Genomic DNA, 107,216 nt, shown 5'->3' with positions numbered 1-107,216 from the left:
AATACTTGCTTTAATACATGCTTTAATTACCCCATAGTTTTTTGTTCTGTACTATCACTTAAGATTCCCTGCCAACTTCAGGCTGACTGCTCTGTAACTATTAGTTAATCGCTTTTTCAAACAGGTGGAACATTTGCAATCCTCAAATCCAATCCTCAGTTCTGAGAATGCCATTTCAGACTATTCAGTGCTATCAGAGGGGTAAGGCTGAGAATTTTAAAATCAAAACAATGCCAGCCCAGAAGCCAATGTTATGAGGACAGGGATAATGGCTCAATGGGAGCATCCCAATTAGGAGCTGAAGTTTGAACAGTGCAAGTTTGGAGGCCAACCAATCAGCAGCACATTGCAATAACAATCAATAGTTCAGACGCCTGGTTGAGGATTTGAGCTGAGGCAGTGATAGAAGTGGTTATCAGCAGCATACAGTTCATTGATTATTGATATTTCAAGCTGATGGTATGGATGGAAGGAACATTTACATTAAAATTAAAAATGCTCAGGCCATGAGAAGAGTCAGCAATCTTCATTAGTGCCAATTTTTTGATCTGTTAAAGCATTTCCCCCATCAAATCCAGTCCTACCCAAAGCAAAAAGATGACAAACACAAGATCATGGGCAACAGATCTTTATTTTATTTTTTGCATAAATGCTTTATGTGGCTGGAGCAACAGCTGACTGGGATCTTTGAACAGACACGCGGGTGTGGGTCTTGGCCAGATGATCAGTGAATTCCTAAAAGGGAAAAGAGATAACGTTAGAGCATGCTTTGCACATTATAAAATACTGCAACAAAAAACTGGTTAGCCTTATGAAAAAGAAAGAAAACAAAGAGGATGTGAATGTTTGCTACAGAATGTTTGCTCCAGATGTGTAGGTTAGGTGGATTGGCCATGCTAAATTTGTCCCTTAGTGTCAGAGGGATTAGCAGGGTAAATTCACTGAGTTTCGATACATTGTCATCGGTGCAGGCACAATGGGCCAATGGCCGCCTCCAGCGCTGTAGGAATTCTATGTATATATAGAAATGATATAGGTCAGGGATTCTCAACCTGGGCTCTGTAACTCTTTACAGGTCTTCCAAAATATACCGTCAGAAGGACAAAGATTAGTGACATCTGGAGAAATGTATTTAAACTGATTGAACAAGCTCTAGGCACACGCCTCTCAGTTCAAATAACCCCACTTTCCAGCAGGGTTGAGTGGCCAGTTTGTAGCCCATTGAGGAGCTTCTGAGGAAATCAATTGGGCTGTCAGTGGAGACAAGTTTCCATTGAGAAGCTGCTGGGTAAATCAACGGTGCGAGAGCTGTGGCCACCCTTACTGCAAAATAAAGTGTTTAATCAGATCTCGGAGGAAAGAGGGAATTTTCAAAACAGTGAAAGATCACATGAATGCCCCACAGCACCAACAACTTCATTCTTATAGAACAAAGAACAAAACAGCACAGGAACAGGCCCTTCAGCCCTCCAAGCCCACGCCGCTCCCTGGTCCAAACTAGACCATTCTTTTGTATCCCTGCATTCCCACTCCGTTCATGTGGCTATCTAGATAAGTCTTAAACGTTCCCAGTGTGTCCGCCTCCACCACCTTGCCCGGCAGCGCATTCCAGGCCCCCACCACCCTCTGCGTAAAATATGTCCTTCTGATATCCGTGTTAAACCTCCCCCCCCTCACCTTGAACCTATGACCCCTCATGAACGTCACCACCGACCTGGGAAAAAGCTTCCCAGCGTTCACCCTATCTATGCCTTTCATAATTTTATACACCTCTATTAGGTCACCCCTCATCCTCCGTCTTTCCAGTGAGAACAACCCCAGTTTACCCAATCTCTCCTCATAACTAAGCCCTTTCAAGTATAGCACTTTCAACAGTTAAACATCCTAAACCGCTCCACACAAGCATTATCAAAAATAATCACACTGAACCAGAAGGAAATAATAGCAGAATTGGGTTTTCAGGAGCTGTTCAAAGGAGAAAATGGTACAAGACATGGAGGATTGCAGAGAATTCCAGAACGGAGGGCTAGGAAGCTGAAGGCACGGCTGTCATAGAATCCCGACAGTGCAGGAGACTATTCGGCCCATCGAGTCTGCACTGACCACAATCCCACCCAAACCCTATCTCCGTAACCCTATGTATTTACCCTCCCAAGTCCCCTGACACTAGGGTTAATTTAGCATGGCCAATCAACCTAACCCGCACATCTTTGGACTGTGGGAGGAAACTGGAGCACCCGGAGGAAACCCACACAGACACAGGGGGAATGTGCAGACTCCGCTCAAACAGTGATTCGAGGCCGGAATTGAACCTGGGTCCCTGGCGCTGTGAGGCAGCAGTGCTAACCACTGTGCCATCAATGGTGGACCAATTAAAATCTAGGATGTGCAAAGGGACCAGGATTTGAGGAATGCATATATCATGGCTTGTTGTTAAGGGGATGGGCTAGACAATGAAGCAAATTGAAAAGCAGGTTATGTTGATTTCACAACGAATTTTCATACAAAAAAACCATGTTGCTGGGGGATTGATGAGATTTTTGTAACAAGGGGACAAGACCTCAGAAGCAAGAAGAGGTTGATGATATGTTACAATACAGATTAGCAGCTGTGGTACAGTGAAAGCAAAGGATCACTTCAAACTAAATGAAAATAATTTTCAAATTTCTTCACACTTTGAAAGAAATCATGTTCCTGAAAGAAAAGTAAGTTTTCAGCGTGGTACCTGGTATGGGGCCTTGGTAAACACGGTCTCTTTCCACAGATCTGGGGTCAGATAACTGTAGGTCTTAGAGATGGCATCAAAAGTAGCTTTAGCTGTAGAAAAGCAGATACAGCAAGTTATAGGATTAGATCAGTATGATATCAAAATGGAGCTTCAAGGTCTATCACAGTAACTTCATTAGTGTTAATGCTTGTGATACAAATCAATAAACTTAAATAAGTTTTATGTTGGATTTCAAATGGAACAGGTAAACCACACAAAAGGCTTAGCTGCCGTGCATACTCCATTAATTTCCCTCTCATAATATGCCAATTATACCACCAGCAGGTTAAACTGTGCAGAGCTGAGAGGCATTCAGTCATATAAGGGGAGTCAGATGCAATCAGAATGGCCTTATACATAGTCATGATGTGGAGATGCCGGTAGCCAGCCACCTTTTCTGACAATTTTAGACTTGTCTGTAAGTCTAATCTCTTTTTGTTCTACCTTCAAACAGAAGGTAGAACAAAATTACAGAAGACAAATAGAACTGGCCTGATCTTCACAATTCCCTCACCACTTCCACTCCAAAAGGGTGAAATACAAACATCACTGCAACACAGCACAAGTCTTTTTCCTGACACTGTAGTTACACTTACCAAAGTTGCCCAGTGTGGCTGTGCAACCTCGGGCCGAGGTGTAGCAATCATCGATACCAGCCATCTGAAGCAGTTTCTTGGGTACAGGAGCTGAGACAATACCAGTACCACGGGGTGCAGGGATTAGACGCACCAAGACTGAACCGCAACGGCCAGTCACCTGGAAAAGTTAAGAAATTGTTACAGCATTGAGACATGTCAAAAAACAGAATCCCCAGAAATAAATGCAATTCAAACATTTTCTCCAAGTAGACACCCGGTTACTGGGCAGTTCAAATTCCAAGCAATTCTCATCAACGAAGAACCAACCAATACACATACAAACAGAACAGATTTTGCTAAGTTTTCCCATGATCGGCTACCCTGTAACACTGATTTACTCCTTCACTGAATGCAGCTAAAGCACAAAATGAAGAAGCATGGCAGCTGTTTATTTGTGCGATACCAGGTATTCTCTATACTCTTTCTACAGGGTCAATACTGAAACCCCGTTAAATGAAAGTATTTATTTTGCTTCACATGCACTGCTGACCACTGCACACAGTAGACATCAACCATATTCGTACTTGCCTTGCATGGTACGGTGTGAGGCTTTCCGATTTTGTTACCCCAATAGCCTCTCCTTACAGGGATGATCGACAGCTTTGCCAGAATGATGGCTCCGCGAATGGCGGTGGCCACTTCCTTGGAACATTTGACACCCAATCCAACATGTCCATTATAGTCACCAATAGCAACAAAAGCCTGAAAAGATGTTAAAAAGAGGGTCATTAAAATGCCGTTCCAAACCTCTTTCCTGCAGGATAAAGGTTTGTCATTAAAATGCCGTTCCAAACTTCTTTCCTGCGGAAGAAAGGTTGAGGAATTAAAAGAATTGCCAACAGGCAGGCATAAACATACCTTGAATCTTGTACGTTGACCGGCACGAGTTTGCTTCTGTACAGGCATGATCTTCAGAACCTCGTCCTTCAATGCTGATCCCAGGAAGAAGTCAATGATTTCAGACTCCTAGACGGAAAGGGGAATTATATAAGAGTAATGCCCACTGCAAAAGGTAGATTTACTAAAGCTGGCAGGCATTTACAAGGTGGAAAATATCTCAAATATTACCTTGATAGGGAGGGAGAAGAGGTAAATTTCCTCCAGAGTTTTGATCTTCATGTCCTTCACCAAACGCCCAAGCTTAGTTACTGGCACCCACTGTGAAGGGAGAATGAAAGGGAAGACGTTTCAGGGGCTCATGCCAAAACAATGAATTTTAAGTACATTAATTGCCAAACTCATTGCACAAATTTACGCTGACGTCGTATCTTACCTCCTTATCTTCAGCCTTTCCACCACGGGCACCACGGCCTCTGCCCCGGCCCCTACCGCGGCCTCGGCCCCGCCCACGACCACCAGAGCCAAAGCCACCGCGGAAACCTCCTCTACCACCGGCGTCGTCCGCCATTTGCTGCAACACAAAGGTGAAGTTTATTAAGCGATCAAAAGCTCCCGTCGCAGCACATTCATCATTTTGGAAGCATTTCGAGTGGCACTAATTTTTGACATGGTTGCTGTTCAAATCACATTCTATACCAGGGGCTGTTTCCACAACAACTAATGCAGTACTTGCACGAAAACACAAATCATTTTCGTATCAGCACTTTCAACTTTATCTGTGTCGATCACAATCTGAATCATTACTTATGTACAGTGATCGTACTGTCAGTGCGAATGACCCTGAGTTTGAAACACTTCAATTTTGAAGACTTTCAAAAGGTCACCACCTCAAACTGCTGCACCACCTGAAAGGTTGATGGAAGCAGATTCAAAACTAACTTTCTGTGAGGAATTGGATACTTTAAAAGGAAAAGCTTAGAGGCTGAATCTGGATAGCTGCGTGACAGAGCCAAAGGTACTGATCTTTGCCCCCATCATCCTACTCTGCTTAATTTATATAGTCCCTTTCATAGCCTCACGGCATGGCAGTCAACATGCAATATGGTAATGAGATAATGATGATAGCTCAGGTGTACGGATGCTGGTTCAGAGAAAAATATCAGGCAGGACACCACCCCTGTACTTGAGGTAGAGCAATGAAATCTGACACCCACCTACAGAGACAGATAAGGTCTCAGTTCAACATCTCATCTGAAAGCTATCACCATACTTGGCGTACAGGGTGTATTGCACGAAGGCTGGCAGTCCAACAAAGGGTGATAATTTAGCACACAAACCTCTGAATTCTTGGGGCGAGACCATTAACACTTGGCTCCAAAACTACTGTCCTGTCATAACCGTAGCCTCCATTTAGATGGCTATAGCTTTACACATTTTATTTGTCCTCTACATTTTGAAAGCACAACCACTCCTGCAGATATCATTGAATCCCTACATGTATAAACCCATCAAGCCTGCACCGACAACAATTCCACCCAGGCCCTATCCCCATAATTTACCCTACTGACCCTAAGGGGCAATTTAGCATGGCCAATCCACTTAACCCCCACATCTTTGGACTGTGGGAGGAAACCGGAGCACCCGGAGGAAACCCACGCAGACACGGGGAAAAATGTACAAACTCCACACAGTGACCGAGGCCGGAATTGAACTCAGGTCCCTGGCGCTATGAGGCAGCAGTGCTAGCCATTGTATTACCCATAACCGTAGCCTCATTCTGATGGCTATAGTGTTATACATTTCATTTATGTCCTCTACATACTGAAAGCAGAACCACTCCTGCACAGATATGAAAGCAGTTCAGGATAAAGACAACAATTCAGGTCAACCAGAGCCTCAAAATATCATTTCACAATGGCAGGGTGAGATTATTCCTCCACTGGCTTTCTGTAATACAGGATTGGAAGATCCTGGGTTTATCCTGGTTGAATTATTCCCTTTTTGTTTTACACACACAGTGAGAGGCAGGATTGAGAAGTGCTTATCCTTCAGGCTGCAGCAATCTGAGGGCCCAACTCCATGTGGGTGAGCGGCCAACATCCACACCTCCTCTCACTCCCATCAGCTTCGGTTCAAGGTGAATTTTAATCCGGAAAATTCACTGCAGAGTAAAGAGAGGGGGTCTATCCAAGTAAATGTGGGCATGCCGCCAGTCCCAGGCAAACATGGAGCCAGCTCCCCACCAAACTCCCTCATCATCCATTCCCTTTCACGTTAAAAACACTAAATAATCACACGAGACGCTTTATTAAGACCGGCCGGGTATTTTGCAGCCTTTATCTGAGCCGCTGGCAGGCGGATGGCTCTGATTTTACACCGATTGCCGCCGCTCCCAACTGCCGCCACTTACGTGATAATTTTCAGTCAGAGGCCGGAGGTCGGCCCGCGCGGCCTACTTAAAGCCTCCGGAATCTCGCGAGACCTCACACCAGCTCTCGCCGGGGACTCCGGACCGAGTATATATCATTTCCCCTTACTGTCTGCATTATCATTGTTATCTGTATTATTCAGATTCTGGGGTTTCCAAAGAGCGAGTGCAGACCCCAGATCGTGCATAGATCATTAGAGACGTATTCAAGAAGCGCCTTTGTTTTCTGTGTTATTCAGATTTAGGGTGAGCATTTCACCGCCCTATAAATAGTATTTGCTGCTGTTTAAGAGGCAGTGAAGACGGTGCGCTGGGGTAAGTGTTGTAGTTACTGTAGCTGATTACAGCCTTTTAAAATTTTACAAATAAAGTATATTTTTAACAACAAAAAACATTGTTAAACATCTTTTTTGTTCATTTCAAGCTAAGGTGTTTTGTAATTCCAAAATAAACTCCCCATCACTTTAATATGAAATGTTTTGTGAAATTAAGAAAATAATTTTCACATTTATTAAAAAGCGATGGTGTTAATTATACCCTGGTTAAAGTCTTCTAAATGTTAACTTTAAATGTATTGGGGTGGAAATACAACCTGCAAATGGTGAAACCTGTCTTCATGGCCCCAAAGTGAGTTCATTTTCTTTGCTGACCATGGGTATATCTGCCATGTCTAAAATGAGTGCCACTCCTGTCAAATAACTATCTGGAGCCTGGCATTAATCTATATTTTATAGAAATTGTCACTATTACCAATGACCTAGTTCAGAACCTGGCGCCATGTGCTCTGTGAACTGGGTAGTGTGACCCATGATGTGGAGATGCCGGTGTTGGACAGTAACCCGGTGTTGAGACTTGTTACTAGTGTGACCCATGGCACCCTCTGAAAGTTACCAACAGCATTATTAGTTACTGTGGGTAAGATAAGAGTGCCTACATTAAAAGGCACACTAAAGCTTATTGCCCACTTCTGTGTTGCTTGTGGTCAATAAAACCCGTGTGCCAATAAATAACTTTTGTTACAACTCCTTTTTTGAGAGCATTTTTTACTTGCAGTTGTGCGTTTTAATTTGTGATTTAATTTTTGTTGTCGGTTACAGGTATGGTCTTTAGAATCAGAAGTCTGGCATCAAATAAGGAAATGAACTTTCAGCCAAACCGAAGCTAGGCTCCGAAGACTAGAATGATTTTTTTTTCTTAGTGGAAATTCATTGTAGGTACAACAGATTATGTGCAATGAGAGAAAACAAAACTACATTGCTAAGTGTACATCACAACCAAAAATAAATAAAATGTCTTGGGTCTTCATGCCCCCTGCCCAGCATATCCTATGGGCATTATAAGAACTGGCAATATGGCTGTCTTCCTCAGCTACTTGGTCACAGGTCCACCACTGACCAAAGAGCTGATGTGGTTTTGGGGGGTGGGTGGCAGAGAGGAGAGATAACCAGCACACTTTGCACTGAGCCCCTCTGAATGTGGTTGGCAGCTGAGCTGCACCACACTTTAAGCTTCATGCACTGCCTTTATTTCTAGAATGTCTTTGTTCAGGTTTTGTGAAGATATGTTTAAAAATCAAAATACTGTGGCTGCTGAAAATCTGAAATAAAAGTTAGGCATATAGGACTCAAAACACTAACTCTCTCCACGGATACAGAGATATGTAGTTTTTACTAAAATAAAGGCTGTAAATAAGTGATGTAACTATTTAACTCTTCTCTGCCCCTGACAAGTGCTGCTAACCAGATTTCCAACCCTTTTAATTATCTGAAGTTTACTTTATGGCTGTTAAGTTTTCATATGTACTATTTTAAACTATGTATTTCTATAATGCTGTTAATGTAAAATAAAGCAATCAAGGCAAGTTTGACTAAATTCCTTACATGGTTCCAGTTCTCAATGTTATTTTAAGTGCTTTACATATATCAGTTCCAATAATGTATGAATGCTGCACAATTTGTAAACTTAATTCACTTTTTTTTAAAAAAACCACTCACTGTTCAAGCATTTATGTTTAATAAGCAAATGATACTTGACTTCAAAGTTAGAAATCTTATTGGAGTGAATCATAAATGAGTACAGCACTACTCAAGCATAATACTGCAATATTTCTGCACTCGGTAGGAAGTGTGTTAAGTATTGCTTGCATGAATGCAGTCTTTCAAATTGAGAACCCTAAGATGAGTGATTGCCTTTGGCATCAAGGGGTCCCAGCAAAATTGAAGTTGGTGCCACTTGAAGTTGTACTTCGCACAAAAGTAAGTTAGATGTGATTGTTGGAGGCCAATCATTCCACGAGGTTCCTTCAGTGACCTTGTCAGAAGAGGAAAGTGTTCAGTAACACAAGGTGAGTCAATGTAACAGTTAACCTAGACAACATTCACATTTGAGCTGACAAGTGACATAGTATTCTCCCTGTCAATGGCACTGCCATTATTAAATTCCCCCATCACCATCCTGGGGATTGCCATTCACCAGATACTTACGAAACAGCCATATAAATACTGTGGCTACAAGAGCAAATCAGAGTTCCAGAGTGCGTGACTACATCCTGACTCCCCAGAGTCTGTCCACCACCATCCAAAACACATCTTAGGAGTGTTAGAATACTCCACACATGAGTGCAGCTCCAACAGCACAAGGATCTTGACACCATCAAGGTCAAGCTTGATCAGTGCCCCATCCACTACATTCACTCCCTTCAACAATGACTGCAGCAACTCATCAAGCCGTCAAAAGGCACCTTCCCAAACTTATGACCTTTGCCACCTACAAAGTCAAGGTCAGCAGACACAAGTTCCCAAATAATCTCTTCAGTTGTTTTGAGTGAAAATTCTGGCACTCCCTTTCGAACAGCTTTGTGGGTGTACCTGCATCTGCAGTGGCTCACCAACACCTTAGTGGGCAAATATGAATTTGTCTTGCCAGTGACATGCATGTGAAAAATAACTCACTGGTAATTAGAAGTTGAAATACCTTAGGCAGTAGCTACACATTGAGAATTGATACCAGCTTAGTGTAGGGATGTGCATATAAAGTCAGTCAATGCTCATTTTTCTTCACAAAGAGTGATGGAAGCATGTTTTAAGAATACTTAGCTGAGTTTATGAAAAAAGCACTTCAATGCCAACACTTTTTATTTTGAAAAAATTTCAACTTACAAGATAGAAAAGTCAAATACAACTAGATGCTGCAAATTAAAAAGCAAAAGTTCAAACAAACACTAACAGCACAGCCAGGCAGATAACACAAGATTCAATAACTAATCAAAAGAACATCTTCATTAGCATTATGTAGCCACAATTGCCCTTTTCAAATTTTAACTGGAGTTATACAGAATAGAAAATATTGCAATGCAAGTTCTTAGGCAAAAAATTGACACAGGAAAGATTAATTTCCCACTCTTTCCAGTGTGCTTTTACCATCCAGGGTTTAATTTCTCCTCGATTGCCTCCTATTTTTTTTTAAGTATTTGGTCCCATACTTAAATTAGAGATCGATAGAGTGGAATTGGAGTAGAATTCTCATACACTAAACCACTTGTGGCGAAGTTAATTTTGTGCTCCTAATACACTTCATAAAAAAAAGAGCAAAAGCATAACCTTTGTACATAAAATTACAAATAATTAGCATTGTCTACTGCTGTATAAAACTGCTGCAAAGTTTGAATTCACTGGTCAACACTGACCGAGAGTGGAAAATGTTCTGTTCGTCTCAACCTCCATAAATCTGATTTTCACAAAAAGAAATGCATTGAAAATTGGTCATGATTAGTCAAACATTTGTAATGGAAATAAATGCTGGAAGTTCTGCACTGTGTTTATAATATTTAGCATGTTAACTGAAGAGCTCAAAACAATACTTGGGGGTGCGATAGAACACCATTGCTTAAGCCTGTAGTCTAAACGTACAACTGAAGTCACCTTTATTGACCAGTTTAATTTTGATAAATATCTCAAGGCAAGATTGGTACCGACATACTTACTTGGTAGTGGTGAAGGAAAGAAATCAAGGATTTGGGGGAAATACAGCATGTCCATTTGGGGCACTGGTTGTTCAGATGTCTATGCTTCAAGGTGGTCTGTAAGTACTTGCTCGTTCCATTCTGAAGACCGAGGTTAGTGGCCTTTCAGCAACATTGACAAGTGGGCAATTCTGCAGTGGAGTTGCGCTGACAACTGGATGGATCATCCACACCTCATCTTGCAGCCAACTGTGTGAACCAGTCTCAATCCAGTTCCCATGAGCACAGACATGGAAAAAAAATTGCTCATGATTGTCAGCCTTAAGAACATGCCATACTGAGCTGGTACAACAAACGGTGCAGTAGAGGTGCATTAATGCAGGAGCGGCTTTACATCTGGCTGGCACTATACTTAAAAGTGTTACCTAATCCTTCACTGGAGAATTACCATACTTAGGGCAGTTCTAGATGCGACCACCAACTTTCAAAAACTCAACAAGAATAAAGAACAAATTTACAACCATTCACACTATTGGCAATTATTGAAAAGCTTCTCAAAGGCAACAGCACAAATTATGGAAATAAGCAAAAATGAACTCAGTTGAAGCAATTAACAAGTGCAAGCTTTTCGTCTTTGATCAACTGACAAAAGGGAACACAATATTACTAACGTGGCTGGGTATGTCTCCAGGAAAGAAACCTTAAGCCGAGGCCGCTGCGCTTCCAAATGGACTTCCGGCGCCTAAAGTGGGGAAGAAAGAGGAATGGAGTTCTCTTGTAGCTGGAGTTGCTGCTTTCAGACAAAAGGAAATCAGATCTTGATGAGATCTCTACATGTAATTAATAAAAGGAATACTGTGCATTTAAAAGTGATCTAAATGCAAATTTACTCGTTAGTTTAAAATATGGGGAAGTCAGTAGAATACCTGATTCCTTAAACAGATTGTTCAGTTGGAAACATCCATATTTGCTTGATGGAATGCTACAAACATCCTCCACATCGTCCCCCCCATTATACATACTCCATTCTCACAATCTGATAAGGTAGGGACAACCTCCTTCTGTTTCCCCTCTAATTTACAATGCTGAGTATATAAGAATGAAATAGATGGCTCATGTTAGCCCAATACTTTCTACAAACACTGAACACAATCCTATCCAAACTCCTACAGAGGCAAAACGTTCATAGTTTCACTGATGGGTTAGTTAGGGATCAGCAAGGATGACAGAAATACTCCAGGTTAGCCATTCTGCAGAGATTTTAGGGACTAGTAGGTTAATTCTTTCAATACGGTGCTTATTAACAAGTAGCAACATATCCCATAGTGCTGTACACATTTTAAATATAATTAAAGCTATTATACACCAGTTGGCAGGTCTGTTAAGCTAACATGGAGACATTTGTGCAACATTAAGCTTTTAATCCAAATTGTGATTCTAGAGCACCAAGCAGACATTTTAGTGACCAGCTCATTTCTTATTCGGAGTCTCAACTGCCCTTGCAAAGTTGAAGTAAATGGAAATCAGGGGGAAAGCCCTCCACTTGGAGTTATATCTAGCACAAAAGATGATGGGTGGCGTTGTTGGAGGCCATACTTCGCCACCCCAGGACATCATTGTAGGAGTTCAGCAGTCACGCCCATCTTCAATGACCTTCCATCATACGGTCAGAAGTGATGGCTGCACTATGTTCAGCACCATTCGCTGATAATGAAGCAGTTTGTGTCCAACATTCAGACCTGGGATAAGTGGCAACGGACATTTGCATCATACAAGTGCCAGGCAATGACCATCTCCAACAAGAGAGAATCTAACCATCTCCCCTTGACATTCAATGCCTTTATCAGCAATGGATTCCCCCATTATTAATATATTGGATGTTACCATTGACCAGCAACGGAATTGGAATAGCCATACAAATACCGTGACCAGAAGAATAGGTCAGAGGCTGGGAATTCTGTTGCGATTAATTCACCACCCGTCTCTCCAAAGCCTGTCCACCATCTACAAGGCACAAGTCAGGGGTGGGATGGAATGAGTGCAACTCCAACACCACTCAAGCAGCTCAAGATCACTCAGGATAAAGCAGCCTGCTCAATCAACACTCCACCCACCAACCTAAATATTCACACTCTCCACCACCGACACACACGAGGTGCACTGCAACTTACCAAGGCTCCTTTAACAGCGAACTCCCATGAGAGAATTTTTTAAAATGTCTTTGGAATCTGTTGAAAGAAAAGTAAATTACCTGAAGGAACACTGCAGCAGACAAGGCTGGAGCCTTTTTCTGTTGGAAGCATCTTGAGCAGACAAGGAAGTGGCATTCTCTGAGGCAATGCTACCTTCAGCACCATCTTCGGTTTCAAAATATAAATGGGTCGGGGAAGCAGTGAGACTGGCTTCTTGTTCCGTGCTGGATCTGGAACTGACCGAAAGGGTGTCCTCAGTTGTCTGCTCAGGCACTATTTCATCTACCAGCTCTTCCTCCTCAATATCTTCAGAGTCACCTGGTCAAAGCATACATTTAATAGGTTGAAATTCTACATCAGAAGATTCATCTGACCACTTTCATTGGGCGGCACATTGGTTAGCACTGCTGCCTCAGTGCCAGGGTCCCAGATTCAATTCCTGGCTTGGGTCACTGTCTGCGCATTCTCCCCGTGTCTATGTGGGTTTCCTCCGGGTGCTCCGGTTTCGTCCCACAGTCCAAAAGACATGATTAGGTGCATTAACCATGCTAAATTCCCCCTCAGTGTACCCGAACAGGCGCCAGAGTGTGGTGACATGGGGATTTTCACAGTAACTTCATTGCAACGTTAATGTAAGCCTACTTGTGACAATAATAAATAAACCTAAATAATGTGTGCCTAAGGTGCTGGCCTCCTCACTAGTGTGAGTATGGTAACCTTTGGAGGTTTGAGGACATGGTTAGGCAGCAGTACAAAAGGTCCTTGCTATGGAGGAAAAGCAAAAAAGAAACAAAATGTAGGGCAGCATCTGGAGAAATGAAATAAATGGTCAGGAAAACTGCATTGTACCGTGCTCAAGTTTTGACCGTGTGCATTTCAACTGCTCCTTTAACATTTTTTTTTTTAATGCTTTGGTTTGTTCTTTCTTCAATTAGACTATCTGCTGGCAGAGTCAATCCAAACCAAAAATATACAAAGAACAGACTGGATTAATAACAATATAGCAAAGATTTACACACATCTGTCTAGTCAGAAATGATGTCCAATTCCGTGTCAATTCCTTCCCCATTAGGGAGAGAAAAACCACCTTCAACAAAGGTTCCCCAAGAGCTAGTGTATCACGCGAAAGTCAGCCCCCGATTACCCTTCACCCCCTTGTTAAGCAAGAATCTAACTCTGCCTTAAAAATATTCAAAGACTTGCTTCCACTGCCTTTTGAGGAAGTGTTCGAGACCTACGACCCTCAGAGAAAATTCTCCTCATCTTCGTCTACCCTGACAATACCCCTCAGGATCTTACAGGTTTCGATCTGGTCACCTCTTACCTGAAGCACTTACACAGCAATAACCTGTTCCATTTGGTTTCTGCCAGAGTAACTCAGCACCACACCTCATTACAGCCTTAGCCCAAGCACTAATTAAAGAGCTGAATTCCAGAGCTGAGAATCATTGCCCTCGACGCCAAGGCACTTGACAGTGACATCAAGACAGCGTGAGCAAAATAAATGGCAAGTAATATTTATACCACACATCATTGCCAGACAGACAATCTCCAACAAGAGAGAATCTAACTGGCTCCCTTTGACATCCATTGCTGAATCCCCCACTGTCAACATATTGCGGATTGTCATTGAATAGACACTGAACTAGACTGGGTGCATACATACTGTTAACAACGAGAACAGGTGGTGGTCTTGTGGTGCAATCTACCTCGGAGACAGAAGCTCCAGGTTTAAGTGCCAGTCTTGGACCAGATAGGCAAGGAACATATGTTCATAATGCAACCAAACAGATTAAATAAGAACCTGTTAGAGACCTTGTGGCATAGAGGTAGTATCCCTAACACTGGAAGAAGCTCCAGGTTAGAGTCCAACATGAGGACTTTCTGGTCTAGAAGCAGCCTTCAGTGTGGTTCAATGGGCTGATCATCAGCTTGGGAACCCTTGCACCACTTCCCCCACTATTCCCCAAGGGTAAAGTGGTGTGTGTGAGAAGTTGCGTTTGGGAAAGTAAAAACCTGTAAATCCTTCCAACACATGCTTTCAAGCAGAGACAAGAACAGATCAGATCAGAGATGAGGAACTCATAACGAGTAACAACTCCCCAAAGCCTGTCCACCATCTCCACGAGCGTGGATGAGTGCAGCTCAAAAAAAACTCAAGAAGCTCAACACCATCAAGGACAAAGAAGCCTGCTTGATTGGCAGCCCATTTACCACCTTAACCATTGGCTCCCTCCACCACCAAAATACCCTGAGAAACTTGCCCAGAATCTCTTGACAGGACCTTCAAACCCTGTGGCTTCCACCATCTAGAAGGACAAGGGCAGCAGACGCATGGGAATACCACCTGAAAGTTCTCCTCCAAACACCATCCTGACTCGGAACTATGGCTAGAATTCTCCGATGTTGGATGCCCTGCCACTGCTGCCAGCGAGAATGGAGAATTTGGCACTCAGCCAAGTCTCCATTCACTGCAGCAGGACCGGAAAATCCCAGCTGCGGACAGGGTCGGAGATTTCCAGATTATTGTTGTTCCTTCACTATCACTGGGTCAAAATCCTGGAACTCCCTCACTAAATAGCGCTGTGGATGTACCTCCTGGGGCAGCACGATGGCACAGTGGTCATCACTGCTGCCTCAGTGCCAGGGACTTGGGTTAGATTCCCGGCTTGGGTCACTGTTGGTGTGGAGTTTGCATGTTCTCCCTGTGAATGTACAAGTTTCCTCCGTGTGCTCCTGCTTTCTCCCACAGTCCAGAGATGTGCAGGTTAGGTAGATTGGCTATGCTAAATTGCCCCTTAGTGTCAGGGGGGGGACTAGCTAGGATAAATGTATAGGGCCTGGGTGGGATTGTGGTCAGTGCACACTCGATGGGCCAGATGGCCTTCTTCTGCACTGTAGGATTCTATGATTCTATTCTATAAACAGGTTTCTCATTCCACCTTAGAGGGTAATTAGGGATGGACAATAAATGCTCGCCTTGCCAGCCAGCGATGCTCACATTTGAAGGACTAATGCATAAAATTTTATTCAGAACTTGATGAGACCACACCCGGAGCCCTGTGCAGAGTTCTGGTCTCCTTATGGAAGGAAGGATATACTTTGCCTTGGAGACAGTACTGCAAAGGGGAAGGAGCTGTTTTATGAAATATTCTCTGGAGAAGGAAGTGTGATATGAAATGAAAGATTCTGAGGGTAAACAAAGAGGTTGCGTCCCCTTGCTGGGGAATTTAGAAATGAGGTTACAGTCTCAGGACAATGGCTGACCATTTAGGACTGACACAAGGTGATGCATGACTAGAACAATAAAGATATGTTAATATTGTATAGTAAGAAGTCTCACAACTCCAGGTTAAAGTCCAACAGGTTTATTTGGTAGCACAAGCCACGAGCTTTCGGAGTGCTTGCTGCCCCTTCGTCAGGTGAGTGGGAGTTCTGTTCACAAACAGGGCATCTAAAGACACAAACTCAATTTACAAAATAATGGTTGGAATGCGGGTCTTTACAGGTACAGACAAATGTGAGTGGCGAGAGGATTAAGCACAGGTTAAAAGAGGTGTGAATTGTCTCCAGCCAGGACAGTTAGTGAGATTTTGCAAACCCAGGCAAGTTGTGGGGGTTACAGATAGTGTGACATGAACCCAAGATCTCGGTTGAGGCCGTCCTCATGTGTGCGGAACTTGGCTATCAGTCTCTGCTCAGCAACTCTGCGCTGTCATGCGTTGTGAAGGCTGCCTTGGAGAACGCTTACCCAAAGTTCAGAGGCCGAATGCCTGTGACCGCTGAAGTGTTCCCCACCAGGAAGAGAACACTCTTGCCTGGTGATTGTTGAGTTGGCCGAGTTGCAGGAGTATGTACTGTGTACCTGGTGGATGATGTTCTCACGTGAGATGATGGCATCCGTGTCGATGATCCGGCACGTCTTGCAGAGGTTGCTGTGGCAGGCTTGTGGCACAGCAAAAAAACCGCACCGACCTCCTCAGAAGACAAACATGGGACACAGCAGATAGAGTACCCGTCATCCAGTAGTTCCCCGGAGCGGAGAAGCTATGACATCTTCTCCAGAGCCTTCAACATGTCATTGATGAAGACGAACATCTCGCCAAGTTCATCTCCACACCCCCACTTCTTGCCTTCAAACAACCGCACAACCTCAAACAGACCATGGTCCGCAGCAAACTACCCAGCCTTCAGGAGAACAGTGACCACGACATCACACAACCCTGCCACAGCAACCTCTGCAAGACGTGCCGGATCATCAACACGGATGCCATCGTCTCACGTGAGAACACCATCCACCAAGTACACAGTACATACACTTGCAACTCGGCCAACGTTGTCTACCTGATACGCTGCAGGAAAGGATGTCCCGAGGCATGGTGCATTGTGGAGACAATGCAGACGCTACGACAACAGATGAATGAACACCGCTCGACAATCACTAGGAAAGCATGTTCTCTTCCTGTTGGGGAACACTTCAGCGGTCACAGGCATTTGGCCTCTGATCTTCGGGTAAGCGTTCTCCAAGGCGGCCTTCACGACACACAACAGCGCAGAGTCGCTGAGCAGAGACTGATAGCGAAGTTCCACACACGCGAGGATGGCCTCAACCGGGATCTTGGGTTCACGTCACACTATCTGTAACCCCCATGACTTGCAACATTTCTAACTGTCCTGGCTGGAGACAATGCACATCTCTTTAACGTGTGCTTAACTCTCTGTCCACTCACATTGTCTGTACCTTTAAGACATGATTACTTGTAAAGACTCACATTCCAACCATTATTTTGTAAATTGAGTTTGTGTCTTTATATGCCCTGTTTGTGAACAGAACTCCCATTTACCTGATGAAGGGGCAGTGCTCAGAAAGCTAGTGGCTTGTGCTACCAAATAAACCTGTTGGACTTTAACCTGGTGTTGTGAGACTTCTTACTGTATTTACCCCAGTCCAACGCCGACATCCCCACATCAATATTGTATAGAACACTGGTTTAGCTGCAACTAGAGTATTACAATCAATTCTAGCCCTCATACTTCAGGAGAGATGGGGGGGGGGGGGGGGTTAGAAAGAGTGTATAGAAAAGATTCACAAGAATGATTCCAGGGATGAGTTAAGTAGATAGATTGAAGAAGTTACAACTTGTTTTCTTTGGGGAAGGGAACGTTTGGAAGAGGCTGTGAAAATCACGATGATTCTAGACAGAGGGAAATGGTGCCAAATAAAGATTGAGAACCAGAGGGAACAAGTTTAAGGGAATCGGTAAAAGTAGCAATAGAGAAAGGAGAAAAAAAAACTTTCACACAGCAGGCGATTGGGATCTGCACTGCCAGAGAGTAGGGTGGAGGCAGGTTCAATTGAGGCATTCACCAGGTAATTGAATTATCTGAAAAGGAACAATTGCAGGGAAGAGGCAGGGGAATAGCACAAAGCAAACTGCTCTTTTCGGAGGGCTGGCACAGACACAATGGGCCAAAAGGCCTCGTGCTGTAATCATTCTGCATTTCTGTGAAATTTACTCACTCAGGGTTGTGAACCTTTATCTACCAGAGGACCATGGATACTCAATTGAAAATGTTCATATTGTCCCGGAGATGGAGAATTTTTTAAGCTCTCAGGGGTATGGAGATAGAGCAGGAAAGTGGAATGAGGAGACAGAAGATCAGATGAATGACAGGGCAGGCCGGAGGGGTCATATGGCCTACTCCTAGTTTTCAACGTTCTCAGGTTAGTCTTCTGAATCCCATGTTATGCCACTTTGCACAAACCTGGTTTCCCAGTTATCAGGACCCTTTAAATTAGCAGGGACACAGGGGGCAGAGATCACATGGCTCCTGCCACGTATTTTAAAAGTAAAAGTGGATCAGTGGCAATCACCGGGATCTCAGTGCTATACCCTCGCTGCTAGCTTAGCTCACAAATGGCAAGATGCAGCCAAATCTGCACATTGCATTGGAATTTGATAGAAACTAGAAAACCTCCCGGAACTCAGAACAGCTCAGGGGCAGAAAGCAAAGAGTAGCTCATGGGGCTAACTTTACAAAGCTGGCAGCAAAGAGAAAGGAGGTAACTAATGAAACTTAGACATCATGCGCTTTGAAACAACTTTATTTTACCTGACCTGAATTGGCATTTGATTGTACTACTGCTTTTTTCAGGCTTAAAGGACTATAATGGCACCTGAAACATATTTGGAAAACCACCCAATTCATTCAGAATCACTATTTGGTGTCCACTTGAACTGGACGATAAGTGCTCGCAATGAAACATGTTGAGCAACTAGAAACATAAGATTAGTGGGCCTTTGTCACATCTAACATACACAGTAGCAGATCCAGCCAAGAGAGGAACCTTGGTCCATCAGCCCCACCCAAATCAGAACATGCCTTAGTGCATTTCTAATAACCCCAAAACCCATGTGTTGACTAGAACCTTTCTGGCTCTCACAACTGTTCACTGTAATGCATGCAATATAAAGGTAACCTTAACCGGACTTCAACCATACTGATTAACCATGCCATAAATAACGTTATTAGTTTCATGACTAAATGATCTACGACATCAATAATGTTTTCTCTGCACGCACCTCTCCCTACACCCCCACCCACCATTCCTGACTTGCCTTCCTCTGCTGACTGCCCATCTCCATTTCCTATGTTACTCCAGCTCCAGGAATACGGGCTTTCATTTTCATCGAACTCTGCATCCATAATGTTGTCATCGTCACCTTCTTGGGCTTCAGCAGCCAAGTCTGCATTTCCTGAGACACAGAAATACATTAGTTGTATTTTTCTATTGTACCATCATTTGAAAAGCTACAGCCTGTATCGGCTGTTGAGAGCATTGAATAGGACTGTACAAAGGTCAGTCAGTTCAGAACAAACGAGAGCACTCTCACACAGTTTGGGTCACCAAAAGCTGACAGAGAAAGTTTATCTCCACTCCGCTTCACAGCACCAGGGGCCTGGGTTCGATTCCCAGCTTGAGGCACTGTCTGTGTGGAGTTTGCATGTTCTCCCCGTGTCTACGTGGGTTTCCTCCGGATGCTCCGGTTTCCTCCCACAGTCTGAAAGACTCCCCTCATGTCGCTATCTACCATCCAAAATGTTTTTCCATAAAATCGATAGACATTTGTTTTCAGGGTGCGAGGCACGTCGACTTGTCGGTACTTCCTTTCCCAAGTGACTGTCGCACAGCCTTCGTATACAAACTCAGGGGCATTAAAAAATAAATGGTTATAAAGTTTATTTATTAGTGTCACAAGTAGACTTACATTAACACTGCAAATGAAGTTATTGTGAGAATCCCCTAGTTGCCACACCCCGCCGCCTGTTTGGGTACACTGAGGGAGAATTTAGCACGGCCAACGTACCTAACCCACGTCTTTCAGACTGAGGGAGGAAACCGGAGCATCCGGAGGAAACTCACGCAGACACGGGGAGAACGCGCAAACTCCACACAGACAGTGACTCAAGCTGGGAATCGAACCCAGGCTCCTGGTGCTGTGAAGTAGCAGTGCTAACCACTGTGCTACCGTGCTGTATAGTGGTCACGTTCAGCCGGACTGAGCAAGGGTGGCAGGTTCACTTCACTGAAGGACATTAGCAGGCTTTTAGGAAAAGGCAAAAGAGTCCACGGCCTCGGCCCATAGGTTACCAGGTTTATTTAATTCAATTTCAACGAGTCAGCATGCTAGCATTTACTGTACCCCTGGGCAGCATAGAAAAGGATTTCCACAATTAATCACTTGCTTTTCATGAGTTCACATAGCGTCTTTGTTACAACTCCAGCATTCAACTCCTTTGTGTCGTTATGCATGGGAAGACCATTCTAACTTGGCAACTCTGCAGTGGCTTTGTGATTTTAGATGGGTGGCGAATGGGTCAAATCACAAAGCAAAATGGCAGTTTTCAGTCTAATTTCTTCTCGTTAACCTGCGGCGAACAGCTGTAGCTAAGATTAACAAGATCTGTTTTCTGTAATGGTGTTTGGTCAATGACAGGTTGGCTCTTTATTGAGGAATGATTCAACCTATCCTGCCTGCTTTTACATTCCCTTTTCATGCGGTTATTAGTATTCCTCTTGGGCTGAGAGTTAAATTTTCCATCCTAGGTATTGAAACCTAAATGGAAATATGTTGCCACCTGTTCCCTTTATAGAGTATTAACAACTGGACTGTTCCTTCGAGACCAATGCTGGAATCTCACCTTTCTACAAGATTCTGGGACAAATCACTCCACCGTTAGTCAGAGTGCTGCTCTTCTTAAGTTTCAAGTTTATTTGTTCATTAGTGTCACAAGTAGGCTTACATTAACACTGCAAAGAAGTTACTCCCCCTATAAAATTCCCTAGTCGCCACACTCTGGCGCTTGTTTGGGTACACAGAGGGAAAATTTTAGTGTGGTCAATGCACCTAACCAGCACGTCTTTTGGACCGTGGCGGGGAAACCGGAGGAAACCCACGCAGACACGGGGAGAACGTGCAGACCCCGCACAAGCAGCGACCCAAGCCGGGAACCGAACCTGGGTCCGCGGCGCTGTGAGGCAGCAGTGCTAACCACTGTGCCACCATGCTGCCCCAAAAAGAACGAGAGAATTTAAACATTATTCATTCATGGAATGTGGGCATCACTGGCTGTGCCACCCTCCTGCAACTTTACCCACAAGTAACTAATTAATTGTGTGTTGAGCCATATAGTTACTCACCATCATCTTCATAGGCAGTAGGATCGGTAAACTGCAAGTGATCATCCGAGACCCAATCCTGAATGATCCCTTCAAATAGCTTCAGGCGATGGTGCATCCTGCACAACCGACTTCTGAGAAGAGCTATCTTTTCCTTGTACTTTTTCTTTGCGTCCCGGTAGCAGTTGTGTTCCTCCAGCTGGATCTGGGTAAGCTGGGCTCCACATCCCATTCTGCAAGACTGGCTCCAATGTTCACAAACTTGTTCATGAGCAGCAAGGTTCTTCTGAAAGACTTCGGTGGTACAGGCTTCATGCTTGCATCTGACCATCCTAAATTCGCAAGCAGCTTTATGCCTCGTGTACTGTTCAAGGGGAAACGTCTCCCGGCAACCATAGACAAGGTTTTCACACTGCATTACAGAAGCGGAGAGCCAAGAGCCATTATCATAGAATCCCTACAGAGTAGGAGGCCATTCAGCCCATCGAGTCTGCACCAACAACAATCCCACCCAGGCCCCATCCCCATTTACCCCAATGCATTTGCCCTAAGCTAATCCCCCTAGCACTAAGGGGCAATTTAACATGGCCAATCCACCTAACCTGCACACCTTTGGACTGTGGGAGGAAACCCACACAGACACGGGGGAAACGTGCAAACTCCACACAGACAGTGACCCAAGCCGGGAATCGAACCTGGGTCCCTGGCGGTGAGACAGCAGTGCTAACCACCATGCTGCCCCCAAAAAATAAAACAGGAGAATTGTTAAAAATTAGTCATTCATGGGATGTGGGCATCGCTGGCTGGGCCAGCATTTGTTGCCCATTCCTAATTGCCCTTGAACGAATGGCTCACTAGGCCTTTTCAGAGGGCAGTTAAGAGTCAATCACATTGCTGTGGGTCTGGGGACACATGTAGGCCAGACCAAGTAAGGACAACAGATTTCCTTCCCTAAAGATCATTTGTGAACCAGATAGGTTTTCCTTTTTGAAAAGGTCATTCCTACTAAGATGAGCTTTCAATTCCAGATTTGAGAAGAAAACGTATTAACTGAATTTCAAATTCCACCAGCCGTCGCGGTGGGATTTGAACCCACGTTCATAGAACATCAGCCTGGACCTCTGGGTTACTAATCCAGTGGCATTACCACTGCACCACCATCTCTCCCCTCAAGGAAAATGGTGTAGAGTGGTTAGGCAAAGAGCAAGTAGAGGGGACAGATTGGATCACATTTTCAAAGAGCTGGTACAGGGAACGATGGACCAAATGGCAGAATTTTGTACTGCAAAATTCGACGATCTAGTTTTGAGAGCACTGATCGCAATCCAAAAAAAAGAGTTAGGACTTCTTTCCAAATGAAAAAAGACAGACTGAAGACCTGCCCTTCAACCCTTAAAATGTACAAACAAAATTGACGCAGGAAAGCCAGTTATCCAGGCAAGTTTCTTACTTGCTCCTTCCCCACCGGGCAAATTTCCTCAGCATTTTTCCACCTTCACTCACGGATGTGAGAAACAAGACCGGGGGAAATCACAGGACGGAAACCAATGACAGTGATGTGCACTGGCTTCTTTAAAGCAGGTCCCATTGTAGCCGATATCAATTAGCTTCACACAACTTCAACTCTCAGCTTACCTTCATGATCAATCGACCAATCAGGTTGTGGATCATGGGTATCACGGATCGAGCCACACTCCGCACCTTCTTCCTGCAGTAAGGACACTCCTTCTTCCTGAAGGGAATTATATTATGTTAGGCAAATGCAAACCCACATTGTGATTGTAACAATGTATTCAGGAACAATGTGAATCATAGACTCCTACAGTGCAGAAGGGGGCCATTTGGCCCATCGAGTCTACAGCGACCACAATCCCACCCAGGCCCTATCCCCATAACCCCACGCATTTACCCTAGCTAGCCCCCCTGACGCTAAAGGACAATTCAGCATGGCCAATCCACCTAACCCGCACATCTTTGAATTGTGGGAGGAAATCGGAGCACCCAAAAGAAACAGACATGGGGAGAATATGCAAACTCCGCACAGACAGTGACCCAAGCCAGGAATTGAACCCGGGTCCCTGGCGCTGTGAGGCAGCAGTGCCAACCACTGCCACCATGCCGAAAACATCTTCACCAATTGACGTGTTAATTCATTATTCCATAGGACACCTGGAACTATTAATATACTTTGCAAACAATTTTTTTTTGACTACCATTTTATATACGAGCCACAAGTTAAAGATTTAGATCACATCAGTCTCCTAAAGTACATTCAAATGTATCCCTCAAAACATACTTTCAGATAGGCTGGGACTTTTTTTCCCCTGGAGCGTAGGAGGATGAGGGGTAACCTTATAGAGGTTTATAAGAGGCATAGTCTTTTCCCCAGGGAAGTCCAAAACTAGAGGGCATAGGGTTAAGGTGAGAGCAGGAAGGTTTAAAAAGGAACCCGAGGGGTAATTTTTTCAGAAGGGTGGTGTGTATATGGAACAAGCTTCCAGGAGGTGGTAGAGTCGGGCACAATTACAACATTTAAAATACATTTGGACAGGTACATGGGTGGGAAAGGCTTAGTGCGATTATGGGCCAAACGGGACTAGATCAATTTAGGAAGCCTGGTCAGCATGGACGAGTTGGGCCGAAGGGCCCATTTCTGTGCTGTACATCTCTATGACTCATCCAATCTTAGGGCAAAAACATCCTGCTTCCTCCACCCATTGTCCTCCCCATTCTCTCTCCTTAGACAGATGGGAGAAGCAACCCTCAACCGTCTCAGCCAACTTGACATTGTTAATAATTGAATAAGCTGTGTTTTTATTTGAACCTTACTACTCTATTTGATTAGTGATAAGTGAACTGTACCCAGTTGTGTCTAACGATATATTGTGGAGCAGTGTTACTGCACAGCAATACGCCGGAGATAACTTATTTCTCTGACAAAGAGTCATACAGACTCAAAACATTAGCTCGGTTTCTCTCTCCGCAGACACTGTCAGACCTGCTGAGATTTTCCAGCATTTTCTGATTTTGTTTCAGATTCCGCCATCCGCAGTAATTTGCTTTTATACAACTCATTTCTCTGTCTCCAGCATCCTGGAAGCAAAAGTTAATAAGTACACCTATCGAAACCCTAGTTTTGGGGGGTTGGGGGAGAGAGAGAGAGAAGAGAAGGGGAGGCAATATGCAAATTTAGGGTCATATGAACTATAAATAAGAGCTTTCACCATAAGCATGTGTGAAGCCATAGCAGGGAAAGATGTTATGGAATTGGAGATAAACTTAATATTTAAATCTCTACTTCAAAAAAAAATGCTCAAGGATGGATATGCATCTACTGGAAAGACATAAATTCCTAAATAAAGTGCATTTACTGTTAAACGTTTATGAGGGGAGTGCAGCCAAGTCAGTAGTGTTCTTTGACCTTGTGATCTAAATTCAAATCCAATCAGATAGAATCATAGAATCCCTACAGTGCAGAAGGAGGCCATTCAGCCCCATCAAGCCTGCATTGACAATAATCCTACCCAAGCCCTATCCCCATAACCCCATGTATTTACCCTAGCTAGTCTCCCTTACACTAAGGGTTAATTTAGCATGGCCAATCAACCTAACCCGCACATCTTTGGACTGTGGGAGGGAACTGGAGCATCTGGAGGAAACCCACCCAGACACTGGGAGAACATGCAAATTCCACACAGTGTGGAGACCGGAATTGAACACTTGCGCTGTGAGGCAGCAGTGCTAATCAGGTGGGGTCGAGGCAGGAAAGGGGGAGAAAAATATTTTTCAATAGGAAATGGCCCCAGGAGTTTGCTATTTGACTGTGAGCTAACAGCATGCATGACACATCAAGTGTCAGCAGGTCTGACAGCATCTGTGGGGAGAGAATAGAGCCAATGTTTCGAGTTTAGATGACCTTTCATCACCCAAAGGGTCATCTAGACTCGAAACATTGGCTCTATCCTCTCCCCACAGATGCTGTCAGACCTGCTGAGATTTTCCAGCATTTTCTGTTTCAGATTCCAGCATCCGCAGTAATTTGCTTTTACATCTCAAGTGTACTCTTAAAGAGCAACAGCTGAAAATCTTCCCACATATTTCAATATAGATGCAAGATGTGTCAAAATTCACTCAACAATAGAAACTTTAGCAAAAGCAATATTTCATCATTTTTAACCATAGTTTAAACACAGACCCTCACTTTCAAACATAGCATTTCATACAGAAGTCTCCAGGTACAGGCATACACACACACTGAAATACCCCAGGAACTCTTAAAAATGAGCAAGAAGTCTTTACTCTGTAAGCCACTTTGCAATGCAGCTTTTGCAGAAGACATGCTGGCAGCCAAGTTCCACCGGGTTTTTGAGCACACCGTGACAGATGGTACAGATGAACTCAGGGTCAGGGGCATTCTCAAACAGCTCAACATCGTATCCAGAATCCTGAATCAAAAAGAATACACAGAATTAAAATTGGCATTTTATCCCAACTTGTAGTTTAAAGAGGGAGGCAAGGAACAGAAAATATCTTTGTCTTTCTCTGTTCAATGAGGCTCTGTGAGACATGCTTAAATAAGAAAGAAAATGTGGAAATTGCCAACTTGCATAAATGGCAGGGAATTTGACGCTTCTGACTGTTCACCTCCAATAACACTAAATAAAGATTCCTCATTGCAGATTAATTGTTTTCTTTCCCAATACCCTTTCCTCCGGTATGCAATTTTTAAAAATTCAATCATGGGATATGGGCTGTCCAGCATTTATTGCCCATTCCTAGTTGCCCTCGAGGGGTAGTTGATAGTCAACCACATTGCTGTGGCTCTGGAGTTACATGTAGGCCAGACCAGGAAAGGAACAGCAGATTTCCTTCCCTAAAGGAAATTAGTGTACCAGATGAGTTTTTCCGACAATGGTTTCACGGTCATCAGTAGATTCTTAATTCCAGATTCTTTTAAAAAATCAAATTCAAATTCCACCATCTGCCATGGCGGGATTCGAACCCAGGTGCCAAGAACATTTGTTGAGTTTCTGGATTAATAGTCTAGCGATAATATCACGAGGCCATCATCTCCCCAGTGGACACAGAACGGAATTTTTACAAACGGGATTGGGGCCATCTTGAAGATCTCCACCCCACCACCCAGCCCCCCCCGATTGTACAGGGGAAGCAGTGGTATTGTCACTGGGCTAGTAATCCAGAGATCCAGGACATCTCTGGGAACCCTATTACGAATCCCACCACAGCAGATGGCGAAATTTGAATTCAATACAAATCTGGAATTAAAAGTTTAATAGAAACATAGAAAAACTACAGCACAAAACAGGTCCTTCGGCCCCACAAGTTGTGCCGAACATATCCCTACCTTTTAGGCCTACCTATAACCCTCCATCCTATTAAGTCCCATGTACTCATCCAGGAGTCTCTTAAAAGAGACTATTGAGTTTGCCTCCACCACCACTGACGGCAGCCAATTCCACTCGCCCACCACCCTCTGTGTGAAAAACTTCCCCCTAACGTTTCCCCTGTACCTACCCCCCCAGCACCTTAAACCTGTGTCCTCTCGTAGCAGCCATTTCCACCCTGGGAAAAAGCCTCAGAGTCCACCCGATCTATGCCTCTCAACATCTTATATACCTCTATTAGGTCTCCTCTCATTTCTCCAAGGAGAAAAGACCGAACTCCCTCAGCCTATCCTCATAAGACATGCCACTCAATCCAGGCAACATCCTTGTAAATCTCCTCTGCACCCTTTCAATCTTTTCCACTTAAAAGTTTAATGATGAAACCATTGTCATTTGTTGTAAAAAAAAACATCTGGTTCACTAATGTCCTTTACAGATGGTAATCTGCCATCCTTACCTGGTCTGGCCTACATGTGACTCGAGATCCTGGCAAACCAGTCAGTTCAAGGGCTATCAGGGATGGACAATAAATGCTGGCACAGACAGCGATGCCCACATTCCATGACTGAATAGAGACTCCATTAAAATTATATTTGTTGCAGTTGGGGTCAGAAGTGAAGTTGTGAAGAGTTTCCCCAGCTCATCTAGCATACAATGATATATACGTCAGGAGTTCAGTAACCATCTTAATGTGCTACTGTGTTCCATTTTAGCCCCCATCAGAACTACTTCAAAGATGATCCTGAGGGGACTTGGCAGGGTGGATGTTGAAACAATATTTTCCCTTGTGGGAGACATTAGAACAAGGGGACACGTCAAAAATAAGGGGTTCCCCATTTAAGATGGGAGAGGAGAATAACTTTTTTCTCCCCAGAGTATTGAGTCTTTGACTTTCTCCCCCAGGCACTGGTGGAGACAAGTTAATTGAATATTTTTAAGGCTGAGGTAAGATGCCATTCTGGACTATCAAGAGTGTCACCGGGGTAGGCAGAATGTGCGGTTGAGGCCACGATCATTTTAAAGTTTATTTAGTGTCACAGGAAGGCTTACATTAATACTGCAAAGTTACTGTGAAAATCCCCTAGTCGCCACACTCTGGCGCCTGTTCGGGCACATTGGAGGGAGAATTTAGCATGGCCAATGCACCCTAACCAGCACATCTTTCAGACTGTGGGAGAAAACTGGAGCACCTGGAGGAAACCCATGCAGACGAGGCAAACATGCAAACTCCGCACAGACAGTGACCCAAGCCAGGAATCGAACCCGAGTCCCTAGTGCTGTGAGGCAGCAATGCCAGCATGCTGCCACCAAATCTGGCAGCAGTGGGATTTGAACCCACACCTGTGTTGAGATTGGAGCCGAAATCCAGCACCTTAAACCGTTCAGCTACAATCAGCATGATCTTACCAAATGGTGGAGCAGGCACGAAGGGTTAAATGGTCTACTCCCTGCTCCTAGTTCATATGTACAAAAAGCTACAGCAACATCGAAAGTCACCGCAATAACCTGTCAACACTGACACAACCCAACCTATTGCTTTAGTTCTCCGTGAGTAACTGAACCTAGCCCAAAATCCAAATACTTAGCTCAAAAGAAAATGTAGATCTAATCCATTTCTCCTTCAGTGAAAAGAATATTAAAATCTAGCCAGATTGTTACTTAACCAACTCTTTACTTAACATAGACTCATAGTCATAGAGTCATAGAGGTTTGCAGCATGGAAACAGGCCCTTCGGCCCAACTTGTCCATGCCACCCGATTTATTTTTTTTTAAACCCCTAAGCTAATCCCAATTGCCTGCATTTGGCCCATATCCCTCTATATCCATTGTACCCATGTAACTAACTAAATGCTTTTTAAAATACAAAACTGTACCCGCTTCTACTACCACCTCTGGCAGCTTGTTCCAGACACTCACCACCCTCTGAAAAAATTGCCCCTCTGGACACTTTTGTATCTCTGCCCTCTCACCTTAAACCTATGCTCTCTAGTTTTAGACTCCCCTACTTTTGGGAAAAGATATTGACTATCTAGCTGATCTGTGCCCCTCATTATTTTATAGACCTCTATAAGATCACTCTAAGCCTCTTACACTCCAGAGAAAAAAGTCCCAGTCTATCCAGCCTCTCCTTATAACTCAATCCATCAAGTCCCCGTAGCATCCTAATAATTTTTTTCTGCACTCTAATTTAATAATATCCTTTCTATAATAGGGTGACCAGAATTGCACACAGTATTCCAAGTGTGGCCTTACCAATGTCTTGTACAACTTCAACAAGACGTCCCAACTCCTGTATTCAATGCTCTGACCAAGCATGCCGAATGCCTTCTTCACCACTCTGTCCACCTGTGACTCCACTTTCAAGGAGCTATGAACATGTACCCCTAGATCTCTTTGTTCTGTAACTCTCCCCAATGCCCTACCATTAACTGAGTAAGTCCTGCCCTGGTTCAATCTACCAAAATCCATCACCTCGCATTTGTCTAAATTAAACTCCATCTGCCATTCGTACACATCGTAAAATCTTTCCAAACTTGGTCATGGCTTATAATATGGATCTAATGGTTCATTCGAATCTCCAAAGCACCTATATTTGTGGCTCAGAAATGTCACAGAACACAGGAGGCAATACAAAATAAAGGGTACAACTCAAAGTGTGTATACAAGCAGTATTCATTGAAGGTGCCAGGACAGGCCGAGATAGTGCTTAATAAAGCAGACAGTACCCTGGGCCTTATTAATAGGGGCACAGAGTGCAAGAGCAAGGAAGTTATGTTCATAGAAATCATAGAAACCCTACAGTACAGAAAGAGGCCATTCGGCCCATCAAATCTGCACCAACCACAATCCCACCCAGGCCCTACCCCCATATCCCTACATATTTTACCCACTAATCCCTCTAACCTACGCATCTCAGGACACTAAGGGGCAATTTTAGCATGGCCAATCAACCTAACCCGCACATCTTTGGACTGTGGGAGGAAACTGGAGCATCCGGGAGGAAACCCATGCAGACACGAGGAGAATGTGCAAACTCCACACAGACAGTGACCCAAGCCAGGAATCGAACCCAGGTCCCTGGAGCTGTGAAGCAGCAGTGCTAACCACTGTGCTACTGTGCCGCATAAGGCATTAGTTTGGCCTCAGGTGAAGTACTGAGTCCAGTTGTGCGTGCCACACTTTAGAAAAGATGTGAAGGTGTTACAGAGTGCAGAAAAGATTCACGGGAATGAATTTTCCTTGGAATAAGGAAGGCTGAGAGGGGCCAGGACAAGAATATAAAAGGGAAAAACTGTTCCCACTTGTGAAAAGATCGAGAACAAGAGGACACACTTAAAATAATTGGCAAAGAAAAACATTCACACCGTGAATTGTCAAGGACTGAAATACATTGCCCGACAGCATGGCGGAGGGAGGTTCAATTGAGGCACTCCAAAGGGAATCAGACTTATGTGAAAAGGAAGTAGTGCAGGTTACAGGGAGGAGGAGGGAGAATGACACCATGTGAATTGCTCAGAGAGCTGGTGCAGATACATTGGGCTGAATGGCCTCCTTCTGCACTGTAACCATTCTGTGAATTCTGTTTTTTTGATGGTCCAGCTGGAATTTGGGACTCACCCTTGGTTTCCTGTCTCACATTATGCCTATCTGGTGTTGATGAATAGGCTTACACTAGGTATCTCTGGTGAGAATAGAAAAACAATTCAGTATGGCCAATACACCTAACCAGATCATCTTTCGGACTGTGGGAGGAAACCGGAGCACCCGGAGGAAACCCACGCAGACACGGGGAGAAGGTGCAGACTCCACACAGTCAGTGATCCAAGATGGGAATCGAACCCGAGTTCCTGGCGCTGAGAGGCTGCAGTGCTAACCACTGTGCCACAACGAGGGAATGTAAAACATTAAACATGCAAGGAATATCAAATATCAGCATTTTCTTTTTTACAATTACATTAGGAAAGAGGGAGTGAATAGGAGCAACATCGTTAAACTGGTAAGTGACATTGCAAGTGAAAATAAGGACATGTTGGATAATTATTGTGTTTGTATTTATAGTTTTTTTAAAAAATTCGTTCATGGGATGTGGGCATCACTGGCTGACCAGCAGTTATTACCCATCCCCGAGGAGCAGTTGCTGGGGATCTGGAGTTACATGTAGGCCAGACCAGATAAGGACAGCAGATTTCCTTCCCTAAAAGGACATTAGTGAACCAGATGGGTTTTTATGACAATTGATAATGGTTTCATGGTCATCATTGGACTTTTTAAATTCCAGATTATTGAATTCAAATTTCACCATCTGCCATGGTGGGATTCGAACCCAGGTCCCCAGAGCATTACCCTGGTCTCTGGATTACTAGTCCAATGACAATACCACTACACCAGCACCTCCTCATAGTGGAGGAAGAGGTCGAGACACCAGACATCCCAAGGACACAAATATTGATTCGGGGACTTACAAAAATTAACATGGCAAAAGATCAGTTAGGATATGGCACAGTGGCTAGCACTGCTGCCTCAGTTCCAGGAACCTGGGTTTGATTCCTGGCCTCGGGTCACTGTGTAGGGTTTGCATGTTCTCCCCGTCTCTGCGCGAGTTTCCTCCGGGTGCTCCAGTTTCCTCCCACAGTCCAAAGATGTGCAGGTTGGGTGCATTGGCTATGCTAAAGTTCCCCTTAGTGTCCCGGGATGCGTAGGTTAGAGGGATTAGCAAAGTAAATATATGGCGTTCCGGGGATAGGGCCTGGGTGGGATTATTGTCACTGCAGACTCGTTAGGACAAATGGTCTCCTTCTGCGCTGTAGAAATTCTATGAAAAAAAATGCACTAAAGAGCGACAAGTCCCTAGGACCAGATGGTTTCCACCTCAGGATTTTAAAAGGAAGTGGGTGAGAAGATTGCAAATCACAGAATTCTTAGTTCAGGAGGAAGCCATTCAGCCCATCTAGTCTGCATCGACTGACAGTATCTTACCCAGGCCCACCACACCACTCTATCCCTTGGCTAATCTATCTAACCTACACACATCTTGGGAAATTAAGAGGCAATTTGCTATAGCCAATCGACCTAATCTTTAGGGTATGGGAGGAAACCGGAGCACCCAGAGGGAGAACGTGCAAATTTCACACAGGCAGTCACCCAAGGCCGGAATTGAACCCGGGTCCCTGGTGTTGTGAAGCTGTGCTAATCATTGTGTAACCCCTAAATAATGCCTCAACTATAATATTCCAAAATTCTTTCAATTTTAGGAACTTCTCCTTTAGATTTACTATTTGAAGGCAAGCATGCAGCTGCAGCAGGCGGTAAAGGCAGCAAATGATATGTTGGCCTTCATTACGTGAGGTTGAGTACAGGAGCAGGTAAGTGTTGTTGCAATTATACAGGGCCTTGGTGAGGCCACACCTAGAATATTGCGTGCAGCTTTGGTCTCCTTTTCTGGAGGAAGGATGTTCTTGCTCTTGAGGGAGTGTGGCGAAGATTTACCAGGCTGATTCCAGGGATGGTGGGACTGATGTATGAGGAGAGATTGACGAGGTTAGGATTGTTTTCGCTGGAGTTCAGACAAATGAGGGAGGAATCTCAGGGACTTAAATTCTAACAGGACTAGACAGAGTAGATGCAGGGAGGATGTTCCCGATGGTGGGGGAGTCCAGAACCAGGGGTCACCAGTCTGAGGATTCAGGGTAGACCATTTAGGAAGGAGATATTTCTTCACCCAAAGAGTGGTGAGCCTCTGGAATTCATTACCACAGGGAATAGTTGATGCCAAAACATTGAATGTATTCAAGGGGTGGCTAGATATAGCACTTGGGGCGAATGGGATCAAAGGTTATGGGAAGAAAGCAGGATTAGGCTATTGAGTTGGACGATCAGCCATGATCGTGATGAATGGTGGAGCAGGTTCGAAGGGCCAAATGGCCTCCTCCTTTCTATGTTTCGCTGTTTACAAAAAAGGAGAGAGAGAAGAAAAAATCAGGTCGCCTGTCATCAGAAAATGATTAGTGTATAATTAAATTTTCAGCTGATTAGAGCACCAGCATGGATTTATAATAGACAGCTCATGCCTGATGAATCTTATTGAATTTCTGAAGAGCGAACAATATCCCTCATTCAGCGCTCCGAGTGTTCCTAAATAATGGCATGCTGAAGAAAAATCATTTCCCACAAAAAAACCATTTATGGGCCACATTCCTGATCTGTCATTTCTATACCCAAAAACCTATTGGTTGCCTTGAAGCTAAATAGCCCAAAAATCCTCGACTTAACTACTCTTACGAACTTTAAAACCATTTACTTACTAATTATTTCGACTTATCCTCACTGTGGGAAATGGTGAGTGGGAGGGTTGTAAGCAAGACCTGGCCTGAAGCACCTAGAGATCAAACTGACTGGCCGCAAAATGGAGTAAGAAGCCTCACAACACCAGGTTAAAGTCCAACAGGTTTATTTGGTGGCACAAGCCACAAGCTTTCAGAGTGGGAGTTCAGTTCACAAACAGGACATATATAGACACATACTCAATTTACAAAATAATGGTTGGAATGTGAGTCTTTACAGGTAATCAAGTCTTAAAGGTACAGACATTGAGAGTGGAGAGAGTTAAGCACAGGTTAAAGAGGTGTGTATTGTCTCCAGCCTGGACAGTTAGTGAGATTCAGCCTCTGATCTTCGGGTAAGCCTCTGATCTTCGGGTAAGCGTTCTCCAAGGCAGCCTTCACGACACATGACAACACAGAGTCGCTGAGCAGAAACTGATAGCCAAGTTCCACACACATGAGGACAGCCTCAACCAGGATCTTGGGTTCATGTCACACTATCTGTAACCCCCACGACTTGCCTGGGCTTGCAAAATCTCACTAACTGTCCTGGCTGGAGACAATACACGTCTCTTTAACCTGTGCTTAACCCTCTCTCCACTCACATTGTCTGTACCTTTAAGACTTGATTACCTGTAAAGACTCGCATTCCAACCATTATCTTGTAAATTGAGTTTGTGACTATATATGCTCTGTTTGTGAACAGAACTCCCACTCACCTGATGAAGGGGCAGCGCTCAGAAAGCTTGTGGCTTGTGCTACCAAATAAGCCTGTTGGACTTTAACCTGGTGTTGAGACTTCTTACTGTGCTTGCCCCAGTCCAACACCTGCATCTCCACATCATAGCAAAATGAAGGCCGTCTTTCAACAACCAGCCCTCAAAGGACAAAGCTAATTTAGATAGTCATAGAGTCACAGAGGTTTACAGCATGGAAACAGGCCCTTCGGCCCAACTTGTCCATGCCACCCCATTTTTTTTCTAAACCCCTAAGCTAGCCCCAATTGCCCATGTTTGGCCCATATCCCTCTATAGCCATCTACCCATGTAACTGTCTAAATGCTTTTTAAAAGGCAGAATTGTACCTATATGTAGCAGACTTATTCTCCAAACAATGCAATAACTTCAGTCTTATAATCAGCACAAGGAAACAGAAGGCAACGGCCCAGTAATATTATCGCTAGACTATTAATCCAGAAGCTCAGCTCACATTCTGGGGACCTGGGTTCGAATCCCACCATTGAAGACGGTGGAATTTGAATTCAATATTTTAAAAATCTGGAATTAAGAATCTACTGATGGCCATGAAACCATTGTCGGAAAAAGCCATCTGGTTCACTAATGTCCTTTAGGGAAGGAAATCTGCCATTCTTACCTGGTCTGGCCTACATGTGCCTCCAGAGCCATAGCAATGTGGTTGACTCAACTGCCCTTGGGCAACTAAGGATGGGTAATAAATGCTGGCCAGCCAGCGATGCCGATTCAATGCCACCAATGAATTTTTTTTTAAAAGTCTGTAGCAGCCGGCTCCAGGAAAGCCCTGTTTCCAGCCCATAGTTTCAGTTCCTGAACAGAACCTGTCAGGAGTGGATAAGTTCATTCGTACACTCCCTCAGGCTGTCTATATTGATGATGAGACACTTGCAAAGCAAGTGTAGCCTTTGGCAGACTGTGAGCATCAGTCTGGGAATGAGCAAGAGTAAGTCTGCCTACCAAACTGAAAGTCTATAGAGCAACAGTCCTGTCCATTTAGTTCTACACACAAGATTTGAAACAAACATCAGCGTCACGGCAAGAAGCTCAACCACTTTCACTTGAGCTACCTTCAAAAGCTTCTAAAGATCAAATAATCATAGAATCCCTCCAGTGCCAAAGGAGGCCATTCAGCCCATCGAGCTTGCACCGACAACAATCCCACCCAGGCCCTATCCCCACGTATTTATCCTGCTAATCCCCCTGACACTATCATGGCCAATCGATCTTTGGAGTGTGGGAGGAAACCGGAGCATCCCAAGGAAACCCATGCAGACACGGAGAACATGCAAACTCCACACCGACAGACAGGGAATTGAACCCGGGTCCCTAGTGCTTGTGAGGCATCAGTGCTAACCACTGTTCTGCAGAGCCAGTGCCCACCTGAGTTGGCATTGCCAAGAATCCACAAGGTATTAAGACAGTCACAACTGGGCTGGGCATGTCGCGAGAATGTTGGACACTTGATTACCAAAGCAAATCCTCTATGGAGAGCTGGGCTCTGAAATGGTCAAAAGGAAACACTACAAAGACAGTTAAAGGGTTCACTTCCAAACGTAGATCAACCTTAACAGTCACCTGCCTACTGGAACCTACCAAATAGCTTGGGTGAAGAACATGGTCATCTTCACCTTGAAGGCGAAGAACAAAATAAAAAGATGATGGGACTAAAAAGCCACACATGCAAATTTGCCAATTACTCAATGATAGTTGGCATAATAAGTAGTGAAAATTGAAGCATAACATTACAAAGTTATTCAGCAGATTAAGTGAATGGGAAATCCACGATTTCCATGTCAGTACACGTGGACAATCCACTTTGGACCTAAAAATTGGAGAAAAGTAAACAATGGAGGCCCAAAGAGACTAGTTAGAAAGTTTAAAATGTTACAAGCAGTTACAGGAATTAATCAAAAAGGCTAGTGAATGCTAGTCTTAATATCTAGAACATTAGAATACAAAGGGATTTAAATGGTGTTACAGCTATAAAAAGCTCTAGTTAGGAGTGCTACGTTCAGTGATGGGTGCCACACCTTAGGTAGGATATACTGGCATTGGAGGGAATACAATATAGATTTATCAGAATGATATCTGGACTCACAAATGTTAAATTACACAAGCAATCATATTCCCTGGGATTTAGAAGATTAAGGGTTTATCTGATCAAAGTTTAAGATATCAAAGGGGAACCGGCAGTCTTTAAATGTTTTTGAAAGTTTATTTAGTGTCACAAGTAGGCTTACATTAAAACTGCAATGAAGTTACTGTGAAAATCCCCTAGTCACCTGTTCGGATACACCGAGGGAGAATTTTAGCATGGCCAACGCATCTAACCAGCATATCTTTCGGAATGTAGGAGGAAACCGGAGCACCTGGAGGAAACCCACACAGACAAGGGGAAAACGTGCAAACTCCATTCAGACAGTGACCCAAGCCAGGAATCAAACCTAGGTCCCTGGCACTGAGGCAGCAGTGCTAACCACTGTGCTGCCCCATTTAAACTAGTTGGGGAGTTTAGGCTTAGGGGACATGGTCTAAAAATTAGAGCCAGCCCTTTCAGGAGAGAGTGAAATTAATATAGTATTACATAAAGTGTGTTAAAGTTTGAAACACTCCACAAATGGCAATTAATGCTTGATCATTGTTAATTTTAAGTGACTGGTTACAGGGATTGGGGGAGGGGGATGGTTTGAAGTAGGAACATTTAGCTGTTTATCTGGTCACTCCAGTAAAAGGCACCTCATAAGTTAAAATAGGTAAACCTAAATCATTGGAGCTCCTTATTATCCCTGGGGACACATTTGCATTTAAAACAAATATAATGGGGGGCGGGATCAGAGGGCATTAAAGTCTGTCATTTTCTAGCTCTCCAAGTTAGCAAAGTTCAAACCTACCCAACTAGTTCCCCTCAATAACTGCCTTTTAAAAATCGGTCTACATTTGTTAGAAATTAAAGCTTCTTCAAATGAAAGTAGCTTCCATGTCTCCAACCAGTCCTCACGGTAAAAAAAATGCACCTATTTCACTCCCTTTAGCTCCCTAAAAGGTGATGGGGGGGGGGGGGGGGGGAACAGAGCAACCTCGAGAGGAACAGAATGTTACTCAGCTCCAAGCAAAAAGGGACAGGGAAACAGGCTAGACACACCAATGCAGCTTGTTACTGTCCCAATTCAAACAGCCCTTGTACCTGTGACTCTTCCTCCCTCCACTCCATGCTGTTCCACTGTGTATCAATCAGCACGTAGGAATGTATCCTTTTCTTCCCCCACTGTGTCCAATCAGATAGCCACGCCCCACTCAGCTCTCCCACTGTCTGCCGGGTTTCCAGCAAGGTGTGGTCCTGACAATCCCACTGGCCTCTGGGGACACTTAACCGCAATCAGTTGTGATGCTGCTGACCCTGAGGGTGTGTTTTGTCCTCTGCGTGAAAAGTAAACACAATACAGAAAGGCGTGGAGCGCACTGAAATGACCACGAATGAATGAATGGGAATTGAGCTGAGTTGAATAGGCGGGCAGTGAATGCTCTGTACTGTGGTGGATTGCACTGGAAACATGGTGCAGTGAAAGGCACTTTTAAAAAAAATAAGCACGCCTTATTTAACATAAGTCCTTGGAACATGGTGACAGGAGACCATTCAGCCCATCCAGCTTGTTCTGCCATTCAGTTAGATCTTGGCATTTCTGTATCTTAACTCTATTTACCTGCCTTGGTTCCTTCATAACCTTGCAGGATAAAATATCCACTAATCTCAGTTTTTAAAAAAATTTTCAATTGACCCAGCAGCTTCAATAGCTCTCAGGGAGAGAGAATCATAGAAAACTTTTAAAGTGCATTTTGCTTGTATCCACATTTTTAAAATCTGTTTTAGGACTGAAATGTATCATCATAGAAATCATAGAAACCCTACAGTACAGAAAGAGGCCATTCGGCCCATCGAGTCTGCACCGACCACAATCCCACCCAGGCCCTACCCCCATAACTCTACATATTTTACCCACTAATCCCTCTAATCTACGCATCCCAGGAGACTAAGGGGCAATTTTAGCATGGCCAATCAACCTAACCCGCACATCTTTGGACTGTGGGAGGAAACCGGAGCACCCGGAGGAAACCCACACAGACACGAGGAGAATGTGCAAACTCCACACAGACAGTGACCCAAGCCGGGAATTGAACCCAGGTCCCTGGAGCTGTGAAGCAGCAGTGCTAACCACTGTGCTACCGTGCCGCCCTTTAATCTTCTTTAATAACTACTCGGACAGAAGATTAAATGTTTTATTTTTAACGTAGAAACATCTAATAATTGTTTTTCTGATTAAAAACCTTCACAATTAAAGTTTTAAAGTTTGTTTATTGGTGTCATAAGTAGGCTTACATTAACAGTTACTGTGAAAATCCCCTAGTTGCCACACTCCGGTGCCTGTTCGGGTACACTGAGGGAGAATTTAGCATGGCCAATGCACCTAACCAGCACGTCAATTCGAGAAACCATTATTACACAGGTATCATTGTTAAAAGAATTTCAATCCAATAAACTCCCAGAATAACAAAATCCATTAACAAAGCCATCACCATGTATTGGAGCTCATATATATTCTTGACAAAAATTCTTTATCATATGGTAATAGAAAAAATGCATTCAAAATTTCTTCTACTATCATGGTGTATCTCTCATGGAAAGCCTTTAATACAGCATTCAGACTCTATCACTTTGTCATAGTGCCACACAAAATTACTAATGACAATAAAAATAATTGTTTCAAAGATGTGTTAGAAATTGCCTGAGTCCTATATCACATCTCGAGGGGATCATCACAATTTCAATATGTGCCACCATCATTTATTGGCCAGTACAATGGGTACAGAGACTATGTAAGAGTTTTAACAACACCAGGTTAAAGTCCAACAGGTTTATTTGGTAGCAAATGGCATTTAACCTGGTGTTGTTAAAACTCTTACTGTGTTTACCCCAGTCCAACGCCGGCATCTTCACATCATGACTACAGAGACTATAGCAGACATTTTGGCTACATCCCATGTCAGGTGTGAGTGTTGAATATTGGCCAAAACCAAGAAGTATCACTGAACAGTTTGAGATTGTCTAGACCTCCCTTTTGTAAAAGGCTGCCTTTACTTGTGTCACAAGGGGGAGCACTCTTTGCATATACACAGAGGCAGCATCAGACTTTGAGAAGCATCAAAATCTATGGGCATCATTTATTAACATTTACTATTTTCCACAAATCAATATATTCTTCAGTAGTTGAACTCTCCCAAGAAGCATGGTGGCACAGTGGTTAGCGCTGCTGCCTCACAGCGCCAGGGACCCCGGGTTCAATTCTGGCTTAGGTCACTGTCTGTGAGGGGTTTGCATGTTCTCCCCGTGTCTGCATGGGTTTCCTCTGGGTGCCCCGGTTTCCTCCCACAGTCCGAAAGACGTGCTGGTTAGGTGCTAAATTCTCCCTCAGTGTACCCAAACAGATGCCGCAGTGTGGCGACTAGGGGATTTTCACAGTAACCTCATTGTCGTGTTAATATAAGCCTACTTGTGACACTACTAAATAAATTTAAACTGTTGACTCTATATAATTATGTACCTGTGACAAGGGCCTTTTGTTCACCACAATTGTCCAGTGTTCTGAATCAACTGAAAATAAATAAAAGTGAAAAATAATAGATAAAGCTTACTTCCCAATAAGGGGTTTGAGGGATTTTTATCGGTACACCCGTCCTGGCTCGCAGAATGGCATTCTTCGTTGGCCTCGACGGGATCCTACGAACCTAGGGCGAACAAGGCGGTAAAATTCCAACAAACGTCTCTGGGATTAAGAGCTCTATTAACTACTGAATGAGCTGGCCGGGATGTGCAGGAATTGAGATTGGCTGCAACACTGATGCTTCTGTTGCAGTTCTGCGTGTACCAGCAGCTGCAGTGTGGGCCGAGTGGACGTTGTAACCATTGCTGACACCTTTCAAGACAATGGCAGGAGTTGCAGTGTTTGGAATATTAACTGCTTAATAGTTGAACCATTAAGGCGGCCACTATGTCAAGTCAGGCAGTTTGGTGAAAAGGAACTTCTTCAATATACATTCTGGGTATCATGTGATTGAACTCACAAAGAAAGGGTACATGAAATATCAGGGGGCAGACTCTCTTATATCAAAACTCACAGGATGGCTGGAAGGACAATATCTACAGGGGCCATGTATATGTCTAAGAAACCAGGTTATATGAATTAATTGTGGAAACCCTAATAGTTATTACACTATTGGTGTCTGAGTAGTAAACTGCATTAGGGCAATACACTCGAGCCTGAACCACGGGGAATTATTTAACTGTTTTCAAAAGATTTCCGAACAATGAGACAATACAATGACAAAGCTGTGTCACAAAACAAGTCAAACACACTTTCTGCAAAACTGCCATTAATTCTTTAACCCTGTGTTTAACAGGGCTAACCACTGTGCCACTGAGGGCTAATTCAGAAGGAACAAGTCCTGCTTGAATCAGAATACTCTCAAATGGCTATTTTAAAAATAAATTAAGGAAAATCCACACAAATAAACTTTACAGAAACTTAAAATCAGAAATGCTGGTTACAAATGTAATATGCTTTTGCTATTCCAAATACTTACATCTGTATTCCTATATTATAGTTAAACTTGTTCGATTAATTTTGTTTCGAGAAAAGCTTCCAGTGTATCAATAGAATCACACCTGGAGTGAAAGACCATGGGGGTGATTCCCCCAAAAGAATTCTAAATGTTGTATTCGCGTAAAAACTGCAGTTGTTTTTCAGTGGGATTTTCAAAATGAATCTCCCACACTCTGTGCACTGCAGAGTGCCTCAGTGTGAATCACGCTGTAAATCAGTAGGCGGGTCCAATTCCCGCTGAAGAAGCCAGCAGCATAGCGCTGAGCGGGCCACTGCACATTGCTCCGGTCTGTCAGCGCTGAGATCGGCGCATACGCAGTAGCCCCGCACTGCCGGCCTCCTGATCGCTGGCCAGCTCGATTGCTGGCCAGCCCTGTGACCCTGCATCGCTGGCTGTGTGACACCCCCCCACCCAGATGGCCAGCCCCTATCGTTGGCCTCTCTCTCTCTGTCACCCAACCAGACTGAAAAGTGACAGCAGCACCTGTCCATCCCCATCAAATGCCCCCTCCCCCCACAACAGCCTGAGGACCTGCCCAATTAAATGCCCCCCCTATGGCTCCGCCCTGGGCTCGATGCCTGATGGGCATTGCCACTTTGTCCCTTGGGCAGTGCCAGGAGGCCAGGCTGGCACTGCCAAGCTGGTAATGCCCAAGGGTACTCCCCCTTACCTCCGACTTCCTGGGTGGACCTCAATGGCCCCCCCCCCCTTCACTCCACCAGCTCCCCGCTAGTGGGGAGCTATTGTAAACCCTGCTGGAGTGAAACACTCCTGGGGCGGGGAGGCAAGCGGGCCCGCTAATTATATGTAAAATATATTAAAATGAAGATTTAAATAATTTATGCAGTTCCGCTCCGACTTCTGGCGCAGAGCTGACAGCGCCGGAAATCCGGCTGCCTGAGACTCGCAGAGGCCATGGCGCCCAGCGGGGAGCCCACTGAACGGCCTCTGAGTCTTCCGGCCTGCTGTGCTGCTAAAGTAGGGCTGCGAGAATCTCCCCCTCCCCCATTATCCTCACGCTATTGCCACAATAGAAAACTGTTGGGGTCTAGTCAGGCTTCTGATACCTTGGGGTTTCTGATCGGTACTTTAACAGGAAAGTCTGGTTGTGTTACACAAATAGTTATCCAGAAAAAGTTAGAAGAACTACAACCTCTTCTAACTTCTGGGTAAGTATTGCAAAGACCCAGACTGACTCCCCACACCATGGAACTTCCCCTGCATCCCCAACCCACCATGGGTCTCTCCCCATTCTCTCACTACCCCCTGGATCTGGGTGTCCTTATACTTCAGGATGAAGATGGTAGTGTAATTGTAATGTTACTAAACTAGCAATCCAAAGGGCCGGGCTAATGCTTTCCAGACGTCTGTTCAAACCCCCCCAGGGCAGCTGGTGGAATTTAAATTCAATAAATCTGGAATTTAAAACATCAGTCTCAGTCATAGCGACTTTGAAACTATTGCCGTAAAAACTCATCTGGTTCACTAATATCCTGAGGGGAAGGAAATCTGCCTGACTCACCTTGATATGAAACCCAAACTTACCTTGTTGAGCTTGAAGCAACAGGAACTGCAACTTCTGATGGACCTCAGGCTTTCTGCACATGCAGAGGGCAGGGGGAGTCTGCACATGCACAGTTCTGCATCTTTACATTCCTCAGGTGCAGGACCAGTCCCGCATGTCTGCGCATAAAGAGAAGGATGCGAAGAACCCATGTCAGGTGACCAGGAGCAGAGCGCAATGGAAGGGCAGTTTCCCAGATAGGGACAGGCAGAAGTTTCAAAAGGAATACGGATGGTTAAGTTTTGTTAAAAGAGAGGACTTATAAGTCCTCTACTGCCCCATCAAGCCCGGGGATTAATGGTTCAGCGAAGATTGCCGGAAGGCATGCCAGGAGCAGCACCAGGCATACCTAAAAATGAGGTGTCAACCTGCTGAAACTACAACACAGGAATACTTGCATGTCAAACGGCAGAAGCAGAATGCAATAGACAGGCCCCATAGTCAACAGATCGGATCTAAGCTCTGCAGTCCTGCCGCATCCAGTTGTGAATGGTGGTGGACAATTAAACAACTCACTGGGGGAGGAGGTTCTACAAATATCCCCATCCTCAGTGATGGTGGAGTCCAGCACCTTAGTGCAAAAGACAAGGCTGAAACATCAGCAATCGTTTTCCAGTCTTTGCACTGGATATTATAAAGGCTATGGGCCCTGACAACATTCTGGCTATAGTAGTCAAAGCTTGTGCTTCAGAACTAGGAGCACCTCTAGCCAAGCTCTTCCAGTACTCAGATTCTGACCCTATTACACCCTTAGTCCAAACATGGACAAAATTTGATTTGATTTATTATTGTCACATGTATTAGTATACAGTGAAAAGTATTTTTTCTTGCACAGTATACAGACAAAGCACACCGTTCATAGAGAAGGAAAGGAGAAAGTGCAGAATGTAGTGTTACAGTCAAAGGTAGGGTGTAGAGAAAGATCAACTTAATACGAGGTAGGTTCATTCGAAAGTCTGATGACAACAGAGAAGAAGTTGTTCTTGAATCTGTTGGTACGTGACCTCAGACTTTTGTATCTTTTAGTAGGAAGAAATATGTCTAGGTTACGTGGGGTCCTTGATTATGCTGGCTGCTTTTCTGAGGCAGGGGGAAGTGTAGGCAGTGTCAATGGGTGGGAAGCTGGTTTGAGTGATGGACTGGACTTCGTTCACGACTCTTTGTAGTTTCTTGCGGTCTTGGATAGAGCAGGAGCCATACCAAGCTGTGATATAACCAGAAAGGATCCTGAAGTTCAGAGGTGAGGTGAGAGTGACTGCCCTTGACATCAAGACAGCATTTGACATCAAGGAGCCCGAGCAAACTGGAGTCAATGGGAATCAGGGAAAAAACCCTCCGCTGATTGGAGTCATACCTGGCACAAAGGAAGATAGTTGTGGTTATTGGAGGTCTCAGTCTCAGGACGTCACTGCTGGCGTTCCTCAGGGTGCTGTCCTCAGCCCAGCCATCTACAGCTGCTTCATCAATGGCCTTCCTTCCATTGTAAGATCAGAAGTGGGGATGTTCGCTGAGGACTGCATAAAGTTCAGCACCATTTGTGACTCAGATAATGAAGCTGACCATTTCCATATACAGCAGGATTGGACAATATTCAGACTGGAGCTGAAAAGTTCAAGTAACCATCATGTGCCATAGGGGTGCCATTCAATAACTGTCTCCCACAAGAGAGGAGAATGGAATATAAAAGTGGCAAAGTTTTATTGTATCTATACAGGACATTAATGAGACAGCACCTGGAGTACTGTTTTGGTCTCCTCATTTGGTAAAAAATATGATTGCATTAGAAGCAGTTCAGCGAAGGTTCACTTGACTCATTCCTGGAATGAAAGGGCTGTCTTAAGAGGAAAGGTTCAGTTTTTTGATCCCATACTCATTGGAGTTTGCAAGAATGAGAGGTGATCTGAAGAAACATATAAGATTCTGAGGATGCTTGACAGGCTGGATGATGAGAGAATCTTTCCCCTTGTGGGGAAATCTAAAATTAAGGGGCATAGTTTAAAAACAAGAGCTCTACCATTTATTACAATGAAGAGGAAGAATTCTTCTCTCCGAGGATTAATAGTCTTTGAAATTCATAGCAGTGAAAGCTAGGTCATTGAATATATCCAATGCTGAACTGGACAGATTTTTTTCATCTACAAGATGTACAGGAGCTGGGATGTCTAGATGCAATTACACAGCTCCTTGGTAAGGCCACACCTGGAATACTGTGTGCAGTTTTGTTCACCTTATCTGAGGAAGGATGTTCCTGCTATAAAGGGAGTGCAGAAAATGTCTATCAGACCAATTCCTGGGATGGTAGGTCTGATGTATGAGGGGAGATTGAGTCAGTTATGAGGAGAAATTGAGTCAGTCATGATTATATTCACTGGAGTTGAGAAGAATGAGGGGGGATCTCATAGAAACCTATAAAATTCTAACAGGACTATACAGGGTAGATGCAGGGAGCCTGTTCCCGAGGGTGGGGTAGTCCAGAAGCAGAAGTCATCGTCTAAGGACACGAGGTAAACCTTTTAGGACTGAGATGAGGAGAAATTTCTTCACCCAGAGTGTGGTGACCCTGTGGAATTTACTACCACAGAAAGCAGTTGAGGCCAAAACATTGCATGTTTTCAAGAAGGAGTTAGATATAGCTCTTGGGGTGAATGGGATCAAAGGATATGGGAGAAGGTGGGATCAGGCGATTGAGTTGGACGGTCAGCCATGATCATAATGAATGGTGAAGCAGGCTTAAAGGGCTGGATGGCCTACTCCTGCTCCTATTTTCTATGTTTCTATGTTTGAGACTCAAGGGTTCTGGGGGACAGGCAGGAAAGTGGAGTCAACACGATAATCATATCTTATTGAGTGACAAAGCAGTCTTGATGGGCCAAATAGCCAATTCCTGCTCCTATTTCTTATGACTTTGGGTTTGAGATTACTAAGGTTGAGGAAGTTTAATCCTGTTGTGGTTAACCCCCATGAGATCTAAGGGGAATCACTGATTGATCTTACCTGCCTCATTGAGTATGAGTTCCCCTGGTAACAGGCAATGGCCTGCCCAGCTAGAAATCATTTCCTGAGCCTTTTATAAGACAGGCCCAGGACTGGGCCTGCTTAACTGCAATCCCTTGCAGGGATTAGTGTGTGTGTACATGGTGGTAGTGGTTTTACTTTGTATTCTGTAATAAACTATATTCCTTTCCAGTCGGACCTCCTGAGTCATTGCACTTGTTAATTTTAAAAAATACACACATATCTGGTATAGTGGTAGGGGAAGGAAGGAGGGGAGTGGGTACCAAATAGACTGCTCTTTCCAAAGGCCAATATAGATCTGATGGATTGAATGGCTTCTTCTATGCTGTCAGATGCTATGATTTAGAACACTGTGAGCAACAGAGTCGAAAGACAAAAGATTAACATGAGTGAGAAAGGAGTAGATGGTAATGTGGACAAGGTTCAATAAAGAGCATGGGAGAGTGCATGGATATGGGCCTTAAACACTAAAATAGACTTGCCAAATGGCCAGCATTTGTGCTGTACACTATACTGTAATTCTTATCTAAGTGCAATAGGTCCCTAGGCCCTAAGGGAAAGCAGTATGCATTCCGAGTCACCCCGCCTTGAATGTATTTCAATTTAGCTTGGCTTGGAAACTCTGAAGGATGATGATGGTTTTTTTGCATGTAGCTTCCTGATCAAACATTAAAAAAAACAGAAATGTATTTTATGGTGAAGTGAACCACATTTCAACACCCTGCTTTTCATAATTTCCTGACATTAAAAAACACATCCACACACACGCTAATTTTCATAATTCCACGCTGATAGTTCGTGTTTCTAGACTTATGTCTGTTTGTGAATGTTTACTGACAAAACAAATTAAACTTTTCGCACTGTCTGATGGCTCCTGAGATGAAGAATGCTGATGAGATCTTTATACACGGGTAGCGCTTACTGCGCATGCAACTTTACAATTCTGTTGCTCCCACACTAACTTGATTTGATTTATTATTGTCACATGTATTGGGATACAGTGAAAAGGATTGTTTCTTCTGTGCTACACAGACAAAACATACCATTCATAGAGTACATAAGAGAGAAGGAAAGGAGAGGGTGCAGAATATAGCTAGGGTGTAGAGAAAGATCAACTTAATAAGGTAGGTCCATTCAAAATCTGATGGGAAGAAGCTGTTCTTGGATCAGTCGGTACGTGACCTCAGTCTTTTGTATCCTTTTCCCAACGGAAGCAGGTGGAAGAGAGTATGTCTGGGGCGCATGGGGTCCTTGGTGATGCTGGCTGCTTTTCCGAGGCAGCAGCAAGTGTAGATGGAGTCAATGGATGGGAGGCTGGTTTGTGTGATGGACCCTTTGTGATTTCTTGCGTTCTAAAGAGAAGGTAAGTTAAAGTTACTGTGCTGTCTTTGCGTTGTTGAGATCAACAGAATGCAAAAATGCCTTTTAAGAAGTCACTACTTTCCATCAACATGCATCTGATGTACTCATATACATGAAGCAAAACTGTTAAACGTGGCAAAGAACAGCTGAAGGGAGATGGGAGTCTGCACAATCAACTGTCTGCATTTTGTGAGATCATATTCAGATTGCCCATAATCTAACTGCATGGTGGAACAGGCTTGAAGAGTTGCATGGCTAAAGTTTGAGATTTGTTTCATTAGAATGTTTAAGATCGTTTAATGTTGGGCATGTTTAGACGCAACACAAAATGCTGAGTCCATTTACTATGACGTTTTAAGATGAAAGTGCTGTTGTTTAAAGGGATGGTTTGCACTTATAACACTCCTTTCCCCGTCAATTTACCATTTTTCTCTCCCACAGCTCAAAATATGTTGCTGTCAGGGGAGTGATTGAAGCCTGTTCTTGTGCTGGTCTCCATAGGCTGAGAGGGGTTTGTGGACAATCGAGACAAACCCAGAGTTCTGTATCTGGAGTGATTTCTCATGGTATGGCATGTATGATAGAGTAAATAAGGAAAAAACATTTCCAGTACGTGGCAGGATACCGCTTAAACACAACATAATTGACAAGAGGACCGGGGGAAATGAGGATGATCGTTTTATACAACAAGGAGTTATGATTTAGAATGAGCCACTGACTGAAAGTGAAACAGGTTCAACTCAGTAATGTTGAGAAGGGAATTGAATATATATTTAGAAACATAGAATGATACTGCAAATAGAGGCAATTCAGCCCATTGTGCAAAAACTATTCAATTAATTCTGCTCTACACTTTCCCCTTAGCCATAGAAATGCATTCCCTTCAAATATACATCCAGATACAAAGGTCTGAGTAGACATACCAACCGACTCAAGAACAGCTTCTTCCCTGCTGCCATCAGACTTTTGAATGGACCTAACATCTTAAGCTGATCTTTTTCCACACCCTATCTGTAACTGCAACACTATATTCTGCACCCTCTCCTTTCCTTCTCCCCTATATACTCAATCAGCGGTAAGTTTTGTCTGTACAGTGCGTAAGAAACAATACTTTTCACTGTATGCCATTACCTGTGACAATAATAAATCAAACCAATGCAATTCAAGGTCCCTTTTGAAAAGGACACGTTGCTGAGCGATTGGGGAAAGAGTAGGAGAGTGGGACTAAGGGAGGGGAACCTCTGTCAAAGGGCTGGCACAGACTGGTTGGGCTCAATGGCCTCCTGTGCAGTAAGAAGTCTCACAACGCCAGGTTAAAATCCAACAGGTTTATTTGGTAGCAAAAGCCACTAGCTTTCGGAGCACTGCCCCTTCGTCAGGTGAGTGGGAGTTCTGTTCACAAACAGGGCATATAAAGACACAAACTCAATTTACAAAATAATGGTTGGAATGCGAGTCTTTACAGGTAATCAAGTCTCAAAGGTACAGACAATGTGAGTGGAGAGAGCGGTAAGCACAGGTTAAAGAGATGTGTATTGTCTCCAGACAGGACAGGACAGTTAGTGGGATTTTGCAACTCCAGGCAAGTCGTGGGGGTTACAGATAGTGTGACATGAACCCAAAATCCCAGTTGAGGCCGTCCTCATGTGTGCGGAACTTGGCTATCAGTCTCTGCTCAGCGACTCTGCGCTGTCGTGTGTCGTGAAGGCTGCCTTGGAGAACGCTTACCCGAAGATCAGAGGCCGAATGCCCATGACCGCTGAAGTGTTCCCCAACAGGAAGAGAACACTCTTGCCTGGTGATTGTCGAGTGGTGTTCATCCGTTGTCGTAGCATCTGCATGGTCTCCCCAATGTACCATGCCTCGGGACATCCTTTCCTGCAGCGTAACAGGTAGACAACGCTGGCCACGTTGCAAGAGTATGTACCATGTACCTGGTAGATGGTGTTCCCACGTGAGATGATGGCATCCGTGTCGATGATCCAGCACGTCTTGCAGTGGTTGCTGTGGTAGGGTTGTGTGGTGTCGTGGTCACTGTTCTCCTGAAGGCTGGGTAGTTTGCTGCAGACAATGGTCTGTTTGAGGTTGTGCGGTTGTTTGAAGACAGGAAGTGGGGGTGTGGGAATGGCCTTGGCGAGAGGTTCGTCTTCATCAATGACATGTTGAAGGCTCCGGGGAAGATGTCGTAGCTTCTCTGCTCCGGGGAAGTACTGGACGACAAGGGTACTCTGTCGGCCGTGTCCCGTGTTTGTCTTCTGAGGAGGTCGGTGCGGTTTTTCGCTGTGGCGCGTCGGATGTGTGTGCTTAACGCTCTCTCCACTCACATTGTCTGTACCTTTAAGACTTGATTACCTGTAAAGACTCGCATTCCAACCATTATTGTGTCTTTATATGCCCTATTTGTGAACAGAACTCCCACTCACCTGACGAAGGAGCAGCGCTCCGAAAGCTAGTGGCTTTTGCTACCAAATAAACCTGTTGGACTTTAACCTGGTGTTGTGAGACTTCATACTGTGTTTACCCCAGTCCAACGCCGGCATCTCCACATCATGACTCCTGTGCAGTAACAGAGACCTGGAAAACAGGAGTAGCTGTGGGGGAGGGTTCACCCGGAGGGGGCGGGGCCAGCCGGAGGGGGCGGGACCAGCCGGAGAGGCGGGACCAGCCGGAGGGGGCGGGACCAGCCGGAGGGGGCGGTCTCTCTGATCTCTCATAGAGGTGGAGTTGTTACTGACTCTGTGCAGCTGTTGCTATGGAGACGGGTCTGCGTCATTCTTAGCGCGCCGCTTGTGAGGTCAGTTCAGCGCCGGAAGTGTGGGGCCGGTGTTGGGAACGTGCTGTTGCTGGGAGATGGCGGCCTGAGGCAGAGGGAGAGGGAGAGCAGCCGCCTGAGCCCGGAGCATGGCTGCCACCGCCATCAAGTTGAAGACAAAGTGAGTGTCCCCACATCCCCTTCCCCATGGGATACAGCTGAGTGCCACTCTCTGCGCTGGCATCCAGATCAGCCAGGCATGGCCCCTCTTCACACACTCCCCATGTTGATCACTGTGCTGTGGCACTGTGATTGATTTAAACTGTGGCCCTGTGATTTTTTTTAAAGTTTATTTATTGTTGTCACAAGTAGGCTTACATTAACACTGCAATGAAGTTACTGTGAAAATCCCCTAGCCGCCACACTCCGGCACCTGTTCGGGTACACTGAGGGAGAATTTAGCATGTCCAATCCACCTAACCAACATGTCTTTCAAACTGTGGGAGGAAACCGGAGCACCCAGTGGAAACCAACGCAGACACAGGGAGAACGTGCAGACTCTGCACAGACAATGACCCAAGCCGGGAATCGAACCCGGGTCCCTGGTGCTGTGGTGTAAACTGTGGGACTGTGATTGATGAACTCTGGTTAGCGCTGCGACCTCACAGCGCCAGGGATCCGGGTTTGATTCTGTCCTTGGGTCACTGTCTGTGCGGAGTCTACACATTATCCCCGTGTCTGCGTCAGTTTCCTCCGGTTGCTCTGGTTTCCTCCCACAGTCCAAAGATGTACAGGTTGGGTACGTTGGCCATGCTAAATTCTCCTTTAGTGTCTAAAAATGTGTAAATTAGTTGGATCAGTGGAGTAAATGTGTGGGGCTATGGGGAAGGAAGGGGTGGCACTGGGTGTGATGCTCTTTTGGAATGTCAGTTGTAGCTGAAGTGTGTCGACAAACATTTTAGAGGAAGGTTGGGAACTAAACTACTATTTGAGGTAAAGAAATACTAATTGTGAGTCAGGGAAGAGAAATGTCTGGATTGTGTGATGGGGATAAGCTACTGATGTCTGCACTTAGTTACAAGGTTTGGATGCATTTGCTTGACAACTGTAGTGTTGGTGTGAAAATGATTTGCCTTTCAGCATTGCAGCAGTTATAGTCTTAATGCAGCCTAACTGGTCACTGGATTAGCTGACTAGGGTGAAGCAGAGAGAGATTCTCTAGGGGACCAAATCTCCCTCTACTTCCAAGTCAGGATGGATCCATGACTCTGATATGCATCTGTTCGGCACCTATGCAATGCACAAACAGTTGCACCAATATTAAACTTGTTGTATAATATGGAAACTAGAAGCCTGGAGTAAGCTATTCGGCCCTTCGAGCCTGCTCCACCATTCATTATGATCATGGCTGATCATCAAATTCAGTATCCTGATCCTGCATCCCCAACCCCATATACATTGATCCCTTTAGCCCCAAGAGCTATGTTAAGACAGGTGTGTGTGTCTGTGTGTGTGTGTGTGTGAGAGACCCATCTGTACCATGGGGATTTCACAGTAAGCCGAACAATATATTCAAGCGGAAAGCAGCAGGTTTCTGCATTCTCTTCATATGCCAACAGTTTCTGGTGTTTTAACGTGCCAGCTACATGAAAGCCCACCCACCCTAGTAGGTTAAAATTCCCCTGCAAAACGACTGGTTTTTTTTTTGCAACTTGCTTCTATGAGGCCATGTCAGTGGCACTGAGCCATGGTGTCTGGTCTGTTTTACATTGTGGATTAGCAGAGTATGTGTGACTGTTAATTTTCTTGTTTTCAAGATATGACATTTAAGTCTGTGAATACTGCAACGTGCTCTTGCTTCCTCTTCACCTCCATTTAAGAAATCTGTTAAGATAGTTTGTAACCTAAATTAGCATCAAGATTCAGTGTCTATTCTCCTGATATCTGAAGTTGAGGAAGATCAGGTGAGAATACACATGATATAATCAGTCATTAAAATACAGTAATACTTCAGTTTGATCCTTAGATTCTATCCCAGTGGGGCAGGCGAAGGCAGTTTATAGAGAATAAGTGCTCATCGACAGAACTATCTGAAGTTGAAAACCTGAAAATGTAATGCTCACGAACTGAGATCCTGGTGGTAACATTGTACAGAACTGAAGAAATAATTTAAATATATAAAGAGAGACTGTTTTTATATATCTGCAGACATTCTTGCGCTTTCGGAACAGTGAGCCTGTAAAATCCAAGGTATTTGGAATTCTGTCTAGCAAAACGAGCATAAAGGATTTTTGGCAGGCAATAGATCTGAACCTTGTGTTAAGAGGACATGGACTCACAGCTTGAAATCCCTGAAAGTGCACCTTCTGAAGGCAAAAAGATGTTTGCTTTGCTTCAGTCAAATGTGAAATTTCAATAACTGACTGTTTTTCTCAATCAGTGTTTCACTCAATGTTTACATCTCTTCCAGCTATGCTGTTTCCAGCAAAATTGAACCATTCTACAAAGGTGGAAAAGTGCAGGTACCTTTTAATCAGTTGCAAATTTAACATTTTTTCAGTAATGTTCAAACTTTTGAGAAAGATTACTAGAAATGCTACAGGACATTGAAATACTAAGGATACAATTTTGATATTGCAATTTCTTAAATGTGACATAATTGTCAAATCAGTAATTTGACAGTGGCACAGTGGTTAGCACTGCTGCCTCACAGCGCCAGGGACCCAGGTTCAATTCCAGCCTTGGGTGACTGTCTGCATGAAGTTTGCATGTTCTCCTTGTGTCTGCATGGGTTTCCTCCGGGTGCTCCGGTTTCCTCCCACATTCCAAAGATGTGCGGGTTAGGTGGATTGGCCATGCTAAAATTGCCCCTTAGTGTCCAAAGATGTGTAGATTAGATGGATGAGCAATTGGAGATATGTGGGGTTACAGGGATAGGATGGGGGATCGGGCCTGGGTAAGATACTCTGTCAGAGAGTCGGTGCAGACACGATGGGCTGAATGGCCTCTTCTGCACTGTTGGGATTCTATGAATATGATGCAACAAAGCAAAATTGGCTCATTTTAAGATCTGAGTCTATTTAATTTCTTGGCTTGTTTGTACAATGTGATTAACTGTATCGAGGAGCACTTGTTCATCATGGTTATGTAGCCCAACATCAACATTTTTATACTAAAAAGTAGATCTAGGAGTCACTGAAGGAAGAAGAAGTTGAAAGACAAGCAAGTGCTGATTCTAACAGAGATCCATTCCTGTGTTATGATGCTGAAACATCATTGTGGGAGATGGTGGCGTAGTGATGGTAATCCACAGGCCCAGGCTAATACTCTGGGGACATGGGTTTAAATCCCACCATGGCAGCTGGTAGAATTTAAATTCAATTAATAAATCTTGAATTTGTCGCTAGTTTCAGCAATGGTGGCTACGAAACTAAATTCCATTTGGTCCACTAAGGTCCTATAGGGAAGGAAATCTGCCATCCTTACCTGGTCTGGCCTACACGTGACTCCAGATCCACAACAACGTGGCTGACTCTTAACTGCCCTCTGAAATGATCTAGCAAGCCTTTCAGCTCAAGGGAAATAAAGAATGGGCAACAAATACTCGCCTTGCTGTGACACCAATATCCTGTGAAGAATAAAACGATGGCACGGTGGTTAGCACTGCTGCCTCATAGCGCCGGGGACCCAGGTCTGATTCCAGCCTGGGGTGACTATGCGGAGTTTGCACGTTCTCCCCTTGTCTGCGTGGGTTTCCTCCGGGTGCTCCAGTTTCCTCCCACAGTCCAAAGATGTGCAGGTTAAGTGGATTGGCCATGCTAAATTGCACCTTAGTGTCCCAAGATGCATGGATTAGAGAATTAGCGAGGTAGATGTGTGGGGTTGCGGCGATGGGGCCAGTTTGTGATGCTCTGTCGGAGGGTCGTGTGGATTCGATGGGCTGAAAGGCCTCCTGTACAGCAGGGATCCTAAATTATCCTAAGAAAGTTACTGAAATATAGCTTGAGTGTAACATTCGTCTTTTCTTCATTCCAACTTTCTCCATCATTTCCTCTGTCCTAATTTGTTTTCACGTTTGTTTTTGGTTTGATTAATTTGATTTATCTTTGATATCTTATATTCTAAAGAAGAGGGAAAAACTCTCTCTGCCCATTTTGAGGTAGAAAAAGTCTCCCCTTGTTTTGAAATATATTCTACTTTTTCCATCCAGATCAATAATGATGGAATGTACATGTTCTGTACTTGTGGAACAAAGGTCAATATCATCGATATTGGAACAGGAAAGGTCACAAAGAGCATTGAACAGGTGTGAAATTTACTTTGGTACAAATGCCTTTCTGTTCCTCACCCTTGGCGCTGCTGGTGAGCTCTTGGTATACAGTATATTATGCAAACCAATATCTTCAACTTCTGTACCAATAGAAACTTTCCATACTCACTTTTTAATTGCATTTTGTTAATTTTGTGTTTAATGTGGAATGTGTTAGGGCTGCACAATGGCGTTTTCATTTACAACTTTATAATTATTACACACTCCTGGTTCACTATAATATTAAATGCCAAACCCACAGCTCCCACGACAACAATCTAACTCAGCACAGACATTCAAAGCCTTCCCTTCAGTGGATCTGTGTGATTTATTTCCATTGCCTCCAAAAGTCATTTTGCATACATTGGAAATACAGCACAGAAAGAGGCCATTCTGTCCAACCAGTTCCTGCTCCATTCCTGTCATTTCTCATCTAAATCCTATCATCGTAACCCTCTATTCCCTTCTCCCTCATATGCTTGTCGAATCTCCTTAATTGCATCTAAACTATTCGCTTCTGCACTCGCTAAGGTAGCAAGTTCCACATTCTCACCACTCTTTGGATAAAAGAGTTTCTTTTGAGTTGTAGCTATCTCACATTGGTGATCTCTCTCTATCCGTTCTGTCAAAATCTTCCAGAATTTGGAAGACCAAGATTCGGTCACCCCGCAGCACTTTTTCCCCAGGTAAAAGAGACCCAGCCTGTCCATCCTTTTCTGATATGCATACCTAAATATTTCTGCTATCATCCCTGACTACAGCCTCTCCAGTGCCTCTGTATCCTTTTTATAACCAGAACTGCGACCAATACTCTTTAGTGTAGCTTAACCCAAGGTTTGATGCTAATTTAGCCTAACTTTCCTTCTGTTGAATTATGTCCCTTTAGAAATAAAGCCTAGTGCTTGGTTTGCTTTTCTTGATAACCTTGTTGACGTGTGGCGGAACTGGTAATGATTGGAATTTTTCTGTTCTGAAACACTTTTGTTCCTCTACCTGACCTGAACTCAGATCTTACAAGTAATAAGTGACCTCCCTATTCTCCAACTCATTTATCTGTCTGAACATAATTTGTGTCATTGTGTTTGTGTTGATTACCATCTTCCTCTTCTGCCTTGCAGGAGGATCAAGAAGATATTACCTGCTTCAGTGTCAGCCCTGATGATGAGGTACTTATTGGAAAGGAAGTGTTTTTGCTGTTTTTAACTTTAATTTAGTAAAAGATATGTGATTAGTAGCACAGTATGACATTAAACCTGATTAGTGCATCGATTAGTGCCTCACAGCGCCAGGGACCCAGGTTCAATTCCGGCCTCGGGTCACTGTCTCTGGAGTGTGCACATTCTCCCCGTGTCTGCGTGGGTTTCCTCCGGGTGCTCCGGTTTCCTCCCACACTCCAAAAATGTGCGGGTTAGGTTGATTGGCCATGCTAAATTGACCCAGTGTCAGGGGGTTAGCAGGATAAATATGAGGGGTTATGGGAATAGGGCCTGGATGGAATTGTGGTCAGTGCAGACTCGATGGGCCGAATGGCCTCCTTCTGCACTGTAGGGATTCTAAATATGCTACATTAGCGTAGGTACATATATCCAGTGCCTCCAAGAGAGGCTGACAAAAGCTTTCCTGCAAAAATGAAAAATTGATAATTAATTGTGTCTTATTCTATTGGGTGGTTGCACAGCAGACTTATCTGAAGGGCCACCTGATAGGGATAATAAAGGGCTCTTAAACAAGAGGGAATGAAGTGCTTGGAACTGTACCTAAGTAATTTTCCTTCAGTGGGCACTGTAATTCGCTGAGATGAGAGCTAAGAGAGACTCAGTACCTTCGTCAGCCGGTGAGTTTATTGTGCATTTTTGAATGCACACAGTTGCCAGTTGGACTTGCTCTGTTCAGTTGGATGTGATCCATTTGGCATCAGCAGGAGGTCAAAAATAGAAGGCAGCAGATTGGGAAAAGGCAAAAATAATTGCATTGCTGTCTCACCCTGTACGCATTGCTTCCATTGACTAATTGTGGAGCATCTATTTTGGACTTTATAGCATATTCCACCATCTTGTAAAGATGTTCTGTTGGTTCTCGGAATGATTTACTCTATTTTTGGATTGTCTGCATTTGGATACCATTCATGTACTCTAGTGTTTCCCACCGTGAGCCCATTTGAACACGTGAAAGTCGGCCTGACCCCAGAATAAGAGTTCATGCTCTTTTCACCAGCCATTGTGCAGACTCTGATGGAGACAGCAATCCGACTTTGGGAGTTTTGTTTCTTTAGAACACGTCTTCTGAACCGTGGCAGCAGAAAATAATCTCGTGCTCATTTGTCATGACATGGAGCTGATCCTGGGACTGTCCTAGCAGAGTCACTGCTCCACAGTCACCATTGCTGCCGCCGAGGCAGGGGAGCATACGACCCAAATTGCTTGATCCGTGACCCCGCTGAGGATTACATCCCATTGTTTGGGAATCCCTGCTCTAGTCCTAGGTACAAATCAGTGTTGTGTGTAGAAAGCAGAAGTGATCCCAGAACAGAGGTCAGGGCGGCACAGTGGTTAGCACAGCTGCCTCTCAACACCAGGGACCCGGGTTCGATTCCCGGCTTGGGTCACTGCCTGGGTGGAGTTTGCACATTCTTCCTGTGTCTGCGTGGGTTTCCTCCGGGTGCTCCGGTTTCTTCCCACAATCCAAAGATGTGCAGGTTAGGTGGATTGGCCATGCTAAATTGCCCCTTAGTGTCAAGGGGACTAGCTAGGGTAAATGCATGAGGTTATTAGGATGGGGCCTGGGCAGGACTGTGGTCAGTACAGACTCGATGGGCCGAATGGCCTTCTTCTGCACTGTAGGATTCTATGATTCTAGGAAGTGCTACCCAGTTCCAATTACTGCGATGTTGCCTTTAACTCCTATCCCCTGTGTTCTCCTTCCAATTAATTTTTTACTCCCAAGTTCTATTTTATCCCCTCATTCTATATCGCTAAATCTTCCCCAACAGCCTCCTGCATGCTACCTTGTCAAAGATTTTCTGGAAGACCTTGAACCCCAGTCTCTTGCATTGCCCCCACTTAACCATACCTGTCACCTCCTGAAATAATCTATCCCACTTGTGACACATGATGCTTAATATTACATGGACTTATCTTGCTTGGCAGATACTGGTGACGAGTAGTCGTGCCTTACTCCTGAAACAGTGGGACTGGAAGGAGAACGTGTGCACTCGTACGTGGAAAGCTATTCACACCAGTCCTGTGGCCAGCATGGCTTTTGACTCTACCTCAACTTTATTGGCTACAGGTACAAGTCTTCCCTCGATGGGACTATCCCCAGATCCTTTCATTGTTGCGACGTGCAAAAGCGACCCTGTAGATCACATGGCAGATCAACCCGGTACATTTGACTGGAAATGCGACCCAGATGAAAGGCAATGGAACTATCATGGCTTGTTTGTCCACTTTTTCAGGAGGATGTGATAGTACAATCAAGATTTGGGACGTTATCAAGCAGTACTGTACACACAATCTAAAGGGTTCCTCTGGAGTTGTTCAGTAAGGAAAATTAACTATGTGGCTTAATATTAGAACTGTTGTAAGTTTGGTGCGTAGGTAGTCTTGTGGCGCAGCGGATAGTGTCCCTGCCTCTGAGCCAGACGCTCTGGCTTCGAGTCCGGGTCCGGGTCCCACCCCAGGACTTGATGATCATGGAAGGTGCGTTCATAACGCAGCCAAACAGGTTGAGTGTCAACCTGCAAATGACCTACAAACATGCCAATGGCTGGCAGTAAGAGTGAGAGAGCCTCCTGATCACCCACACTCGATGTTGAGCGCCCCCCCCTGGCGACAGACTAGCGACCTGTTCCAGGGAAAAATAGCTATGGAAACAGCAAGCCTTGCACACCTCTCAACAAAGTTTTGTAATGGATGAAGAACAGATTTTTAAAAATATAAAACTCTGGCATTTTATGTAAGTTTCAAAAGGCAAGGATGTACTTGCTCCAATCTTTGCCTGATGAGATGGTCCATTTGCTGTAAACCTAAATAGAATCTAGAAGCAGGAGTAGGCCATTCGGCCCTTTGAGCCTGCTCCGCCATTCATCTTGAACATGGCTGATCATCGAATTTGATATCCTGATCCCCCTCCCCCCACCCCATATCCCTTGATCCCTTTAGCCCCAAGAGCAATATCGAATTTCTTTTTGAAATAAGACAACGTTTTGGCCTCAACTACATTCTGATTACCCTGGTGCTACTTTCCTTCACTTCTGGCACTTCCTCACTTTCTCCTTGCAGCCTGGTTGAATTTCACCCCGACATATCCCGGCTTCAGCTATTCTCCTCTTCGATGGACTATAAAATCCGGCTTTGGAACCTGAACACCAGCAAATGTGTGATGGTGCTGGACGCTCACTACAGTGCTGTGACTTCACTGGCATTCACTTCAGATGGAAATACACTTGTCAGGTACTGTGAAAGTTAGAGGCAGGTTTGTTGTAATATAGAGTCTGGTGTGAGTTAACCTGTGTTTTAGCTGAAAAATATAGGCAAAGATAGTGGCTAATCCAGAAAGGAGAAACAGGGACCAATCACAACCATCAGCTTTGTGAGCATTTCTAAGTTGGGGCTTATTTTGCCAAATAAATTTACTCACTTTTCTTGCTTGTATAAATATGAGTCTTCAGTTTAAAAGTTGTACATTCATTTCAAAGCCTCTTTTGATTTGATTTATTATTGTCACATGTATTAGTATACATTGAAAAGTATTGTTTCTTGCGCGCTATACAGAGAAAGCATACCGTTCATAGAGAAGGAAAGGAGAGTGTGCAGAATGTAGTGTTACACTCATAGTGAAGGTGTAGAGAAAGGTCCATTCAAAAGTCTGATGGCAGCAGGGAAGAAGCTGTTCTTGAGTCGGTTGATACGTGACCTCAGACTTTTGAATCTTTTTCCCGACAGAAGAAGATGAGAGTATGCATGGGGTTCTTGATTATGCTGGCTGCTTTTCTGAGGCACCAGGAAGTGTAGACAGAGTCAATGGATGGGAGGCTGGTTTGCGTGATGGACTGGGCTATGTTCATGACCCTTTTGTAGTTTCTTGCAGTCTTGGGCAGAGCGGGAGCTATACCAAGCTGTGATACAACCAGAAAGGATGCTTTCTATGCTGCATCTAAAAATTGGTGAGAGTCGTAGCGAACGTGCCAAATTTCCTTAGCCCTCCTGAGAAAATAGAGGCGTTGATGGACTTTCTTAACTATAGCGTCAGCATGGAGGGACCAGGACAGGTTGTTGGCGATCTGAACACCTAGAAACTTGAATCTCTCAGTCATTTCCACTTCATCTCTGTTGATGTAGAGAGGGGCGGAAAGGGAAGCCGGCGCAGTTTTTAATGTGAATTTGAAGGTGAAAAGATCTTTTCAAAGATATCCTGTGAAATGTGTAAGATTTGACTTGTTGTTTCTGGCATAATGTAACGATTCATTTTATGCAGCTCTGGACGTGACAAAATATGTACTGTGTGGGACTTAAAAACCTACGAGTCACAGAGAACTGTTCCAGTGTATGAGGTGAGTTGATATTTCTAATAATTAAACTAGTTTCAATGTTGGAAATATTTTAAAATGGAATTCCTTCCCTTTATGAGTCATATACTCATAGCTGGGTGTATTTTTCTCCCATATGCCCTTGGGTGATGATATGACCTTAGGGTGGTAACAAAAACCAAGAGAGTGGTGTTAATGTCTGCTTACAAGTCTGTATTTAGTGCATGATTTTAGTCCTAATTGTTGATTACCCGAATGTGAGCTTGCACGAAGGTGTTAAGTCACAGACCTGCAGATTTGGCACTCAAGTACTTGATGTAGAGCAGTGTTCAAGGACTTCTACTGAAGGTGTGGAGAGCTCTGACACACGGCGACCCGTTACAGGATGGTTCAGGGACAGAGAGAGAGGATGCCCAGGTTCTCAGACATAGCATAGGTCTTCTGGAGGAGGTCCGGAGGAGAAGAGATGTCCCGAACCCATAGCGAGGAGGATCATTGCCTCACACTCCTGGCCCTCTGTCCTGCAGCAGCTGCTCCTGTTCCGTTTGGCCTTGTGTCCTCCTCCCATTCCTCATTCAGATCTGAGGAAGAGTCCCATGACCAAGCACTTTCTTTCTCTCGGTGACTCCTATAAAATGGAATGGAGTTGCACAATACTTTTATAAGTGAAGCCCTCTGATTTCCATTGGTGGAACCTGGAGAAAGTGTTCCAAAGGTATCCCAATGTGTTTCAGAGGTTCTCTTTAGAACTCCAGTAGCTAGGGGTGGCACAGTGGTTAGAACTGCTGCCTCACAGCACAGGGGACCCGAATTCAATTCCTGGCTTCGGGTGACAGTCAGTGTGGAGTTTGCACATTCTCCCAGTGTCAGCGCGGATTTCCTCCGGGTGCTCTGGTTTCCTCCCACAGTCCGAAAGATGTGCTGGTTAGGTGCATTAGCCATGCTAAATTCTCCCTCAGTGTACCCGGACAGGCGCCGGAGTGTGGCGACTAGGGGATTTTCACAGTAACTTAATTGCAGTGTTAATGTAAGACTACTTGAGACACTAATAAATAAACATGAAATGGTGACCATCCCTTTAAATAGCATTTGAAATCTACATTACACCCTGTTTACACTCAAACAGCTCGTCACTGTTCAGTGCTAAGGACAAAGCTGGCCAGCAAAATATCCTGCAGCCTCTTCAATGAGTGTGGCCCTGTATTTCAGGACATTTCAATACTTCAGTGAGTCTCTGGGCAGTTGTTCCTAGAGTGGGCTTCAACCCCTTTCTTAAGCTGATATCATGAGCTGAACACTGGCTAAATTGATCTTTCAGCTCAAGACCCTGTCTTGCTCATCTCGGAACTTCTCTAGCGCCTGAATGTGCTGTCAAAGATCACCCCTAACCCTCCAATTAGAGAGATGGGTGCACTACAGTTGTTCTTTGGCTACACCCATTGCTGTTGCTTGATGCATCCACTGGGTGACTTCCTCGTGTAGTTTGTAAACCTGTTTTGCCTCACTCTCCTTTTATTTAAATGAAGTGTAATTGATCTTAATATCCTGTGGGACAAATATGTAATCCACCCCTGACTGTTAGAAAACCCTTTCTGCACAGCATTTCCTTAGACAGAAATCGTTCTGCAAGACCTCTTCCTCAGAAACTTCTGATCTTCAACAAAAGGACAGGTTGGATAGGGAGCAGCTGTTCCCCTTAGTTGAAGGGTCAGTTATGAGGGGGCACAAGTTAAAAGTGAAGGGTGGAAGGTTTGAGGGGATTTGAGGAAAAACGTTTTTACCCAGAGGGTGGTGACAGAGTGGAATGCGCTGCCTATGGAGGTGGGATGCCTCACATCCTTTAAAAACTACCTGGATGAGTACTTGTGGCACATCATAACATTCAAGGCCAAGTGTTGGCAAGTGGGATTAGATGGGCAGGTCAGGACCTTTCATGCGTCACTGCAGACCACATGGGCTGAAGGACCTTTTCTGCACTGTAGTATTCTGTGATTCTGAAAAGAAAGAATTTCTAAACTGCTCTGTAACAACTTTAACAGTGGTTATTAATCCCTCGCCGATCTTCTAATCTTTCTTGCAAATCTTCTCTTGATTCACGATAGACTGTGGAAGCAGTGATGTTACTGCCAGAGGACGAGGATTTCACTGCCTTGGGGGTGACCAGCAAAGAGCCTCACTTTATCACGGCAGGCAGTAAGGGTAGGTGACCTGTGTCTTCTTGGGTGGCGATCAAACCAGTCAGTGCTTTGTGGTAGCTATCCTGTGATGAACAGGAAAGGTGAGAGCTGACTGCAATTTACTCAGCACCCCTGCCCCACTTAAACTGTAATGACACAACTGAATGAATCGAAAAGTCTGCTATTCTCTAAAACTTTTCCCTGGAGCGTAGGAGACTTAGGGGTGATCTTATAGAGTCTATAAAATAATGAGGGGCATAGATCGGTTAGGTAGCCAGCATCTTTTCCCAAAGGAAGGGGAGTCTAAAACTAGAGGGCATGGGTTTAAGGTGAGAGAGGAGAGAAATAAAAGGGTCCACAGGGGCAATTTTTTCACACACAGGGTGGTGAGTGTCTGGAACGAGCTGCCAGAGGTAGTAGTAGAGGCAGGTACAATTTTGTCTTTTAAAAAGCGTTTAGACAGTTACATGGGTAATTTGGGTATAGAGGGATATGGGCCAAATGCGGGCAATTGGGACTAGCTTAGTGGTTTAAAAAAAAAAGCGGCATGGACAAGTTGGGCCAAAGGGCCTGTTTCCATGCTGTAAACCTCTATGACTCTATGCCTCTATGTTACTAATACATCATGGTCTAGATCACTCTTTACCATAGCTATTCTATGAAGCCATTACACTATATTATTGACAGTATGATATGCACTTGAACTGCTAATACATCTGGAGCCTTATTTTGTAAATATTTTTGCATCTAAAAAATTGCCACGGTGTCCAGAAGTTTTAGAATTTTCCATTTGTGACAACCAAATCAAATGGTACCAGATTAAGTGACTAAAAATTCAAGGTAATTTAATTCTCGAAATTGTCTACTTATTGTATTTGTTGCAGCTAATATTTGATGTTTGCGAGATACCCTGGAGCAGATTGGCAGCCTTTCAAGAAGTAACATGCTAAGTCTGCTTTGTGCGCCGACAATAGAGTTTAACCTTTATAAGATCTCTATATAATTACATTATTGTTGCATGTAAAGTAAACAAGATCAATAAAATGTTTTAAAGACTTCATTTAAAATTATATTTAAAGTGCAGATCCTGCCACCTTCGCAACAGAAAGCACAGACTGGGTGGTTCTTTTGAATAAATCCAAATTAATAGGTCGGAGGAGACGGAAATGGACTGATGTATAACTTCTTAGGAGCTGATGTTTTCTCAAATGTGCCCCTCCTCAGTTTATAGTGAAAGAAATTTGCTACATCAAACACAGTTCTACAATGGCACAGTGGTTAGCACTGCTGCCTCACAGTGCCAGGGAGCCAGGTTCGATTCCTGGCCTTGGGTCACTGTCTGTGCGGAGTTTGCACGTTCTCCCCGTGTCTGCGTGGGTTTCCTCCGGATGCTCCGGTTTCCTCCCACAGTCCAAAGATGTGCAGGTTAGGCAGATTGGCCATGCTAAATTGCCCCGTTAGTGTTCCAAGATATGCAAGCTTGGGGATTAACGGGGTAAGTACATGGGGTTATGGGGATAGGGCCTGGGTAAGATGCTCTTTCGGAGAGTCAGTGCAGACTCGATGGGCCAAATGGTCTCCTGCTCTGTAAGGATTCTATGATTCCGCATTGTGTGATACTGAAGTAAGCAGCAATTTGGGACTTAAAACACAAACATTTACTATTCACATTCTGTACATCTTTTATCAACATAACATGGTGGCACGGTGGCACAGTGGTTAGCACTGCTGCCTCGCAGATACCCGGGTTCAGTTCTGGCCTCGGGTCACTGCCTGTGTGGAGTTCTCCCCATGTCTGCGTGGGTTTTCTCCGGGTTCTCCAGTTTCCTCACACAGTCTGAAAGATGTGCGGGTTAGGTTGATTGGCCGTGCTGAATTGCCCCTGAATGTCAGGAGGAATTAACAGTGTAAATACGTGTGGGGATAGGGCCTGCGTGGGATTGTTGTTGGTGCAGGCTCGATGAGCCAAATGGCCTCATTCTGCACTGTAGGGATTCTATGATTCTCTGCCTTCCCCTGATAAGTAAATGATGAAATATTTTTCTCTTTTGAACTTTTTGTGCCATTAATTGGACCAACGATATGAGTTCCACTCAAAATCATCTCGGCATGCTGCCGTAGGTTGCCGATCACTGCTCTGGTGTACACTACAAACCATTTGTTATAACGTGAACGACAACAGTTTAGTGCAAAATAATGTTGAGTTGATCACAGATTGCAGTTTCAACCTTTCAGCATTTGTATTTTTCTCTGAAATCTATCTATAATATATTTAAATTTGGCCTGTACTTCTTACATCAGAAACTTGCACTTTTCATTATCTCTCTTTGGTCTCGCCTTTGTTGTCAATGCCTGTGTACAAATTGATGATTGAAACTACCTCTGTGAACTTGTCAACCCTGTATTCACCTAGCGGTGGAGCTGTGGAGCTTCAGCTTTGCTTCTTCCCATTTCCTCTGGTTGTACGATGAAGAAATTCCTTTGTCCTGAGCAGCTTTATTTCCCTGCTCCCCAAACTTGCATACAAGGGTGGGATGTATGTCTTACGAATAGGAACTGAATTAGCTGTGTGTGACCTGGTCCAATTATTCCATCCCCACTCACCCCATTTCCCCTGAAAATGGTATTTGGTCAGCCCTCCATGTGTGCAGCATTACAAGCGACCATGTTGCCCAAGCAGTGGAAGTGCCATCGTCACTGTCAGGCAGGAAGCGGGACTTACCCACGATGCCAGGTAATCAAGAGCCAACAGGTGGGAAGCTGGCCAATCAGGTGGGACTTGCACACAGCTTGTCCAATCAGCTCTGGAATCTCGGCAGCGCCACTGAGCGGTGGCCGTGACTGAGGCAGCAGCAAGAACACGGGGGAACCTCCATTTTGGACAACCCTAGAAGAGGAGACATTAAGTACATTTCTACGTGGGCCAAGCAGGCAGATGCGGAAACCCCTCCTGCCACAGTGATGGGGATGCGAACAGCGTCCTTTTGAGCCTGTGGTCCTGTCCTAGGAGCCTCTGGCTCCAACGGCACATTGTGGCTCCTGGAGACGCTGCCTCTATGTAGCTACAATGCTGTGGAAAGGGCTATTCACCACTGGCAATGCCTGCAGCCAGCAAAATCACTCATAATTGGTTCACTAATCATTTAAACTGGCTGTCAAACTGAGATAGGCTACCAACATGTGACCATTCCAACTGCTAGATCACTTACTCCATAGTGTGATTGTATCAGCGAGACATCAGAGCGGCATGGTGGCACAGTGGTTCGCACTGCTGCCTCTCAGTGCCAGGGTCCCAGGTTCAATTCCGGCCTGGGGTCACTGTCTGTGTGGATTTTCCACTTTCTCCCGGGTCTGTGTGGGTTTCCTCCGGGTGCTCCGGTTTCCTCCCACACTCCAAAGATGAGCAAATTAGGTAGATTGGCCATGCTGAATTGCCCCTTAGTGTCAGGAGGATTAGCAGGGTAAATACATGGGATTACGGGAATAGGACCTGGATGGGATTGTTGTTGGTTCAGGCTTGATGGGTCAAATGGCCTCCTTCTGCACTGTAGGGATTCTATGGATCTTAGCTCCCTGGTACATACCAGTTCCACCTCTTGGAGGGCCGAAGGGCCTGTTTCCTGTGCTGTACTGTTCTCTCTCTTCCATCTCATGTGTCTACTCACATGCATTTTGGCTGTTATGCTGAACCTGAGCTCATTACCACTGCGTGGTTTAGGGTCTCATCACCCTCCCCATTCTAAATCTCTCCATTTCCTCTGTGTTGTTTGAATGCTGATCCAACATCTAAAACTTGGATGAGTTGCAATTTCAACCAGTTGAAGATTGGGAAGACCAAATACATTGTCTCCTGTGTGATCACAAACTCTGTCTCCTCACCGGTGATTCCATCTGTCCCCCTGGTCACTCAGTCAGGTGGAATCAGACCTTTTGAGACCTCCGCATCTTTGATTCAATCTTGTGTTGCTCACTTACCACTTTAATAACATGGCCCTTCTACTTCCTTAATCTGGCTCCTGTGCTTCTGAAACTCATCAACGCCTTTGTGGCTTCCAATTATTTTGCCTGGACAGCCTCCCAGCCATGAACCTACATTAATCTGAAACTCTGTTACTCAGTCTGTTCACACCACGCTCTGCTCGTTCGTCACTCAGATCCTGTTGACCGACAGAGACAAAGGAAGAGTAGACTCGGCCATGAGCCTGTCCCAGCATTCATTGTGATCCAGGATGATCTGCTACCTAACTCCATGTTCCTGCCTTTGCCCTGTACCCCTCAATACCTTTGGCTAACTAAATTCCATTGATTGCAATGGATGGGATTTTTCTCCCTCTCCCTGGTGTGTTACGCGGCAGTGGGAGACAGCATGTTGTTCGCTAGCGATGGGATCTTATGGCCCCACCATTATCGATAGGGATTCCCATTGAATGCACCCTTCGCCACTGAGAAACCCGTGGCGGGGGTGCATCGTATAATCCTGCTGGCGTGAATGGCAGCAAGATTTCGGTGATAGTTTTTAAACTAGCAATCGGAGCATCAGCTAACAACAGAGCAGCATTGATCCCCATTGATTTGAATTTACAATTCTCGTCCTCGACTTTAAACCATTCCGCAGCCTTCCCTGTCTCCATCTTCACAAACTCCTCCAGCCCTACAACCCCATCTGCAGTCACTATTGTCCTGTCATCGGCTTGCTTCTCCCCACATGCTGTCTTTGGACACCGTGTTTAAAATCATTTGGGCTTCGCTTAGGAGTAACGGCCTGGAATCCACACACCGTCTTCTGGATATCCCCCCAACCAGACACATCAGGCAGGATTTTACAACCTCGCTCGGGCAAGATCATAAAATCCTGCCCAAGGCCAACGGAGAATTCCATTCCATGGAGCGGTAAAATTCCAGCCATCACCTCTTCCCTTCTCCCCTTTTGCTCTGCAGATGCCAATCCTCCCCCAAATGAGCCTCTTTGCCCAAGGTTCTGTTTGCTGTTTTGAATATCTGCTTCTTTGCCTACAGTTTTAATCCCACCTCTGAAGTATTTTCTAAATTTAAACGTGTTCCGTAAGAGTTTTTGAAAATGATTGGTGCTGACAGATTGTGCTGGTGTTTTTTTTAAAAGTTAGTTGTATTGTGCCCCTCTCTCGCTTGCTAATGACTGTCGCCGGCCTGAATGATTTTTCGCCTATTTGGATTCTTGCATTTTAATTTGGTAAATTCTGTTTTTTTTCCTCTGTTAAATACAACTGAAGGGATTCTTCGAATTTGGGAAGCTTATTCTGGAAGGTGCATTTACTCCCAGTGCGTGCCCGGGAGACCCAAGAACGAAACTGAAGATGACCCGGATGAGCAGTCGCTGACCCATTGCATGCTGGTCCCGGCGACACGGAAGCTAACCACTGTAACCGCTGAACATAACATTCTGACCTATGACCTATGCACTCTAAAACTAGAACATCAGGTAAGTAGAACGTTTAAAAAAAACATGTCCTTCACCCCAAACCCTACTATTCACATCCCCTTTATAAAATTACACTGATTAATGTATGTTGCACCTGAAATATTGATATCATTAATGGGAATACATTTCAGTGCCATTCAACAACAGCAATAGTGGAATTGGTGTCACTGAGTATCAGTAAACGTCTGTGCTCACAGATCATTATTATCATTTCAATGTTCTCTGAAAACACACACAAAATCTCCATGTAGGCTTTGCAAATCAGACCCTTTAAATTGCCACATAACAATTTAAAGTGACCACGCACTGCTGTGGGCTCCCAAAAACACACTAGAGTGAACATTGCTTTCACCCTGCAGTTGTCCCCTCGTGTACAGTAATTTCTCAGAAGGACATTGACAGCAGGTTTACCAGCACACTATATTTAAAGGCCTGACTGCTAGGGTGGGAACTTCCCACATACTGGCTAACTACTCAAACTTAACCTTCTTCACGGATGATAACCCGGTCAGCATTGTGTAGATAGTGTGTAAATACCGCAGTGTGGGTGTTATAGAGCCACATACCTGCAGCGGCTCAAGAAGATAGCTCATCGCCACCTCCTCACAGGTAATGAGGAATGGGTGATAAATGCTGGCCTAGCCAGCTACGTGCGCACCCTGGGAACGACACGGGAGAAAAAAACCCTTCTCAATAGGCAACACAGTGGATGCGCATCCTCTAAACTGGGCAGCTGCATCATTACACCTCCCTCGCATGATAGTTACACCATGTGAAGTCGGCAACACCATCTGTAGATCCAGTTTGTTCAACCATGCTATCTAATATTCTGAGCATTCCATACACTTAACTAGATACGGTCTTGTGGTTGACATTCAGTTCCCAATGTGATTTAGAGAATAATCATTCTTTGCATCGCATTGAGAGCACTCTCATCAGCTATCAGTGAATGAACTTGGGGATTGTGTATAATGACCATGACCTCATTATGGATTACAGCATTAATACATTCTGCAGGCTACCCACAGCTGGAAGGAAGATTGACATGTTTTGCTATGTAGGTGTTAATTTTCTGTACAAACAACATAGATTCATTCATTTTTATACAAGGAGTATGTTGTCACTCAGCATTTATATAAAGCCTGGGCCTGCTCACTGACATTTCCCCGTTTCATTGTCCTTCGGGCAGTTTTTAGCAGTTGCTGCAGATAAGAATAAACACTGAATTCCAACAACATGTTTCCGTTTGAATCATTCCTTCAATGTGCGCCTTTTGAACGAAGCAGGGTTTCAGATAGCTTCCATACGGCCCTTTTTAAAAAAAATTACTTCTAATTCTCCCATTAACTTCACAACATAATCTACGCACAACCCTGACACTCACCGAGTACAGAAAAATACCTCCCAGTTTCAGAAGATTCTACCAGAGGCTTTGGTTGTTACAGTTTTCCCCAGGTTACAGAAAGCCAGTCCTCTTTAAATGTAGGATAGCACTTTTTCTGAGATGTTGCTGGTGCCTGGGCTTCATTTCTTAGACATGGTGTAAGGCAAAGCCCCTAACAACTAACAACTGACAAACTAGTGAGCAGCCTGTTTATTACAATGCGCAGAACATTCCTAATGACTGCGCATGAAGGATTGGTTGAGAGATCGGAGGGACTTTGGAGACTGGGGGGAGCCAGAGATTGGAGTTGGTAATCGCAGCTTCGGGGGTGGGGGTGGGGGGTGGTTTGACACTCAAGGTTGGAGGAGGTTGCCCTGGTGGGATGACATGGTCCCAGCTTTGTGTTTTGGGTCCGGAGGGAACACGGTGCTGGTGGGCCAGGGGGAAGCAAAGTGCTATCAAAGCGCTTTTTAAAATGTTAGAAAAAATTTTCATTTATTCGTTGGATGTCAGCATCACTGACAAATCTGTATGTATGGATCCAGCCCTTCCATGGCTGGGGAAACCTGTGGTTAAAAATAGAAACACTGTTTGGAGGCATACAGCCCCCTTAAAAGTTGCAATGACCAAAGTAGCTCCTGAGAATGGATGGTCCCCCCCCACCGCCGGATGTTGCTCAGTATAAACCGATATTCTCATCTTATAAAACTGCTCTTTGTTGCAAAGAAGGTGTGGGTGGAAGAATTAATTCACACACAGTCTTGCAGGGAGCATGGGAGGTTTCACTTGCTTGTGCTCAATACCATTGCAAACTCGGAGTAGTTGGGAAGCAGGGGAAACAGAGGAGAGCGGGACACTGGCATTAGTTCTGAATTAATACAACACAGGAAAGAAAGGCCAAAATACATCCCTGCTGCTTGTGGAACTCCTTTGGCAAGAATTTGTTGCGTTCAGAACAAGCATGGCAGTGGGACAGATTGTACAGGACACACAACACCAATATTTAAGAACATGTTTTATATTGGTTTAGGTTTTAGAACACCACATGAATTTGTGCTTCAGGGAGTTAAGATTATTGCATTCTAATGTCTTCTCCTTAGTTTGTAGGTTACAACGATGAGGTGCTGGACGTGAAGTTTCTGGGTCCATCTGACACGCACATTGTGGTGGCCACCAACAGCCCACAACTGAAGGTGTTTGAGCTTGCAACATTGAACTGTCAAATCCTATATGGACACACAGGTGAGTGGAGAATGCGGAGAGCTTATTCTTGTGTTGGCTGGTCATTTTAGAGATCCCCAGTGGAAGTCTCCAGTCTGGTAATTGTAAGAGGTAGCGGTTATGGGACCAATGTTTGGGGAGTACAGGTGCCTGGTAACTATTCCATTGCAGGGATGTACATGGCACACAACAATACAGTGCCTCCTGTGTGATTTGAATTTAGTCTCTGCTAACTGTTTACTTGTTATGAAGCAATAGAATAGAAATATTCCTGATAGTGCAGAAATTGATTTAGGGAAAGGATTTTGCAGACATCCAAGTAATTGCAGTGCCAATCTACTCTCCTGATCTCCAGATGCATTGATACGTTTCTCTCCAAACTGCACTTGTACCACTCAGCAATGGGAAAATAAAAACTGTAGTACTGATTAAAAATGAAATGTTTCTCCAGGGGAAAACTTACAACTTTCTCAGATGTCAGCTCTGTCTTAGTCAGCACTGCTTTCAGCCCTGAGTAGGACGATTGTAGGTGTAACTCCTATTTCAGGGACTCGACTTTGAGTTAGGAGGACAAACTACAGAAGCTGGGATTGTTCGCCTTTGGATGTAGAAGGTTCAAGTGAAAGTTAGTAGGCATTTAAAATTATGATGGGTGTTGACAGTGGGGACAGTTTGAACCTATTTCCACTGGTAGAGTTTAAAGTTTTTTTCAATTAGTGTCACAAGTATGCTTACATCAACACTGCAATGAAGTTACAATGATAATCCCCTAGTTGCCACATTCCGGCGCCTGTTCGGGTACACTGAAGAAGAATTTAGCATGGCCAATGCACCTAACCAGCACCTCTTTCGGACTGTGGGAAAAAATCGGAGGAAACCCACGCAGACACGGGGAGAACGCGCAGACTCCACGCAGGCAGGACACAAGCCGCAAATAAAACACGGGTCCCTGGCGCTGTGAGGCAGCAGTGCTAACCACTGCGCCATCATGCATGTTAATAACCAGAAGATACAGATTTAAGATAATTGGCAAAAGAATAGGAAGTGGGGTGGCCTGGGATGGGTGGGTGGGGGAAATGAGCTTTTTTTAATGCGAGCAGTTATCTGGAAAGCATCGCCTGAAAAGTTGGTGGAAGTACAGATTCAATGTTAACGTTCAAAAGGGAATTGGATATATACTTGAAAGGGAGCAATTTGCAGAGAAACGGCAGGATTGTGGGACTAATTGTATAGCTCTCAGGAGTCAGCAAGACATAGAACATTACAGCGCAGTACAGGCCCTTCGGCCCTCGATGTTGCGCCGACCAGTGAAACCAATCTAAAGCCCATCGAACCTACACTATTCCAATATCATCCATATGCTTATCCAATGACCATTTAAATGCCCTTAATGTTGGCGAGTCCACTACTGCTGCAGGCAGGGCATTCCACGCCCTTACTACTCTCTGAGTGAAGAACCTACCTCTGACATCTGTCCTATATCTATCACCCCTCAATTTAAAGCTATGTCCCCTCGTGCTAGCTATCACCATCTGAGGAAAAAGACTCTCACTATCCACCCTATCTAATCCTCTGATCATAGAAATCATAGAAATCATAGAAACCCTACAGTACAGAAAGAGGCCATTCGGCCCATCGAGTCTGCACCGACCACAATCCCACCCAGACCCTACTCCCAAATCCCTACATATTTACCCACTAATCCCTCTAACCTATGCATCTCAGGACACTAAGGGCAATTTTTTAGTATGGCCAATCAACCTAACCCGCACATCTTTGGACTGTGGGAGGAAACCGGAGCACCCGGAGGAAACCCACGCAGACACGAGGAGAATGTGCAAACTCCACACAGACAGTGACCCAAGCTGGGAATCGAACCCAGGCCCCTGGAGCTGTGAAGCAGCAGTGCTAACCACTGTGCTACCGTGCCGCCCAATCTTGTATGCCTCTATTAAGTCACCTATTAAGTCACCTCTTAACCTTCTTCTCTCTAACGAAAACAACCTCAAGTCCCTCAGCCTTTCCTCATAAGACCTTCCCACCATACCAGGCAACATCCTGGTAAATCTCCTCTGCACCCTTTCCAATGCTTCCACATCCTTCCTATAATGCGGCGACCAGAACTGTACGCAATACTCCAAGTGCGGCCGCACCAGAGTTTTGTACAGCTGCAACATGACCTCCTGGCTCCGAAACTCAATCCCTCTACCAATAAAAGCTAACGCTCCGTACGCCTTCTTAACAACTCTATCAACCTGGGTGCCAACTTTCAGGGATCTATGCACATGGACACCGAGATCTCTCTGTTCATTCACACTACCAAGTATCTTACCATTAGCCCAGTACTCTGTATTCCTGTTACTCCTTCCAAAGTGAATCACCTCACACTTTTCCGCTTTGAACTCCATTTGCCACCTCTCAGCCCAGCACTGCAGCTTATCTATGTCCCTCTGTAACCTGCAACAACCTTCCGCACTGTCCACAACTCCACCGACTTTAGTGTCATCCGCAAATTTACTAACCCATCCTTCTACGCCCTCACCCAGGTCATTTATAGTGGGATGGAAGGCCTCCTTCTGTGCTGTAAGATTTTAAGTTGGCAAAACTTATCTGATCACTTCAGCTAATTTCGATTCATGGTCCAACAATATTCTGGGGGTTACTGGGTTTTACAACTACTAAGATAGGATTGCCATTATAGAGGTTTACAGCATGGAAACAGGCCTTTCGGCCCAACTTGTCTATGTCGCCCTTTTTTTTTTAAAACCACTAAGCTAGAACCAATTGCCTGCGTTTATAGAGTCATAGAGGTTTACAACATGGAAACAGGCCTTTCATCTTGAATAACCAAGTTATATAAAATCTACCATGATGGCAGGGCGTGATTAGTATTTTAGTGTAAAAAATCATTTTAAATCAACTTCTTTTCCCTTCATTTCTGGCCTTTGCTATTGCTGTTCACTGGTTTTTGCACGTTTTTCCAATCATCAGGCTAATATTGCTGATATTAGTAAAAAGATGGGCAGGTTAGGATGAATTGGCCGTGCTAAATTGTCCCTTTGTGTCCCAAAATGTGTAGGTTAGGGGATTACCGGGTAAATATGTGGTGTTACAGGGATAGGGCCTGGGTAAGCTACTCTGTCAGAGAGTTGGTCAGACCCTGATGGGCCGAATGGCCTCCTTCTGCACTGTGGGATCCTATGAATCGAGTGTTAAAGCCCTGAAATAGAAACAAATATTCACCTACATGAAAGTTATGACCTAAAGTGAAGAATTTGTTTCCTGCTAAGTACTAAATTTATACCCTGAATTAGAAAATGTCTTTTTTTATTTTAGATACGGTATTAGCCCTGGATGTGTTTAAGAAAGGCACCAAATTTGCCAGTTGTTCTAAGGTATGTTTTATTTTCAAGCAAATTGATCTAATTTTGGAGACTTAGCTGGGCATTAATCCGTTACGTAAGCAAACTCCAATGAGTTTTTATATTTTTAATCATTTTCCTTCCATGCTTCAGGACAAAAGCATTCGAATCTGGAAAATGAACAAAGAGACTGGGGAAGTGAATTGTGTGGCGCAAGGTCTCGGGCACGCCCACGGCGTTGGTATTATAGCCTGCTCACGGTATGAGTGCTTTTGAAAGTGTTTGTGTTTTTTTTCCAACGAAAGCCTCACAAATCCTCTTGCAATTCTGTCTGCAGTTAAAGTGATGGAAACACTGCTCATTTGGCTTGATTTTAAAACTCTCATCCTTGTGTCCAGATAGAATAGAATCACAGAATCCCTACAGTACAGAAGGAGGCCATTCGGCCCATCGAGCCTGCACCGACAACAATCCCACCCAAACCCTATCCCCGCAACCCCACATATTTACACTCCTCATCCCCCTGACACTAAGGCCAATCACCCTAACCTGCACATCTTTCAGACTGTGGGAGGGAACCAGAGCACCCGGAGGAAATCCACACAGACACAGGGAGAATGTGCAGACTCCACACAGTCACTTGAGGCCGGGATTGAACCCGGGTCCCTGGCGCTGTGGGGCAGCAATGCTAACCACTGTGCCACCGTGCTCTTATCTCTGCAACCTCTCCCTGTTTCTCGCATTCTGCCCCCTTGCGCATTTCCGATTTTTAATTGCTTCTCATCTGACTGCGTGCCCTCAGCTGCCAGGCCCTGAGCTCTGAAATGCCCTGCTTAAATCTTGCCGCCTCTCTGAACCCTGTTAGATGCTCTTTAAAACCAAGCCTTTGATGACCTGTCTTAATATTCCCTGTTGTGACTTGTCATCAAATTTTGTTTGATCATGTTACTGTGAAGCACCTTGCAATGTTTTACATTAAAGTTACAATCTATATGTAAGAATGTTTTTGTAGATTAATTTGAAGTAGTGGGTAGAATGCATTAGACAGATGCTTTTCTAAATCTATATCCTTATAAGACAGTTCTCTGTCTGAAGGGAACTTTTAAATAGTGATCGTCACTACCAGGCTTCATTTCATGATGAGGCAATGTTGCTGTTTTCAGTAGCTAACTTCTCGCACCTACCTTAGGAGCTTTCACCTTCAGAGATTTATTGTCCTCAGTTGAAGGGGGAAAAGAGGATTGTTAATGCCCCAAGTTGATCATTTGATCATTATCTGTCAATGAATATATTAACAATGGATTTCCGTATTCTACAACTTGATTGCAGGCTTCAACATGGTGAGAAAATCCTTAGTTCTGACTTGTTTTTCCCCCCACAATGATTTTCTAATTACAGATTGAAGGAAGGTTTCATTGTCAGTGGCAGCCAGGATTGTACCTTAAAGCTGTGGACTCTCTCAAAATCCCTGGGGGTTGACATTGGTGAGCAAGCTGCAGAGCCTGAAATCCTTTGTGCTGATTTGACCGAGAAGGTTCACGACAAGGTAAGAATTGTGTGTTACAACTTTTATTGATGTCTAAGCAACGACGAATACTAAACTGCTTCACTGACGAAGAAATCAAGAAAAGGCGATCACAGGTTGCTGAGCAAAAACGTTTACAGAATAGTGGGACTGCCCTTTCTCCATTCTCCTTGCTTACTATTGTATAGGCAGCTCTGGCATTGGCCTTACTTCCTGCCGATGCACGATTACCTCCCAAGTTCCTCTGGAATGTACTCTTGAACCTCTTCCTTCTCTTTCTCGCTGACCCTTAGTGACATCACCCACAGAACTGCCAGTTTGACCTCCCGACTACTTCCCTCAACTCTCTCACCCTCCCCACCATTGCCTACACTGTCAAGACTGTTTGCCAAACATCCAGTCCTGGCTAGCCTGCTACTACTTCCAGTTTTGTATTGAGAAGGCTGAAATCATTGTCCTCAGCCTCTGGATTACCGGTGCAGTGATATTGCTCCATACCTATGCCACCGATTCTATTCACCTTTACGGCTGCTGCCCCCATATGATGGTTCGCATCCCTGAAATTTTGAATCTGAACAAAGCATCTGACCGTATAACCTTATATAACCAGCTGCCAACTTCCTGCTCTGTCATTCATCCCTATTTCAGCCCATCTGCTGCTGAAACTCGTGAGTCCACCTCTGCCAACATTCTCCTGGCTGACTCCCATCGTTCACACTCAGCATTCCCAATGAGAGATGATGGCGCAGTGGTAATACCACTGCACTGGTAATCCAGAGGCCCAGGCCAATGCATGTGGGAACATGAGTTCAAATCCCACCACAGAATTTTCATTCAATGAGTAAACTCGGGAACTGAAAAACTAGTCTCCCAAATGGTGACCATGAAACAATCATCAATTGTCGTAAAAACCCATCTGGTTCATTAATGTCCTTCCTTTATGAAAAGAAAATCTGCCACCTTTACCCGGCCTGGCCTATAATTATCTCCAGATCCACAGCTACTGGCCGAGTTAAAAGCAATTAGGGATGTTCTGGCTTTACCAGTGACGCACACATCCTGCTTATCCAAGTCTTGTTTATACACCAACCCTGCCTTCATTGTTGTGCAATGCTGGTCCTCCAAAATCCCTCGGGTATAAGATTAGCATGTTTATGTTAAATCTCTTCATGGCTTCACCCTCGCCGCTCCTCCACCCACACACTTCTTGTAACCTCCGCCAGCCCTTCAGTTCGTTCCCCTTTAGCCTGTCCTCTGGCCGACCCTTTCTGGACCCGACCCCTCTCACTGGGCCTCACCATTGACAGCCAAACCTTCAGAATCCTAAGCTCAGATCCAGTCCCTCTGCATCTCCCTTTCCTCTTTGACTCAAAGCTTTGATTCATCCTTCATAATATCCCCTTTGGCTTAACATTAAATCTCTGTGAAAGCACATCAGGATGTTTTACTATGTTAAAGTTATTTTATCCAAATGTCGTCATTGTACAGGTTATTGCATTGATAATGAGACTCTTCACTTGTTAAACATTAGAAAATGAAACTGTTAACTCGATCCTATTTTTGTTACTTCCCAGGATATAAACAGCGTGGTAGTCTCTCCCAATGACAAACTGGTGGCTACAGGCTCCCAGGACAGAACAGCAAAGCTTTGGTCAGCGTCTGATTTCTCACTTGTGGGAGTGTTTCGAGGCCACAAGCGTGGGATTTGGTCTGTCCAGTTTTCTCCTATGGACCAGATCCTAGCCACCTCTTCAGCAGATGGCACTGTCAAACTGTGGGGACTTAAGGACTTCAACTGCTTAAAGGTAGAAAACATTAGATGGACAGTGTGGTAAAGCAACCAGGTTCAGCGTTATCATTGCTGGCCATTACAAAAAGGGGATCGGATGGCGTGGCAGAACCAGAATGCTGAACTGTGCTAAAATCACAGGTTGAAAATTGGTGAGAACAGGAAGTGGGGTTGACCCTTGGGCTTCAATTTCCCTTGGACCCCTGACTCCCCCCACCATAGCATGGCCATGGGAAAGGTTAACATTGACTGCCCCTTTGTTTGAATTCTCAGCTTGCATAAGTTTCCTGGCACTCCTCGTTGGTGTGTGTGTGAAATGCTATTTCAATGTTAACATAATATGGGACGTACCAAGTATGTAGAAGGAAGCTGTTCCAGTTCACCGTATAATCCAGTTTCTGGCATAATTTGCATCAAATGCCAAATTTGCACTTCCTCAATCCTCTACCAAAGCTGCTCAGGAATGAGGTCAAATGCTGTTATTGCTGCCTACCCTATGTATCATGAAAGACCTGCCCTCATTGTCTATAACAGGTTTGTCTTTTCGAGCAGAGGGCCTCATTCTGATTGTTCTCACACTTCGGGTGGGGCCCATGAGCAAAGTTTGGAAAGATCAGCTTTGGCGTGCATTTCAAAAGGCCGACTTGTGAAAAGAAAGAACTTACTGAGAAAAAGATAAATGTCATGACAATGAATTGACAGTTTAAAAAATGAATAATAAATAAAGGTGACCATTAGATTGTCTAGCTGACTTCCAGTCTGAGTGCTCCCTCTCTGCCCACTGAGAGTGGACAAGAGTGCTTGTCAGTGGGTGAGGGCGATCGAGAGCCCTGAGACTGGGTGTGAGCCAGATACACACAATCCTCTCCCTCACACTCGTGACCGCCCTCACCCCCTCAGTCGCTCACTCACTCACTCAGTCTTGAGCCGATCAGTAGCAAACGCAGGACAGAACCAGACTGTCATTGGAGGAGCAAAAATCCTCAAACTCACTGACCCGTCATCCTGGCATTTTCAACAACCACTCGGCGGGTCACACTGAGGGGCTTCTCGGGCCATGGGTGGGACAAGCCTGGTCTACAATTAACTCCTATCACATTGCCCATGGTAAGCCAGTGTTTCATAATAATGGGGATATTTGCACCATAGAGCAGTGTAGTTAAAGGGGAACCAGTGAATACCTCGTATGTGAGATTTTCAAAGGGCATTCGATAAAGTACCACAAAGAGCTTATTATGTAAAGTGAGGGCTTGTGATGCTAATTACGGATAAAAACATTTGTGTACTGGCTCACTATGGGAATGACATGAGCTGACTTGTTTGTTGAAGCAGGACATTTCAAAAAATTTGGCGTGGTACCAGTCAGATACCTACAGTGACTTAAATCGGTTCTTCATCCAGCTCCCTATCTCTGTGAAACAATCATTGACAATATTTCATGTCCTTCTCCAGCATTGTTGTGCCACCAATTTCCTTATAGGAAAATAAGCCCTTGTGCAAATTCCGTTCATCCCCATTTGATTTGCACTGAGTCACGTATGTAGCAATAGATAATCAGTCGAGGGTTTTTTTTTGTAATAAGTAACAACTGTTTACAACATGTTGACCTTTTCTTTGACTAACTGTTTGCATTCTCAGACATTTGAAGGCCATGATGCTTCCGTAATGAAAACAATTTTTGTGAGTCATGGAACTCAGCTGTTGACAAGGTACCTTTTATAAGATCTGCGGCCATGTATTAATCATCACCGGTATATCCCAACACTCCTTTCCAAAATGCGCTGAAACCTTTGGAACCGAAGTCTGTGTCGCCACAGTTCAATTCACTCTTCCCTCTCCTTCACCCCTCTCCCTCTTCCCTCTCCTCCACCTCCTCTCCCCCTTCCCTCTCCTCCACCCCCTCTTCCCTCCTCCACCCCCTCTTCCCTCTCCTCCACCTCCTCTCCCTCTTCCCTCTCCTCCACCTCCTCTCCCTCTTCCCTCCTTCACCTTCTTTCCCTCTTTCCTCCTCTACTTCCTCTCCCTCTTCCCTCTTTCACCCCTTCTCCCTCTTCCCTCTGCTTCACCATCTCTTCCCTCTCACGCCTTTCCCTGCCTTGGTCCGATCTCCCTGTACTCTGGAGGGTAGTTAGCACCCATTGAAAATTACCTCTAAGAGACAGGGCCAATCTTTTGGGTGGATAAACTGCAAAAACATATGAACTCATTCATGCTGCAATTAACCTGTTTGATTGCTGTCACATCAAAGTTGAGAGTTTAAAGAGAATGATGCAACGTCAATATAACTTTGCACTTTCTTCCAGCATTTTAAAATATTTCTTTTATCTGCAGTGGGTCTGATGGGCTGCTGAAACTGTGGACCATCAAAACCAACGAATGTATAAAAACGTTAGATGGGCACGAGGATAAGGTGTGGGGTCTCCACTGTAACAAGAATGATGATTTGGTTGTCACTGGAGCCGCAGATTCGTGCATCATTATCTGGAAGGTATAATGAACTAAATCGCTGATAGTAAGGCAACTATATGCAACTTTCTAAAAATTGTGTTCAACAAGCCACCCGTCTTCTTTAATATATTAATTTCTGCTATCATACTCTTGTCCAGTGAGTCAGAGAATCACAGTTGCCAATGATATTCACTTGTGTGAGTGTGATTGGAGCAGTCCTCTACTACTGCAATGTACACCTCAGGAGTAGGAACTTCCATCAAATACTTTTGATGTTTGACATTCCAATTGAATTTCTTTTTTAATTGCACAGGATGATGGCATGGCGCAATGGCCCTTTACCTCTGGAACTTTAACTTGAATCCGCTCTGTCCACTGGTGCACTTGTAGGGCTCTGTGGATCCAGCTTCCAGATTGGAACTGCAGCACTACACTGAACCACTGACAGTAAATCAGCAATCTCACTAGAGAGACTCATGGACAAGGTGCAGCTGGACAAAAAGGGCAGGAGCTTTACTCTGCCAATCTCACTGTACTGGACCCATGTACTTGATGCCAACATCAAATGTCCAGAATAGAAAGCATTCCAATTCCAATTCCCTGCGAGAACACACTGCACACAAGAGAGAAAATAATTAGAAACAGTTTCCCCCACTTTCAACTCTTCATGTATCTTGAAGGATCAAGCAGAATTTCTGAAGGATAGATCATAGAATCCCTACAGTAAGGCATTTGACAAAGTCTCACATGGCAGGTTGGTTAAGAAGGTTAAGGCTCATGGGATACAAGGAGAAGTGGCTACATGGGTGGAGAACTGGCTTGGCCATAGGAGACAGAGGGTAGTGGTCGAAGAGTCTTTTTTCGGCTGGAGGTCTGTGACCACTGGTGTTCCGCAGGGCTCTGTACTGGGACCTCTGCTATTTGTGATATATATAAATGATTTGGAAGAAGGTGTAACTGGTGTAATCAGCAAGTTTGCGGATGACACGAAGATGGCTGGACTTGCGGATAGCGAAGAGCATTGTCGGGCAATACAGCAGGTTATAGATAGGCTGGAAAATTGGGCGGAGAGGTGGCAGATGGAGTTTAATCCGGATAAATGCGAAGTGATGCATTTTGGAAGAAATAATGTAGGGAGGAGTTATACAATAAATGGCAGAGTCATCAGGAGTATAGAAACACAGGGACCTAGGTGTGCAAGTCCACAAATCCTTGAAGGTGGCAACACAGGTGGAGAAGGTGGTGAAGAAGGCATATGGTATGCTTGCCTTTATAGGACGGGGTATAGAGTATAAAAGCTGGAGTCTGATGATGCAGCTGTATAGAACGCTGGTTAGGCCACATTTGGAGTACTGCGTCCAGTTCTGGTCGCCGCACTACCAGAAGGACGTGGAGGCGTTAGAGAGAGTGCAGAGAAGGTTTACCAGGATGTTGCCTGGTATGGAGGGTCTTAGCTATGAGGAGAGATTGGGTAAACTGGGGTTGTTCTCCCTGGAAAGACGGAGAATGAGGGGAGATCTAATAGAGGTGTACAAGATTATGAAGGGGATAGATAGGGTGAACGGTGGGAAGCTTTTTCCCAGATCAGAAGTGACGTTCACGAGGGGTCACGGGCTCAAGGTGAGAGGGGCGAAGTATAACTCAGATATTAGAGGGATGTTTTTTACACAGAGGGTGGTGGGGGCCTGGAATGCGCTGCCAAGTAGGGTGGTGGAGGCAAGCACGCTGACATCGTTTAAGACTTACCTGGATAGTCACATGAGCAGCCTGGGAATGGAGGGATACAAACGATTGGTCTAGTTGGACCAAGGAGCGGCACAGGCTTGGAGGGCCGAAGGGCCTGTTTCCTATGCTGTACTGTTCTTTGTTCTTTGTTCAGTGCAGAAGGAGGCCATTCAGCCCATCGAGTCTGCACTGACTCTTAACCTGGTTTATCCCGTAACCCCACGTATTTATCCCACTAATCCCTAACTTGTATATCTAGGGACACTAAGGGGCAATTTAGCACGGCCAAACCACCAATGTCCACCTAACCTGCATATCTTTGAACTGTGGGAGGAAACCGGAGCACCCGGAGGAAACCCACGCAGACACGGGGAGAACGTGCAAACTCTACACAGTCATCCAAGGCCAGAATTGAACCTGGCTCCCTGATGCTGTGAGGCTGCGGTGCTAACCACTGTGCCAGCGTGCTGCCCTGCTGTCAGTATTTTTGTTGCAAGTTTCATCTAGGCCAAATGCCTTGAGATTGTAGGAAAGAGATGGAAAGGATGAAGTGGATCTAATTTGTTGATCTTTGCCTGCACACATCCCAATAACATGTTTCTTTTGTGTGCTTTAGGATGTTACAGAGACAGAACTTGCTGAAGAACAGGCCAAACAGGAAGAGCAAATTTTGAAGTAAGTGTTGTTTTAAACTAGCTTAGTGAGTAACAGTTCTGCTGCGCGTCTATGGTAAAGTTGTACAGCTCTAAATCCTGAATTCAGGGTCCATCTTGATCTGAGAGCAAAGCAGAGTGAAACCACGTGCATGGTTTCACGCTCCACTTTGCTTTCGACCAAGAAAAGAAAGTGTCTTTAATTCACTTACATTAAATGCAGCATTCCAACCATTTTCTTTTGCATTCCCTTTATAGGAAAACCTCAGTTTTCAAACAACTACTGGGTGTCATATTTAAATAATATTTTTAATCTTAATGGTAAAGCAAGTTTCAAAATGGACATCCACAGTCACCAGAGAGCACCCACAGACTCCCTTGGTGAACCCTTTAATCTTTGTAGCCCAATCTTAAACACAAGTTGGTCCTTAGTGAGTAGAAATCTGGAATTTCAGTGAAGTTAGATTGATTTTCTTGCAGGACAATCATTAAGACGTAAAGCAAGAAGTCTCACAACACCAGGTTAAAGTCCAACAGGTTTATTTAGTATCACGAGCTTTCGGAGTGCTGCTCCTTCATCAGGTGAGTGACTCACCTGATGAAGGAGCAGCGCTCCGAAAGCTCGTGATTCCAAATAAACCTGTTGGACTTTAACCTGGTGTTGTGAGACTTCTTACTGTGCCCACCAGAGTCTAGAGTGTTTCTTCTTTCTTGTTCCTTCTTCTCTGAGAGGTTGTGATTGTTCACAGAATCTACAGTGCGGAAGGAGGCCACTTGGCCCATCAAGTCTGCACTGACACCAATCCCACCCAGGCCCTATCCTCGTAACTCCACACATTTAACCTCCTGATCCCCCTGACACTAAGGGGCAATTTAGCATGGTCAATCAACCTAACCCGCACATCCTTGGACTGTGGGGGGAAACCAGAGCACCCGGAAGAAACTCAAGCAGACACGGGGAGAACATGCAAACTCCACACAGATAGTTGTTGGTGTATGGTGAGCTCAGGTTGCCATTTCATTTCATACCCAGTTACAGGTTTTAGTCAGTGAGTGTTTGGAGATTATTGACCGCCGGGGGATCCGAGAATTTACTACGCACTACCATCCACACATGCTTTCCAAAAGGAAATAATGATAAGTTGCAGGAATGAAGACCTTTCTTTCCCTAATTAAGCTGTACTGAATTGTAACGCTCTGACTTGAGTTTGTGTAACTCCACATTGGATTACATACGATATACAACACAGAATCAGGCCATTCGGCCCAACCAGTCGATACTGATGCTTGTGCAACATTAGGGTCTCCTCACATCTTTTCTCAGATTGTACAAACGTAACCCACTGAACTCTTCTCCCCTAGTGCTTTCCCCTTAAATGCATCCATACTGGGTAAAGACATTTCTGAATTCCCTATTGAATTTCTTTGGGACTATCCTGCACTGATGGCTGCTAAGTTTAATGCTCTTTATCCATTTTATCAAAACCTTTCATTTTTTCTATGTAAGAGATTAAGTCTGTCAATGCAGTCTGTCAAAATTCTAACCGGACTAGACAGAGTAGATGCAGGAAGGATGTTCCCGATGGTGGGGGAGTGCAGAACCAGGGGTCACAGTCTGAGGATTCAGGGTAGACCATTTAGGACAGAGGTGAGGAGACATTTTTCATCCAAAGAGTGGTGAGTCTGTAGAATTCATTACCACAGGAGGTAGTTGATGCCAAAACATTGAATGTATTCAAGAGGCAGCTGGATAGAGCACTTGGGGCGAATGGGATCGAAGGTTATGGGGAGAAAGCAGGATTAGGCTATTAAGTTGGGTAATCAACCACGATCGTAATGAATGGCGGAGCAGGCTCGAAGGGCCAAATGGGCCTCCTCCTGCTCCTGTCTTTTATGTTTCTTTGTTTAATCCTTTTCAGATACATAAACTCCACACATTTTTGATATCATCCTTGTAAATCTTCCCTGCATTTCTCCAGTGCCTCTGTATCCTATGGCAAACAGAACTGCACGCAGCACTGTAAATCTGGTCTAACCAAGTTTTGATACAGATTTAGTATAATTCCCTACTTTTCAATTCTACCCCTGTAGAAATACCCCCTATCTTAATTAATACCAATCAATCAACTACCTGCCATTCTATGGTATTACCCCTTACTTTTTTTGCAAACACACAGTGAAAGGTATGCTCTAGGTGCTGGTGCCACCAATCCGATCTGTGCTGTTCCCCGGCTCTCTCTCCTATTTGTCACCACTGCTGCTGGTGCATCCGATGAGGCGGCATAGTGGTTAGCATTGCTGCCTCACAGTGACAAGAATCCGGGTTCGACTCCAGCATCGGGTGATTGTCTGTGTGGAGTTTGCGCATTCTCCCCATGTCTGTGAGTTTCCTTTGAGTGCTCTGGTTTCCTCCTACAGTCCACAGATGTGCAGGTTAGGTGGATTGACCATTGTAAGTTGCCCCTTAGTGTCCCAAAATGTGTAGGTTAGGAGTATTAGCAGTGTAAATAGGTGAAATTATGTGAGTAGGGCCTGGGTAAGATGCTCTGCCAGAGGGTCAGGACAGACTTGATGGGCCGAATGGCTGCACTGTAGGGATTCTATGGGGTGCCAATCAAGTGGACTGCTTTGTCCTGAATGGTGTCGAGCATCTTGAGTGTCGTTGGAGTTACAACAAGTGGAGGGTATTCCATCACACTCCTGACTTGTGCCTTGTAGATGGTGGACAGGCTTTGTGGAGTCAGGAGGTGAGTTACTCGCTGCAGAATTCCTAGCTTCTGACCTGCTTTTGTAGCTATGGTATTTATATGGTCAGTCCCGTTCAATTTCTGGTCAGTGGTAACCGACAGGATGTTGTGAAACTGTTTTTGTTTTGGAAGTACTTCTGTATCCTACAGTGACTTGTGCCGGAGGTTTCCAATTAAAACTCCACTCTGTGTAAAGAAATGTATCGTAACATCCCTTTAATTCTAATTACCGTACAAACCCTGTTACCAACCAATAGAAATATCCCATCATGATTCACTCTATCATGACCCTTTTTAATCCTGAAACCTTCCATCAATACCCCCCTTAATCTGCTGCATTCCAGTGATGAGCCCCTAAATTCTCATATCTTTTCATAACCGTAACCCCTCACCCCTGGTGACCTTGAATTCAGCCAATGCTGCATTTTCTTTCTGTTACGCTTGTCTCCTTCCTGTAATGAGGCACCCAAGATTGTAGAGAACTTTTGATCTATAGATCCTGCGTAAGTTGAACATTGCCCTGTTGCTTCTGTATTCGGTGCTTCTATATACAATGGGTTCAATTCCAGCTCGTGTCACTGTCTGTGTGGAGTCTGCACGTTCTCCCCATGTCTGCGTGGGTTTCCTCCGGGTGCTCCGGTTTCCTCCCATAGTCCAAAGATGTGCGGGTTAGGTTGATTGGCCGTGCCAAATTCTCCCTCAGAGTCCCAAGATGTGTAGTTTAGGGGGTTTAGCGGGGTAAATATGTTAGGTTACAAGAATATGGGCTGGGTGGGATTATTGTCGGTGCAGACTTGACTGGTCGAATGGCCTCCTTCTGCACTGTCGGGATTCTATGATTCATTGAAACAGTTAAGAAATAATTGGGCTATCTTGTATTTAATTAATTTGGGCCGAGTGGACTTCCTTACATGTAATTATCATGCGAACATACTTTTACACTGACTCACCGTGTAGATTGTACACGGCACGGTAGCACAGTGGTTAGCACTGCTGCTTCACAGCTCCAGGGTCCCGGGTTCGATTCCCGGCTTGGGTCACTGTCTGTGTGGAGTTTGCACATTCTCCTCGTGTCTGCGTGGGTTTCCTCCGGGTGCTCCGGTTTCCTCCCACAGTCCAAAGATGTGCGGGTTAGGCTGATTGGCCAGGTTAAAAATTGCCCCTTAGGGTCCTGGGATGCGTAGGTTAGAGGGATTAGCGGGTAAAATATGTGGGGTGGGATTGTGGTCGGTGCAGACTCGATGGGCCGAATGGCCTCCTTCTGCACTGTAGGGTTTCTATGATTCTATGATTCTATGATTTAAGTTCACTATGATGTTTTCCTTCAGACTGCAATGACCCCGAAAGCCACAAGCACCACCTGTTTGACAGGGGTGAAGCAAAGTTACTAGGCCGGAGAATAAAGTTGTTTTTTAACCTTTTGTCTCATGCAGAATAAATATTTTCTCCTCTGTTGGTAACTGAGGCACTCTCTTTGAGTTGATTTTAAATGTTGACATTATTAAAACAAGATTCCAATTACCCAACCATTGTTTTAAAGTAAGTTTTGTTCAGAATGAGATGCCCCCCATTAACTTGTAAAATCTGCAATGAATACTATCCCAATCGAAGTTCACCTGCTCTTAATGAATAAGAATGGTATGTTCGTATCAACTATTAAGAAAAGAAGGGAAGGAGAAAACAATTGATTTGAGTGTTAACTGTTGGTGCTTTTGCGTGCGTTGGCGATAACTGGATGAACATATGTGAATGGTGACCTTTTTAATAGCAAGACCAATGTATATTTTTTTCTCATCCTGCCTTTCAAGCAGTAATGTGCACAAGGCTTAAAACAATCTCGCTTGCCATTGAGTTAGTAAAGATGATCTTTCTATTTTAAGGCAACAGGAATTATCTAATTTATTGCATGAGAAGAAATATCTGAAGGCTTTAGGATTGGCAATTTCTTTGGACCAACCCCAAACGGTGCTACAAGTGATTAAAGGTAAACACGCTGATACCATTGCATTTCTGTTTGTTTTTTGCACAACTCTGCTGCACAAGATTTGCTATAGCCAGAAATGTTTTCATAAGCAAGATATGTTGCAGAACCTGTCTGAGGAGCTGGATTGACTCATTGAGTAGCACGCCTGCCTCCTATTTTTAATCAGCAAGGCAATCAAGGATAATGGGGATAAGGCGAGAAAGTGGAGTTAAGGATTATATCAGATCAAGCCATGATCTCATTGAATAGCGGAGCAGACTCGATAGGCTGAAAATAGCCGATTTCTGTTCCTGTGTCTTTTTTTCCACCCTGTTTTTTAATTGCCAATGTTCTCAAGGCTAAAACAATCTCACTTTTTAATATAGGAAGGTTAGGTGAGTGGGCAAGAAAGTGGCAAATAGAGAATGATAAAGCAAGAAGAATAAAGAGAAACTGATTAATGTTCACAACGACTCTGTAAAAATTCAAGTGCAGTGTCAGGAGGCTGCATCCAGAATGATCTGGGCCCTCGAAGCTATCAGGGTAAAACTAAAGCCACAATGATGTACAAGACTTTGGTAAGAACTCAATTAGAGTATTCTGTACATGTCTGATTTCCCCCATCTCAGAGGTGCAGAGAAAGCCATCGGGTTCAATCCTTGGCCTGTGTGTTGTAAGCTTCAGCCATGTAAGAACTGCACAATGTGATTCGGGAAAGTCGACACTGTTAATGAAACAGCATTTGTGTTTGACAAATCTACACAAGGCTTTTGGGGATGTACCAAGCAGGGTAGATAATGGGAAATCAGTGGATGTAGTATATTTGGATTTCCAAAGACATTTGAGATTTTTAAAAATTCATTCATGGAACATGGGCGTCACTGGCTGGCCAGCATTTATTGCCCATCCCTAGTTGCTCTTGAGAAGGTGGTGGTGAGCTTCCTTCTTGAATCGCTGCAGTCCATGTGCTGTGGGTTGACCCACAATGCCGTTAGGGAGGGAATTCCAGGATTTTGACCCAGCGACTGCGAAGGAATGATGATATATTTCCAAATCAGGACAGTGAGTGGCTTGGAGAGGAACTTGCAGGTGGTGGTGTTCCCATGCATCTGCTGCCCTTGTCCTTCTAGATGAAAGTGGTTGTGGGTTTGGAAGGTGCAGTCTAAGGATCTTTGGTGAATTGCTGCAGTGCATCTTGTAGATAGTACACACTGCTGCTACTGAGCGTCGGCAGTGGGGGGAATGGAAGTTGGTAGGTGTGGTGCCAATCAAGCGGGCTGCTTTGTCCTGGATGGTATCAAACTTCTTGAGTGTTGTTGGAGCTGCACCCATCCAGGCAAGTGACTTGTACCTTGTAAATGGTGGACAGGTTTTGAGAAGTCAGGAGGTGAATTACTTGCTGCAGGGCTCCAGCCTCTGACCTGCCTCAGTATTGAGACGGCTAATGCAGTTGAGTTTCTGGTCAGTGGTAACACCCAGGGTGTTGATAGTGATTCAGTGAGGTATTGCTATTGAATGTCATGAGGTGATCAAATCTAGTTTTGTAACTGTTAGCTTAGTGTCATACAACCAGTTGAATATAGCAATACAGAAATAATTTAAGCTTAAAATAGGCCTAAGTGTTACACAATGGATGATCTTTCTAAAGCTGTTATCATTTGAGTTAAAATACTTAATTGCCTGCTTAAATGTAACTTTATACACGTATGTATATATCTGTATTGTGTATATATAATATTGAAATCATATAAACTGTCACCTTGTTCAGTATGTAAAATTTATATTAAAATAAAGTAATTATTTGTCCCTACTTATTTTTTTCTAGCGATTCTTGGTGAATCTAATGGACAAGAAAGGCTAGAATCAACAATACTAAGGTTGCGACAAGATCAAAAAGGTATGGGTTAGTATTTGTGTCGTAGGTATTTCTCATGGAAAAGGTTGGAGTTGCAGCAGATGTATTTGTTTTAGATTTATAAGCTTCAAGAAAGTGTGTAGGTTAGGGGTATGTGCAGGGTAAACGTGGGGTTGTGGGGCTTGGGCGAGGATAGGCCTGGGAAAGATGCTCTGTCAGAGAGTTGGTGCAGACTCGATGGGCTGAACAGCCTCCTTCTGCACTGTAGGAATTCTATGATGCCGAAGGTTACAAAGGGATTGAGTGAGTGGGCCAGAGTTCGATTTGGGATGTGTGAGATCATCCACTTTGAACCTGAGAGTCAAATAGTTTCTTAAAAGTTTGTCTTGGTGCGAAACTCAGACACCAAAATCCTTTTTCTCCTCCACAGCTTTTATATACACATCACTACAAGCGAGCTTTTGTTTTACTCATTCATGGGATGTGGGGGTTGCTGGCTAGGTCAGCATTTATTGCCCTTGAGAGGGTGGCGGTGAGCTGCCATCTTGAACCACTGCAGTCCAAAGATACAAAAGGGAATTGTAAAATCTCATGGAACATTGGCCTTCGCCTCAAGGGGTTGATGTTCAGAAAGTGAGAAACCTGTGCCCTAAATTACACTAGTTTCCAGAAGGGTGTTTTCGCTGAAGTTTCAGCTTGAAACTAATTTCCATTTTGCCAAAGGTAAAATCATCCTTGAACCAGTTCATTTGGACAGTATTTTAGAAGAGTGTGGCACAGTGATTAGCACTGCTGCCTCACAGCACCAAGGACCCGGGTTCGATTCCCAGCTTGGGTCACTGTCTGTGCGGTGTCTGCACGTTCTCCCCGTGTCTGCGTGGGTTTCCTCCGGGTGCTCCAGTTTCCTCCCACAGTCCGAAAGACACGCTGGTTAGGTGAATTGGCCATGATAAATTCTCTTTCAGTGTACCTGAACAGGCACCAGAGTGTGGCGACTAGGAGATTTTCACAGTAACTTAATTGCAGTGCTAATTTAAGCCTACTTGTGACACTAATAAATAATCTTTGAACTTTGAATGATGCTGTGTTATTAGTACAACTGAAAGTAGATTCATCACAGCAAAATAAACAGTTTTAGTCCGCATCTACCCCATCATCATGATCTTAAATAAGTGACAATTACTCCAAAAAAACACATATGGAACCATTTACCCGTTAGAATAGTATACACTATTCACTTTTTTTTGGAAATCATATTTAAAAGCTCTTAAAAGGTGCCTCTTTGTGTCCTTGTGCCTAAAAAGAGGTTAAATTTTAAGAGCAATTAGTAGAATCTCACAGAGATGATTGATTTGATTTGTATTGTCAGTTTAGCAGACAGGGTTAACTTCTAGCACAATGCTTTTTTTCAAACCAGCTCACAGATGGTAGAAACTCTATTCGAGATGAATCATATAAATCATAGAAACCCTACAGTACAGAAAGAGGCCATTCGGCCCATCGAGTCTGCACCGACCACAATCCCACCCAGGCCCTACCCCCATACCCCTACATATTTTACCCACTAATCCCTCTAACCGACACATCTCAGGACACTAAGGGCAATTTAAGCATGGCCAATCAACCCAACCCGCACAGCTTTGGAATGTAGTTTGTGCTCGAGATTCTGTCACCCTTTGAGCTGGTTTGACTAATTCCAGGCTTGGCACAAATGCTGCAGCCTGGCAGAAACGCCACACCTCTTGTCTTTTCTTGCATCTTTTGATACGGCCATGTTAATTGTTGCAAAATTTTACTCCTCTCAAACTGTACACCAGCAAAAGACTGCCATTCATAAGATTTGAAAAAAAATGACTGATTCATTTGTTTTCTTTTCCTTAGAGTCTGTGTTGAAGTTCTGCATCATATGGAACACAAACTCCAAAAACTGTCACGAAGCTCAATCGATTGTCCAGATCCTTCTACGAAACGAACCTCCTGAGCAACTTCTTCAATACAATGGCATCAAGACTGCTCTCGAGGGGTTAATCCCCTATACCGGTAATTAGACTATTGTCCCATCTGTTTATTTAATTTTGATTTTCTTAAACGTACTCATTCTATTAAATGTGTGCACTCTTCCTTGTTACTCGCTTGAAGGAGCTACGTGATTTATAAAATGTGCGCATTTCTGTGGTTCATATCTTCTTTCTCACCTTGCTTGGGTGAATGTGAGTTTAGCTGGCGAATCCCATACGACGTTCAATCATCAAGGAGGTGCAGGACATCACATATAAACCAAACCTTGTCCTCACCCAATTCCAGCTTCTGAGCCTTTCCAATGCAGCCACAGGAGCAGAATCAAGAAGAACCCAGGTCCTATTCCCATAACTCCATGTAATTACCCCTAACCTAAACATTGCTAAGGGGCAATGTACCATATCCAATCCAGCTAACCCGCACATCTTTGGACTGTAGGAGGAAACCGGAGCACCTGAAGGAAACCCACAGACACAGGCGGCACAGTAGCACAGTGGTTAGCACTGCTGCCTCACAGCGCCAGGGACCCGGGTTTGATTCCCGGCTTGGGTCACTGTCTGTGTGGAGTCTGCAAATTCTCCCCGTGTCTGCGTGGGTTTCCTCCGGGTGCTCCGGTTTCCTCCCACAGGCCAAGCATGTGCGGGTTAGGTGGATTGGCCATGCTAAATTGCCTCTTAGTGTCAGGGGGACTAGCTAGGGTAAATGCATAGGGTTAAGAAGATAGGACCTGGGTGGGATTGTGATCGGTGTAGACACGATGGGCTGAATGGCCTCTTTCTGCACTGTAGGATTCTATGATTCTTTGACACGGGGAGAACTTGCAGACTCCACACAGTCATCCGAAGCCAGAATCGAACCCGGGTCCCTGGCACTGTGAGGCAGCAGTGCTAACCACTGTGCCACCGTGTTGCCCCCAAACCAGCGGTCAAAAATATTATATATGTTGCTGATGCCAGGTTCAAATAGAACTTTCTGGTTAGCCCTCAGCTAGGACCCAGAAACTACAATTGTCCGGAACATTTTAAAAACAATGTTTTTTGGTTGAAAGAAAAAGTGCTAGATGGGCGGCACGGTGGCACAGTGGTTAGCACTGCTGCTTCACAGCTCCAGAGACCTGGGTTCGATTCCCGGCTTGGGTCACTGTCTCTGTGGAGTTTGCACATTCTCCTCGTGTCTGCGTGGGTTTCCTCCGGGTGCTTCGGTTTCCTCCCACAGTCCAAAGATGTGCGGGTTGGGTTGATTGGCCATGCTAAAATTGCCCCTTAGTCTCCTGGGATGCGTAAATTACAGGGATTAACGGGTAAAATATGTAGGGATATGGGGGTAGGGCCTGGGTGGGATTGTGGTCGGTGCAGACTCGATGGGCCGAATGGCCTCTTTCTGTACTGTAGGATTTCTACGATTTCTATGTAATTTTTAAAGGAAGATGCATGTCTGAGGGCAGTAGGGTGGCACAGTGGTTATCACTACTGCCTCATAGTGCCAGGGACCCGGGTACAATTCCAGCCTTGAATCACTGTCTGTGGAGTCTGCACATTCTCCCCGTGTCTGCCTGGGTTTCCTCCCACACTCCAAAGTCCAAAGATGTGTGGGTTAGGTTGACTGGCCATGGCAAATTGACCCTAATGTCAGGGGGATTAACAGGATAAATGCATGGCGTTACGGGAATTGGACCTGGGTGGGGTTGTGGTCAGTATAGACTTGATAGGCCGAATGGCCTCTTTCTGCATTTAAGGGATTCTATGTCCTTTTCTTTCCCCTTTGCTGGTGTCTAGTCTACAGACATCCAATTTTGTTTCTGCTTTGAGAAACACTGAGTCTAAAGTGTTATCAAACATTTCTACCTGACTGTTTTCTTTATTGAATTTGTCTTTCTTTTTTGTGAAGTGTTTATTCTTTTCTACGTGTCAGTCCGAGGCAGGGCCTACAAGTAGCTGGAAGTGAGTTTTCTTCCATTGCCATTAGATCTCTGAAGCTCATTTGCCTTTTATTGAATACTCCAGAGCGACACTTCAAGAGGATCGGCAGACTGTTCCAGGCTTCCATGTTTTTGGATTACATGTGGCAGAACATGAGACTGACGGAGAAATCCAGGTGTGTCTAAGGCTGTAAAAAACTGACAAGAGGAGTGGTGCGACACGAGGGTGGGATTTCCCAGTCCCGCCTGCCCGGGGACTGGAAATTCCGCAGTGGGCGGGACCGGCTTTAGGCCAGAACGTGCATTTAATTTAGTGTTGCAGCAAATTGGAATAAATATCAAAGCAAAATACTGCGGATGCCGGAATCTGAAACAAAAGCAGAAGATGCTGGAAAATCTCAGCAGGTCTGACAGCATCTGTGGAGAGAGAATAGAGCCAACGTTTCGAGTCTGGATGACCCTTCGTCAGAGCTAAATAGACTTATTCTGTTAATTGCAAAGGAAATATTTTGGCAAAGTTTCAACCCTGTGAGATATATATCATATATGTTATCTCTTTAAGACAGAGATAGATAGGTTCTTGATTAATAAAGGGAAAAGGCAGGAGAATGAGGATGAGAAAAATATCAGCCATGATTGAATGGCGGAGCAGACTCAATGGGCCGAGTGGCCTAATTCTGCTCCTATGTCTTGTGGTCTTACAGCTTCAACCATTGATAGATTAACTCAATGAGAACATTCTGATGATATGAACATAGTTGATCAGGAAATTGTGAGAAGAAGAGGAATGTGAGTAAAATGAGAAAGGAGAATCTGTAGTCTTGCATCCCTTGGCCTCACCTGGTTCTGTCCTATCAAATCTGACATTGCCCACATGGACCCTGAACCCAGAGTCAAGTCAATCCTTTGTGTTAAAGGGGAATCATCTTGAACGTTTCCAGCTCACAACTGACATATCCGTGCATCACCCAGTCTGGCTGGGCCAACCCAATGCAGCCATTCCTCTCCCTCCACTGCCAGAACTGCCCATTACTCCAGAATTAGTTCCAAGAGCAAAGAAACATCTTTGTTTTAAAAGTTAAATGTTAAAAAGTTAATGTTTATTTATTAGTGTCACAAGTAGGCTTACCTTCACACTGCAATGAAGTTACTGTGAAAATCCCCTAGTCGCCACACTCCGGCACCTGTTCGGGTCAATGCACCTAACCTGCACATCTTTGGACTATGGGAGGAAACCGGAGCAGCCAGAGGAAACTCACGCAGAGACGGGGAGAATGTGCAAACTCCACACAGACAGTGACCCAAGTTGTTAATTGAACCCGGGTCCCTGGCACTGTGAGGCAGCGGTGCTAACCACTGTGCCACCATCTGCTACCTTTAAAACCTTCTTCCTGTCTTAGACTCCAACAAGCGCAAAGAATTTATTGACTTCTCTGTGAACAGGGTCTGCTCTGCTACCTTTGTTCCTTCCTTCACTCGCTCACTAAACCCCCACTGCCACCCCCTCATCCCGCCAGGCTTAGCGCTGGCCGAGCTTTGAACCTCTGCCTTCCTCCAGTTCCTTTTCCAACTCAACACATGCCCACTTCAAACTTGTCTCATCACAAGACCAGCCCCTTATATATAAATAAAATGTCCTCATACCATCTGTCCTTGCAAATTAGGTTAGCACTGCAGCCTCATAGCGCCAGGGGCCCGGGTTCGATTCCCGCCTAGACTCACTGTCTGTGTGGAGTTTGCACATTCTCCCTGTGTCTGCGTGGGTTTCCTCCGGGCGCTCCGGTTTTCTCCCACAGTCCAAAGGTGTGCAGGTCAGGTGGATTGGCCATGTTAAACTGCCCCTTAGTATCAGGGGTATTAGCAAGGGTGTAAATGCATGGGGTTATGGGAATGGGACCTGGGTGGGATTGTGGTCAGTGCAGACTCGATGGGCCGAATGGCCTCCTTCTGCACTATAGGAGTCTTTTATTCTAGTACCCGCCCCCCCCCGCCCATCTCCACAATATAATACCAAAGGAAATTAGAAAATAAGCGAAAAGATCAATGGCCCTGACATATAATAAATAGAATCCTTTCCTGGAAGTAGTTTGAAAGAAGGACATAGATTGGTAGAAGTGCTAATTGTACACAAAAGTAGATAAGTCCATTATTAAAGAATAACTTTCTCATCAAGTTATTGGTTGTTTGTAAACTCTGCCTGGTTTTTCCCAGTGACTCTGACACGCAAGCTGAAGAAATGGAGATCGAGTCATTCTTTCCAACGGACAAGTCAGCTAACGGAGCCAAGAAGGCGGTGACTACTGCACCAACATAAGATTGCACCCAGGGAACAAGGCCCAGGCGTCTGAGAGTGAGGATAGTGCCAGCGCCACTCATCCGTCAAACAGAGGAATTACCAGCAAATACGAACACCTTCCAAGAGAATTTGGAGCCTCTAACAGAAAGTGACACAGCCGAAGAAGGAAAATCCGATGTTCGAATAGTCAAGGCGACTGTAAGAGAAATTAAATAAAGGCAAAATAGTGGCAAAAAGACAATCCGAACTGGCAAAGCGACTTGATGCTGCATCGGAGTGCCTGACAATGCTGCAACCCTCCGGATGGTCTGTAAAATTGCTTTGTTAATTGACATGTTTGTAGTTGAAGTTACTCAGTTACTCAGGCTTTGAAGCCACGTACCGTGGCATTGAAAGCTTTAAGCCACATTGTATTGAGTTAAAAATTCTTTTCATTTTGTGAAAGTAGTAACGCTACCTTCAAAATAAAATCCACAACCGTTTTAATTTTTTTTATCTTAAAACTGAAATTTTATAATAAAGTCTCCATAATGCTAAAGGTGTATTTAGTTACAGTTTCTGTGTCATCACCATTGGAAAAAAGCATTGGTTGTAAAACCTGTCTGAATGCAGTATAATTACAGCTTATGTAAGTTTGCTTTGTGCTATGGAAAAAGATTTGGTTACTTTGATCTAATTTATCAGCATTTAAAGCCTCTGTTTGTTCTGTGCTTTGGCACAGTTTTTGTCAATACATCTAAACTACTGAAGCATGTGTTTTAATTTGCAATTTTAATGAGGTTGATAATCATAGAATCCCTACAGTGCTGAAGGAGGCCATTCAGCCCATCGAATCTGCACCAACCACAATCCCACCCAGGCCCTATCCCCGTAAACCCACATATTTACCCCGATAATCCCTCACACCTATGTATCCTGAGACACTAACAAGCAATCTAGTGTGGCCAATCAACCTAACCCACACATCTTTCGGACTGTGGGAGGAAACCGGAGTATCCGGAGGAAACCTGCAAGGACACGGGTAGAACGTGCAAACTCTCACACAGACAGTGACCCAGCCGGGAATCAAACCCAGGTTGCTGGCGCTGTGAGGCAGCAGTGCTAACCACTGTGCCGCTTCTATACATAGATGTAAATGAACTTACACTTTCACAAGTAAGCTTGAGTAGAAGGCAGTGATCTCTGATTTCCCCAAGCCTTCTTGTCATCAGAGTGACTGCAGTGCTTCAAGAAGGCAGCTCAATGCCACTTTCTCAAGGGCGATTCCGGAAGGGCAATAAATGCTGGCCTAGTCAGTGATGACCACATCCCATAACTGAATTTTTAAAATATATGGACTGCACATGGTTAATCTGGTTGAGAGGACGGCACGGTGGTACAGTGGTTAGCACTGCAACCTATCAGCGCCAGGATTGCGGGTTCGATTCCTGGCTTAGGTCATTGTCTGTGTGGAGATGCACATTCTTCCCATGTCTGAGTGTGTTTTCTCCGGGTGCTCCGGTTTCCTCCCACAGTCTGAAAGACATGCAGGTTGGGTGGGTTGGCCATGCTAAATTCTCCCTCAGTGTACCCAAACAGGTGCCGGAGTGTGGCAACTCGGGAATTTTCACAGTAACTTCATTGCAGTGTTAATGTAAGCCTACTTGTGACTAATAAGTAAACAGACTTTTAAACTTTAAATAACATGACTTGGGCCACGAGAGTTGGAGTCCTTGAAATTGCAGCCAGAAACCAGAAGTGTACGGCCCCATGGTAGCAATACCAGCTTTCTGAAGCTATTGCTGAATATAATTCTATTAATAGCTTTTTTGAAGGATGTTCATGCTATAAAGGGAGTGCAGTGAAGGTTTACTGGACTGATTCCTGGGTAGCAGGATTGACATATGAGGAGAGATTGAGTCGGTTAAAATTATATTCACTAGAGTTTAGAAGAATGACGGGGGGAAGCTCATGGAAACCTGTAAAATTCTAACAGGGCTCCAGAATCATAAAATCCCTACAGTGCAGAAGGAGGCTATTCTGCCCATCGAGCCTGTACTGACAACAGTCCCACCCAGGCCCTATCCCCATAACTCCATGCATTTGCCCTGCTAATCCCCCTGACACTAAGGGGCAATTTAGCATAGCCAATCAACCTAACCCACACATTTTTGGAGTGTGGGAGGAAACTGGAGCACCCAGAGGAAACCCACGCAGACACGGTGAGAACGTACAAACCATATAGACACTGACCGAGGCCGGAATTGAACCCAGGTCCCTGGCGCTGTGCAGCAGCAGTGCTAACCACTCTGCCACGCTAGACAAGGAGGGATGTTCCTGATGGTGGGGGAGTCCATTATCAGGGGTCACAATCTGAGGATAGAGGGTAAACCATTTAGGACTGAGATGGGGAGAAAATTCTTCACCCAGAGAGTGGTGATTCTCTACCACAGAAAGCAATTGAAGCCAAAGTATTGTACGTTTTCAAGAGGGAGTTCGATATAGCTCTTGGGGCTAATGGGATCAAAATATATTGGGGGGGCAGGCGGGGGGGGGGAGTAAGAAGAGATAACTGAGTTGGATGCTCAGCTGTGGTCACAATGAATGGGAGAGCAGGCTTGACGGGCCGAATGTCTCCCATTTTGTATGTTTTTATCCAGCACATTGAGTAACACTGCAGACATTCTGGGAGAGTTCTGAGGAAGGGTTCCAGCTGCAATCTCTCTCTGATCCACATGCTGTGCATTTCCAGTTTATATTTCACATTTTCAACACTTGCAGTTTCTGACTCCAAACATTTTTTGTTTTAGCCTACAAGGAAATCTAAAGAATTGTGCCCATGGGGGTAAATTTAGAATTTCCCCACAAATGGGTGGAGAAATCACAATGCACAATGAACCCATGTCCCCTGCTCCTGACACTCATTTCTGGGATTGAGGCAAACTTCACTCGATCGTCCATATAAATACTGTGAGTACGAGAGCAGGTCAGAGACTGGGAATTATGTGGTGAGTAACTCACCTCCTAACCCCCCCCAAAGCCTGTCCACCATCTACAAAGTGCAAGTAAGGAGCATGAAGGAATACTCTCCACTTGTCTGACTGACGCTCAAGCAACTGGACACCATCCAGGGGTGGCACAGTGGTTAGCACTGCTGCCTCACAGCACCAGGGACCCGGGTTCGATTCCTGGCTTGGCTCACTGTGGAATGTCAGGAGATTGGCAGGGTGAATATATTTGGGATTAAAGGAATAGGGCCTGGGTGGGATTGTGGTTGGTGCAGACTCGATGGGCTGAATGGCCTCCTTCTGCATTGTAGGATTCTATGAATCCAGGCCAAAGCTGCCCACTTCGTTAGCACCCCAACCACCACTATAAACATTCCCTCCCTCCAACATCAGTATATTGTGGCAGCACTGAGTACCATTCACAAGATGCACTGCAGGATCTCACCAAGCCACCTTCAACAGCCCCTCCAAAATCGTAATCTCTACCATTCGGAAGGACAAGGGCAACAGATGGACGGGAAAACCACCAACGGCACATTTCCCTCAAGCCATCTTGACACTCTATGAGTAAGTTCATTGTCGTTGAGTTAAAATTCTGGAACTTCCTAACAGCACTGTGGGTGTACCTGCACCAGACTGCAGCGGTTCAAGAAGCCAGCTCACCACCACCTTCTCAAGGGCAACTAGGGATGGGCAACAAAATCTGGCCTTGCCAGCGCCGCTTACATTCCATGAACAAATAGGAAAATGAACTCTCCTGCCATCTCAAAGGGGCAGGTAACATGGAGACATTCTGAAAAAAATAGAGTGGCACATGGGTGCTGATTTTGCAGATGCATGTTTTTCTGTGCACTGTGTCATTTTCCTAGGTTTTTCCACAGAAACCATTGGCATTTTTCTACACGCTCTTGATACAAAACTACAGCAGATAGAGTTTGGAACCAATTCCATTCCAATTATATTCTGATAGACAGCAGAGGAATGAAATTTGCATCACATCTTGGACTGATGCCCACCACTCTCCACAGGGTAAGTTACTGCTGTGTGATGCTGGGAAGGCAGTGAGCAAAGGCTTGACACTGAGAGAAAGGGAAAGAGACAAATCATTGTTCATCCAATGGTTATTCTCGGTGGCATGGTGGTTAGCACTGCTGCCTCACAGCGCCAGGGAGACCTGGTTCAATTCCGGCCTCGGGTCACTGTCTGTGTGGAGTCTGCACGTTCTCCCCATGTCTGTGTGGGTTTCCTCCGGGTGCTCCAGTTTCCTCCCTCAGTTCAAAAGATGTCCTGATTAGGTGCATTAGCCATGCTAAATTCTCCCTCAGTGTACCCAAACAGGCACCGGAGTGTGGTGACTAGGGGATTTTCACAGTAACTTCACTGCAGTGTTAATGTAAGACTACTCATGACACTAATAAATAAACTTAAACAGACTGGTGTTCACCCGGAGGCTTTTGAATGGGTTCTTTTACTACCCAGCTGAAGATAGGATATAGCACAAGAATGGCATCATATCAAAATAGAATAAAACTACCCCAATTAATCTTCCCTCCAGCACGACATTTTCTTGGGGATTCCCTTGTAATGTAGATGTAGAGGGAAATAAATTATATCGTAGCTCTGAAACTGAGCACAGGGATTACAATGTACGATTGACCTTCACCTGTTAACTGTAATACATGATGTGGAGATGCCGGCGTTGGACTGGGGTAAACACAGTAAGAAGTCTCACAACACCAGGTTAAAGTCCAATAACGTTGACGGGCATTCGGCCTCTGCCCTTGTGAAGGTGGTGATGAGCTACCTCTGTAAGCTCTGGCCTTTGCTTTAATTTAATTTAATCATGAGACTTAAGTCAGTTCCAATTGCAAACTAAGTTGGGAGAGTTAATCTTGTGGTCCTGGCCCAAATATTGCTGGAAAATTGACTAAGTGAGAGTGACAGTAAAGGTTGATGGGAAATGAGGCTAAGTTGCAGAGACACTACAAGGAATCACAGGCAGTTCTGCCACAGGATACAAGACAGCAGCGATTCCCTGGACTTCAAAAGGTGATCGCTATCAGTTTGAGGTGCCAGAGATGTGCAAGTGAAGCGCTTCTCGTAAAGCCTGTCTGGGGCCTTGAACGGTGTGGAGGGAGGAGATAAAGGGGAAGGTGCTCCACTTTCTTCAATTGCATGGGAAGGTGCTGTGGGATGGGAATGGGGTGTTGGGTGTGATGCAGGAGTGGACCATTATGTCACAGAGCTGATGGGGGGGGCCCCGAGGTGAGGGGAAGATGCGTTTCATGGTAGCACCGGGTTGGGAATGGAGGAGGATGATCCTTTGCAGAGGCTGGTGGGGTGAATAGTGAGGACAAGGGGGAGCCTATTATGGTTGTGGGAGGGACGGAGGGGATGTGGTGAGGGTAAACGTGCGAGAGATGACTTTGTGCTGTTTTACTGCACTGTTAATTAGCTGGACTGCTGAGCAGAGAGCCAGTATTGTGAGTGCTTAGCCAATACTGCTTAAAGGTAGCCTGCCTCGCTGAAAGAGGAGGTGCAAAGTGGCTGGGGCAGGCACTGGGAGGCCTTTGTGAGCCGAATCTGACCCAGGAAGGACTGATTCATGGCTAAAGATGGGATAGAGCAGACTCCAAGCTTATCAGATGGTGCTCTGGAGGTCTCGCTGGAAGGGTTGGAAAGGGGGAGAGATGTCCTGTATTCACAGGGGCTCCGGAGACCCTCTCGACACACAACGGCAGCACAACAAGAGAATCATGGAGGGAGTGCTGCTCGGGCTGCAGTAGAGTGTGACAGTTGGTGTCTCAGTGAGGGAGTGTTGCTCGGGCTGCAGTGGAGAGTGACAGTTGGTGTCTCAGTGAGGGAGTGTTGCTCGGGCTGCAGTAGAGTGTGACAGTTGGTGTCTCAGTGAGGGAGTGTTGCTCGGGCTGCAGTGGAGAGTGACAGTTGGGGAAGTGTGGGGAAGTTTTTTGTTTTCTTTTTTTCTTGCTGGTAATGGCTTCAGGGATGGCAGTTCAGGCAGTATGCTGCATCTCCTGTGGGATGTATGTGGTGAGGAAATCCAGTAGTGTTTCAGGAGATTTTAGTTGTAAGAAGTGCATTAGATTGCAGCTTCTGGAGGAGCGTGTAAAGGAGCTGGAGGGGGAGGTAGAGGAACTCCGCATAATTCGGGAGGCGGAGGTGGAAGTTGATAGGAGTTATAGAGAAATAGTAACTCCTAGAAATGAGGCTTGGGTCAATGCCAGGAGGAGGGGTAAGAAGCAATCGGGAAGACAATCCCCTGGGGCGGTTCCCCTCCATAATAGGTTTTCGGTGCTGGAGGCTACAGTTGAGGAGGAATCAACTGAGCATAGAGAGCAGATCTCTGGGGGTGAGCCGAGTGAGAAAGCTCAGGTGGTTAGGGGCTGTAAAAGACTGGGCCTTGTGATTGGGGACTCCACAATTAAGGAGACAGATAGGAGGGTCGGAACTAAAGGTAGGGACTCAGGGTTGGTGTGTTGCCTACCAGGGGCTGGGGTCCGGGATGTGTCTGACAGGGTATTCAGGACTCTTAGGGGGGAGGGAGATAAACCACAAGTTATTGTACATGTGGGGACACACGACATAGGGAGGATAGGGGAAGGGGATATTAGGAAGGGATTTATGGAGTTGGGGTGGAAACTAAAGGCCAAGACTGACAGAGTGGTTATCTCTGGACTCTTGCCTGTACCACGGGATAGTTTAGAGAGGAATAGGGAGAGGGAAGGTTTGAATTCATGGCTGAGGGGATGGTGCAGGAGGGAGGGGTTCAGGTACTTAAGCAATTGGGGCTCGTACTGGGGAAGGTGTGACCTCTATGAGAAGGATGGTCTACACCTTAATCAGAAGGGGACCAATATCCTGGGGGGTAAATTTGCTAAGGCCATGCAGGGAGGTTTAAACTGATTCGGGGGGGGGGAGGGATCCTGAGTAGTGGGGCTGAAAGTGAGGGATGCATGGATGGGGACTGCAATGCACGGCATTGCAGAGGTGGGGTGGAGCAGGGTTTGAAATGTGTATACTTCAATGCCAGGAGTATTCGCAATAAAGTGGGTGAACTTGCAGCGTGGATCAGTACCTGGGACTTCGATGTTGTGGCTATTTCAGAGACATGGATAGAGCAGGGGCAGGAATGGATGCTGCAGGTCCCGGGGTTCAAATGTTTTAGTCGAAGTAGGGAAGGAGGTAGAAGAGGGGGAGGGGTAGCATTATTGGTCAGAGATTGTATCACAGTGTCAGAGAGGAGGTTTGATGAGGACTTATCTGTTGAGGTAGTATGGGCGGAGATTAGAAATAGGAGAGGAGAGGTCACCCTGTTGGGAGTCTTTTATAGACCTCCTAAAAGTTCTAGAGAGGTTGAGGAAAGGATTGCGGAGTCAATCCTGCTTAGGAGTGAAAGTAATAGGGCAATTGTTATGGGGGATTTTAACTTGACTAATATTGACTGGAATTGTTATAGCTCTAGCTCGTTAGAGGGGTCAGTTTTTGTTCAAAGCGTGCAGGAAGGTTTTTTGACTCAGTATGTAGACAGGCCAACTAGAGGTGAGGCTATATTGGATCTGGTGCTGGGAAATGAGCCAGACCAGGTGCTAGACTTGGAAGTTGGTGTGCATTTTGGTGATAGTGACCACAATTCGGTTACGTTCACCTTAGTGATGGAAAGGGATAGGCATGAACCTCGGGCCAATGGTTTTAGCTGGGGGAAGGGTAATTATGAGGCTATTAGGAGAGAATTAGGAAACATAGGTTGGACTAGGAGATTACAGGGACTGGGAACGTCCGACATGTGGAGTTTTTTCAAGGAGCAGCTACTGCGAGTCTGTGATAGGTATGTCCCTGTCAGGCAAGGAGGAATTGGTAGGGCTAGGGAACCGTGGTGCACCAAAAAAGTTTCTTTGTTGGTTAAAAAGAAAAAGGAGGCTTATGTTCGGATGAGACGTGAGCACTCGGGTAGTGCACTAGAAAGCTTTAGATTGGCTAAGAGGGAGTTGAAGAGCGAGCTTAGAAGGGCTAAAAGGGGACATGAGAAGACTTTGGCGGATAGGGTTAAAGAGAATCCTAAGGCGTTCTATAGGTATGTCAAGAACAGAAGGTTGGTTAGGGCAAGTTTAGGGCCAGTTATAGATGGCAGAGGGAAGTTATGTGTGGAACCGGAGGAGATTGGTGAAGCATTGAACCAATATTTCTCTTCGGTGTTCACGCAAGGGGACATGAATATAGCTGAGGAGGACACTGGGTTGCAAGGGAGTAGAATAGACAGTATTACAGTTGATAAGGAGGATGTGCAGGATATTCTGGAGGGTCTGAAAATAGATAAATCCCCTGGTCCGGATGGGATTTATCCAAGGATTCTCTGGGAGGCAAGAGAAGTGATTGCAGAGCCTCTGGCTCTGATCTTCAGGTCGTCGTTGGCCTCTGGTATAGTACCAGAAGATTGGAGGTTAGCGAATGTTGTCCCATTGTTTAAGAAGGGGAACAGAGACTTCCCCGGGAATTATAGACCGGTGAGTCTCACTTCTGTTGTCGGCAAGATGTTGGAAAAAATTATAAGGGATAGGATTTATAGTTATTTGGAGAGTAATGAATTGATAGGTGATAGTCAGCATGGTTTTGTGGCAGGTAGGTCGTGCCTTACTAACCTTATTGAGTTTTTTGAGAAAGTGACCAAGGAGGTGGATGGGGGCAAGGCAGTGGACGTGGTATATATGGATTTTAGTAAGGCGTTTGATAAGGTTCACCATGGTAGGCTTCTGCAGAAAATGCAGATGTATGGGATTGGGGGTGATCTAGGAAATTGGATCAGGAATTGGCTAGCGGATAGGAAACAGAGGGTGGTGGTTGATAGTAAATATTCATCATGGAGTGCGGTTACAAGTGGTGTACCTCAGGGATCTGTTTTGGGGCCACTGCTGTTTGTAATATTTATTAATGATCTGGATGAGGGTATAGTTGGGTGGATTAGCAAATTTGCTGATGACACCAAAGTCGGTGGTGTGGTAGACAGTGAGGAAGGGTGTCGTAGTTTGCAGGAAGACTTAGACAGGTTGCAAAGTTGGGCCGAGAGGTGGCGGATGGAGTTTAATGCGGAGAAGTGTGAGGTAATTCACTTTGGTAGGAATAACAGATGTGTTGAGTATAGGGCTAACGGGAGGACTTTGAATAGTGTGGAGGAGCAGAGGGATCTAGGTGTATGTGTGCATAGATCCCTGAAAGTTGGGAATCAAGTAGATAAGGTTGTTAAGAAGGCATATGGTGTCTTGGCGTTTATTGGTAGGGGGATTGAATTTAGGAGTCGTAGCGTTATGTTGCAACTGTACACAACTCTGGTGCGGCCGCACTTGGAGTACTGTGTGCAGTTCTGGTCCCCACATTACAGGAAGGATGTGGAGGCTTTGGAGAGGGTGCAGAGGAGGTTTACCAGGATGTTGCCTGGTATGGAGGGGAGATCCTATGAGGAGAGGCTGAGGGATTTGGGATTGTTTTCGCTGGAAAGGCGGCGGCTAAGAGGGGATCTTATTGAAACATATAAGATGATTAGAGGTTTAGATAGGGTGGATAGTGATAGCCTTTTTCCTCTGATGGAGAAATCCAGCACGAGGGGGCATGGCTTTAAATTGAGTGGGGGTAGTTATAGAACCGATGTCAGGGGTAGGTTCTTTACCCAGAGGGTGGTGAGGGATTGGAATGCCCTGCCAGCATCAGTAATAAATGCGCCTAGTTTGGGGGCGTTTAAGAGATCCGTAGATAGGTTCATGGACGAAAAGAAATTGGTTTAGGTTGGAGGGTCACAGTTTTTTTTTTTAACTGGTCGGTGCAACATCGTGGGCCGAAGGGCCTGTTCTGCGCTGTAATGTTCTATGTTCTATGTTCTATGTTCTATAATGGCTGGAGTCGGGCCTGAGTACCTGGTTACAGTGCTGCAAGAGATTCAGTGATCTTACATACTGAATGGTGCAAGAGATTCAGTGATCTTACAGGAGTGATCAAGTTCACTAAACGCTTCATCAAGTGTCACACAACTGCATAACTAACCTCAAGCAATGCTCAAATCGCTACATCTACACTACTTCCTATAAACAACCTGTATGAATCAGGACACATGCTTGGCATTCATACTCTCTACTTCAGTCTCATGTACTTGGCACTGCTGGAAGTCCCACACCCACATCTGACTGCACCCAGGGGTTCATGCAGACATATTGCACAATGTTGCCGTATCTCTGGCAAGGCAGCTGGTGCACAAAAGAAGCCAACTGGAGAGACACATGCACGTGGGCAGAACTTGACCTCCATGGAGGCGATGGTAATGGCCATTGTTGGGACTGCGATTGCCCGAAAGCCGTCAGCAGCACAGGAGCTGAAACTATCAAAGGAGATGGTATCCTCTTAACCAATTACCCAGCTCACATTCCACCTCCCTCTCACCCCCACACTCCTGATTTGTAGATGATGCAAGCACGCACGTATTACCTGGCGACCATACTCTTGTGCCTTTGTGCTTTCAGATATCCAAGAATGGCCAGCTGTGGAGGAACAGTGGGGATGAACATGCTGGTGAAGATACAGCACCGCTCGATTTCACACTTGCAGCCAGCAGCGCAGATACTGACAGCGGCAGGATCTGCACGTGGTGAGGCCCTGGACTCGAGTGACTTGCAGACAGGGCAGGGGGCAAGTGGAATGCAGATACCAGCCCTCGCTGGAGAGAGAGCTCACACTGTTTCTGCGGCAGATATTATATTTTTAGTTCCCTCGTCTAAATTATTCATATACATAATGAATAGCTGGGGTCCGAGCACTGATTAAAAGCAAATTACTGCGGATGCTGAAACCTGAAACTAGAAGAGAAAATGCTGGAAAATCTCAGCAGGTCTGGCAGCATCTGTAAGGAGAGCAAAGAGCTGACGTTTCGAGTCCAGATCACCCTTTCTCAAAGCTCTGACAGCTTTGCACCAACAGTGGTCAAAAATATTACATAAACTGCTGATGCCAGGTTCAAATAAAACTTTCTCGTTAGCCCTCAGCTAGGACCCAGAAACCAAATCGTCCGGAACATTTTAAAAACAATGTTTTTTGGTTGAAAGATAAAGGGCCAGGTGTAATTTTTAAAGGAAGGTGCATGTCCTTTTCTTTCCACTTTGCTGGTGTCTCGTCTATACAAATCTAATATTTCTATTTTGAGAAACAATGAGTCTAAAGTGTTATCAGACAGTTCCACCTGACTGCTTTCTTCATTGAATTTGTCTTTCTTTTTTGTGAAGTGTTTATTCTTTTCTACGTGTCAGTCCGAGGCAGGGCCTACAAGTAGCTGGAAGTGAGTTTTCTTCCATTGCCATAAGATCTCTGAAGCTCATTTGCCTTTTATTGAATACTCCAGAGCGACACTTCAAGAGGATCGGCAGACTGTTCCAGGCTTCCATGTTTTTGGATTACATGTGGCAGAACATGAGACTGACGGAGAAATCCAGGTGTGTCTAAGGCTGTAAAAAACTGACAAGAGGAGTGGTGCGACACGAGGGTGGGATTTCCCAGTCCCGCCTGCCCAGGGACTGGAAATTCCGCGGTGGGCGGGACCGGCTTTAGGCCAGAACGTGCATTTAATTTAGTGTTGCAGCAAATTGGAATAAATATCAAAGCAAAATACTGCGGATGCCGGAATCTGAAACAAAAGCAGAAAATGCTGGAAAATCTCAGCAGGTCTGACAGCATCTGTGGAGAGAGAATGGAGCCAACGTTTCGAGTCTGGATGACCCTTCGTCAGAGCTAAATTGACTTATTCTGTTAATTGCAAAGGAAATATTTTGGCAAAGTTTCAACCCTGTGAGATATATATCATATATGTTATCTCTCTAAGACATAGATAGATAGGTTCTTGATTAATAAAGGGAAAAGGCACGAGAATGAGGATGAGAAAAATATCAGCCATGAATGAATGGCGGAGCAGACTTGATGGGCTGAGTGGCCTAATTCTGCTCCTATGACATATGGTCTTACAGCTTCAACCATTGATGGATTAACTCAATGAGAACATTCTAATGATATGAACATAGTTGATCAGGAAATTGTGAGATGAAGAGGAATGTGAGTAAAATGAGAAAAAAAAGTACCTGTAGTCTTGCATCCCTTGGCTTCACCTGGTTCTGTCCTATCAAATCCGACATTTCCCACATGGACCCCCCATCCTGAACCCAGAGTCAAGTCAATCCTTTGTATCAAAGGGGAATCATCTTGAACATTTCCAGCTCACAACTGACATATCCATGCATCACCCAGTCTGGCTGGGCCAACCCAATGCAGCCATTCCCCTCCCTCCACTGCCAGAACTCATTACTCCAGAATTATTCCCAAGAGCAAAGAAACATCTTTTTTTAATCCCCGCCTCCACTATCTCTAAGACCTTCTTCCTGTCTTAGACTCCAACAAGCGCAAATAATTTATTGACTTCTCTGTGAACAGGGTCTGCTCAGTTGCCTTTGTTCCTTCCTTCACTCGCTCACTAAACCCCCACTGCCACCCCCTCATCCCACCAGGCTTAGCCCTGGCTCAGCTTTGAACCTCTGCCTTCCCCCAGTTTCTTTTCCAACTCTACACATACCCACTTCAACCTTGTCTCATCACAAGACCAGCCCCTTATATATAAATAAAATGTCCTCATACCATCTGTCCTTGCAAATTAGGGCGGCATGGTGGCACAGTGGTTAGCACTGCTGCCGCACAGTGCTAGGGACATGGGTTCGATTCCCAGCTTGAGTCACTGCCTGTGTGGAGTCTGCACATTCTCTCCGTGTCTGCGGGGGTTTCCTCCGGGTGCTCCAGTTTCCTCGCACAGTCCAAAGTGGGTTAGGTGGATTGGCCATGCAAAATTGCCCCTTGTTGTCAGGGGGATCGCTAGGGTAAATGCATAGGGTTAAGGGCCTGGGTGGGATTGTGGTCGGTGCAAACTTGATGGGCCGAATGGCCTCCTTCTGCACTGTAGGGATTCTATGATTTATTACAATTTTGGACAAACTTGAGGTACAGACTCATTTTCAAACATGTTTCCAGTGGGAATGTCAAATGACTGTAGCTGAAATACAAAACCAATTGTAACCTAGAAACAAAGTACATAGAACATAGAACAGTACAGCACAGAACAGGCCCTTTGGCCCACGATGTTGTGCCGAGCTTTATCTGAAACCAAGATCAAGCTATCCCACTCACTATCATCCTGGTGCTCTCCATGTGCCTATCCAATAACTGCTTAAATGTTCCTAAAGTGTCTGACTCCACTATCACTGCAGGCAGTCCATTCCACACCCCAACCACTCTCTGCGTAAAGAACCTAGCTCTGATATCCTTCCTACATCTCCCACCACGAACCCTATAGTTATGCCCCCTTGTAATAGCTCCATCCACCCGAGGAAATAGTCTTTGAACGTTCACTCTATCTATCCCCTTCATCATTTTATAAACCTCTATTAAGTCTCCCCTCAGCCTCCTCCACTCCAGAGAGAAC

At 44.8% G+C, this 107,216-nt stretch overlaps 3 protein-coding genes and 1 non-coding gene across 4 annotated transcripts; 2 read left to right on the top strand and 2 right to left on the bottom strand.

Moving 5' to 3' along the window:
- Positions 1–612: 612 nt before the first annotated feature.
- rps2 (ribosomal protein S2) lies at positions 613–6,805 on the bottom strand. Its single transcript, XM_078240085.1, has 8 exons — positions 6,656–6,805; positions 4,679–4,816; positions 4,474–4,563; positions 4,264–4,371; positions 3,934–4,107; positions 3,364–3,523; positions 2,726–2,817; positions 613–735 (listed from the first exon to the last, which is right to left on the bottom strand). Exons 2-8 carry the CDS (start codon positions 4,811–4,813, stop codon positions 655–657), a joined length of 840 nt encoding a protein of 279 aa, XP_078096211.1. The 5' UTR covers positions 4,814–4,816; positions 6,656–6,805; the 3' UTR covers positions 613–654.
- Positions 6,806–7,548: 743 nt separating this feature from the next.
- On the top strand, positions 7,549–7,681 carry LOC144510931 (small nucleolar RNA ACA64). The gene has a single exon (XR_013500703.1). It is a non-coding gene; the product is annotated as a small nucleolar RNA ACA64 (small nucleolar RNA).
- A 2,116-nt stretch (positions 7,682–9,797) lies between these two features.
- Positions 9,798–35,430, bottom strand: rnf151 (ring finger protein 151). The gene is made up of 7 exons (XM_078240978.1): positions 35,371–35,430; positions 25,809–25,954; positions 23,145–23,241; positions 21,531–21,921; positions 19,447–19,584; positions 12,886–13,144; positions 9,798–11,376 (listed from the first exon to the last, which is right to left on the bottom strand). The coding sequence occupies exons 1-7, from the start codon at positions 35,428–35,430 to the stop codon at positions 11,301–11,303; spliced, it is 1,167 nt and encodes a 388-aa protein (XP_078097104.1). The 3' UTR covers positions 9,798–11,300.
- Positions 35,431–49,370: 13,940 nt separating this feature from the next.
- tbl3 (transducin beta like 3) lies at positions 49,371–94,254 on the top strand. The gene is made up of 23 exons (XM_078240084.1): positions 49,371–49,521; positions 51,811–51,862; positions 53,551–53,646; positions 54,768–54,815; positions 56,796–56,937; positions 57,104–57,188; positions 57,930–58,100; positions 59,125–59,200; positions 61,279–61,375; positions 66,603–66,811; positions 69,296–69,437; positions 72,753–72,811; positions 72,932–73,038; positions 74,177–74,324; positions 75,878–76,108; positions 77,731–77,801; positions 78,424–78,580; positions 80,882–80,940; positions 85,546–85,649; positions 87,454–87,525; positions 89,365–89,523; positions 91,506–91,596; positions 93,632–94,254. The coding sequence occupies exons 1-23, from the start codon at positions 49,490–49,492 to the stop codon at positions 93,732–93,734; spliced, it is 2,511 nt and encodes an 836-aa protein (XP_078096210.1). The 5' UTR covers positions 49,371–49,489; the 3' UTR covers positions 93,735–94,254.
- The last annotated feature ends 12,962 nt before the right edge of the window (positions 94,255–107,216 follow it).

The sequence above is a fragment of the Mustelus asterias genome, chromosome 23, assembly GCF_964213995.1.
Source record: "Mustelus asterias chromosome 23, sMusAst1.hap1.1, whole genome shotgun sequence".
NCBI lineage: Eukaryota > Metazoa > Chordata > Chondrichthyes > Carcharhiniformes > Triakidae > Mustelus > Mustelus asterias.
The sequence above is the reverse complement of the archived record's forward strand: the minus strand, read 5'-3'. Positions and strand labels throughout refer to the sequence as shown.

What these genes read in the sequence shown, in the direction of transcription:
- tbl3 (XM_078240084.1), top strand. Translation starts at nt 49,490, where the DNA reads ATGGCTGCCACCGCCATCAAGTTGAAGACAAA. An exon ending in TATCACGGCAGGCAGTAAGG is followed by an intron (nt 61,376 to 66,602) that starts GTAGGTGACCTG and finishes ATACAACTGAAG; the next exon opens with GGATTCTTCGAATTTGGGAA. An exon ending in CCGAGAAGGTTCACGACAAG is followed by an intron (nt 74,325 to 75,877) that starts GTAAGAATTGTG and finishes GTTACTTCCCAG; the next exon opens with GATATAAACAGCGTGGTAGT.
- rnf151 (XM_078240978.1), bottom strand. Translation starts at nt 35,430, where the DNA reads ATGCCCAGCCCAGTTGTGACTGTCTTAATACCTTGTGGATTCTTGGCA. An exon ending in ATTGCAAAGTGGCTTACAGA is followed by an intron (nt 23,242 to 25,808) that starts GTAAAGACTTCT and finishes AATTCCCTTCAG; the next exon opens with GAAGAAGGAGTGTCCTTACT. An exon ending in TTGGTCGATTGATCATGAAG is followed by an intron (nt 21,922 to 23,144) that starts GTAAGCTGAGAG and finishes TCTGTAATGCAG; the next exon opens with TGTGAAAACCTTGTCTATGG.
- rps2 (XM_078240085.1), bottom strand. Translation starts at nt 4,813, where the DNA reads ATGGCGGACGACGCCGGTGGTAGAGGAGGTTTCCGCGGTGGCTTTGGC. An exon ending in AGCCACACTGGGCAACTTTG is followed by an intron (nt 2,818 to 3,363) that starts GTAAGTGTAACT and finishes GCTTTTCTACAG; the next exon opens with CTAAAGCTACTTTTGATGCC. An exon ending in TTACCAAGGCCCCATACCAG is followed by an intron (nt 736 to 2,725) that starts GTACCACGCTGA and finishes TTTCCCTTTTAG; the next exon opens with GAATTCACTGATCATCTGGC.